At 44.1% G+C, this 144,179-nt stretch overlaps 2 protein-coding genes across 2 annotated transcripts; both read right to left on the reverse strand.

Annotated features, from left to right (window-relative positions):
- Positions 1-20,333: 20,333 nt before the first annotated feature.
- Positions 20,334-103,292, reverse strand: ntng1a (netrin g1a). Its single transcript, XM_034560386.1, has 7 exons — positions 102,874-103,292; positions 66,862-67,505; positions 47,963-48,135; positions 36,284-36,310; positions 29,732-29,899; positions 27,319-27,453; positions 20,334-20,590 (listed from the first exon to the last, which is right to left on the reverse strand). Exons 1-7 carry the CDS (start codon positions 103,120-103,122, stop codon positions 20,334-20,336), a joined length of 1,653 nt encoding a protein of 550 aa, XP_034416277.1. The 5' UTR covers positions 103,123-103,292.
- Positions 103,293-120,704: 17,412 nt separating this feature from the next.
- Positions 120,705-123,345, reverse strand: prmt6 (protein arginine methyltransferase 6). Its single transcript, XM_034560559.1, has one exon. The coding sequence runs from the start codon at positions 123,294-123,296 to the stop codon at positions 122,241-122,243; it is 1,056 nt and encodes a 351-aa protein (XP_034416450.1). The 5' UTR covers positions 123,297-123,345; the 3' UTR covers positions 120,705-122,240.
- Between the last annotated feature and the right edge of the window lie 20,834 nt (positions 123,346-144,179).

Here is a 144,179-nt window from a genome sequence, read left to right on the forward strand (position 1 = left end):
GCTATTTGAACTCTGGTTAATGACCATTCAATCAGCATATTATTTATTTAACTTGTAAGATGTACCATGTTATTTTTGTATATTTAAAGTCATGGATGCTAATTAAATCAGTGCACATGAAGCAACTGCAGAAGCTTTTTGTGCTCGGTGAAACATTTAATGCTGAGTCAGTAATAAATCACTTTGTGTTATCGGGTATTGTAACTTTCAGATGACATATTTAATTGAATAAACCCCCTCGTGCGTAACCATAATGAGGACATAACAGACATGTTCACACTTGAGAGCCGCCTCTAAATAGCTCTTTCGTGAGATGGACTCTAATAATGAACAATTCAAAGATTGGGACTTTTTAACGTTGACGCCATCAATGTAAGTATAGCTAAAAGAGCACACTGCGTATCGTTGTCAGTAAATCAAAAGAAGTGTAATCCAGTTCTGGGTTCTTTGTTGTGGTCAGTCTCATCCCTGTTAGCTCAGCATGCATAAGTGACTTCCTGGCTAAAATAAGGAGTCCTTGAAGTACAGGAGTGCTCATTAAATGTTTGGTGTCTGTTCCCTCCACAGGACTTAAATAACCTGCAGCCAGTAGGGTGCTGTTTCTCACTGGCTTATTGGCTAATAGGTGTGAATGAATGTGGGGATAAACGGTGGGTTTGTGTTGTTGTTATCTGTTGCTATCTGTCGTCATCCGTACCTCTAAATATAGTGAGTTGCAAAAAAAAAAAAAAAAAAACAATGGGAAAAAATGAGTGTTAACGGGATTGTGGGTGTGTGAAAAACATGCAGGGGGTAGTTGTATGAGTGTGTGAGAAGCATACCATATGCCTGTGCTCACTGCTGGTTTCAAAGAATGATTGTGCATCCATGTGCAGGTTGCGTGTGTGTGTGTGTGTGTGTGTGTGTGTGTGTGTGTGTGTGTGTGGGTGGTGGTCTCCCCGGCCATCTGGTGCCCGGCTACCTGCAGTTGCTGGAGCTCGATTGAAGCTCGGAGACCAAAAGGATGAGTGGTGGCGGGATGTAGCAGCCAGTGCTGCTGGCGCTGCAGGGGTGAAGAGAGACGCTGCACTAAATAACCACCGGGCGGCCTTGTTGCCTTGGCCAGGCCGGTCTGGATCTGTTCACTTCCAGCTGAGGCCGGACCACCAGTGTGACAGATGGCTGGTGAGAGCCGGTGACATCAGAACCTCTTCGAAGCGCTCGGATATTGTTTTTCGGACCAACTTTCCGGACTGCTGCAGTTCTTTTTGAAATGAAATGGATTTTGAAGACGAGCAAGTATGTGTTGTTGAGACTGGATAGAACGAGAAGCTCTTGTCGCTGATTATATAAGAGAGCAGGGGTGGCTGATAGTTAGAGTGAGGTTGTTCCCAAATCAGAGAGTCCCAGGCACAACCTTAACTTACTGTCGACGAACTCAAGCTCTATTTCGCAATTATGAAATGAATAAATAGGACAATTCTTTATATTGATTTTGTTAGTGATATTGTTTTTTCTAATTTTGCAGATCATACCTCAGTGATGTTGTCCGAAGATCAAACCTGAAGTTTAACATGAGTAAAGTTGGTGTCCTGAAGACTCTCAGTTGACTCAATGAGGAGAAAAAAAAAAAAAAAGAAAAAAGTTAGTTTCCTATTTCAGTCCAATTTTACACTTGTATTTCTGCCTGCAAATGAATAAAAACCACAGGATACCTGGCAGCATGCATGGCCTCCTAACTGTCAATCCTGGTGTATAAATACTACTCATACCATGGTTAACTGTCTAGAACGTGGCCAAACACCAGTGAGGACGATGGAAACCAGATGACCTGCAGTTAACTGAGCATCCCTCTTGTTTCAGTTTAGCACTGAAGTCATGTGTCTATTTCTCCATCTCCATCTCCCTTTTCCAAATCCCTGCATCTCATCTAATCCGTCATGTCTCGGCTTCGTCGACTGCACTCCGTATATCCCCGTCTATTTCTCGCTCCGTCTCGCTCGTGCTTTCTCTGGGTTTATTGCTGCCTTTTGGGGCCGTGAGGGAGCCATCATCATTGCCAGACGGTATGGCTTCTGTGTGTAAATATCAAGCAGCACTCGTTCCCCCTTGTTTTCCCAGAGACTATCAGCACAGCATAAACACTGAGGTGGCGTCTACGGAACACACTGAGACAGCTCATCATCATAAAACACACACACACACACACACACACACACACACACACACACACACACACACACACTCCTGCATCGGCGTCTTTTTCTATACAGGTTGCAGCGACATTATTCCAGCCTTTAGTTTGTTCTCATACATAGTTATGCAGTCCTGAAGTGTTGATTCAAGTGAGCGTATGTCCTCTACAGCCCTGCGTGCATGTTGACATGTCCTGGCATTTCTCAGCAGCAAAAAGTGTGTGTGTGTGTGTGTGTGTGTGTGTGTGTGTGTGTGTGTGTGTGTGTGTGTGTGTGTGTGCAGCGTGATTGCTGGCACCGGCATTCAGTGAAAACATACACTCATGCATATACTCTAGTGCCATTTTCAGGGGCTGCAGTTCTCCGTTGTAGCCTTGATTTTAGTAGAAATTCATACATACATACAAACACACGCGAGCTGTACAGAATGTACAGGCACACAAATATGCATGCGCACACGTGGGGAACAGATGGTGGCACAACCACTGCCTTCAATAATAATTAGCATCATAAACAGTTAAATATGTATCTGTTAATGTGCTGAAAGGCTGACTCCAAGTTTCATTTCTCCACATTTTACTTGCAATGTTGAACACGTTCTGCTCGTGTCTTCTGGAGACGATGCATAACGACTTTACAGGCGTTGTCCTCGCAAATTCACATTCAAGGTCAACAGGGAGCAGAAGTGTGTGTGTGTGTGTTTCAGACTGAACGTGTCACGGTCCTGAGTGAGCTCCGGACCATGACACGTTCAGTCTGAAACACACACACACACACACACACACGCTTGATTAAAGTATCCCAACAGAAGTCACATGTATAGTTGATATTGCAGCAGTTATATCCAGTTGCTTATGTTGTATTATTGCACAGACTGCTTTTATACAATTCTTCCCCATGCCAATATCAGTTAGATTCTTCAACATATCAGTAACCATGGTTACATGACAGTATAATACTCTTTGCACGATATGACTGAGAGGTAATTTGTGCACATCATTAACAAATGCCAGCATATAATGGTGGGTTTAATTATTCTGCTGCAGCCATTAAACGTGTATATTCCTCTCCGTATCGTACTTGGTATTGTCCGAGTCCGCCATTCCAGTGAGAGACGAGGAGGGAGGGTCTGATTAAAAGACATTTATTTCATGGCGAGGAATAGTCCCAGATGGTCAACCCCATCTCAGAATCGTCCATGCAAGATTTGAAACGGCTTTGAGAATCTTTATGATTTTTATAAATGTGCTAAGAAAGGTCAACATTAACACCAGCGTTGATGTGTTTCATATAATTCAGTTCAGAAGAAAAGTTTCGGTGTGCAATTTGCAGTTTGCTCTTTAGGTTTGGTTTTGAAAGGAGAAATCATGTCCAGGAGAGATAAGCACAACGGAGTTAAGGCTAATGACCGGCCATTTGTGTGAAAATGTACACACTGTCACTGAGCAGTATTTTAGAAAATGAGGAGAAAGAGTGAGCTGTGTGTCCACGAGAACACAGACGGATGTACCTTTTTGTCTTGGTGCTATCGTGGCTCGCTGAACTGCACTAAGCAGGATACACATATGGCAAGACATATGGTTGACAGTGTGGAAAAAGTGTCCTCTGATTTTGAAGCAACCTCAAAAGGTGACACTTTAGATCATTATTGCTCAGATGAGTTCAATTAGGGTAAATGTAAACCTCGACTGCCCTTTTGTTTTCACCCCCAGTATTTTTGACCTGTGCTCAACACAGTCGAGGTACTTCCTCGTGACCCAGTCTGGACCTCACACTGAGCTACCACATAACGCAGATATGACAAACCATTGACATATCAATCATCTGCAAGACTATGGCATCTCTAATTTGGCACGTTAGCTCCCTGAGTGTCTGCTCTTGTGTTTGCCCCGCTGCAGTATTTGGTCCGTGTGAACTGGTTTGGATCGGTTGTACAGTAAGTGGGAGCTCAACCCGTTTCCCCAGTGCGTCTTGTCTAATCGCTAGATACGTTTATTTTAGGTGCTGCCGGGAAGCTTCACATCCATTATTTATCCGGACTGTCTATGGGATGCATAGAAATTGCAGTTTACCGTACAAGTGTGTTTAAATTTAGAGCGTCGTGCTGTTTTTCCTTTCTTTGGCTTATGATCATTGTCACAGACCTTACATGCAACCTTAAAAACATAGTCAATGTAAAGGGTGCACGGTGAACACATCTACAAACCATTAGTCTTATTTCCTGATGAGCCATGTTCAATAATCTATACTTAAATACATTTCATTTAAATGTGCTGCAGTCAGAGGCTGCAGAGATAGCAGTTACTGCTTAGTTAGACTATTCTCTGATTTAGCTACTGCGTTATTATTTACTGTAGGTGGTAGAACAAACGCAATAACTAAGACAGGAAACCGGTAAACGTGGGTAAATTAGCTTTAGCTAAGGCTGTCGCACCAGCCAACTGTAACTAGACCGTTTTTAATATGCTGCCCACACAAGGACACATTAATTAGATCAAATGTAGCTTCAACATTTCAGCTTTCGAAGGACGATGTCGAATGTTACTGTTTAAAAACAGTGCGTGAAAGCAACAATGCCTAATGCTCTTTAACACAGGCTCAACCAAGCTTAAATGCAGCTGCATACAATGTGTGGATGCGTCTTATTCAACACACATAATAACTCCATGCGTACTGTGACTCAAAAGCATGACTGTTGCTGCAGGGAGTTTAGCTGATACTATACACACTGTTCTCTATATTATGTATGCAGACCCCTATTTCCTCCCCGGAGCTCAGGGATGATGGAAATGTGTGAGCCGGAGCTTCTATTTTGGGGCCTTTGAGTCGGCTTCACTCTTCGCCTCACCCTCCTCACCTCAACTGGCAATTGTGCCATTCGCAATGTGCCCATTCCCCAGTGTCCCCTGAAGCACCTCCAGATGTATTCAGCTCCCATTTGTCATTCCTGGGAATGCGGTGGCGTCAGCAGTTATGTCCCAACCTCCACTGATGGCACCGCACCACCACTACGAGGAGTTTCAGCCCCGCCTGAGGTCACCCTAGTCCCTTATTACAGTTTTATACCTTCGGCGTGATGGATAATGATGATGTTGTTGCCCTATTTAGCCCACTGTGGCAACCGCACCCACGCGCCAACTGCTCATTTCAGTTGCATTTCGTTTATGTGCGGGCTCACTTCTCACAGATCTGTTCGCGTCACTCAATGCCGGAGCTGAAATCGCCGCGCGATTTTGAAGTAATAACCTGTTTTCTTGTTTTTTTTGTGATTAGTGCATGCAAACAATATAACTAGAAATTGTCAAATACCTATTGCTTTTTTCACAACAAACTATTTGACTGTACCAGTAAGGCAACACGCACAATACCCAGGACCTAAAACTGAAATAGCTAACTGTAGCATGAGGAAATATCTTCTGTGAAAGAAGCTCTTGTTGAGTCAGCATTTCTAGCAACATTTGTGTAATATGAATACTATCATTTTCAATATGTGACAAAGAAATGGGTCAAATGCCTTTCTCCAAAATAACTTACTTTTCAGTAGCCTTGGTTAGTAAATTGTGTACAGTCTTGTAGTGCTGAATGTTTGAAGATGAAGAGTACCAACCTGATCTCATGGGAAGGCATATGCAGCATGATATTTCTGACATTTCCACGTGGCGTTATTACGCATTTCAGTGCCGCTTTCCACGTCACGTCATTTCACACCATGCGGTTATCTTGAAACTGTTGTGGTTATGTTCAGGCAGAGAAATGACAGCGTTGGCCGCAGTTAGGTGTAAAAGCACTTAGTTAGGCTCAGGAAAAACATTATAATTTGGCCTTAAAATAACGTCAAATATGTATGGAAACGACGTAATAGGATGAAAAAACGTTTTAAATGGGACACCAATCTTGAATATTGATCTCATTGTTGACAATATATTTGTTTACTTGACACATGCCTCCCATTTTGCCCACAACAAGCGACCTGTCTCACATCGTCACTTGTTGAGAGTGCAGCTTGTTCACATGGATAAGTCCGCAGTCAGCAAAAACTACATGGTGTACAGATGACAAAAAAAAGCAAAAGGTGTTCTTGTTGCACAGTAAATGAAATACATTTAGCTTACACATTTAGTTGGAAATATAACCTTGTGCTCACATTTAAGCTTGATATCAGCATATAGTGAGAAATATACTGGGTAACAATTTCTACCAGAAGACGTTGTTTTTTCTCACTGATAAAATGCTGCTCACAAAACCGGGTGTGATTTGTATGAGAGGCTTTTCACATGATGAAGAATCCCATCAGCTGGAGAGAGAAGATGACGAGGCCTCCAGTAACTTGTTGAGCAGCTCTCACGGCGGTCCTCGTTTTGAAACAGCGTTGACAGCCTTGTTCTCATCAACATCCACCTACGGAAACACTAAGGCCCATTGGCGGCATACGCCAATGACGATCTAATAAATTAAAGTCAATTAATTACCATGTTTAGCATAATTCTGGAGTTTAACAAAAGGTCTTTGTGCTAGATGTATGCATCACAACAATTATTCATTTTGATGAGCAGGGATTATAAATGAGGCAATTAACGTGCTGTCAGATTGGAGGGGGAAAAGCCTCGCTGCTCCTTCTTTGAATCCCATTTATTTCTTTTTGCATGTAAACTTCAGACTTGAGTGCAGCGGTGGCGGCTGGTGTCAGGCTGTCAGATGGGGAGGGCTGAGGGTCAGCTGGGTGCTGGAGAGACCGGGACAGCAGTGGACAGTTGCCCCCATCAAAACGCTGAGCGGCTGGGTTGCAGCGTCCTTCTATCCTCTCAGGTTAACCCGATTTATCTAAAAAAAAAAAGACAAATACACACTGAGGATGTTAAAGCCCTCCTTTCTACACATCACAGGGATACACACAAACATAGACAAATCACACGCAAACACACACACGCACACACACACACACACACATGCACACACACACACACACACACACACACACACTGGCTGCCAGCGAGTTAAGTCCCCAGGCGAGAGCTGGGGCTGCAGAGAGGGGGAACACATTAGCCTAATAAGGGCCATCTGGTGGCCATTCATTAACTTGACCATCCTTGAAGTCCCTGACCCAACATGTCATTTTTCACTTTGCAGAGGAATCCGTTAGGTGACAAGATGAACTTGGGCCAAATTACCAAAGATGGAAAACCGGAAGACGGAGAGTGAGAGAAGCGAGATAGAGGTGGGGTGTGAGGAGGACTGGTGGTGGTGGTGGTGGAGCTGCGATAAAAGAAAGTGAAGAAAAAGAGCACGAATGAGAGGGTGTGAGAGCCCCAAGTGAGGCCAGGAAGAGAAGTTAATTAGCTGATATTATGTACACTGGGGGGCTCATCTGACGCATTAGTGGCAGTCAAACGAAAACACTCTTCTTCACCCCATTAGCTAATTCCTAACATCATCATAAACACATATTCAACAATGTGGTCCAAACATTTGACAAATGTTTTACTCTTCCCATAAAAAAAACACAACATTACTTGTACTTCGTGGCAAAAATATTCTCTATTATTTTTTTCGACACCGTAATAATAATAATAATAATAATAATAATATTAATGATTATTAGAATAAAGAAAACAATCTTCAACACGCACCAAGACACAAAAAAAGGCTTTGTGGAAGCGTAAGGTGGGAGGATTAATGAGAAGACACCATGACTGCACTCTCTGCTGTGCATCTCAGAACCCGACTGACACTCACTCACCATGATAAGTGATTATTAAATGAGTGTACGCTCACACGTGAGCTGCGAGCCCCTCGTGCAACGGGGGTCTGCACGGGTTTAATCAAGCTGTCACCTTTCTGTCCTACACCAAAACACTCCTCAAGGTCATACGCAAATGGTCCGACAACTTTAATTATTTCAAGTGGTAATGTGAGATTTATGTATTTTTTATAATCTTTTGGTGCTAAGCAGTCACTGTTGTGTTTTTTTTTTTTACTCAGCAGTTCCCAGAGGACGAATATGTTTTTATCTTGAACATCTATTGCTGTCCCAGGTCAAGGTTATTGAGAATAAATGGAACCATTCTTCTTTTGATTCAGCAAGTATTATAGTTTCATCATCAGGATAACAATGTACATATTGTCTTGGAGCTGCCGGCAGCACTGTACTGGTATTCAGTTTATTTTATTTTGTATAGCCCAATATCACAAATTACCAATTTGCCTCAGAGGGCTTTACAATCTGTACACATACGACATCCCTGTCCCAGGACCTCACATTGGATCAGGAAAAACTCCCCAAAAATAACCTTTGACAGGGAAAAAAGGGAAGAAACCTTCAGGAGAGCAACAGAGGAGGATCCCTCTCCCCGGATGGACAGATGAATAGATGTCATGTGTACAGAATGAACAGAGTTACAAAGTTACATAAACACATTACAGGAATATGACAATGTATGAATGGACCTCCAATCCATGAAACAGAAGGAGGTAGAGAGGGGGGGGGGGGGGCGGGGCGCATCAGCAGGGCCAACGCGGGAGGCCGGCTCACCAGGCATCAGACACCTCCAGGTCCAATGGACCCTATGAGACGTGAAGTCACAACGACTCCGGGGAGGAAGCAGAGGTATGCTGTTGTGTTCACGAGCAAGTGAGCTGGAGTTTCACTGGAGGCTTTGGGTCTGGTCTAACTTGTTCTTGGTGTAGCTGACCCCAGACGGACAATAGTGAAGCGTACTGATGTTTCCAAAATCTTTTATTCTTAAACCTTTTTGTGAACACAAATTTAAGACTGTCCTTTTCTCCATAAAGATCCGGATATCACCGTAAGAGCTATGGAACAAATACAACATAAATGAGCTCTTACTAGTGTACAACTTAAATTAAAATAAAGTCACTAAACATGTAATTAAAGCCTAAATAAAACACAAAGTACCCTGTTCCCGTTCCAGCTAGGAGCTTAGCAGTTCGTAGAGTGAATTATGAGAATAAATACACATGAACATTCCTTCTCCTTCAGTACACCGTAAACTAATGGACTTTTTTGCGATGTCAGTTTTGCGGAAGAACTTAAGGACCCAAAACATACAAAGGCACTTACAATATAAAGTCTTGCAGGAACTAGTCAACAAATGAATGGAACGTTTTCAGAGTCATTTACACTTGGTACACCTCCTCAGGATCTGTTCTGGGCCACGTGGTGTATCTTCACTTTCCTTTCCTCGGGTCAAGTGTACTTCTTCATCCGACTTCCTCTTGGCTGCTCTTGAGACGCTCAAAGGGGACCCTGAACCCCTGTTTGCTTTGCATTGATACAAACACATGTATCGTTAGTTTTCATGTAAGCATATGCTATTTTGTTCAATTTCATAAATTGAGTGGTTGCCTTTTCGGGATTCTTCAGCCATGCTAGTAGCTCTCGGAGCCTGCTCTACCGGCTAAATGCTATGCTCACAATGACAATGCTAACATGTTTTAAATGTAGCACGTGCAGTGCAAACTGCTTATAGGGTCCATGGCCACAGTGATTATGTGGATCAAAAGCATGGGACCAAGACTGCATCAGCACCCTCAAAGGTCCCCGGGCACTGAAGCTAAGCTTGGGCTCTCTTAGGTCTGGGTCTGACCCATCACACCCCAGGCAGATGTCTCAAAGTCGGCAAATTGCATGCAACATAGGCAGCGATTCCAAAAGGTGCACAGCGGTTATTCGGTTCTTCTTTTGCAAGACATTTTTTTTGCAAAATTGGAGCAGCACAGTGTCCCAACGTATGGTCATCTGCACAGTTTTCTCCCTGCCCAGGGCCATGCCCAGATATACTTTTGTTTGATATAGAGTTATTGCTGGAAAATTCACTTTTTCTAATATAGTAGTCTTCAGTGTTGATTTTCAAAATATACTTTATGCTTAACAACATATTTAAAAAAAATGTTTAACTCCGGTAATTCTATTTTTTGTGTCCTGTATTTTGAAACGGTCAATAATAAATCAGCAATAAGCAAAGCCGTCAGTTTTATTACTTTACATTAATGTATTAAATATACAAATGTCTATTAAATGTGAATCTGCATAAGAAATGAAAGAAATAAAAAGGAATTGACCCACAGACTCCTCATTTATTAGATGATTCCACAAACCACAATAATAATGTTTCTGTTCATCTGAGTTTAGTGTGCTAGCATTATACAGCTGAGGCAGATGGGAATGTCACTAGTTGTTTAACGTTTTGGACACATTGTACCTGGTGGGGATGCTGGATGACATGGAGACAGGTAACTGTTTCACTTTGAGTCAGTAAGATGCATTGCTATGTGGTTCTGTCCATGAAGACAAACCCATGAAGACAAACTGTGAGAAAATGGACTTGTGGTGTGCCAGTGTTTGAAAAGTGTCAATTGGCCTTTCCTACGTCCCTTTGAGCTTTGTCCTCCAATAACAGTTGAACAAGCTTGAGACCCTGCAGGACCGTGGTCCACTTTCCCACTTCCTGTTATACTTTAACATTAAATCACATTACATTGATGTCACTTTCTTTGCAAACACATTACATCGTATATAATACAGTTACAACGAGGAACTTCCATTTTGTGTGCAGCAGGGTCTGATAGTCTGCCTGCGTAGTCCTGGTGCCTCCTTTCTCTACAGCTGCCTCAGCAATCCTACCTAGAGCTTCTAAAGGAGGCATTCAGCTCCAGTTTTCCACCGTCACGACCAAACCAGTCATTGTTTAATGATTCCTTATGTGGCCAGAATGGAGATCGTTTCCAGAACGCAAGCTTTTTTTCGTTTTGAAAACAGGAAGTGATATTTTTCATATATACGATATATTGATATCTCCATCACTGAAGTCGCAGCAAAACAAAAATATGTGCAGAAGACTTTAGAGCAAACATGGCATGCGTACTTATTTCACTCCTTGGGGATACGCAAAAGCAAAAAAAAAGGCATTTTCTGCTGCTCAGAGACGGCCCCTTAATGAAGGTCTTCCTAGGCAACAATCTAGGTTACCGACTGCATGCGCTCATCAGCAGCAACCAGACAGAAGGGGCGGTCTCAGGTGGTCGGGCGAGAGTTTCTTATTCTCTCATTATCCCTTTTACCAATAGGCTTCAAAGATAACACATGTCACCGCGGTGTCAACACCTCCGGTCTCTAAGACAGGCTTCTCTTAAAAAAAATTTAAACATTGTTCATCTTCATGTATTGAACCATTCTACTCATGCATCTTTTTCAACATTGTCCTCTACATGACAAGACTCGCTGACGCAGGCTGGATGTGGTTTGCTCAACGGTACTTCAATTCCAGTACATGAGAAGCAAAGAGGGAGGTTTTCGTTTACTTTCCCTGGTTGTTTGCCGCTGAGCTGCCAACCCAACACACTGTGCTACCCAAACCCTGGAGGTTGCCCAGTGGTCGAGTTGCCAGACCGAGGGCCTCTTAGCCATATTTGTCTATTTACCATCCAATGAATGCCTTTTGTTTGATTCTCTGCCATAGCCTGTGCTGAGAAATTCCCGTCGGTAGGGCTGGACCACATTACGGCCGATTATCCCATCCTTATTAACGCTGCAGGGATGCCAGCAGTGGAGCAAACTGTGTTCACGGCACCCAGAGATGCTCTTTTGTGCTCCCAATAAAAGGAAAGGTAGTGGAATGTTGGCTAATGATGGCACAGATGACCATCTTGGCCCTCATTTGTAGTTAGCGTGCAGCGTGAGGCATCATTCTCTCCCTCAGACCGTCACCCTTTCCCTCCCGTCTCCCACTGCATGGTGTACCTGCAGGAACATCAAAGATAGTAGGAATTAGCCTGCCTGCTTTGAAGGTGAACAATGCCACAGTGATGCTAAATCTCTAACCTCCATTGGATTCTCTTTAGGGTGAAAAAAAAACTTTAAATAAATCATATCACTATCTTTCAAGAGTGTCCTTATTGTTCTAATAAACAAAGGAAATGGAATGGATTATTTAGCTGGCATAACGGATCGAAAACTGGACATATGAGTATTTGTTGTTTTGATGAGTAATCCTGATATGACAACACAATGTGTGTGATCAGGCTGTGAGATCTGATCTGCCAAACTTTCAAGAAGACATGTGACATGATATTCTATGATTTAAGACAGCGGTTTTGTTTTGTTTAACACCTCGAGATTTAAATTGGCAAAGTTCATATGATAGACTAGAACTATCTGTGATATTTGTATAGGCTATACTGAATGTAATCATCCACTTCCTGATTATGGAAGAGCTGCGATTTGGACTAACAGATTGTTTGTTTTCTGTGTCACTGTAGTGTGTGTAGTATCAACCTGAGTACACACTGGCTGTGTGTGTGTGTATGTGTGTGTGTACCCAGAGTGCAACCGCAGTGTCAACATTCTGATAGACTGAACAAACGCGGGGTCAAATACAAAGTCACAACGCTCACATAGCCCCAAAAATTGTGTTTTTTTATTAATTTTTATAACTATAAAGCAAGTGTAATCCTCTCATCTCAAAATTGGTTGTTGAGCAGCTAAATTTAATGAATTAAAGGCGTTACTGACAGTCATCTTTGTCACATTATTGTCCCTGTTGCACTAATAAGACCCAGAGACAGCTGTGTCGTCAGAAATAGAATTGATTCAGTGCCATGCCGATGGCAATGCACCTGATGTGCAAAAAACGGTTTCAGACATGTGAGACTTGCAAGCTTTGACTTGTGTAAACCACTCTGGGGAAAGGCAAAAGCACTTGGACTGGTTGTTTGAATGACAAATTAAAAATCCGTCGCCAATAGAGAACGTGTCAATCATACCTTGATGGTTTCAAATGTACTTTTTTATCATGCTGCATTGATTTCTTAAGTCATGACTTGTTGTCCTGTCCGATTGGTATATACCGCTACAGCATTACTAAGGCATTTCAGCCAGCCATGTAGTCTTTACACGTGAGTATTTGTCACTCCTATTTTAATTCCATTAATAGAATAACCAGCTACATGTGGCTCTGGTTCCCAGATACCGGAGCATCGTTCCATGGCCCAGGAAAAGGTTCTTTGTTGCCAAACTGTCACATCAAACCTTCTGTACCCATGTGATGGGGGAGGGCTGGTGTCACTCCTGAGTCTCGATGGCATGAGAGCCGTGTTTGACATCCATCAACCGCGTTGAGCCACGGTGGAGTTTCACTCGCTGTACATCTCAAACATTCCCTACTCACAGGTGGAAAAATCATCATGAGTGTCAAGAATGTTAAAGTACTGAGGGGGGAAAAGCTTGAGTCCCAATTGCTTAACTCCGTTCCGTGGCACAATATTTCCCCTTCAGCAGGATGTCACACCTCAGTCTCACTTCTCAATCACTTTGTCTCCCATGTGTTGTCTCACTCTGCCGATGTGATGGGGCCCAGCGCCACGTATACGCACCGTGATGATATAATGGGAATCACGAGATGCTGAAGAAGTCTACACAGCCAATGGCCCTGCATACAGAAAAGACACGTGTCTTAAAAAAAAAAAAAAAAAAATTTCCAGTAAGGGTCACAATATAATGTGCACAGTACAAAACACCCACTGTAACAAACACTGTCTTCATGAAGCCAAATAACTCTTTTCTGAGCTTGTCGTTTTGTGGCATCGTTGAATTGGATTGGTTTATATTGTAAAGACCCTATACCTTATTTTTTTGTAATACATGTCAAACTTAACTTACTGAAAACATCAAAATCCTTCTTCTTTATGACAATAAAAGGCAGTCTACCTTTTTTTAAAATAATTACCTGTGTTTCCAAACACGACAGGAGCTGACTGAGACATTTCCCCCGTGAAAAAAAAGGACACAACACCAATGTGTTCCAGCCAGGTAAGGATCCCAGATGTGACATACTTAATCACCAGCAGGGAGACGTATTACCCTGGTAACATCACCGTGGAAACTCTCGAATGTCCTGGTCTCCAAAGGAATCTGTACTTTTTGAAAAATGGAGCCTTGAAAGTATTCATTAGTTAGCCAAGCAGTGAGATGACCCTTCCAATGCTAGTGTGATTTTTAAAGAGGAAAGAAGTGGGCCAGAAAAAAATAAACAGTCTCAAAAATAAACATTTCTAAAGAAAAGTCCAACTATTTCAGAGAAGCTCTGCGAAGGCTTCTTGCTGAGAAGCAGCTTTAGTATCCATTAATGGAGATACCGTATGTCTAGTTCCAGTGTGGAGAAACCACTCAGCGCCACTGTAGGAAAAAGAAACGCTGATCAATAAGTGCTGTGCGCGGTTCAATAAATGCATTGATCATCACACAAACACACACATCACAACCGTAGCGGGAATTGGAGTGCTGGGGCAAGGTCAATACCTTTCAACCCGACCGAACGCAAGTCTGCTTGGGCTTGTTTTCGCTTGCCCTCTAAAACGGGATTGGTCGTGTACGGCAAAACACGCTGGCATCGAATGTTCAACATGTGAGATGTGTGTGTGTGCGCTGTCACTTTGTTTCTAAAATTAGGATGATTTATATTCCATGATTATGGCAGATTGTCATCAAATTGTCAAGACATGCAAGAAAAAAGGCGGTATAAATGCGCATGTATCCTTTGACGCCCACACATTTCACATGACATATGAATTACTGTCCACTCAAATCATGACACGTCACACGATAGATGACGATACGTGACTTTTTATTTCGTGTTCCGGGACAACAAATGGAACCATTGTCTGTACCATTGGGACTGTATTCTATAATCAAACGGCTTGAACAGTATGCTGTCGTAAATGGGATGAAAGATGTCCCGTTACCCCCTTTTGGTTTGACCTGATCACTGAATGTGTACAACGTCTGGCTCCTCCCCCTGGTTTGTATGTCTTTAAAGTGGCTATAATCAATATTCTTAGATTAACTATGTATCACTACTTTTCCATGAAAGGCGTCTTTCTGTTCCTTGTTTTTAGGCGACACATGCAGGTTTTTATTTTCTCTAATTATTTTTTATAATTTCAAAAAGTCTTTTTATTGTCATCTGCGATGCTTTTGGCATACTATCCAACAGCTGAAGTATGAATATCCAAAATAAAACAATGCATGATGAATATCCCAACGTCTGCTTGAGGAACAAGGATGCATCAGATGGCAATTTGACTCCCTAACAAACGGGGAAAGCCTCAAAGGACAGCGCATGATTGAGGCTTTAGGTTTCCTATTCAGAACTGTCTGAAATAGATGAGAAAATGGTTTCGCATTTTCATTGAATGCAAATGGGAACAACACAGTCCACCTTCAAAGTGTAAAGCTTTTTTTAATTTCTGTGGAGGTCTGCGCTCTTAAGACAAGAGAAGTCCCCCACATGCTTTCAGTTGTGTTCCTGGATTTGACAGTCACCTTTTAATCTGCACACATCTGCCAAAAAACATTGTCCCCTTGAGCTACGGTGGCTTGTGAGTGACACATACGGTTATTACATTTCAGGAGAATCCAAGCTAATTACAGTTTAGAACCAAAGAAACATTCATTGCCTCTGTAACTGAAATGCCTTTGTTGAGTCTTTGATTCCCCACAGATAGGTTACCCACAGTTTTTGCCACAGGGCAGGAATAAAAAATATATATCACTTCCACAAAGCCCATTACAGGGGGAGATAATCCAGTGGCAGTGCAGGGTTTGCTCTGAGGTATTTTGGTGATGCTTCATGGTCGGGTCAGCCAACAGCTGCTGGAGGTGAGATATCTGGGATGAAGTCCCCTCCCCAAATGACATCAGCTCTATTTTAATTCTCCACACAGCATGGTGCATTGACACCTGGGCTGAACACGTGGTTAAAATTAGGGCCACTGCAGGGGACCTTGACAAACAAGTGACTTTGACTGAACGTATCAGGGTCGTCCCTGGAGTCAGACAGCGGTGGAAGAAATTGAGTTTTGTTTTAGTTTGTGTTATCTATCTATTTATTCTGCCTGTGTGTATATATTATTGTATATTTTATTCAGTTACCGTAGATTGTTTACTTTTTTATTTACTGTTTATCTTATTATGTCTTGTGTGCATTTTACCTCTTTTTTGCTGCTGTAATCCGGTAAATTTCCCCACTGCGTGACTAATAAAGGAGTATCTTATCTTATCAGTCGTCATTATTAGTTTTAAAATGTACTTGTAATTTGATGCTGAGATGTTCTGCTTCTACACAACAAAGCAGAAAATATCTTAATATCTGAAAAAATATACTTCAATACTTCAAAATGACTTTTGCAAAGAAAACCCAAACCCAGTCTAATAAATAGTCTCTTTTTATTTTCATTTCAGTAAAGATGGTGCAGATTTTTGAAGTTTTGAATTTGATTTGTTTTGGGGATTTAGTTGCTCTGGATCAATTGCAAAAATATGGAAACTCAGCCCAAACCCAGGGGGTGGGCACCTTCCCCTGTGGAGATATTGTACCCACTTAGGGAAGATTTATGCACCTAAAGTTCACCTAAATAATATTTTTTGGCACTAACTGTATATCCAACATCCTATTTTGTATTTAATTGTTTTCCTACTGTCTTCATCATTCTTAAACTATAACACATCAGATGTCGAGAATTATTAAATTATTAAAGTGGAGTTTACAGTCTGAATAAATCTGCTACACTTTAATTCAGGCCATATTAATCTGGGCTGCTCTAATTGCAAATCAAGGACCCCCGACAATGCCAAGTAAATGTGATCTTTAATAATTGAATGTCAGGCCAACAGCTGAACATTTACTCAAGTATGCCATTGTTCTAATGAATAACAGTCCTGAGAAGAAAGCAAACTTACATGTGGCATATGGATGTGCTTATGTTCTCTGGTAATTAATACTGTCCTTGAAAACATACTAGCTAACATAATATACACTCCTAAATTCCTTTTATTTCCTTGGAGTCAAACTTAAGGAAAAAAACAAAAAGGTGGAGTCTGTTTAGCCGAAGCTGCGGCTTGAATATTTCAAGTTATGGATGAAATGTCGAGTGTATGACAAGACCCACTACATATACTTTGAACACAGGCTCTCCAGAAGACATCGATTGTTGTAAATATTTAATTCAGTGCCTCCGACAATGCATGCCACTGAAACAAATCTTTACCAGATTGAATTCTAGATAAATAGCACGGAAATATCACCAGCGCTGATGCACAGACTTTCACGCCGTTGTTTTGTCAGGGCGGCCGTGTTGGAGGTTCGTGTTCCACAGATCGCATGCGACGTTATCCAACGTGTCAGCGCTTCTCAAGCAGCCCCTCAAGTGTTTGTCACATATTATATGTGCAGATGTGAATGTGATAACAACACAGTATGGAAAGGCTCTCTAAGTACCTGGAGTGTTTTCTTTTATAAAAGTTGTAAACTAATGTTTTTTTAACTTTCAGGTGGTGCTGTTGGTACAAAAACTGCAGTATCTAACCCCAACCCTAACCACTAACCCTAACCCCAACCCTAACCACTAACCCTAACCCCAACCCTAACCACTAACCCCAACCCTAACCACTAACCCCAACGCTAACCACTAACCCCAACCCTAACCACTAACCCTAACCCCAACCCTAACCACTAACCCCAACCCTAACCACTAACCCCTAACCCTAACCCCTAACCCCAACGCTAACCACTAACCCCAAACCCTAACCACTAACCCTAACCCCAACCCTAACCACTAACCCCAACCCTAACCACTAACCCCTAACCCTAACCCCTAACCCCAACGCTAACCACTAACCCCAAACCCTAACCACTAACCCCTAACCCCAACCCTAACCACTAACCCCAAACCCTAACCACTAACCCCAAACCCTAACCCCAAACCCAAACCCTAACCACTAACCCCTAACCCTAACCCCAACGCTAACCACTAACCCGCGACTGTGGGTCAGTGGTTAGCAGGTCTGTCTTTCAATCAGGGGGTTGGTGGTTCAATCCCTGCCCTAGTCGATGTGTCCTTGAGCAAGACACTTAACCCTGAATTGTTCCCTGTAGCTGTGTCTACAGTGTATAATGTAACATGATTGTAAGTCGCTTTGGATAAAAGCCTCAGCTAAATGACATGTAATGTAATGTAACCACTAACCCCTAACGCTAACCACTAACCCCTAACCCTAACCCCTAACCCCAACGCTAACCACTAACCCCAAACCACTAACCCCTAACCACTAACCCCTAACCCTAACCACTAACCCCTAACACTAACAACTAACCCTAACCCTCCTCTGCACAGATATGATACTCAATGTTAGAACACACTGGAGAAAATAGAATAGGAAACCATCAAAGACAAACTGAGATTGGTTACTCATTTTAATAAAATGTGAATGTAGCCTCAGTATGCTGTGCAGCTGTAAGATGAAGGAACAAGTAAACAAGGCATAAACTGTAAAGTAGTATAAGCTGGTTCAATTTAAAAAGTAAAGTTTCCCTGCTGCCTTAAAGCGGAGTTAGACTGAACTAAATTCTGTAAAGTCTATTTCTATAATAATACGAACAACACAGTCTCTAGTTTCACTTTAGTTGGTACCAAATAACATCATTATTGTTTGTGATGAAATGGTAAGGAAAGGGAAGAATTGGATTTAGTTGGCAGATGCTCAGAATGAAAGGACTCCGGATCAGCAACACAATTAAGACAAGAAGAGAAAGTCAAAAATCCACATCTCAGTTCAGAAACATCTAAATGACCTGCCATCAATAAATAATCAACACAGTTACATTTTTGAACTTTTATTCACTTAAATTCTCAAGTGTTAAAGCAAGAACAAAAACATTTATAATGTCCTTTGGTGGGATTTTATTACACTTTATTAATACTGTATATGTAAACTGATATTCTTTGATGCCAGCACGTTGCCAATACAAAGGAAAATCAACTGCACAACTAAAAGTAATATAGACAAATAAAATAAGTGAATGAAAAGAAATGGAAATCATAAGAAAACCATAAACAATTGCTTCTGCAGTTGGATGTTTTTAAATAGATACATTAAAGGTTGCCTTTTTTTCAATCACAGTTCGGCAAAGATACAAAAGGATTACATGACTCTTTTAATTATAATTTTTTTTGCCCTGTCGAGAAAAGAACTTGCGAATACACCGATGGTTTCCTATGCACTTCTCGTCTGCTGGGGTGAAAACTATCCTCGGACCATAATCGCGTGGCGGCTCTAAGATAGAGAAAGAATCAGACGGCTTTATTGGAGTATCTTTTTGCAGGAGGGGATGGGAGGGCAAGGGGCTTCTTACACATGTGCATCACTAACATCGGACAAAAGAATCTTTCAACCAACAAGGGTTTACAGAGTAACGTTCACGAAAAGCACAGGTCTGTGGCAGCATGGCGAGGGGGTTTGGGACTGGAGGGAGGATGAACAGGAGGGAGGATGGGGGGGGGGGGGGGGGGGGGGGGGGGGGGGGGGGCGCGAGACAGAACGCTAGAGAGGGATCAACGTGGGCAAGGTTTACTTTTTGCGTCACAAAGTGGCAGTCCGGACAGATTTCCTTCTATCTACAATGCACTGACAGCAAAGAATGCTTCACGTGTTTCCTCCTCTTTTCTTTCTCGTCGTATTTCGGGGGCCGACCGGTCAGCCATTCAGCGCGGAAGGCTTCTTTGAGATTTCTTCAGCGTCAGTACGGCCAATTTACTCGCAGAAGCGTCCCGCGGGGGCTCGGCGGCCACTGCCGGCTAGTTCGAGAGCTGATTGGTCGCAGCTGTTGTTGCCGTGGCAATAAGAGGGGAAGTGAACGAGTCCGCCATCTTCAGTTATCCCTTCTCAAGCTGGGAAGGAGCTCAAGTACCTGGTATGGCTTAGAGGGGGAGGGGGCTCTCATTGTTCTTTGCACATTTTACTCTTATTAGGCAAAAGCTCTTTTCTTTTTTTTGTCTTTTTTTTTCTTTTATAATATCTGGCATTTTTAGAAGTATATGTATTTTTATTTTTTCATTTCTATATATTCTTTGAAATTAAATGAAAGTTTTTTGCACTCATTCGACTGGCACATTCCCCTTTATCGTCAGCACGAGTGTCCATTGAGTCTGGCGGCGGTGAAGCTCAGAACAGTAGAGTCCAGAAAGCTCGTGGTTGTTCTTGTTTAATGGTTGTTGATTATCTTAAAGGGGGGGGGGGGGGGGGGGGTGGGGGGGTGTAAAGTGGAGGCGGCGGGGAGTTTATCACTCCCACCAGGTCATGGGTCTCTTTTAGAGCAGTGCGGGCCAGCAGGAGGCCTCTCTCAGCAGTGCCGAGCCCAGCAGCAGCAGCAGCAGCAGCCTTGGGGGTGGCGGAGGCGTCAGGGGGGCCTGGCCCGAGTCGGGGCCCCCGCAGCCACCCAACTCCGACTCGCAGCGGGGGTTCTCACACAGCAGACCCGTGTAGTCTGAGGGACAGCTGCAGCGGACGTTGTTGACGCACTCCCCGCCATTTTGGCAGCGCAGGAGCTCGTTGTCACAAACCCGGGCTAATGCAAAGACAGGAGAGAGGAGTGACAATCAAACATTCAACAACATTTTTGGGTGACCCTTTACTTGAAGCGTCCTGTGCTTGCATCCAAAACACGTCATCATCAAATCAATTTCATATCATTAAATGATCTACTCTCCATTCAAATTAAAATGATCCCTGCGGGGGAAAGTTAGGAATTCTCTCATGCTCTGAATCAAACAAATTCAAAACGCTCAAAAGGTTTTCTTCAAGTAAAGTGGTACCGCATTTTATTCCAGATTTGATTTAGCTGAAATTCGAGAGGAAGAGCATTTTGGGAAACGGGCTTATTCAATTTCTTTCTGCAAGTTTGATGAGAAGATCAATACAAACTCTTATGTCTGCGCAGTCAATATGGAGCTTGAGACAGCAGCCAGTTATCTGAGTTAATAACTATTTAACTTAATCCATACAAAATCTGAAGTTTTTTTTTTTTTTTTTTTTTTGACTAACTTCCTGAAATCTCAGCTGGTTGCTTGGTAACTTCTCCCAGTAAACGGTCACATATGGCCAAATACTCGACTTTAAAAAGGCAAATTGACCATTTATGATGTGAGATGAAAGCAAATAAGCTGATTTCCCAAAATGTACATATATTGCTTCAACATTATATTTTGCAATATAGTGGATTTGCCAAAAATAAAATCCCTGATATGCAATGTAAATTATTCTTCAAGGCAAACTCTGCAATGCATGCATCTTAATTACATCAGTCAACATTTTACTATAGCAGGTTAGTAATGTTAGTCTAAATATTTGAGTAAAAACACACATGTTAAAGCCACTATGTGTAGAATTTGAAAATGGCTACCTTTGGCGCCCCCTGTGGTAATACCAAACAATACATTGATTTTCTCAAGGATTTTCTCCTTTTTTGTATACAAAAACATGCCGTCACAATACCTTCAAAGATGGCATAATTACATCAAGTACATAGACACTCTTATCACATCTAGTATGCAAGTTTGACTTTTATTTCAAAATCTCCTTAATAATAACCTTACTGTTACCACCTCATAAAAACAAACCCAAACAATGTAACATCCTCCTCACAATAGCACGTGCAATCAAACAGTATGGCAGAAGAATTATCATCAGAAGGAATAATCATCTTTTGCTATGCAAACGTAATCATTCTGTCTGTTGTGCGAGTGCATTCCCTTTCCGTCTACACTTCTTTCTTAACAAAGCTGCCGAAAGCCTCGTCCCATCAGCGGTGTTGCTGCAGAGAATTCCTCAAAGCCTGACAGGCTTCCCCCCCCCCCCCCCCCCCCCCCCCCCCCCCCCCCCCCCCCCCCAAGCAGCACTGTCTTTAGACAAACCGAACGCCAGGTGAAAATTGGTGTATATTTCGAGCTGGAACACCGAGGCCACTCCATTCCCAGTGGAGGCAAGCTGTCAGGCAAGCTGGAGGCTAACAAAGCGGCGGCGCACAAACTAATAAACCAACAGAGACAAATAAACAGTGATAAACACAGGGGCCACTTCTGCCCATTCCAGTCCTTCATGGGAGAGGAAAACAATGTGGTGAGCAATCTATGAACTCTATGGGACATAAATATCACAATAACAAATATCAGGCCTCTCTCCTGATACAGGGGATTGGACGCCATGCTGTCTCCCAGGAATAGCCAAATGGGGCTTTGATGGGAGGCTTGTTAAGAAACATTGACTCTGTGAATCCTATTTGTGCCACATCTGTTTCGCAGGAGAAAGGGGACCTGCTGTTTGGCTCAGTAAGTTCTGCTCCAGGCCACAGCTCCCCAATCACCATACACATCTACATCCAAATAAGACATCTGAACTCTAGCGTTGTCTCTTTTTTTTTTCCTCTCCGACTGACATATCAATTTCATGACCAACTCAACCACTCAGCAGGAAACAAAGTAATGCGTTAATAAAACCACAACCACTGTTTCTTTCCTGCGGAGAGCGATTGTTCTCTTGGTTTTCTCCTCGTGGTGAAGCAGCTCAACTTGGTAATAAAATGTCTCCTTCAAGATGACAAGGAAGAACAACGTATTAATTAAAGAGTCATGTTTTCCCCCACGAGGCCTCGATATGATCAGTTCACCGGAGAGACTCCTTTAATTAGACAATGACCTTTCATCCTGTCCATCTTATCTCTCCTCGCTTTCGTGATAGTATGCTTATATGTTGTGTATTTCTAAAGATAGTATTTCTGTGCTCTAAATATATCACTAAAAGATGTGCAAGACAACATTGTATATGCAAACCTTTTCAAGGTTTCAAGGAGCAACAGGGCAGAGCACGAGGGACCTGGAGGATATGCTCAAGCTATTCACATTTGACAAGCGAAAAAAGGATGACAGCTTTAATAAAGTGCAGCCTGAGACAAAAAAGAGCTTTGTGACATTTGCACAATATTAGATTTTCACCCTACTCAAGGAAGGCAATTCATACTTGGAAGACAACACCCTGACTTGATTATTACGTCTACAGGAGCTTGAAGTTATGATACTTGTCGGGGGATAAAAAGAAGTAATGTTCATCTCCTAATCAAGTTGGTTGAATGCTGTTATTGTAGCTGCAAACTACTTTCAGCAGAAATCTTAACCACCAGTATTCAGTTGAGTTGGTTTAGGAATAAATGTTGGCCGAAAATTGTTGTGTGCGATATCTTCAGCAGCAGAGATACTGTCATCAGGCTGCATGAGGTATGTCACGTATATTTCTGTGAGACCAGGTTGGAAAACTGCTAGCTTGGTGTGTTTTATGTTTCGATATCAATATTGAGAGCAAATCTTCATTTCAAAGCGAACCACTACTTTAAATATTAACTACGCGGGGATGCTCAACGCGGACTCGCACGTTCCGTTGACTTCAAAGTAAACTTCAGATAATGGCCGACCCCCGCAGGCAAAAAGTGCTTCGTTTGCCGGCCAATTAAGCAACGGCGAAGTCCAAAATGAAACGGAGGTATAGATTTTTAAAAACAAAATGCAGCAGAAAGTTTGTCAAAGATGTCGACTAGAATAGGGTCCATGAGGTTAAAGGTTCTCTAACACCGTGTGGAGGAAGAGAGCAGCACCTGAGGTGCACACGAAGCACCAGCATGGGATGCTTTGTGTTTTTGTATACACTAAAGATGGGTATGATGAGTGAGGAATTATGTTGACAGCCTGAAAAAGTGATTTGGAGGGGGATGAATTCTTTTGAGAGCTCTGCACCTTTTTTTAATTTTTTATTTTTTTTATCTCTCAATCTCTCACATTGACCATTTTCCCGGCATGTAAACAGAGCAGTAAATGACAAAGATTTGTAGCGTTTGCTTTTGATACGAGTGATAATATTTAGAGAGGGGACCGATGAACTAGGTGTGCCTTTCTGGGACTGTGATGTGTTTGACGAGAGATTTGAGTTTTAATTGCATTCTTCAGTCTGCATGCAGATGGAGTCTTGCCCATGCACATAAATACTGCAGCAGCGGTGGAAGCAGACGGAAAAGATTTCCAACTATTTCTGCCGTGGAATAACTCCATCGTTAGCATGTCCTTGGGCAGGCATCATTGCCAGGGTTTTCCAGTTTAAACATTTTGTTGAAAACCTTTTGAGCGGCCAATGTGAGATCAAATTCACTATAAAACAGCTATGTGTGTTTTCCACTTTGGACCCCGGTTCTTGTTAAAGTTATTTTCCCGTGGAAAACTGCCTTTTTTTTAAAAAATTATCGCCAGAGCAGTACGGTATTATTTTCTAAAACATCTACAACAATACATGGAGAAATCCATAACCGAGTCAAAAATACTCATTCCTCCACCGTGGCCTCGATGGACCAGAATGCAATGCAGTCAGAGGCTTTCATCTATGCAGATTGTCAGTATAGTAGAGTGTAAAACCCGGTGCACTCTTCACCAGGGCCAGATATAATGGTGTGTTCACGCCAAAGACAAAGAGAAATTTCACCCTACATTTCTCACACCAGTTGAACCGCGGGGGTTCATTCGTGTTTTTTCTATTCACTTGCGTGAGACATACTGAAAAGAAGGGACTTATTTACATGAAGTCTTGTACCTTCATGTAAATATCAACAATATTTCATTAATCATGGCCGATATAATCTCTATTGCTGCCTTGCACATGTCGTGGAAGTCCAGACAAGGTCGATCAGTGCTCGGCCACGCGTGGAAAGCTCAATTCGCGTTTGGTGCGAAGAAATCATAACACCACACCACTGTTCTTCTTTTTCTCTTTCTGATATTGCTATTATAATCACACATGTATCGCACAGGGAAAAACCTTCAGTCCATGAAAGGCATTCTGGGAAATGTATTTAAAATGATAGGTTCAAGGGCAGTGGGCACATTAACACATTCTAATTTAATCACAAAAGAACCCTCATCTTTCATGTAAATAAAACATCCCCAAGTTGGATTTCTACATTTTGCACATGATCAAGTGTTGCCGTATTTCTTAAACCTCTTTACTCTCACTGCGGGAAGAGTGGAAGTTTGAGGCTTTGAAGTTTTGAGGACATACAAATACTTCACACAATCATGTTTGTTTGATGTTCTAATCACTGCTTCATAGTTAATCTGACAAATAAAACTACGGCTTTATTCTGTGCTCGGTGACTTCCCATCTGTTTGACACGTTTCATTTTCACTTTCATTGTTTCTTGTAAACAATTAATTTCTGCTGTCGTACCGCTCAGTTCTGTCAGTATCACACAAAATGAGTTTGTATGCATTTATTACATGTTGGCATGTGAACCATACCAGCGTATGCCTTCCCCTCTACAGTTTGAGTAGGAAAGGATGTATTCACACTAGACACTGAATTCATTAGGCAAAAGCGTTGCTTTTTAATGAACATCCATCTGTGTGTCCGCAACTTCTAAAAACAAGCACATGACTTTAAAGCACTTGCATTGACATGCTGCAGACTAACAAAGGCTAAATAGTATTAGTCAAAACAAGAGTATTGGTATTAGTTTGAACATGTTTGTGTCAAGCTGCCTTCACTGCATCCTATAGTGCTTGTGGCTGCGGTCATGCAGCATAAAGCTCTGGTCTCTTGGCATCTTTGATGATGGGTTTCTCCTTTTTATTGTTGAACACCAATAGCAATAGCAGTTCCTAAAAAGCCTTTGCTGTTTCTTTGAGGGACTAACATCACAAACCTGTCATATACAAAGAGCCATAGCTCCATCAATTAGTTATATGGATTATATATAATGTGACATTGTATTTTGAACATGGCTAAATTATAGAAGGCCTTATTTATTTATTATTCATACAAAAAATACAACTATTGCCAGTTGAAGTCTTTATACTGACATTATTTTACCTTTTTTTGTTGTGCCATTGGCCAAGTGGTTTCTCATCTTTATATTCTTCCTGCTATACTTAGCAAATATAATTTTCTTCAATACCTCTTTTTGCTTGTTTGAATAATGTATCACAAAACAGATAAAGGTGTCATTTATCTCTGCCCAAAGTTTATGCTGTGCACTTATTGTGCCGGCGTGGGGTGTTTTCGTAGGACTGGTCCCATTTACATTCCTCTGATTGGTTTAGAAAGTATTTTCAGGCTCGGTGGTTGGATGAATACTTCATAGGAAGCAGACCATAGTACACTGGCACACGGGAAGAAATAGGGGCCGCCACGAGAAATTAATCCCTCAAAATTAATCCCTCAAAATCGTGTCACCTGACAATGTTGAGGGGCCTTATTTAGGACGCCTTTTGTTAACCAGGACAGATATTAATGTTGAGCTACAGGAGGAATCACCACCATGTGTGGTAAAGGTCTATACATTTGACGTAAGTTACTCACAGCTACCAACGGTGACGCAGAGATGCGGAATGGTTTGTTAAATGCTAATTGGCAGCAATTATTAGCTCGTCTGACAATAAGTGAGTTACAAGACAAGTAATTGCTCCAAACAGGCCAAATCATTTGTGCCCAAACTGCAAGTCAATTTGTCAAAAACAATGTGCAGCATGAACGGCTTTTGCAATGGTGATTTCTGTCTCTTTCTTTCTGTCAAAGAGTTACAATCATTACTCATGAGGCGAGTACTTTATTATGGCTACCTCCTGTAGGTCTGTCACCAAAGTTTGACGTGAAAGAAAAAGAAAAATTGATAAATTGGTGACATTTGAAAACAAATGACTACATGGGCCATGCATTGCAAAATGACCGGGGGAAATATAAACGGTAGACAATAATAAATAGGATGGAGATCAAAATGACCGGCATTCTCCTTTGAAAAAATGTTAGTGTTGGATGACATTGTCCTGTTGTGAGCTGGCGAGGGGCTGATGGCTACTCAAACAGATCACAGGCAGCCTGTCAAGCAGTCAACATTGACTCAGCTGTTGTTTTTGGTTGGTGTGCGACACGGCTGGATAACTGAGCGCCATGCACCCTGCCATGCTATTGCCTTTTTCTCTATTGGAGCCATACAGGGCACCTGCTGATATTACATCGCTAGCTGGGCCTCTGCGAGTGTGAAATGCAGGTCCAGTTCAGTTGGTTTATTGAGTTAGATCATGTTATGGGTTAGGTCTGTATTTGTCAAGGCAGCTGGGCAGTCCTGCACATGTGCACCACATTCTTCCAGGCAAAGCTCAGGAATCACACAGAGAGAGAAGAAATCAGAGAGAGGTAGCAGAGAGAGACAGAGCGGAGGGAGAGAGCAGTCGTGAGCTGCGTGGGGAGGTTTGTGGTTCTACTTACATTTGCAGCCATCGTCCCACAAATAGCCGGGTAGACACTGTTGACACTTACGCCCTGTAGTGCCCTCCTTACATATACAAAATCCTGTGCCATTACAGCGATCACTGACTGAGCCAAAGGGATTACAATTACACTCTGGAAAAACAAGACACACAGATACACACACAGGCTGGATACAGGGTGGTGCTTTTTTACATCCCGTCACACATCTAGGATTTTTACAGCGCGCACCTCATTCCTCAAGCTCAATTATTAGCTTAACTATTACAACAAGAAGCTTGCTAATCTTTCACTGTTAAAAAAATGTGAATAGATTTAAAGACATAGAGAAAAAATGCTACCATTTCAATTGTAATGGAGACAGGATGAGAAATGAATGACTGACGATAGATGCATGAACACTTTGTAGTCATTACAGCATATTTGTGAATAAAATATGAATGATTTCACTGTTATACAGCTATACAACATGCAATGAGCAAATATGCAACGCCTTATCAGTAGCTTTGATTTAAGATGAACAAAGAGAGCTAATCTGCACATGATTTCCAAGATCGTAGACATTCATAAAGGTACGGATAGAAAAAGATGAAAAGGGGAGAGAGGAAATGTGATGAGCAGGTATCAAGATGGATAATGACAAGAAAGATAGATTGGATATAAAAGAATGAGAGTACAGTACATTGAAATGGGCATTATTGTAATATGTTCTTTAATTCTCTCTAATTTTCAAATGGATGTACGTATTGTCAAGGAATGCCCATTTGTCATTAACAGAAGAAAACGACATTAGCTTCAATTAAATTTGGAATATTCTTTGAAAACCTTCTCTGTAAAAAAACAACCTGTCAAGTCTCTGGTGTCCTACGCTCAACTGACCTTCCAGCTTTCCACAGCGACTGGAGCACTCGGCAGTCAAAGTGACACCTAATTTGACAGTCCCTGACCATCACATCGCACCTTCTATGGCTGTGCTGGCTGCACGTGGTTGCACCCGAGTGACATCCGGGGGTCAGGCAAGAGGAGAGAGGTGACGGCAAGTGACAAACGGGGGGGGTCAGTGTGAGAGAGGCAGGGCGACGGCGAGTTTGGCACAAGGTAACGCCTCAGTGACTCTTAATGCCTTGTGACGGGTTTCAGCTGCTACTCTTGAGGCCATTTCATGTATATGACATATGCACTTGTGTGGCACCTCTGACTGGCGGTGTGACATTTCTCTGAGAACCCTTGTTGCTTGTCAGACTCTCCCCTCAGGACTCACGAATGCACCTGGCACTGAGCACTGAGAATTCAGTCTACTGTCTTACTAAAGAATCCAATAGGGAACCAAACGATTGCTTTAGGAACTAAGTGAAATGCAATTTTCACATATTTTAAAAAGTAAGAAAAACAGATGATGCACTGTATGAATGCCTGCATAAAGGTCATGGACAAAATAACAGAAACACCGGATGAAAATGATCTTTTTGACTTGGGTGATCATCTGTCTTCAAAATTGAGACATATTATGAGATTACAAGCCAAATAGTAAAATTACATGTACCTTGCTCACAAATTATACAGAAACTAAGGATGACATTTTGAGAAATATTAGCAAAATGAATATATGTATATGTATACAGCTAACATGGCACCATCAGACAATTCAGTTTTTGTACAGATTAATCTGTTCATTAGACTCAGGCTAGCTGTTTCCCCTTGTTTCCAGTCCGTGCAAAGCTACGCTAAACTGCTGCTGGTTTCATTTTTAATGTTAAGACATGAGTCTGTTTTAGATGTTTCCATTAGTTTGTGCACACGTTTTAATTCTTTTGAATCAATGCTTGGCTTTTAAATCAATGTAAGCTAGCAGTTAGAAACCAACTGTAACACATTACATTAATGTGAGCTAGCAGCTAGAAAGCAACTGTAACACATTACATTAATGTGATCTAGCAGCTAGAAACCAACTGTAACACATTACATTAATGTGATCTAGCTAGGAAAACCAATTGCAATGGACTACATTAATGTAAGCTAGCAGCTAGAAACCAGTTGTAACATACTACATCAATAAATACAAGCTAGCAGCAAAGCTAACTGTGATACTGTATCAACCCCAAATCAGTCTGCAGTTATTACAACCATGCCTGAAAAGAATGACTGAAAATCATCAAGCATTCTGATAGTGTGTATCTGACTAAAGCTGATGAACGCTCCATAAAACTCCACCATTGTGCAAAAGCAGAGGAAGCAAACAGTAAGATGTGGAGACCACTAAAGGACATGGGACAAGAGGATGTAAGGAGAATGAAGTGGTGGGGGATGAAAGATGACACTTTCTCTGGTGACGAGTCAAAGACAGGAGGTGAGGAGAGGAAAGTGTTTGTGTGAAAGCAAGGTGGCAGTGAAAGGGGCCAGGTGGGGGACTAACCTATGCACACATTTTCATCGTCCAGTTCTGCCGAGGTATTGCGGTAGTAGCCCAGCTTGCATAGCTGGCAGTGCTGGCCCCTAGTGTTGTGCTTACAGCTCACGCAAATGACGGTGTTTAGCAGCTCGATGTAGCTGCATCGGTTGGAGTGGCCGAAGCATTCGCAGTCTTGCAAAGAGAGAGTGTGAAGGGGAGAGAGGGGAGGAAGAGAGGAAGAGAGAGAGAGAAAGAGAGACGCGGTAGGGAGTGTTGGCATTGTAGCTTTTGCTGCGAGTGCTACGGCGGTGGGGTTAGCATGAATTTGAGTGAGGCACCATGGCATGCAAGGTTAGAAATGAAGACTGCGTTGTGTGTGTGTGTGTGTGTGTGTGTGGGGGGGGGGGGGAGTGAGGATAACTCATGATTAGTCTGACAATGGGCACAGCCGGAATTAGAAGACATCACATAAAAAAAGGACGGCGTTAGTCGGACTCGAAAAGGTCACATCAGTTCAAGCACACCACAACACGAGGAAAGGCTCCGCAATAATGAAACAGAGACACGGTCACATTGGGAACACCACACAGTGGGAAGGCAGGTCAAACCATGAATGAAGTGGAATTTCCAACTCAGGGAATTGTGTTGGGGAATTTTGAAGTTGTTGTCTAATTGATCTCTTGAGTCTCCCGGTTGATATGGTTTGAGCTAATAGGATGAAACTTTCAATGGCGCTTCATAACACCACCCTCTAATGGTATGCATGACGAGTTCCAAATTTGACAAACCAGTAAGTCGTCCAACAAATATTTCTAAATTCGCTGGATAGTTGTATTTATAAACTTAGCAAAACAACCTGTACAACAAATACAAGTCAATTTGGAAAGTTGACACATGCTGAGGTCCACCACTAGAGAGTGTGTCACCGCCTGCCATGCAGTGTTATGTCATGCCAAATTAGATACATGGAGTCATAGCTGGACTGTAAAACCTCATGCACTCTGTGATGCTCACTGGCCTAAAGGGGTGCAGGATGCGAGGGGGTGCAGCCCCAGCTCGGCTCTCTCCGAGTGAGGATCAGTCTGCCCCGCTGAGTGACCACTGACACCACGTGTCACAGCGCAGACAGATGTGACCCGTAAGCCTCACTGGCAGTCGCTTGGGCAGAAAGCCCGCGGATCCAGAGAAGGGGGGTGGCGGATGGGGCTTTCGTCCAAGGGATTGTGGTTATTAAGGATCTGTATTGAGGTCAGGTCTCTCTGTCCGGCTGCTAACAACCCGACAATAATTGGAAATTAAGGAACAGCAAGACTCCTCCTCCTCTCCACCTTTCACCTGAAGCAGAAAGTCTGGTTGGAGTGTGAGTTAAAATCTTCTACATTGGATATGGCTCAGTCTCACAAACAAACTCTCAGAAGACAAATAATCTCTCTTTTCCAGAATAAGGTTAAGGTCATAAATCATGCACGCACGGGGGGAAATAAATCCTGAGTCTCCGAAACACGTTTCCTAAAAATAGTTGTCGTCTCAAGCACCCGTTAAATTTGCTGAAAAAGATATGATTCCAAGGGACTTTTATAGTGTTTAGAAACGATTCCATAGAGGAATGAATCCTCAATGTGCAATGTACAGTGAAAGCCATCGGTCCAGTTCAGAGCTGGAGATAAGGATACACAGTGCTCTGGCATTGGGTTAGTGCTGCAAGGGTTAGGGGCTTACAGTAAGTCAGAAACATCAGTTTATCTGGGGGGTGGGGGGGCAATGTATGAATTCCAGCTCCTACCTCGCTTGCTGTTTGCAACGTGGACAGAAGGGGCAGTGGACAATGCAACCTGAGGAGCTACTAGACAAATTAAAAGAAGAAACAAACAAAACAAACAAAACATGATATTGCAATTAAACATAAAACATGTAATGTCAGATAATTAAGAATACGGAGCATCATGCTGAATAATAAATTCAAACTGTAAAAACAAAAAGAGAACAAAAAGAAGAAATAAATAGATGAATGATGGCATTGGGTAATATGGAGTGACATTGCCAAGTGAAGTTGGCTGCATGTAGCAGCATCTCTTACAAATGCCTTGGATGCTGAACAATTCAAATATTATAGTCCTTCTTTTATGCTTCATTTCATTAACAAGTGCTTTGTATAATTCAAAAGCGTCTGTGTATGTTTCCCCAGACAGAAACTATCCCCTGACAAATTACTCTCCACCTCCGTGGAGGCCAGCCAAGAATTCTCACCCTATAACTTTGTGCACAGGAGCGTGGGCAGGAAAGCTGGCTAGTGAACACATCAATCCCTCGATTCCTTTACGGTCATAAAACAAACAGTGGGAAAAAGAAATAATAGGCCCGGCCTCCGCCATTGTACTGGGTGACATAAGCCCCTGACACATACAATGTGTGCGCTTGGTTGCAGTCATGGAAACGCGGCGCTGAGTGGTTGTGTGCTAGTTGTTTGCGAGGTGGCTGCACATCACATTTGCACGATGGATTAAGCTGAGATGAGCCTAACATCAATCTGCATAAAAAGCCCAGTGAAACCTCTCCTGCTTTTCTCCCTGATACGCTGAGATGGGACCGAGAATCCCTGGAAGCTCTGCACCTAAGTAAATATCGACTGTATGTGTATTAATGTACAGTGCACACATTGAGAGGATAATGTACGGCACTGCATCGTCTTGCAACACGAATGCCCTGTGAATGCACAAGCCTCCACTGTGTGAGCCAAAACCCTTTATCATGAGCAAGACAAGCAGGCGGAGGATGTTTTATTTTTTTCGGGGGGGGGGGGTTGTCAGGAAAAATAACCAAGATTGGAAACGGAGGAATATACTACCCACAAAGACTCATAGCTACCAAAGAGTGTTTTTTTTGGATTCTATGCAAACACCCCGAGTTAAATGAATCTGTGAATAAACATAGTTGCTCCATATTCTTAGATGCCTACCTTCTTTTCGGTTAGCGACACCTAGGGATGACACATTCGGCCGAACTGCGTGCAATTGAGAGAAACCAGGAGTTATTCATGTGCACTTGTGGGATGCACTTTACAGATATTCTAGAGGGGGGTGGGAAGGGGGACTATGTGGTGGTGTACACACACAACTGGAGACACGGACATGTCCAGCACCCAAATCAGTAAATTAGGAAAAAAGCAAATACAATGGGGCAGGGCTGACATGGACGAGCAAAGAGAATGCATCCAAAGACCCGCTTAGGACATTGGTGAGACGTTGTATGTAATTTGTGTGACCTTCATGGGCTTGCTGTGTATGTGTATGTTTATAGCAATGGCAATGATGAGTGAAAAAACAGAAGAAAGAAATGATAAAAACCCTCTTGAATTTGGTATGATCTTTTCGAGCGAGTCTAAACTATGTATAGCAAATTAAGAAGTCAGGGGTCATTTTGTTTAATTCATCGCATTGACTATGCAATCAATATCTAATTACAGTGTATTTCTGGTGGAGGAATAACAATGAATAAATAATGGCAGGTGTTGGGACTTGGAATGACGGACTACTGTGGGTAGCATAACCTCATAATTACATACAAGTCCATATTTCCGTGTCCGGGAAATACTTTGCGGTTGGAAATGGAGAGGACTTAAGCAAAGTGAGGAATATGGATAAGTTTCCTCTTCGTGCCCCTTCATCTCCTCATTTGATCTTTCTGTCCTTTTGCTATTGACTCCATGAATCATGCGATCTCGGGTAATTAACGCCCAGTGGTGTCTTGGTAAGAATCCTATTAACCTTACGATGTGTAAATCCAATGCAAGACTCCTATCCAGGCTAAATCATTTTAGAAATGCTTTTTTTCCACATGGTGTAATTGTGTCGAGTTTTTTTTTTTTTATACTTCTTCATTGGAATTAAATAACACGTTGGCTTTGAGCTTGGAATGTCTCAAGCTGTGACGATCATTTTGAATCCCCCCTTACATTACCGGTCATTGATTTCAAAACTGCATTAAAAATAGACGATCGTGGAGTTTGCCCTGTCTCATCATTTTCATTCATTTCTTTATTTCTCCCCCAAAAAATCCCAATGGACTGGTATTGGTGCCTACTGCGACATCCTCAGTCGGTTAAAGTTAGTCACTCGGTGAGAGGCTCTATGGAAATGAGAAGGGCACACCACATCACCACTCAAAATGTAAGTCTTACATCTTTTAAATGGTCAAGATTTAAATTCAGATTGACCCATGTTGTTCTGACCTGAATTTAAATCCTCTGTTACGTTGGGTTTTTTTTAGCAGTGAAGCTTTTTGCTCAAAACCAAAACTGACTTGCGAGGAAATGAGCAATTAATCGATGACAAAAACCCAAGTGTTCTGAGAACACACACAGGAGCGAACCGCTGTGTCCCGACCTATAACATCTAATTGGTAAAGGTTCACTTAAAATGACTCTGCGTTGGATGTAATACACATCTGGGTCCCATTAATTATTTTGTGATGGAGAATATTCAGGTAAGACGCGCTAAATGAGTGGTGATGGATTTTAATCAATGCCATACCCATAATGAAATGCAATCTTGCAGAGACAGAATTGTTTTTTTTAAATATTAATTTTACTTTAATGATCCGCATTAGGCAATTCTGCCTGGCTTAATCAACTTGAAATAGACTTCAGAAAAGTCAATAAGGAATTAAATTACCTTTTTAAACAACAACATGAGAGGTGCTACGCTTTCTTTCTTCGTCCACAACAGCTTTGCTTCTAGTCCATTTAACAACCTCAAGGACCTCCAAACCTTTTCCCACTCTATTCATACTTTATTAATACCCGAGACATACAATTGGTTTGTGTTTGAAAACAGCCTCCTCTCCAGCGTGTGCAGTTCTTTTAGTGTCATGCCGGTTCTTTGGGAGGCTGCTGTGACAAGACAGCCATTCGTGAGAACTCTAAATCCCTGTGGGCCAATCTGGATGGGAAGTGAAGACTTTGTTTTGTCAGTGTACCCCTCTCCCCCCCACCACCCCCCCACACACACACACACACACACACACACACACAGACACACACCACCCCCAAACACACGCTCACACACTCAACCACACACTTATCAGCGAGCGCACTCTCCCCGTGAAGGACTTGAGGACAGCCTTTGGACATGGTCTGGCCTGGCATTTGGAGGGGACGGAGAGGACTGACGTGAATATGTATGCATGTGTATACAGCAAGTATGCGGAGCATGCACACGCACACTGAGCTCTCGTCAGGCCATGCATGGAGTGGAGGCACAGTGTGTAAGAGTGAGAGGAGGTGGTGAGGGAGGTAAGCAGTGGACGATTGGAAGACGGGGGAGGGGGGCTGGTTTGGTCTTCTTGGCCACATGTCCATTTCTGACTCATGTCATAGCAGCAGACTTTACAAACAGAGTTCACTTCCACTCTAAAGCCTGATTAAAAAAACACCTGGGAATAATCTGTTTTCACCCTGTGTCTCGCACAACACATCTTGGGAAACTTGCCCAGCAATCGTCTTAGCCCTTAAATGATGAAAACAAGTGTGCATGTGGCGTCCAAGTGTCCCTTGGTGTGTAACACTTAAGCATTAACTAAATGTTGAGTGCAAGTAAGATACTAAATCGAATATTGAGAAACTGATAATAAGCATTCATAACAAAGCTTTAAAAATTGTTCAGCATTTTGAGAATGTTGAATTGAACATTCAATTTATTTTATTTTCTATATATATATAATCATTTCATGAAAGCCCGTAACAAGATCTTACTAAAAAGGTAAATTGTCTGACTTTCGATGAAGATATAGACTTCATATCTCATTCCAGTATATGCTAAAGTGTTAGTGTGGGGCATCACAATATTGTCTTTATCGTCATTTAACAGGTAAGTTGATCATCGGGGTTAATTTATTGAAAAACGTGCATGTCTCTTTTACCCTCGGCCAGTCTATGTCAGACAGGGAGCGGGCAATTTGCAAATCAATCCGTTACCACGGAAACAGAGGATACCTGCTTCAAACAGGGCAATGAGTAAGAAGATGAAGAGAATTGAGCCAGGCTTTGGATGCACTTTGACTTGTTCAATACAATCCCATGGTTCCTGCGTCACACAACCTTCCAGGCAGCGGTAACTTGAGACATGGCACCTCTCTTCTTCCTCCCCCTCCTAAGGGGCTACTGGTTGACGAAGATAATACCAGCCGAGGCGCTTGCGGCTCATATTAAAATGACCTCCTGTGACATTATACTGCCAGAGAGGTCTTGGCACTTTAATAAAGTCTAGATGCCATTTATTCATAATGCATGGGAGAGAAGAAGAAAAAAACACATTCTGCATGCAGAGCCAGGCAAGTGTTATCTGGTTGAGTTTAGTCTGGATAAAGTAAATGGATATGCCCATATCATGGCAATATAGCCCCCAGATATTGCTTCTGTCTCTCCAAAAAACAGTCAACAGTTAAGTGATCCTATTGTAGGAAGATTTGAATCAGAAATGAACACTTGGCACCAAGTTCAGGGATGTATGGTGAAGAGTGGCACAAGAGACAAAGCAAAGCATCAAGCATGCATATAGTTCCTTTGTATTTTGTACTTACTAACTGGACCAATGTTATTAGGAATACCTGCAAGAGAGAGAGAGAGAGAGAGAAAGAGAAAACACACTTTAAATTAAGGCATATAATTGGCTTTAAGGCAACAACTGCAACATTTCTCCTTGAGACTAGCAGTGTATTGTTAGTCCTGCTATCCTCCCGCACACTTGATTGGTTTCCCATCCCAACGCTCGTGATACATCTTGATGAGCTGAACACACTTGAAATGACACATGTGAGACAGTGGCATCTGAAACAATGGTGGTCTTTGCCACGATTTGATGGTGTTGTCTGCTGCACGTTTAGCTCCACGGTTCTTTGGTTCCCTCCATTATTTTCTGCTTTGATGTCCCTGATGTTGCCAGAAAAGGTCATTGCTGCCCACTCCCACAGCTAAAAAGGTGCACACCTAAAAACCAATTAGAGCAACCACGACAGGATCACCGACGGAGTCATATTTGAGTTATTCTGAAGTTAGAGGTGCTTAATTTGATATTCAGAGCATTAATATAGCGGCAAACAGCTATTTGCTATGAACAGATATAGTGGAGCAACGACTACCCGAGCAGAGTCGCTCTTCCTCTGCGTGTGTTGCTATCCAAGCTTCTTTGTTTGTGATTTTGAGCGTTCCCAAACATGCTTGCTCTCGGCCTGCCGCTCTGCGCTGGTCTCGCTCCTGACTGACACGGTTCGCTCTGTCAGCACTGTCGTCATTGTAACTGTTAGCTGCAAGCTGCGGGCTCAGCCGCTGCCATGTTCAGAGCCTTGAGAGGCAATCGTGATGTTCCCAAGCCTTTACACAGCACCTTTAAAAAGTGGCATACCGCTTTAAGACACTTCTCAGACAGAATTCTCATTCAGACGCACCACATTATAACATCAAATGACATTATAGATGGCAAACTCTGCCTCTGATGCCATAGGAGGACATGTCTTATCCTGCTGCCTCCCTGTCCACCTCTCCATCAAGCAATCCCTTGTGCCACACAACCACTGAGCAGATAATACAGTCTGTCTCATCCCCATGGTGACCAGATCTTTCCCACACCAGGACGTTGGCTGGCTGTAGATCTAAAGGAGATTGAAACGTTCATGTGCTCCTTGCGTCGATCATTTCTCCATCTGATCTAACCACTGACACCTCGGTTTGGGAATTAATTAGGACCGTGGCGGCTTCAGGCGCCATGAAGCGCAGGTGGCTTTAGAAAGCTCTCTGCCATGTTTCACTGTTTGCTTCTGTGTGCTACAAAGGGAACGTGGACACACACTTTTTAGAGGAATTTGATTTCAGGACATCGAGGCCAGCTCCACCATTTCTAATCATCTGTTTCAACGGAGGCCCTCCCTCCCATTCGCTCTACCCCATGCCCTTAATAAGGCAGCCTGCCCACAAAAACAAACAACCCCCTCGCCACGGGAAGGGGAAGCATGCTGGGCTATAGGAGAAATGTGCCCAAGTTAACCTAGAGAGGAAGAAATTAAATGAAAAGGGGGCTTTCTTCCTCTCCTGCTCCCGGCTCTCCCGTCAGCTGCTTACTACCACAACTTGGCCTGGGGAGGCTGAGGAGGAGTCTGTGCTGTTTTTTTCGGTGGGGCCTTTAATCTGATGGAGCCGTCACAAAATATCTCCAAGTACTCAGGCAAGTGTGTGCTTGTGTGTGTGGACTTTGATCAAACTCCTGCCATTCAATCACTCTTCCTCTCATATCAGCCTTCAAGCTGTGTTTAGGAGCCACATCTGTGACCTGTCTGAGAGCTGTGAAGTGCTATGCGGACATATGGAGGAGGAGCGTAATGGATGTCAAGCCTCAAGGGGGTGGGCAGATGCTAACCAGAAGACAGGGACAAGGGCAAGAGCAATACGAATCACAATCACCTTATCCACAAAGTCCAGTTTGATTTGGCAGCATTGGTTCCGAGTGTCAGAATACACACTGATGTCAGTGAAAGCTTCACTTTGGATACTGCCGACTGGAAACTTTCAATTACAAACGTGATATAGTGTTTGACTAGGGTTTGTGAAGGACGATGCCAGTTTTAGTAAGGAATACAGCTGTCTGTATCTGAATCTTTTATATTGATCATTTGAACAAATTATTTCAGGGTGGATAAGAACATGAACCACCATAAAACTTCTGTCTAAAAGAAGATAACTGTACATAGTATCATTGATGCTAATACTACGAATTAAGAAGTAACCAGATGCAGCATGCTTCTATGGAATCAGGTTAGATTTTGAATTCAATGACAATTGAGATAGTGATTCATACATTCTTCAATCAAATGTGTGTCTATGTATCTATGACATGTGTGTCTATGTAATGTATTATATCGGAGACTGTTTACTCAACATGTTCCCCACACGGAATCATAGCTGAGAAACTATTACAGTTTCCCAAAGCAGTGTGCATGTGTCGAGTAAGAGCCACAGTCTGAGTGTACAGCTTACAGCAAGGATTGTCTTTCTTCAAACAAAAACATGAGCCAAAATAACTTTGTTTACACGATATAATGTACACGCAAAATGTTAGCATGCCCGTGTAGCTAGCTTACTGTCTACAGTGCCAACCAAGCATCGTTAGTCTTCAACCTAAAGGCTTGTTCTCTAGTTTAAAAAACCAACACTGTCACAAACAGATAAGCTAAGCAGCCAAACTGTGTTATGTTAGAAAGAACAGTCAGACCTTACACCTTTCGTTTACATAGACTAACTAGCTCTCTCGTGCAACACAATGCATTCATTTCTACATGGCTTATCATCCGCAGATGGGGATGCTGACCTTTTGTCTGGTACGTTCATCTTTAACCTCAGTCTTTTAGAATGTTATTGTGCATGTTGCCATCGGGTTAATTTTTAACATCCACAGGGTCATCATTGTTTCCAAAACTAGTGGCGAGTAGTAAATCTGCCTCGTTATTATTCTAAACTCCAATGTGCCGTGCACAAACAGGAAGCTTGAGAGGTGTGGCAAACCAATGTAGGCTACCGCAAACTCTATGTATGCATGCTGCTGAGACAAATATGTATTATACAAGGTTCCACCAGTTTTCTCACAAAGTCAGAAATGTGAGAATGCAAGTGTTTGAGCTGTTTAAATGAACTGTGAAAAAAAGGGCGAAAAAAACTGTAACGCAGTGCTGAAAAGGACCGAGTTAAGTACCTGACACACAGGCGCTATCTACATCTAGTCTGGCAGATTAGCAGGGGACTCACTATGTTAAATGGGAAAGGGATATGAATATAAAACCGGAGCGAGAGAGCGAGCGAGATGACTTCTATTTGAGTGCATCACCAAACTGTAGTTACCTCATAGCGGTGTTTATACAGGGAAAATACACTGCGGTGCATAGTGCCAACTGTAATAAATGATGTTTGCTTTCAGCTGCATGTCAGACATTGGATGTATTGAAACACCACTGTCAGGAAAAGTGATGTTACAAAGTCAAAATGACTTCTCATTTGACGAATGACCCTTTGTCAATTGGTCTATTTCAGGGTCAAACACTATTTTCTTCTAGGTCAGGATTTGGAACACCAGTACCCTGTCAGTGCAATTATTCGCCGCTTTATGAACAACCTGTGGGGTTCGAGCAGATGTCCAGGATCCCATGTCGGGTCATTAGATTAATTTTCAATCACGGTCATTTCCAATCCCCTTCACATGCCTGGCCCCAGCATTACGGGGCACGGCTGAAATCTAATTGTGTCCTATCGCACAGGAAGAGCATTAGGAGCTGCTTATGTTGACGATGTGCTCCATTGATTTTTATGACTTGTGCAGAGATCATGGTTGCGAGCCACTGTGTGGTGAACATGATCTCTGAGGGGTGTGCGATTCACTGAACATGATCCGTGCGCATTTGGGTTCACACACGCACGCACACAAATATGGGCATTAAAGTACAGTAGAGGGACGGAATCATGTGGAGCATCAACTGATGTACAATAAGTCTCACATCACAGAGCTTGATGTCCCAGTGCACGATGTTCATCTTTCACTGGTTCAGCTCCAGTTATGTTGTCATCCATCCAAGACCATCACTGTAACCTTGCAAATGGATTATCAGAAACCAATGATGAAATGTTCTCCCCGTGGGCCCGTGGGCTCTAAATCTTTGGCATACATCCTATTTCCTAACTGAGCAAGCTAATATGTCATTTCATTCACCCTAGTCAAATTTGCCATATACTTTTGCAATACAAATTTGCCATTTACTGTCGAGAGCACATTCAGTCGTAATACTGTGTGTGTGTGTGTGTGTGTGTGGGGGGGGGGGGGGGCGTCATTACATTGTTTCTGTCAGTGTCCATTCTGCTTTGACCTTCAATGTGTCTCACCTGTTTGCCTTGGCGCTACCTGGTCTGCTCTGCTTATCTGCTGAATTTCCACCGCAGGCAAAGTTGGTAATTACTTTCCTTGGCTGCTATCATTTTAAAGCAATCCATCATCATCTGGAGCTCTTTGGCTATATAGAGCCCAGGGATGGTGACAGGCATTGCTAACTGGTTAGCAGCGGAAAGGCTGCCAAAAACACAAGCAGTCGGCATGCAACTTGATTGAATTCCTCAGGAGCAAAATTACGGCTTGCCTCGCCGGAGTGGCCGGCTTCGCTCGCTCCCTCTCAATGTGTAGATCTGAATCGAAGGTGGCAACTCTTAAAGTGCCCAGGAGCCACGTTGGAAGAAGAACAGTTTAAGATTTAAGGGAAGGAATGAGGTGTATGTCGGTGGAGGTAGCTATGGGGGTAGGAATGAAAGAAAAAAAACTAAAAGAATCTGCAGATGGAAGAAACAAATATTTGAAAGAAAGATTACCGTCACAGCTGCACAGAGCCGAGATGTGGAAAAGACAGAGTAAACAAGCTCGGTCTCTGGGGTGGTTGGGGGTGTTGTGGGGGAGAAAGAGAGAGAGAGAGAGAAAACGCCAGCATGAAACAAAACCAAGAGATGGAGCAGAAAAAGGCGGAGGAAGAAGAAGAAGAAGAAGAAGAAGAAAGTGGTGGGGAAGAAGGGCAGAAAGAGCAAAAGAACGAGGGGCTGCAAAACAACAGGCAATGAGGTTTACAGAGGACAAAAAGAGGGGGTAAAATGGAATTCCAAACAGCTGTGGAGAAAGGAATGAAAGCATAAATGAGTGGGTGTTGTGTGTGCGAGAAAGGGAGAAGATGGAAGTGCGGCTATGTGCGTGCAGCAAACGTGTTTGTGTAGATGCATAAACACATGGCACTAAATGAATACACAGCAGAGCTGTGAGCCGGATGAATACAAAACTCAGAATGTACACAGAGCAAGCTGTCTCACTGTATTTAGAATTTAGAGCAACAGCACTCAAATGATATCATATTTTAAAACAAGACCTTTATTTTTTTCATCAAGCGATGGCAAAGTAAAAGAAAAACATCAAACATTTGTTTAGTTGGGATTGTAAATGGAATAAGTGCATTGGCAAAAGGGCCCTACGCGATTACATGAGTGCTTCATTAGTAAAGTAACGTGATTACATTTGCTCATTAAACCATTTTAATACCTATAATAAATATTTCAATGACTCTTTTTTGGACGCAATTTGCTACGCTTGTGCAGCAAGTGAAACATCACATTTCAGAGACCCATAGGACAGTAACGGTTGCTTGTACTTCACTCACTAAAGAAGGAGATTCATTCTACACTGGCGTTATCGGTTCCTGTGGGATTTGCTCTTGTGCATAAAAGCAGGTTTCTATACATATATACTGTATACTGTATATGTCTGCGCAAATGAGTGTGCAGCATTGTGTGTGTGTGTGTGTGTGTGTGTGTGTGTGTGTGTGTATTTGGTCACATTTCCATGCTCAGCGCCTTCCAGTTGGAGCAGAGGACTGATAATAAGTTTGTAGCTCTGAAATGAATGCACTAATGAATGAACAAGGGCAAAAAAAAAAATATATATATATATAATTTGTAAAGTATGTCATTTAAAATGATATTTGCTGTTATTGTGACTGTCTGCTCCAGATGTGACATAGACTCTTTTTAGTTTTCATCGAGAACTGCAGTCAGTCGGTCGGTGGCGGGCCAATGAGGATCTTCTTTCCGGGCGGGGGATGAATCATTACAGAGAAAATCCACCTTTTGACTGCTTTGATCGAAGGAGATCCGTAAATGCCGAGGCTGGCTTCGGCTAAATCTGAACACGTGTCTCCTAATCCATGTCCTGACAAGGGAATCTACTCATTTCCTCAAGCTGCAGGCGTAACGAATGAAAAAGGTCTCCGAACTAATTCGCTGTTGATTTTTTATTTCACTGAATACGCCGATTTGCAAAAAATGATGAACAAATATATTAAAATAAGCTTCTTGTTTGTTCAAATAGATGGACATACGTTTGATTTAAATGACCATTTCAAGTGTCACCAACAACAGAAGATGGAAATGACTGCATATAATATGTTACGCCACCATCCAAGTCAACATCTACAAGGCTATCCCCGTGCAGCAAGGTCCTCTTATAGAAGCGCTGATGTCACAGTGCGCAGACGAGTCACAACCTTCAACAGCTTCTTTGGTTTTTCCCCATTTGCAAATGAATAGAGAAAAAAAAAAACGGAATGCACCTTTTAATTGGATGAATTGTTAAATTGGCAATCTGTAGAGGCATTTGAAAATTCTTGATAAATAATGTATACTTTTCTGTGCATTCGGGGGGAAATTAACGTTCTCATCACCTAAAACTGGTCGAGCAGTTTTGGATTATGGAGCCCCTCCCCTCCCCCCCACACTTATGTTATGGATTAACCTGCTGATGAGTTCAGATGTGACCAAACATTTTTCCTTTTGACGGAATATTTTGCATTTTGGAAAATACATTTATTCGCTTTGTTGCCAAGTGTTGAGATGAGAAGAGTATCAATATTAAGCAACAGCCAGCATCATCTAAGTTTAGCATAGAGACTGCAGCAGTGACTTGCTACCACCTTGGTAAAGACACCTTCCTTTAGATAACACAACCTGTCCTGAGTGTGGTGGTGTGGCCACAGAGGAGACTGCTGAGGGATCATGACTCTAATCACTCGATGCCCAACCTCGAGCAACCCTCTCCGCCCACACATGTCATGTGATCCTGTAATGATGCTGCAGTCTAGGAACATGGACGCACCGTCATTGCTTTCCAGTATCTGTTCTGTTCAGTGGCCATTAGTGGATACATTCTGTATGTGAGTCTGTGTGTGTGTGTGTGTGTGTGCGCGTGTGTGTGTGCGTGTCTGCGTGCACCATGTCTGTACTTGTTTGAGTTGAAGCTACTTGAAACCTTCATTTAAAGCAGACTTGCTACTGATCCCATCGACATGCCGCGCTTAAGCTAAACTAATCTCTTCCAACATACTACACACACACACACATACGGGTTGCAAAGTACAATTCAAATGCAATTTAAAGTGCATTTAAGGATTCTTCCCTTCAATATGACATTCAGGATACATTTTTTACTATTTGAAAATCAACTTTTTTCAAAGGCCACCCGTCGCTCTTCCGCCCCCCCCCCCCCCCCCCCCCCCCCCCCCCCCCCCCCCCCCCCCCCCCCCCCCCCCCCCCCACACCTCTCCTCCACCGCCGGCTCCCATCTTCCTCGTGTCCTCAGCCCTACAGTGAAATGAACTGCCATGGTTAATTCTCAAACTGATCCCTCTCCTTCTGTCTCCACAGAGGGAGAAAGAGAGAAGTGAGAGACGAGGGGGGGGGGGGGGGGGGGGGGGGCGAGGAACATAGATAGAGAGAGGGAAAACGAGAGAGACGGAGACACCCCAGAAGGCTGAGTTAGCTGTGACAGAGAGTGATGCCCACTTCCCCTCCTTCTATCTCCACCATCCTTTTCTCTCTTCATCACTTTTTAAACCCTGCTCTTCTTCTTCCTCGTGCCATTGTCAGACCAAATCCCCCCCCCCCTTCTCACTAACAGCACACCCACTCCGGATGATGATTCATCGATCTCCTTATCGCATCAGACGTCTTGATGGGCATAGTAAAAATAAATTAAATCTTAATTACATTTTCATCTTTGACAAATTTGTCTCCGAAGAGCTGCCATATGCTCACTGGGTTTGGGGGGAAACATTGAGAGGGAAGGACACTATTGGAGTTGAATGGACACGAACATTTCAAAACAGCACAAGGTGCATTTTTCTGTCAGACACTCTTTTCTATTCAGGAGGGATCGCATTGCATTCTTATAGATTTTTCACTGCGTTATTACATTATGGATTTGTTCCCCTCCAAGACAAAGTATAATAATGCACTTTATACTAAGACTGTTTTTCATCACTTGCAGGGCAAAGGGAGTCTGTGTGTGTGTGAGAGTGTGTGTGTGTCCTTGTGTAGTAGTTATGAATGTGTGTGTGAATGCTTTGAGGAGGGGAGGTCTGGATGAACACCTGTGTGTGTGTGCGTGTGTGTGTGTGTGTGTGTGTGTGTGTGTGTGTGTGTGCGTGTGTGTGTGCCGCCTTTTTTTTAATAATGTCCTGTCAATCTGGGCTCTGGGAATGGCCATTTCACTAACCCTCCCTAAGTCTCATAACGCGGATCCTGCGGGAGGCAGAATAAGTCATCAGCCGGTGGCCAAGAGTCCTCGAGCGCCGCAGAGAAAGGCAGAAATCACAGCGGATGCAATAAAGGGACTGGGCAGGATAAAACACTTGAACTTATCGCAGTGCTACTCTTCTCTCTACTGCTACTGCAACTTCTCCTCATACCCAACTCGACACACGTTGCTTGGTCAGGACCCCGCGGTGTCACTGGGTACACGTTTGGCGTCCCAAAGGTTTAGGTAACACAACTACTTGTCAGTCCAATTGAGTACGTTTGTTACGTAGCTTAAAGCTTGATACATTCAAATATCTATTTTCTCCCCCACGACTCAACATGCAGCTAATGACGCTAACGGCGCTAACAGTAACGGTGTCTACCTGAGGGGGAAACCGAAGGTGGGAGCTACGCTTCAACCACGATGCCGCCAGTCGGGACGGCGTCATCAGCTGTAACCGTCCGTATGAGGGCAGTGCACGTGTGCATCTGCTCACATGCACTAACGTGCACCACGAGCACGGCAATGTGAACAACGCAGGGAGAAGCTCCGATTATAAAGACACACACAGAGAAGGAGAGCGACATCATTGTGGGCTCACTTCAGTGCCACTAAACTACCGTGTGTAGGGAGTAGAGTGTGACACGGGGTCCTTGTTTGGTTCATACCCCAGGAGGAGCAGCTGCTGGTTTTCTTTCTACTAGGGATCCAAATAAAAAATGAACAGCAAGAGTTTGGATATGTGTTGGAGAGAGAAGCTTGTGAACAAATAGAGGAAGTGGAGATTGTAATCCTGTATATGCCAAATGTTACATGGCTCGTAAAAAGAGTTTCATTTCTTTCTCTAGTCAAAGCAAGTTTACCTGTAAAGCTCGAAATTAAGAAGGAAGGGCCTCATGCAAGTCTTATGTTATTAAATATACCTTTCCATGAAGTTTGCTCATACTCTGCACAAAGTTGCCATAAGTTGCTTGTTTTAACTTGATACAAGACAAACTGTTGGTGAGAGAGTGCAAACACACGGCATCAACGCTCCTTTATTGCCACATACGGGAGAAGACAGATTTATCATTTGCATGTACCATTTAAGAACAAATCTGTCCATAAGAGCGTGTAGCCCGCTGTCTCGTTGGCTTTTGTCACTTCCAATTAGACATTTGTGTGAAATTGTAATAATCAGCATACTGTTTAGTGAGATCACAGTGACCTGTGTGGACATTTGGGCCACATTTTAAGAAATTCTCTCAGAGCGTTCAAGGCAAGGGCAAGACCTGAGGTCACAGTGACCTTGTGCCTTGACCTTTGACCGAGATCATTTGAATCCAGGACGTACGGACGACAAACATAATGACCTCGGGACGTGGAGGCAATAAAAAGCAAGGGAATAAGAAAAAGGAAATTGTGTCCAAAGTGTAATAAAGTGTGACAATGTCCATCACAGTTTACATGCTGAGGCAGGTCTGTAATATCACAGTTTGTCCAACCAATTGAGTCAGGAGAATAAGACAATTCTAACACTACAAATTATATATAATCATATATATACTATTCACAAGTTTGGGGTCACTTAGAAATGTCCTTATTTTTCAAAGAAAAGCACTGTTTTCTTCAATGAAGATAACATTAAATTAATCAGAAATACACTCTATACATTGTTAATGTGGTAAACTATTCTAGGTGGAAACGTCTGTTTTTTAATGAAATATCTAGAGGCCCATTTCCAGCAACTATCACTCCAGTGTTCTAATGGTACATTGTGTTCTTAGAAGACTAATGGATTATTAGAAAACCCTTGTGCAATTATGTTAGCACAGTTGAAAACAGTTATGTGAGAGAAGCTATAAAACTGCTGCAAATGGAGCATTCTTTGATGAAAGCAAAGTTTGAAGAACAAAATTAATATTTCAAATATAAATCATTATTGCTAACCTTGTTAATGTCTTGACTATATTTTCTATTCATTTTGCAACTCATTTGATGAATAAAAGTCTGAGTTTTCATGGAAAACACGAAATTGTCTGGGTGACCCCAAACTTCTGAACGGTAGTGTATATATATATATATATATATATATATATATATATATATATATATATATATATATATATATATATTAATTGCTTTGTTCTTTGTAATGTCATAATACCTCCCGCTTTTGTTACAGCATATGCAATGCTTATTTCTTTGTGTCAGTAAGTTACCTCCTCTTAAATACAGATAAAACAAGCTGGTAATTGAAAGCCTAAAGTGAACTGAAACCACGACCCTGCACACTCTGTTTTGTACGTCCTTCCATTCAGAGCACTGACTCCGTGTCTCCTGACTCCGTGTCGTGGGTGTTTTGTAAAGCATCGGCAGACGCTAACAACGAGTGAAGTCAGACTCAGGTTATCTGCTGCTGCCGCCTCTGGGCAGCCGTTTCTTACACTGGTTTTGGTGTGCAGGTCAGGTCGGAGGACTCAGTGTCTCCACGATGCTAGAAACCTACCGCACCTACTGTACACTGCGAACATGCATTAGTAACATATTTTGCAGTTTCTGTGCATATTTAGTTGCCAATATGGGGCAGGGCTTTCCCTTGTATCTGCACGAGGTTTAGACACTGTAATTAAGTGTATTGTTTTGATATATTTAGCGACTGTGCTGTTACTGTACAGTATGACGTACCAACCCGGCTCTCTTTGATAACATCCTTAAACATCCTTGTTTAATAAGGCTATGTCACTACATAGGCCTACAGAACAGAGAGAAGAGCACCAACTCTTTGACTAAAGTGCATTTTTTACAGTTTAGACACATTTGTTTCCACAGGACTTGACGAAGTCTCCCCACTGTCCTTGCTTCTCATTAAAACATTGTTAATTGCTTCATATTGCTATTGAAACCTCACAACTCGATATGTCACTGTTAACGTGGTGATTGCCAGAAAACTCGTATATGACATACAGGATCCTGGAAATTGGGATTTTAACTATTATCACTTCGCCTTTGCTATTTTCTATTTCAAATTGTCATGGGAAATCTTCATTCTTTACAGGTTTGCGCTCGTAAAAACTACACCAACACCTACTGTGACCCATCATTTTAATTACTCCACTTGTATATTGTGTGTGTGTGTACTCACAGATATTAGCTGTGCCCTTGGGAATGGGCAGGTAGGAGCCAGCGCTCCATGCTCGCCCCTGGTAATTCTTCTTACAGCGGCCACAGTCAGGCCCAGTGGTGTTGTGTTCACACTCGCAGCTCAACTTCTCTTTGTCATATACACAGCTGTTGGCGTGAAGGTTGCACTTGCACCTGTCAAACAGGGAGAATGGGGAAAGAGGACAACCGCGTCAACATGAGTGAATTTTTCTGGCTCCGAATGAACAACCGACAGCTTTTATTTAGTTGGACAATGCGGCTGAAGGGCAGCGTGTCCTTGACTGGCGGTGGCATCAGAACAGTCGGAGTGGCAACAAACAGTTGCTTCTTCAACTTCAAGGAGGAGCTAGTTCAAGGGAGGCAGGCGGTTGCGCGAACAAAATCTGGCATCATTATTTCCTCACTTGCTCCCCCCTCCCCCTCCACTCGGGGAAGGTAGTTCAGTTTTAATTGTCCCACTGGAGGATGCTTAATTGCAATAAGGTCACAGTCGATGGGCGAGGGAATATCAGGAGAGAGAGAGGGACACAGAGGTGCGAGCGGAGGCTGAGGAAAACAAGCCAAGTTAAATTGTGGAACCAGCGCTGGGAGGATGGAGGCACCCAGGCTTTTAGCCCTGCGTGGCGATGAATAGCTCAGAGCTAGCCAGAGGGCGGCATGGAGCAACAGCACGGCTACGTTTGCTGTGACAAATTAATATGAGATGAGATCTCAGCAGCGTTATTTCAGTATGGAGAGAGGGACTCCCTCAAGGTGCACTAAATCCTCCCTCGCATCCTGCTCACCAGAACATTAATTCAACAATAAACTCAGCAAATTCTTGTTTCTGCTGTGGCTAGATGTGCATTGAGGGGTAATCTATCTGCTCAATTAATTTATGATCCTCATGCAGCATAAAGTACACAGAGGAATACGGGGAATTGCAAGACCTCTTTTTGTATAACATTGCAATCAACACATTCTCAGCACCAACTCATCAAATACTGACGCCGTACAAGAAAAACTGGAAATTGGACTTCTGACGAGTCGTCCTCAAATTTTGGAGATGTAGCTTCGGTTATTTGGAAATTTAAAAAAAAGTTTTGACGGTAACAAAAAGGGCAGCTGTAGTTATAAATATGGTAACTTACTATAACAATACAATTATAGTAGTTCAGATGATTGTCTTGTTGTCTTGAGGAGATGACACAGATACACCCACAGCGTCGTTAGCTTCATCGTAGCGGAAACATAATTACTTGGAGGAAAAGCAGCGTGCTTAAACCCCTCACCACTCCTTAACCTTTACCCTTTTACGTATCTGCTATTCTGTGTGCTGACTCGGGTTGGGGTCTGATATCTGGTTGCGTTTTGGGTCCAGGTTGACAAAATGTAAAAGAGACACCGCTCTTTGAAATCACTCGATGATCATGAGTGCACCGTGTGTGTGTGTGTGTGTGTGTGTGTGTGTGTGTGCGTGTGCTTCTTCGGGAACATCATATTGGGGTTTTTTCACGCTAATCAGCACATTAGCTCTGATTTGGGGTATGACATTTTTGGAGTAAGTAGCTTATAGAACAAGGCATGCAAAAGTAAGTAGGCAACACCTGCTATTTCCTCATGCCAGATACATTTGTAATCATCATTTTCATAGCTCATGCCGCTCATGTCTTTTCCAGGTTGTAGCTACAGTCATACGGCGCACACTGACAACCGTAGTGTTTCTGCCGAACATAATGCAATGCAGGCAGCCCTTTGTATTTCAACTATCTTTTTCAATTATTAAATGTAACCGGAGAAGTCCCTTTGAGATGCCATGTGTCTTCTGCTGATCAAGTCCTGGTCAAGATGGTTCAGCAGGTCAAAGTTCTTTTAAATACGCGAGTACGAGTACAAACGGGGAGAAAAAAACATCCAAAAGACCGACGTACCAAACACGACATCAGACACAAAACATACAGGCACTAGTATATACTAGTATTTTCAAAGAAATAGGAGCGGAAAGGCTTTTTTTCATTGGAGTCTCTCAAGGAACCCACTTTGAGGAGCTCCACTGTGACATCTTTTTGTAACACACGACTACATCTTCCGCAGCTATCATAGTAATATCCAGTCGACACTGAGACGTAGTGTAGGGGAATGGATTGAGAACAAGTGGCTGGACTTGAGTCAGTGTCCATTAGCGGCCACAAATCCATATTCAAAGAGCTTTCTTTCTTTCTCTGTTATAAAAAGTCTTCATTTTTAGTGTGTGTGTGTGTGTGTGTCTAAGAGAGAGAGAGAGAGTAGTGGGCAGACGATGATGTGGTGGGAAACGACTTCACACGGAGCCCTTTGTGGTTTAACCTTCAGCTTCTTTTAACATCGCCAACATTTTAATCAGCATCCAGAAATGATAGCGCCGCCGGCATAATGATGGAGACCGCCAGTGAGGCCCTGAGGGCCTCATATCCACCAGTGTTGTTTTGCTGCCAATCAGCAGTGGCTCTTGAATGTGGACACCGGGGGAGGCTCTCTTACTGCTGCACCAGCAACTACGGCTTTAGAGAAGGAGCCAAGTAAACGTGTATTTAACAGCATTTTAATAGCAAATTTCCTCCGGGGTTCCCTGTGCGCAGTGTTGTGTCTTCATTTCCTGTTGGGCCCGCTTCACTTTGAAAGCTCTGTGGGTTTTTTCCTCCCGACTTCCCATCAGCCTTTGTATCATTCTCTTCACAACTCTCTTCTCCATCCACCTAGTAGTCTGTCACTGTTAACGCCAGCATTTCCAATTAATAAATATTCATGGGGCCAAGGCATCTTTGTTTTTGTGTGGCGCTCTCAAAGTGATATTGCTTGAGGCATTATTGAGAGAGCCCGCCACCGCCTGGGAGCTAAAGGTCCTGATATGTATTCATAAAATTACCCATGAGGCTATGAGCTCAAATTGCTAGACTGGCAACAAAAAAAGAAAGAAAAGAAACTGTAAAAAAAAAAGTTTGGATTCCATTTTGTCTGAGGGAAGGCGGCAAACATTCTCATATCTGACAAGAGTTTACATTTCTCCTTGAAATGTGGGCAGACAGAAGATATTGTTGGGCTCAAATGTATTATTGTTCTTTATCCCAGTGGAAATGTGAGGCCGCCGAGACTTTAGCTTACCTGGAGCAGTGTGTCTATGACCTCTGCAGTAATGGGATTCTGATTGACACCATGGGTGCGGACGACACATTGCGCTTTCCCTCTGATGATGCCGGCAACCAAAACAGAGCGACACAATGCCTCGTTTCTCAGAAGAAAAAAAACGTCCTATTCCTCTCAATCACTCCAGCCGTTATCTGCATGATTCTATTCAGCCGAGTTCATTCCCCGACGTTGCTCCATTTTCGCTGTGTGTGGCTTCAAAGCCAAGAGTATCAGCAACTAATTGATAGTAATTATCCATAATCCAAACCTCCAACATCCCCGACGCACAAAGCTGCTGATCCCAACAAATTGAGCAGACTAAACTCAACATGGTCCTTAAGTGGGTTAACTAAGTGAAGCAATTAAATTTCAATCTAACGCCCAGGTGTTTGCATACGCCAGCCAATTGGGTCAAACACTTTGTTCATAAACACTTTTTTTTTTTTTAAAAGCTGTCGGAGGGCGAGTGGTTCAGAGAACACTGGCTGAATGATGAAAATGAAATAGAAAACACAGGAGTGACTGTAAAAAAGGCTTTGAAGCGTGCGTGCGTGTGTGTGTGTGTGTGTGTGCGTGTGTGTGTGTGTGTGCGTGTGTGTGTGTGTGTGCAGCCAATTTGTTGTCAGTGGAATAGATGATTACACAACATACACCAAATTAAATCTAATGTAGCTAATACATTTGTCCCACCTGATCTCCCCAAACACCCTTTTGTCCTTATAAGGAAGGCGAGTCTCGACAATGTGACTGTGTCCCCACAAGATGGCTAAATCCTCCCCCCCCCCTCACTCACTTATTCACACACACACACCCCTCTAGAGATATAGCTCTTACCCATTGATATGTAGCTTGCAGCGGACGTCTGTATTGGCTTAAAACAGATCAGCCTGTCTGTTAACGTGTTACCTGCTAATTGCCTCCTCTACCTCTCTCTCCCCCCCGGCCTGCAGTGCATTGTGGGAAGTGGAAGGAGGGAGATATCAGCACCAGCTCTCCCGGGATGGATCTAAGACCCCAACCTCCCTCTAATTATGTCCTTCTTTTGCCAGCCCTCCTTCTCCTCTCACTAGAAAGTGGGCAGTTAGAGAAAAGCGGAGGCTGTGAGAATATCACGGTGCTCTCTGTAAATGTTTTCTTCAACTCATAGGTTTGAGAAAAACATTCACAGAGCTACTGCATGAAGAGACATCTTATTCAGTGGACACATATGCAGTTCAACTTATGCACGATTGCAGATATTGCTGAATAATTTACACGTATAAGTAGTTCAGAGGCTGAGCTGCTCAGTAAACAGCTCAGTGTATCTATAGCTTTGCACTATGAACAGTTTGTACATTGGCGGTTTTGGCTGAATATTGTGAGGCATAAAATTGATCTATCTGAACACAGTTACAGTTCACATTAAGGTCCTCAGTACCGAATACACAACTTTTACAGCTCTGAAAACGCTGGCGGCCAAACCCTCTTGAAGATTAAGCAATCATACAGGAACATCTCAATCATTTGTAACTTTCACATTTTGGTCTGCTATGGCTATGGTAACAGCTGGAAATGATGGCAGAATGAAACATTTTTAAAGCCAGAAAAGATTTTTTAAGATCAAATTGTAGCACTTTAAAATATGTTAATGATTGTTTTGGCGAGCTGATGTGTTCCTCAAAATATTTCATTATAAATCTAAAGAAATCATCTTGCAAAATTAAAATGGGATGAAAATATAAACCAGTCGAAAGCGGCCGAGATAACAGAGCAACACATTTAGTGATCCTTGCACCATGAGTTCAGTCCATCTCCTGTTCCCCGCGTTGAGCTAAATGTGCCATCTGCCTGCATCAATCCGTCTATCGAATGTTCGGCATTACTTATGTATGCAGTTGGACATGCTATCCAAGCAGGAGTCACTCAGGAGGTCTTTACTGCCTGTGACATGCAACGCCTGTTCAATAGAATCGACATGCTGGGCCTCACTGATACTGCTCTCAGCTAAAGACTATTGGACCCGGCCACAGAAAATGCACCGAGGAGAGGGAGAGAGAGAGAGAGAGAGAGAGAGAGAGAGAGAGAGAGAATACAGATTCAAAGCGAGGCCAGGTGGAGAAGAGATATTAAGCGATCTTGTCATTTCATAAGCGACACCGCTGACTGGAGCCCTCAAAATAAGTAACTCCCCAAAGATCCTGCAGCATTGATCTGCTTGGGTCGGCAGCTAGTCGACAGACTGCGAGAGGTTAGACTGCATTTGACCTCTGTGTGTGTGTGTGTGTGTGTGTGTGTGTGTGTGAGAGAGAGAGTGTAGCAGCATAATGATTTGCCACAGCCGTACACCTTTTCTCATTAATCTAAAATGTTTGTACAAAAAAGTTTACATTTTGTGATGCTGGCATCAACAATTTATTTAAAAAAAGAAATGTTTGTGTGTTTCATGTTGTGTACTAAATTGTATGGAATAAAACAAAAAGATACAAAAAGTATATGACTGGTGCCACTATCTGACTGATTTACTCAATATAAGACATTTTGAAATGTCTCATTATTAGCCCAGTAATGCCAGTTATTTTCCCAAGAAAGTTACTAAATCTAGCGAAAAGGTCGCCAAGATGTTCTGAGAATTTCAAGAAATGAAACAAAATGATTTCTGAAGTTCTGAGTTGACCACCTCTAGTTATAATTGCCTTCCGTCATCTTGCTGCTGCCGGCTAATGTCACCAGCCATTAAACTTTGGCAACCTTATTCCTCGTTACATAATCCCAATGTCTGGAGCAGACATCTCCCATGGCTGTGACCACCAGGGGCCGGAATCTGAAACCAGGGACGGACCCAAAGAGCAGGTGTAATTACACAACATGTTGGCAGCTTCCCAGATAGCAGAGAAGTTCACTTTTCCCTGTAAAACCCTGGGCCAGGGTTATAGTAGCGTGGGTGTTCAGCCTCTCATGAACCAGAGGGAGCAACGCTTCCACTAAATTAAATGAGAGTCTGCATATTGATTAATAAGAAACGCATGTGAGGTAAATAATTGCTTGCAGGAGTGCGTGCATATATGTGTGCGTGACAGAGAGCACGGCAACGGAGATGAATATTCAGAAAGAGAAGAACTCGGTTGGTGTGTGTTCATATCTGGGCAAGAATTGTGGCTTTTAAGCTTTAATGAGTTGTAACTTGTGTGCAGTCAAATTAACAGAAAGACCACACCATCACATGAATTTGCTTGTTTGGGTTAATGTAATATGTACCAGGCGTGCAGACTGCAAACTATGGTAGGGAAAATGAAAATTAGCCAAATGTCACTGAAACTGATTTACTGCTGCAGATTGACGGTTGCAGCAAGGAAAATGCTTTTGATTCAACATCTCACAAGAGAGAGAGAGGAAGAGGAACACAAAGAGAAAGAATGGAGAAACTGTACGTTCAACATGTCAGCCAGCAGCTAGATTAGATTGCAAACTAAGTGACAGAATACTGTAGCAAAGTAAAAGGCTAAGTGCACTTCACGGGAGCTGTCCGTTCAGCACCACAAGCCGACAGACCAACAATGCGTCATGGTAAGAACGTTAAAAAAAATGCTTTATTTTCTTCAAATTAGTTTTATTCAAGGATAAACCCCTTGAGATGCACCATCTCGTTTTTTTAAGGGGGTCCTCAGACAAAGCTGAAATGAGTTTATATAATATTTAGTGTGCAGTCACAGCAAACCCTTTTAGCTGGCAAAATCCCAGCGAAGCAGCAGGGCTAAAAACTGCATGTTTGCATTAATGTCCAATACTGGAGGGCGGTTTTAAGTATGAATGAAAAATGTAATATAAATGGTCATTGGAATTGATTCATCATGGCAGATGTATTTTTTTAATCTGAAAAAAAGAAGGTTTAAAACTGGCATACGGTTTGTTTTATTGGGCAGAGAAGGAGGGATAGAGAGAGAGAGAGAGAGAGAGAGGAACATTAGACAGTATTGTGCTGCTCTTCATCAACACCAGTTTTATAAACCAGCTATATTGCAAAGAAAGTCATATAAGAGACTAAAACAGACTATTGCAGCAAAAGATGGAAAGATGTAGTGGAATCTGTGGGAGCTTTCTGTTCAGCAGCAAAGCTTAAGAGCAGTCTGGTTCGGCTTTTCTGTCTAACCAAGGACACCAAAATCTGGTCTGAAAACACTTAGGAATCACAAAAATCTTTCACGTATGAATTAGTTTTATTCCATTTTTCAATTTAACTACGGACCTTTTAGAACTCACTTGAATGCAATGGATAAGTACAGTAGAATTAGGCCTCCCAGGCAGTGATAACCGTAAGAACAAAAATGAGGGGGGGGGGGGGGGGAGTAAGATCATTTAGCATTCTGAATATGTGTATAAAATAAAAGGCACTCAAATTGCTTTAAGAAAAAGTCGATCCTTTCCACATCTTGCGTTTAAATGGCAAATTATGTTTTTTTTGTTCACTGGTATCAGCAGGAAGCATTATGTTTGCTCAGTTTCCTCCCAACTATACACAATACACATTTTCAAAGTATCACTTATTAATATCAAGTCCAATTTTTTTTTAAACTTCTTATGAATGTCATTTATTCTGCAATAGCATGGGAATCTGCATTCCCACACTGGATTTCAAATGGCGTCTGCATGCACCAGGGACTCACAGACAATGACTAATTTGTAGACCTATTGGCTCAGACTCTCCAATCAGCACCATCTAGCATCATAATCCTTCTCATGTCAGCCGTCACCGAACATCCATCACCACTGGAGCAATCGTGCTCCATCAAGTTGGAAAGTTGCGGAATATTTCCGAACAACACCTCTTCTTTGTTCGACTGTTATTCTTCCCCTCTTTTGTCAGGTGCAGCTCCCATTATGTGCTCCTGTTCTGCTTGAAGGCTAAAGCGCCGTCGGATGGCCGTAACATAATGAGCGTCTGCATTCACCGGCCCTCCCAAAAAGATAACTCGCTCAGAATCGCTTTTCATGACTCAATGATCCCATTATCAAGCCGTTTTTATTCATTACTCCCCGTCGTCTTCGGATCAAAATCAAATATCGCGCTTGGGGAGCTTTGGGATCTTACCACATCCGCGATGTCACTGCGTGTGTGTGTGTGTGTGTGTGTGTGTGTGGGTGGGGGGGGGGGTTCTGTGTTTGTGTGCACACAAGGTGAATTAAACAAACGGGAGCAATATGTTGACGCTTTCAACTCTTCTCCCTCTGTTGGTAATATCTGCTTCAGCTTATAATTGTGGAAATACTGCCATATGGTGTTTCCTTCAGTGTCGAGGCTCTCTTCTTATGTCACCCATCCCAACTTTTTTTGGGGGGGAAGTTTTATTATATATTACTTTACCAAAAATAACTCATCACATTATTTTCAAGATCATAGCTAGGAACTCTTCCATAAAACATTACAGCAGATACAAAATAGTAGAGGCCAAACATAAATGAGAGAAGGAGATTGCCATATTGCACATAGAGTAATCATATACTCAAACAATAACATCAGTATTGGACAATTCTGCAAAACCCTGGATTTTTCCTTTTGATTTTCTTTGTACACCCAATGCCAACATGTTTTAATCTCTCGCTTTCTACAATATCTAACTCGTAGATATTGTAAAAACTATATGGTTAGGAATATATTGTGGTGATGGCAAATAGGCCATGGTTAGTGTAATGCACCCACTTGGTTAAACCACAATGTTTTGGGCCAGTTTTGGGTCTGCATATTTACACGTCCAACAGATAATGAGCAGCATTATCATTCATCCGTAGTTGTGAGTTTTGTGCCACCTGGTACATTTAGGTCCAATGTTTAACCTCCTTTAAACTCCTTTTTGGTCTCTTTTTGTTTTTTCTTTCACAGAAAACAACTGTTCCAGATGGCGTTGACTTTACAAGTGTTGCCAACATCTCCCCCACTCTACCAGTTACCAACTCATCAGCGTGGTGGTGGGTTGGCTGCAAGTGAAGGAGAGGTCAATGAGGGGATTAGTCACGAATCCCTGACAGGAGGGCCCATTATGAGGGCAGCTGTAGCCGACAACGACAGGGGGAAGACGCGTCGGGGGAAAAAAGGCCTCTCCATTAACGAAATGGGTCACCCCATGAATGTTGAATGTGCTCTGTCGACAGTGAGGAAGAGAGAAATGCCTCCGATGTGGCTGGTTTCTGTGTGCCGGAGACCCCTTTCCAGGCACAATGGAAGGAAAGTGGCTCCTTTAGCTTGGATATAAAAAGGCTTTATGAGGAATCAGATGGGAAAATGTCTCATTGTACCCTATTTGAGATTGTTATGATTTTAATGTACCGTCATAGTAAACAGTAAGTAATTAATCATTTGGTTTCCACGGAGTATTACTGTATGGATCATGACGGGAATCAGAGATGCTGCCTGTATTATCTTTATGTGTGTGTATGTTGGGATTTTAGATTGAATTCCCGCTGAACTAGATTTGGATTTATGGTTCAAATAAGGGATGGATATTGCCTGGAGGATATGCACACATGCATGAATGCAAGGCCATTTACACACACACACACACACAAAAGCCTAAGTCGCAGAAAGGCTGTATATGACCGTATTCTATATGAGCCAGTGAAGCGTGAGTTGTCATGCAGGGCACATCAACAGTGCCTTCTAGTCCATGACGTTCCAATTTGTTGTGTGTGTGTGCAGCTACTAATAACGTGGAACCCAGTGGGAGAGAAATCAATGCACAGAATATAATATCTGTATTATCAGCGATGCAGCCCTCCATAAGAAAACAAGTGTATCAAGTTGAAGAGTAAACGTTGCCTTCTGAAGTGAAAAATGGATGCTGCTTCATTCCTGAGAACGGGAAAGGGATCTGTCGAGGCGACGCGCCTCCTGTCCTCTGCTCCACTGATAGAAATCTTCATGTCACTTGTAGCTGTGCTCCTCATATCTCTGGACTCGGTCGATTCCTCTAGCCTGTGATAAATAGTAAGGGATTGGCTTGTCCACCGTCTGGGGGGTTCAATGTCAGTGACACTGCTGCTAGTCGCTGGATTTTATTTGTACATAAAGCTCTCAGTGTACTTGATTTTATCTCATAACTGAGCTGCTCTGTACCGTTTACACTGTAGCAGGGATTTGTTTTCTATGTCAGTCGTCACTGGGAAATACCAACATCAGAAGAAAGTGAATATGAAACTTTTTGAATTTCAACACATCCTTTTTTCTCGTGGATCCTTTGGACACTTTGATTTTAATGACTGGTTTCCCATTGAGTTTATTACGATACGCTATGTGACGCTATTCAGAAGCATAGCAATGCTCCCACGAAGGCAATGGAGAGAAACACTGCAAGCTAGCATAACATAGATGTTAAAAAAAGACAGGATTTAAAATATACAAATTGCATTGAAAATCTTTTCAGGGAAAGGTTTTATTCGCCCTTTTGGTTAAATATAAATATATTCATACTTGCATTCATTTGTTTACAAAAAAATGGCTTCTGATTATCTCTATTTTAGCTAAAGAAAAAAAAACATTCTCAGCTGTATTTGTAAAAACAAATAACTGATAGGTGCAATCATTGTTAGTTTCAAAGAAGACTGCTGCTATTATTATAAAGGAATGACATTTGTGTTTAGAAAGTGTTACTTGTATACATTTTCATTGCAGTAAACATTTGTATTTTTAAATTACAGCTTTATGTATTTCAAAAGCAAAGACTGCCACTTTCACCTGCATGCCTTTGCTCACACAACTACTGTACGCCTACAGTGGTTTCTATGGGCAGCCTCCTTTATCACAGCAAGCATGGGGAGAGACAGGGGAGCTTTTTGAAAAGCAGTGAGAAAGCTCTGTGCTTGGAAAACGCTGGCTTATACGTGGAAATATTCTGGGACTCAAAAGTCCACTTTAGCACTCGCACTCATATTCACCTTCTGAAGACACAGGATAAATAAAATGTGCTACACAGACAGATGGCCTTGAACAAAAATAATGACGTTTGTTTTTGTGAGCTGCAACCAAACACATTAAAAATTCAACCAAGTGATATTTTGATCCAGACTGCAGCAACACCCTTTGGATACGTGTTTGTCCCTTTTTGTTGCACGTTTTTTTAATCATTGCATAGGGTATGAATTATTACTCGTCCAACAGATAATGTGCAGCCTTGATTTATTTCTATATATTTTGAGCTTTTTTTTGCTCTTTAATGCATTTAAACCCCATGTGGGTATTATATACCTTAATTCTACAGAAATACCATATCACCTTTCAACTAAATTTGACAAAAGTGGCTGAATTAATAGCTCCTCTGTGAGACATGCTACTCTCCTGGAGAAGAAAATTAAATGCAATTTAACTTTCCTGATTAATTGCATTATCTGTGCTGTTTACGCCTTGGGTTACGCTACATCCCCTTCTAAAGCTCGATTTTTATTGTGCACCTTAGGACAAAAAGTGCACTAGATAATGGCATACAACTTAGAACATTACATCTTGATAAGGAATTTAATTACAAAGTAAACCAATAGGCTGAAAATGCAGAATATTGCGTCACATTTCAGACATATTCTAAGTGCTCAGGCAGGTACATGCCAAACATCTTTCAGGAAACGATGTGTTACTCTTTAGATATAAAATCACTGTAATTCAACCAGAGACGCTAATGTAACTAAGGCCTCGGTGTGACCCTGTGGGCCTTTTACAGCTGAACAGCACCGAGTTCAAACCTGGTCAAAGGCTAAAGAGCAACGCTACCACGGCCTGATTAAAAACGCTGTTGGAAGGAAATAGAGACAATTATTGTAGTCTTAAGGATTGTAGCCAACAGTAAGTCTCCCTTCTTCTATAAAGTTAATTTATATTTTAGGGCCGTGCAAAAATATCAATCTAGCTGACTATCGCAATTAATGATAGTGTATCGATATGTCCGCGACCAGTAGCGATATACCTTTTTTCTTTTTTATCCGGTGTGATGGTGGAATGCACATACCTTTTGAAGTAGTTTTCTATCCAGGGGGTCCAAGTTGTATTTTCAGCTCTATTTTTACATTTTGATTAAAAAAAGTATTGTATCGAATTGCAATAAATCATGACATATTGTATCGTGACAAACAAAGTACAGCTGCGGCTGAAGGGAACGTCATTAGTACTCCATGGATATCTGTACCAACTTGATAATCCATTCAAAAGTGACCAAAGTGGTGGACCGGCGGGCTGACATTGCCATCCACAGAGCCAGGCTGCTGGCATGGACACACATGTGGCCTCTCTCCTTGCTGTTAGTCAATTAATGATCTGTACCAAAGTTTGATTGACAGGAAAAACATCGTCAGGCAGATTATTTTTGTCCCACCATCCAGAAATAAACCCCATGTTTGTACATTGCCATAAAGGACACAGACGTGGCGACGGTGGCCGATCTTGCCAGCAGCCATATGCAGAAGACTGGTCACAGGCAGCTGTGGCCTCTGGTTATGACGCACTACGCTCAACTGCTGCCAACGCCATGCACCTCATATTCTGGCTCCGCCGATCACATATTTTTCAAATCCGCCCCTCTACTCATACGCTTTCTTTTTTACCTTTGCGGTTCACATGTGTACTGCTCGGGGAGGTCTTTGCAGCTGGGAATATCCAATTATTTGCACAAGGGGGACCAGCTTCCATGTTAATACCGCCTGACACAGAATCACACCCACCACAGCTGCCTAGGTGGGGACATGTTGGAGTAAATGGTTGTGAGTGATAATGCTCGACGCAAGTAGATCCCTGGAAACAAATTATACATTATTGTTCTCATTGCAAGCATTTCAAAAAGTTGGAAGTCAAGGCTGGATCTGTACGAGGACAGTAAGGGCACTGCAGGTGTTAGAGGCCGGTCCAAACTCTACAAGGACAAATGGAACTAATAAATCATATTAGGGTGTTTTGTTTTCTTTGCAGATATTTTTTCTCTCCACCAGCTTGCCTATGCTTCTCTGCAGCTGGAGGTTGAACCCAAAAAACTGGCACTTTTGTGCATCTTAAAATGTCGTATCAAGCAGGCACTTCCACAATTTAGGAACAGGGTGAGAAAAAAGTTTCTGACCCAACTGAAAAAAAAGCTCCTCAGCCTGGTAGACTTAATCAGGGAAGGCGCCAGCTATACGGGGGAACCAAAGCAGGAGGATCAAAAAGGTAGAGAGGTGGAGAAATGGCCTTGACAGAAGTCAAGAGTGACAGGTGATACGGGTGTCGATGGAAGAAGTCAGAAAGTGACAAAGGAAACGAAGACAGCCGGGACTGTTTGGAGATGGAGTAAAAGAAAAGGTTTGTGACCCTTCAGTGATATCAACCAAGCAGGCAAATGCCTATTCAGGACAAATGTCTCAAGTAATTCCAGTCAAAGCTGAATACAATCTTCAAATGAAGACTCGACGTCTTGACAGGTAACCATGAACCTTCACTGAGAGCAGTGAGTGTATTTCAGTTGCAAAGTAGAGGTCACCAGTTAATAAACCATCCTATGCTTCCTCTCCCAGTAGACCAATAGAGGAGGAAGGCAGCTCACGGCTTCAAACTGAACCAGAAATAAATAAGAGGCACATTTCTGTGCACACTTGAGATGAACAAGAGCAGAGAGGGGAGAAGGCAAACGGGTCGCGGGATGGACTCAAGTCACGGAACATTTTCATTTTTACAGTGTGTGTGTGATATAAATCACTCAGAGAAGGAGTCTCGCTACAATCAGACAGTATGAAGCGATTGTCAAAATAAACACAACAATAAACGTAAACGGTTTTGGTAATGTATGTGCTAAAAAGCAGTGATGGAGAGTGACAAAGTACATTTAATTAAGAAACTACAATTATTATCTTTTTTTTATTACCATAGTTTTCCATGTAAATATATAATATTTTCTGAGGGAAATATTTCCCTACATAGCTGATGTCATCATTGCCGGAACAGTGTGTGAACGGCGACGTGACAGATTGACAACTGGGGGCCGAATGAACCGGGTGCATGATGACAACCGCTCTACATCTCTGGCCTTTGAGTGGCAACCATGAGTCATCTCTGGATGCGTCACTTCCATTCCCGTCTTCATAAAGCAAATATGGCAAATACATAGATTTGACTAATTGACTCACAGCCTCTTTGATGCTCAAATACCTCCATTAAGTCATTTTTGCTGGACTAACAAAAGGCTGTAGGTCGTTTAATAACCCCCATTAAACTAACATGTGGCGTGGACGCCAACAGATGGTCTCCAAGTTGTCTGAACCTTTCGGCTCGGCCCACAAACGTGACGTTCTCCCACACGATGACTAATGCAGAATGCTGATTTGTTCTTTTTTTAAAGCTGAAATGCAGAGCACAGCGGAAGGTAAATAGATGCTTATGGTGGAAGAGAGAGAGAGAGAGAGACTAAGGAGGGTAGACAAGTGGAATGACTTATTTAAGGGGGAAGTGGGCAGGGAGAAACATGAAATTAGCACAAATAGATTATCTGTCGACTACAGGCAGGCCTAAGAGCAAGCCAAGCACTGGGAAAAAAAGGCAGATTGACTTCTTGTTTGTTCCTCCCTGAGGGGAGATCCGATAGAGCCATCACTCACCAAATTGCTGATCTGTAGTTGAAACAGCTGCATCCAAAGCACACATGCACTGAACTAAACAGCAATTAGAATACACACTAGTATGACCCGTGCACTGTGGGAGAGCGCAACGGTCTAATCTCTTGCATCTGTTTTATTTGCGTGTGCCTCTGGTGAAAGCTCTGCTTTGTCGTACCTTCTGATATCACGGCGCACAACTACAACCCACTAATGTGACAGAGGAGTCGGGATGCTTCAAGGAAGAAGTTTGACACTTTGCTTTCTGAACAAGAGTAGGATTAGAGGATCAATAGCATTCTAGTGTCTGTACGCTATGAATGAAGCTCCAGCCAGCAGATGGTTTAGCTTAGAAAAAAAATATTCTGCTTAAAAACATGACACACTATATCATTAGATTCCCCCATAGAGTGCTGCAGGAGTGAGTCCTAAAACCCAGAAACGAGTTGGCATTTTTACACTTTCAGGTCCTCTCGTTTTTGGGTTTGATGCCTGAAATTGGGTATGTAGGGTAACGCAAGCTTAAGAGAATCAAACTATGTATTCTACAATATAGAATATATCAGTAAAAAGCTCCTTGAGAATCTTGAAGCTTTTACATATCTTAAAAAACAGAAAGTGGCTAAATGAGACTACAAAACGTAATCACACCGACTAGACGCTTTCACAGACTCGTTGCGTTTACTCGCATTCATGCGACCATGGTGACGTTAGTTTACAGCCCAATGTTAGCATCTTACTGCTGCCGAAGGCATTTAGCTTCCGTGAGGCGGAATCCAAACCGGAAGAAAAAGGTTGGTGCATCTAATGACCAATTGGCCCTTTCAAGTGAATCTCCTGACCACCCTGCAGCTAAAGTGACTGTGAACCCTTGAGGTTGTTTCTGACCTTGCCTGATAACGCCCCGCACCACATACTGTATATGCTTTGGAAAAAGAACCACAACTCCCACAGGCTCAAGGGCATCGTGGGGAAACAAACGTTACTTCTCCCAATCTTCTTTTTGTCGCCGTACGCAAACAGGGAAGAAATTTTAGTTCCAGATATGGGGATTATATTATTTTGTCATTCACTGACAGCGAGGAACAGGTTTGGAACTGTTGCCAGATTGGGAAGGTATGTATTTGTGGAGGTCCATTCATGGGTTGTGGAGGTCCAATCATACATTGTCATATTCATGTATTGTGTTTATGTAACTCTGTAATGCTGTTCATTCTGTACACATGACATCTATTGCGTCTGTCCATCTGGGGAGAGGGATCCTCCTCTGTTGCTCTCCTGAAGGTTTCTTCCCTTTTTTCCCTGTGAAAGGTTATTTTTGGGGAGTTGTTCCTGATCCGATGTGAGGTCCTGGGACAGGGATGTCGTAGTGTACAGATTGTAAAGCCCTCTGAGGCAAATTGGTAATTTGTGATATTGGGCTATACAAAATAAACTGAATTGAATTGAATTGAATTTAGGCCATAAAAAAGGTTTGTTATTGTCAGTTTTGGCAATTACAAAACATCACAGTGGCATGATATGAAAGTAGTGCCACCTACAGCTTTTAGGTGTACGTGGTGGGTTGTGTTTTCCGCGGGTATGTAGTTGGCGTTTATCCCTTGGGGGGCTTTACAGGAATAGAATGGGGCCGGGTCTTTGTATATGATTCAAGGCAGTGGCCGAGAGCCCCTTCAGAGACAAGTTGACTCTGCACAGGAGAAACAGAGCCAGACGGGGAGCGGGGGAACAGAGGCCGAAAAAGAGAAGCTGAGAGCCAGAGAGAGATCCGTTAGTAGCCTGAATCCTGTCCAGCTTTAATTACACTGTATTGATCACAGGCGGCAGGGAGGAGGAGGAAGGAGAGGAGATCGAGCGAACTGAGGTGGGTTGGGGGGAGAGACAGTTGAGCAAATTGCTAGTTACTGTAAAGCACGTAGAAAGAGAGAGGCCTGGAAATTATGCCAAAGTCATACAGTAGATAATTAGAAAATCCTCCCAACACTTACTCTCTCCACACGCCCATTTCGCACTGCTGAGACAATAACATGGAGAGGGTGTCAAATTAATTTAAGTCACCGGGCAAGTACGCATTGTTCACATCCATCTAACGGCTCCATGCTCGGTTTGATCTGAAATTCTTCACAATCGATTTATTCTCCCCCCCCCCTCCCTAGTGCTTTAAGTCCGGTCCCCTCTCGTAATCAACCAAAATAGGATATGGCCATGCATGACATGACACCTCTGGCTTCCCTGTAGCAACTTCAGCTCCAAGTAACAGATACAAAGTCTAGTCCTTCCTTTTCCCTTTTCTATAATTTCTAGGTTGACCTACTTTGGCGAAGAGCTTAAGTTCCTTTCTTTGTCTTTCTCGCGCTGTTATGGCAAGGGCAGAAAATCTGCGGGCTCTCCTACTGTATTCCCCCCCCCCCCCACTCTCACTCCCGACTGGATGGCAGCCGAGTCCAGCACAGCGAAAGATGCCAGATTCAACCTCGCTGCCCCTGCAAAATCGTCCCCGCCGAGTCTCACACAACTGTATTCCGGGGGTTAAGGAGCTTATGTCTCGTGTACGACGCATGGAGAAAGGGGCTCAGCAGTGATTCGCCATGGGGGAGGGGGGGGGGAGTGAAGCTGGTTGGTTGAGAGTGAAGCTTCTCTGTGTAGAGTGTATCTCATTACGGCTGAACTGTGTGTTACCTTTGGTAAACAGTAGGGAGAATTTCTTAGGCGGGCGTCACTCCGAAAGCGGCGGGCTGGTAAACGACAGCGGCCACGATTGGTGGCGCGCATTCATTGCTCAAATCCTCAGCCCCAGAGGGATGTATGAGTTTGGTCATGATTAGTCAGATAGAATAAATAATCGCCGCCTGTGACAGCCCCGCCCTCTCTTTTTTCCGAGTGTTGAATGGGTGCCCCGACTCTTTAGTTTTAGTAAATTCCCTCCAGTTATTTTTTTCGACGAATGACCTTCTCAATCATGAGAAAAGTCAAAAATTCAATTTCTGAGCGAGGCATTCATTATCATCGTCATTGTGCTCGAGGGTACCTGCCCATTTAAAGAGCGTCAGAGACATGTGTACACTCTGCAGAATGACTGTACTCCATTTTAAAAGGCATATTGAGGAAACAAACAAATTAGAAATTCATTAAATAGCTTGAAGACATTTTGACAATACTCATGGAAATAATGTCACAGCAAACAAACATATTGTTACAGTACGATTATAGCCAGTGGCGCATGAGAATGACAACCATTGAGGTTCTTTAATTGTTGCCTGATGCTAATCCTTGCACTCAGCTGAGAAGTTTGATTTTATTGATTTTCTTTTACAAAACCACAGTGGTTAGTTGGAACAAACGATGCTGGGACTGAGCATGTCATCCTCCCGACTTTGAATTGTTGTGACGTTCCACTACTCTGCTCCTCTCCCCTGCAAGCCTCTAATGTGTGAAAAGCAAAACAAGAGTAATTAAATCTTCCTTCTTTCACCCCTACAGCCATATTCGCATCTGTTAAATTGAAAAACCACACAGTGTAAAACAGACCCACTTAAGTCGATGCCCTAGAGACTCTTGTAGTAGCGTCATGAAACGGGGGAAGCTTTCGGACGACCTTTCCTCTCACAGTATAATGGCGTTTTTTGCTTTTGTGTTATATGACCCTCTGTGGCCCCCGTAAATCAAACCACTAATTACAATGTGACCTGACGGCTTAAATGCTACCTCCAAAATCTTCCACGGGCTAATAGACAGCTGAGTGAATTTGGTGTCCAAAACGGAGTGTTTCAGCAAGCCGTAAAGGAGCTTGGTAAATTAAGACACGCTGACAACGGGGTGAACTCCTCACATCATTATGGATCCGCTGCCTAATTGGAAAGAATGGCAACGGTGAACACATTTTTCTTCACTATTGGGTAGCTGTGCTGTTACTGCAATAAACCGACAGACAACCACTGAGGAAGTCCAAGCTGGATTAACCCGGTATGGCACCCCAGAATTAAAATGTTATGTTGAACCCCTATTGGTCCCACTTTAGTCCATTGGTTCAAATTCCCTTACAAGTTTTGAATTCATTAAATTTCCAAAACCAATTGACACACATGGGACTAGGTGTCTGGGGTGCTGAGGTTGCCTGCTTTACCGCCTACACGGCATGATTTAAGAACAATTCAGTTCAATTCTTACCTGCCCTGGACTTTGATGTCGGAAATGGCATAGAAGTATCTGGAGAGGTTGTTCTCGTCCACCATCGTAGCTCCGGTCGCGGGCCGCAGCAGACGGATCCTCAGGTCTGTGATGGTAAAGAAGTCCCGCAGGTTCTTGGTAGTGTCTAGTTGGCCGTAGAGCGAAGCCATGTTGTGGAGTCGAGGCCCAGCAAACAGAGCAAAGCGGTCCTTGATCTCAAAGCGCACGGTTTTATCGTACTTCCACACATAACCTCGGGAGTAGTCCTCGGTGCAGATGATGTCCAGCAGGGTGTGCTGAGTCAGGTCCTGCACAGTCTTGGGCTCCATGGTGAAGGCGTCCAGGCAGTCCGTGGCATAGAACTGGTAGGGCTGCCAGGTCCGCCCGTAATCCAGCGACTTTTCGAGCACCATCTGCTCGGGCCGGCCTGACTCAAAGGTGAGGACGATGTCGTCGGTCAGCTCGATGGTCTTGTTCCAAGAAATCGTGATGTTGACCAGGAGGGCCTTCGGGTACTTCTTCCAAGACGAGGACTGCCAGAAGGTCGTGGGGTTGCGGCCCTCGACGTCAAACATGAGCTCTGGAGGGTGGGCGAGTTCCTCCGTGCTGGCGTCACATTCATTATTACACATGTAGGGGTTCTCCTGCACAGAGAGAGAAAGAGTGCAGAGGAAACGCCACAGAGAGGGAGGATGACACAGAATTGGAAGGTTAGCTTAGTCTTGGCGAGGAAACAACAAATGGCGTTGATTGTGAAAAAGAACTCAAGGTAAGAATGGCGCTGCATCTCTCATGTTATACCACCACGTCTTTAGGGATGCGTGAAGTCTGCAGCTCAATCACACGCAGGGCATCGTGTGCATCGTGTGCACTCTGCTGGAGCGTGGTGTGCAGTCATTTATTAATATTTGAAGCCACGTAGCATCATTCATGGTTTGCAAATCCATCTTTAAAGAGTACGCAACACCTCCGCTTCCTCTCTCTTGCATTACACCATGTCACTACAAATGTCACATCACTCCCAGTACTGAACATAAGATGTATTTTCTTCGAACATGTTGGAATCACAGGAGTAGCGTGCTGCACGTGTCAAGTGGCCCAGAGGAGCGCAAATTCATTTGGTGTGATTTGATCAAATGAACTGCATTGTGGGGGAAAAGAAACGGTGTCATACTTTTATCTGAGTTGCTCTTGTACCATTTTGTTTCCCCCCCCCCCACCCCCCCAAACTTGACTCATTAACACTGAGCCCATTCCCTCTTCACAGGTTGTCCAACCTTTCGGACCGTTTAATCATTTCAAAGGCAAACGAGACGTCTATTTGAATCCCTCGTGTCCAAATTTGAATTCCTTTTTTTTTTTAGTTTAAATTCCTCACTTTAAATTCCTCACGTCTCGTGCCTGAAAGAGGTCTTTCCAAAAACATTTGTCCGATTTACCACAAATCATTACCAGCTGATGTTCTCTCCTTTCTCCCTCGGGGCTCCATCTAGCTGTCAGGGGGAGGAGGCACTCCTCCAAGAGGACCTTTCAAGTGCTACAAGCTCCAATTTATCAGGACAAGATAATCCACTACTTGATTAGGTGGGAGATGTCACCCTGTGTGTGTGCCTGTGTGTGTGTGTGCCCGTGTGTGTGTGTGTGTGTGTGTGTGTGGCAACGTGGCGAGGAAACCGGGAGAGGAGCAGGATGTAAGATCGAGAGAGAAACAGCTCCAGTCGGCTAATAAGCTTTGCGAGTTTTTCCTCGCCTTTCAAGGCAAGGTGACAATGAAACAGGGCTCTGTCAGGCCTTGTGACTGTCGGAGGGTCCCATTAATATCCTGTCTGGACCGTCCCCCATGGGCTTCTCCCAGCACTGGACAGCGCTGGCTGGGAGGAGACTGAAGGGGGCGATGGGCCGACTGGCAGTGGAAAATTCCACCCAGGTTTTAGTGTACGGTCTCATGGTGGGAGGTTAGGTGTGCCATTAAGTGTAGCATCTGGTGCAAAGACAGATGTGTGATAACTCATATGTGACAGTTATGCCTGCTGAGGGGGAGCGCACAGTGTCAAAAAAGCTCACTTTGCATGCAGGAGGGCTGCTTGTGTTGCTGTGGCTCGTCGTAAATGTGCATTCATCGGGGGAGACCTAAAACTGTTACTCAATGGCGGTGGAGTGCTCTGCTCGGAGCGCCGGTGTACTGGAGGAGAGGGCATGTTCTTTTAATTGCCCCCGTGAATTGTTGTTAATTATTCTGTGTTTCTACTGCCTCACACTGACTGCACAACAGAAGTCCTCTTACTCATGCGCATTCTTGCTCTAAGGGTGTCCTTGTATTCCTAAATCCTATTAAATGCTGTTAGAGACATTTCTATTTTAATTAAATCTCTTCCATGAAATCAGGTTTTCAGTTGCGTAATATTTCCCATTTTCATATGAAGCAGATATCTCCTGACACTCATACGGGCAGACTTTTCAACTGCAAGTTTGCTTTTTTCTTACTTTTTTATTCAGATCCTTTACTTCAGTAAAAGTTTTAGTATTAAGATTACTTCAATGTAGAAATACTCCACGACAAGTAAAAGTCGTCCCTTCAGAATCATAAGCAAAGAGTAGCTCATCACCCCCTGAGAATCTTGTCTTTGTTGACCTCCAGTCGTTTAATCACTTCTGGGTGTGGTCACAGGCTCAACTGACCCAATCACACCCTTTTAAGCCAGAGAGGAGGGCCAAACTCAGCCCTCAGCCTGGTGTTGAGTTACTCTTTAAGTGCAAGTACAGATGTTATTAATATGACCAAAGAGTACCAAAAGTAAAAACACTTCAGAACAGCAGAGTGATGCCTGACATGGTATATTGTTGCATAAAAATATTCCGGGAATATTATTCCTGAGGCATAAATGCATAAGCAGCATTTTAATATTGTGGCAAAATCAGATACACGTTTTTTTAATTTAAAATCCACAGAGTAACTGTCGCTGTTGGATAAATGGAGTTGAATTATAAAGTAGCAGAACGTGGTAATAAGCAAGTAAAGGACAAGACTCAACTGAAATTAAATAAAAAATACAACTGTCTTTCCATCACAGCTTATAGATAGGAGATGCATCGATGGCTCCGGCTTGAAGAGTAAAAGTAAGCCGAGGGTGTCTTGATGTGAGCAGCTGTGTTAGCTGTGTCAAGCTTTTTGTTTCCATCTAAATCGGGCCAATCCGGCGATCGGCTGTTACTGTAAAACACACACACACACACACACACACACACACACACACACACACACACACACAAGCTGCCATCCTCGCAGCACATCTCTGTAATCGGACAAAGACGGATCCCTATCGATCCCTGCGGCCGAGCAGCTGGAAATGTGCTGCATGTAGCACTCGGCAGCCTGGGCCGGTCGCCCAGCGCTCCCCCGAACACGCAGGTTAAACACCCTTCATTACCGTCTCCTCCGCTTCTCGGCTAACGACAAAATACTGCCTTTATGAAGATCAATAACCTTCGCCGGGTCCGAAGAAAAACGAGATGAAATGCTGAGTTCGGCCTCATGAAAATCAATGGCAGAGTTTCTGTGTTTTTACTGGGGGCCACCACTGAGGGCTCTGTTAGCCGATTAATGGCTCGGCACACGTTCAAATAATTGACAACGACCGGCATGGCAACGCAGCATTTCTGTAATTACTAAAGATGATTCTATTAATCCCGGTGTGATGATAAGTGGCCGGGTCGGTGGGGGGGTGGGGGGGGGGGAGCTACAGCAAGCTACAGCGCTGAGGTTGCCGATGCGGATAGGTTACGCTACATTGCTGCTAATAGAGATGGCGTCGATCCACCCAAAACACAGCGGCTTAATCCGATTATTATTAACATTGTGATGCCATGAGATAGCTTGAGTGTGTGTATGTGTGTGTGTGTGTGTGTGTGTGTGTGTGTGTGCGTGTGTGTGTGTGTGTGCGTAATGAGCGATATTGACTGCTTTCCGCTGCACTCTACAGACCAGCACCATTGGTCTGGTTTGGTGCCACGGGGAAATGGTTTTGCCAACCGAGGCGTTTGGACATGTAGAACAGATGGAACAATTTGCCTTCATAACACTTGTGTGAAGCAATTCAACCCTCAAACATTTGGAAATTAATTCTGGATGGATATTGAAGTTTTTTCATTATGCCTCTGTAACTGCCACCGTTTAAGTAACAATGGTTAATCATCTGAACGATTCTACATTTAAAAGATGGAGAAAAAAAAAAGGATCACATGCTCCTCTGCTGTCCATTAGAATGATATAAGAGAAGGCATCTTAACTGTATCCACTGAGATCTTCTTCCTACTTTTATGCAAATGTATCACATTCCTATGATTTATAACTCAACTTGAATATGTGAATCACTGCCGTACAGTGCTGGCTAACACGTGCTGCATCGATTCCCCCCCCCCCCCCCCCCCACCCCGCCTCTCATATCAATGACGAGAGGTGTTTCTTCTTACATGAGTCATCCGTTACTTCAACTAAAAAAGAGGAAACCTTTATGTAAAAAGCTGTTCGGACAAAGGTTAACAAAAGTTACTGAGATCCTGACCGTGTCTAGTTTTAATTTAAGATGGTGGCTGGCACGGCGTCACCGCGCATGGAGGATGGGACTCGGGGGGGATATAAATTTGCTATCTGCCGACAAGCCATCGCGATAAATGGTCTCCCACCAATCAAACAACCCGTTTGTGTGACAGATGTCTTGGACTCGTAACCCAGATAGCAAATTGAATCCACCCTGCGTCTTCTCCTCTTTCTGCCTCTCCCTCCATTCCTGCACAAATACAATTTCCAATCCAATCTTGTTTTTGACTTAAAGAAAGATATGACACAGAGGGCTTGGCATTGGGAAGTGCTGCAGGAGGTGTGTTGATACCGGGGACACCAAACACCAGACCAAGCACTGGTTGGGTGAAATGATAAAGGTAGTAGGTGTGTCAGTGTCACGTGATGTACCTGTTTGCATGATGAACTACTAAATGTTTGCTTTTGAACTGGACATTTAAATACTCAACGTAAATCCTGCCAGGACATTGGACTTCGAGTCCAAGTACAACGCAACTGAAATAGTACATCAAAGCCTTTTGATTTAAGTTATATATTTGTTTTTAAGAAAGCTTCCGCTTCCTTTTCTTTTTTTTTTTTTTTTCACAAATAGCCACTACTCAGGCAATGTTTAAATACTGTATTTATCGCCTGTTTCTCGTAACTCGTCGGTGGAAAATGACGGAGAAGGACCTTCAGTGCATTCTGATTATAAGAGCACTGGCATCAAGATGCAGAGTGTCAAAGCATTTAAAATCAGTAGCGTTCTTGCTATAACATCTGTGAATGCAAAACAGGATTCAATCAGACTGGAAAACGAATCCAAAAAGATGGAAAACGAGTTAACGAGTGTGAAGATGTCTACTCCCATATTGTGCACAATTTATGATACCGACGTCGATATCGTCGTTTGTTGTCAATCGTGTCAGCTTCAAGCACTGGCTATTGATAGGAGGAGGAGTTGGAGGGATTTTTCTTTTTAGAGATTTTCTTCTGAACAAAACGCACAAAGAACGGCACCAATAAAGTTCCTTCGGCTTTAAGATATTTAAAGTAAGGAGCTTATTACGTTGTGTTTATTTAGATGCCTTTTAGACCCACACAATGCTGGCAAACAAACATCCGACCAACACACCCATGCAATCCGGTCTTTGCTGTTATTGTAGCACACAGGCAGATGGAGAGTGATTGGAGGAGTTTATCTATAAACACATATCAATACCAGAGCAGGAGCTCCTAATGAGAGCAACAGATTGCTTCTCCACCACATGCTGCAGCCTTTGCAGGTTTGGGAAGAAACACTCTCTACGCGACAGTTTATTAGATATGAATTCAAATCAATTCCAAATCCCACTCCCACTCTTAGTCTTTGAAGCAGTCTGTTCGGAGAGTATTTTTTATTTACCATGAGGTTAAAAAGATATGCTAAGATGATCCGATGTGAGGTCCTGGGACAGGGATGTCGTATGTGTACAGGTTGTAAAGCCTTCTGAGGCAAATTTATAATTTATACAAAATAAACTGAATTGAAATTGAAGATTAAAAGATTGTGTCATGCAATTGGTTGATCCATACATCATCACAACATTTAAGGGAGATTCTCAAAAAATTGATAAAATAGGGCGAGAGTGCTGGCATAACGAGTCGTCCTTCCTGTCTGTGCATTATTTTAAGCGTTCAGTTTTAATCTCAGTTTTCCTGAAGAGAAACCCGCAATAACAATACTGGTGCGAGATAATGTATTGTACCCAAATATTGCATGATAGCAAAAATAATATTGGTTTATTGTAATTGCACATCCATCCATCATCCCTCCATCTTCTATTCTGTCCAAAGTCAATGCAAGATGCACGCGCCACTCCATTCACCATCATATCAAAATATCAATCCCCCGACATCACTTCATAGGCGAGTCGACACTGCTCAAAAGTTCACCAGCGGAAATTTTACAGAAATTAACAACGCCGGCGAAAGCAAAAAGTGCTTCTATACTTTCTATATTTTTGTTACATATACTCCTATTACAACTGTGTGCCGTGTGTGTGTGTGCGCATGTCATTGCATCAAGAGTATAGATTTTCTCCCACCTATTCCCCAGACATGCATAATCCCTTTCCTTACATCTATCCATTTCTCTTCCATTTCTATACCTCTCTTTCCTCAGCAAGGTGTGTGTGTGCGCGCGTGTGTGTGTGTGTGTGTGTGTGTGCGTGTGTGTGTGTGCGTGTGTGTGTGTGTGACGGGGGCTGGGGGTTAAAGCTATCCCTGCTGCATTAATGAGACCTTGTGTTCCACAATAGATTTCTTCACCCCGACCCAGGGGCTTGATTGAAGCAGTGCTCTCTCAATTTCAAAATCTCTCCCTCTCCCTCTCCCTCTCTCTCCCTCTCCCTCTCCCTCTCCCTCTCCCTCTCCCTCTCTCTCTCTCTCCCTCTCCCTCTCCCTCTCTCTCTCTCTCTCTCTCTCTCTCTCCCTCTCCCTCTCCCTCTCCCTCTCTCCCTCTCCCTCTCCCTCTCCCTCTCCCTCTCCCTCTCCCTCCAGTCATGACAACACCTTCACTGGATTCCCTCTCTCTCTGCATCTCTCACACATGGTGATGGGTGGTGCAGACAGAAAGAGGGGCTTAACCTGGACGTGGAATGAATATTGGATGCCAGTGTGACAGATTACAGTGGTAATAGACACCTGGGCCAAATCCTCACAAGGATTACAATCATATTTTCAAATGGCTCAGGGTCGGCCAGAGGTCAAACGTCCTGGACCATGGTCAACAAGGCCACGGGGGACCTGAAATCACACGCACCCACACACACACACACACACACACACACACACACACACAGCAGGTTGAACTTGCCAACTGTCTCACAGCGGGCATGGTTTAAGCATAGATTTAATGCAGCTTCTTGAAAATACTAGCTGTTTTTACAGTAAGCTTTCATTAAAGAAAGTTAAAGCACCAGAACATGAATTAATGATTATAATGAGCTAAAGGAAACGTTTAGAGATTAAACCTTGATTTAGGATTAACAGTCTTTCAACACGCACTCTCTTACACACTCAATTGGTAATGGATATCTGTCTTTTACATCATTTGCTCTGAATTAATTAATTTGTGTGTCAACAATTTGTATCATTTAATAGTTAAATGGGATGGTTTGTTATCCGTTTCATTAAAAGTCAGTGGAAATGGAATAATTGGGCTTTTGGTTAGACAAAAAACAAAGTATATGATTAGTGAAATAATGAATGAGGACGTTAGAATCAAACCTATAAAGTTAGTCTCGGCATGGGATGTGCTCCACACAGATATGCAAAGAGTATCGTTGCTCCACAGGCCGACAGCTCAAAGGGTCCAACACATAAAATATGCTGTTTTATGGCACCGGCGGGGAGGGATGGAATGGGGGGAGGGGGGGGGGGGGGAATCCAATCGTGATTGTAGGCAACGCGCTGCACCGTTCAACCGCCATAAGCAGCACAGCGCGAGCCGTCCGGCCGACTGTAGGGAGGTGATGGGGCGAGGCGATGTGTAAATGTCCCCGAGCGTTCAGTGTGGCGCCGATTGAGGAGATTCATGAGCCTTAAAACAATGGTGGGGGAAAGCCTTGAGCACGCAGAGCCTCTGCCCATTCAGAGGATATAAAAACAATTTCATATTCCATTATCTTTTATATGATGGCGCGAGCCCCCAACGGGTGCCACCGCGACGTGGTCTGGAGGACAGACCATCCCCTGCTTAAGAGCGAGGCGAGTACATCAAGAGCTACAGCCGAGAGCTGTAAGTACGTATACCTTTAACACGGGCAGTTAAGTTCACCGGTTAATGTACAATACAGTGCATTGGTACAGTAATGTAGCACTACATTAAGAAAATGTAGTCATGAAGCTTGACGTGTACAATTCACTGCATCCTCATCTCAGGAGGAGGTCAAAGAAAAAGAAAGCTCTAAACAATGTGCAGCAGCTCACAGTTCAAATTTGAGATATTTATTTCAATTCAAATAAATTGATTGTATAACTACTCCTGCCACTATGTTTACATGGAGAGGCAGAGGCCATTTCAACTTGTTCAACTTGCACTTAGTTGTATCTTCTGTATTTACTGCAGCCTTGTATCCATTACTGTTATCCATCCATGTTCAGCAAGCCGTGAGCAAACTGTGTAGACGTCTGTACTCTCTTGCTAACGACTATTCACGCTCTGCCCAAATCATGTAACAGAGCTGCACAGCAATATGTGATCATATTATAAAACCAAACGAATAACTAAATGTAATGAATATGTTAAGTTAGTCAAGCTATGTTATCATTTTTTTCTATCCTCCAAAAGCAGCTTGAGTATTCCCTGGTTGGGCATCACGGATTTAGACAATGTTTCTTAACACAAGATCCATAGCTAGCAATAATGAATTATCTGTCACAAATATGTAAGGAATACCCAGTGGTATAGTCGAAGTGCATTAAAATAGAAAGAGAAAAAAGTATACCACTTCTAATCAAAGCCCAATCCTTTATTCAAACCTACAAAAGAAAAAAAAATGAACATTATTAATTCACGAGGAACTTAAACTGAAAAGATAAAAAGTACAGTAGGCTAATAAGTTTTGGTAAAGTGCTGTCTGGAACTGGTCATTTGGATTCATCATTATGCTTGTTATATAAAAGTGTGACTCATACAAGGAAAACTGCTAAGCCTCTGGGCATATAGTACATTATATTCTTTGTAGTTTAGGATAAAATGTTCAAAAGGCTTCATTGCTGCCCCCACCAAACCGGGACTGGATCACAAGATTTTTTCCATGTGTCATTCATCGTTTATTAAGATGACATTTCTGCAATGAGCCAATGCACCGGGGGCATAATCGATCTGCTGGCTGCTGCAATGCTGCATCTCTCAATCAAACTGTCCGGTCACATAACGCAAAGGATTTTTCACTGCACATTAGGACTTGAAAACAAGCCCGTAGCCATGATCACCCCTCATCTCTTAGCTGCGAAATCATGTGGTAGAGAGGCTATATCAACCCCCCACCCCATTCCCCATCCCTCTCCCTTTAACCATCCCTTCATTCACGTCTATTTTTAATGGTATAATAACACCACATATCCTGTATAGAAGCCCTCCAGAGGGACATGGATCACTGTCTCCTAGGAGGAGCTAGGAGGCTGACCCCAGCGCAGGGAGCTGCCCCAGCTTCTCCCCCAAGGAAACAAATCCCCGACCTATCTGCAACAATACGGCTACCTCACAAATTAGTGCTGGATCACTTTCTGTCCTGATGTCCGTGGGGAAGGAGGTACGACACACACTGAATTTTTTTTTTTGGAGCTATAATTGATGTGCCTTATAATTGACGTGCCTTGGCCTTTCCAATTGTATGTGTCACTAAGCAGTAGAAATGTCCATGTTTGATTCTGTAGATACCTTCGTTGCCACTGTGAAAGGCAGAATCTATTCCCGTTAATGAGCGCTCCGGTGACTCGGTCAGCAGCGGCCAGAACAGGGGGTAAAATAACACCTCATGATTATCTCAAAGGGGGAGGGGTGGGAGGGGAGGGGTGGGTCCAACAAGTCGTCATCTTTACGTAGACACAAGATTTCTATTTTTTTTAGGGGCTTTTCTCTCTTTCTCTCTTTCTTTCTTTTTTTTTTTTTAAGTCAGAGCTTTTAAGAGATGATTAAAATCAATAGCGTGGTAAAGCTCAGCATTCCCAGTGTGGATATTTAACTGTTCAGAGCGTCGTTGGGTTTCAGCTCCAGGCCTCTCCGTCAGATCACTGAAGGTCTATTTAGTCATTCTACAGGGAGGCTTTCTTCCTTTTCTCCCTGTTTATTCTGCTTTCTCTGTCTCCTTCCCTCCCCTCCGGTTCTTCTTACCACGGAATCTGAGGGAATGATTGGCAGATGACTCCTGGGAAAAGGAGCTCGGGCCTTTTCCTCTCTCAGAGCTCTCAGGATCATGACACTCAAACACACTGACAGGCAAAGTGGGCGCACACAGACACACACACATTCATTTCAAAGGAAAGATATTAGGGCTGCAACTAACGATTATTTTAATAATCGATTAATCTGTCGATTATTTGTTCGATTAATCGATTAATCGGATAACGTTTTTTTTAAAACCATTAATTTCCAACCCTTCATTCAGAAAATGCACAGGTAACAGGTACCGTAAATTCCGGACTATAGAGCGCACCTATCTATAGGCCGCACCTGCAAATTGTTTAAAGAAAAAAGAAATTGTACATAAATAAGACGCACTTGTCTATAAACCGCAGGAAAAGGGGGCGTGGCTTGTTTCCGTGGCTTGTCTCGGTAAAACCAGTTATATCCGCCGTTCACCACGGAATAAATAACCACTAGTTCTGCTTTATACTTGTTGTGGACATCCCATAAACGTCGGAACATCTAACGCCCAGGTGTTTGGGTTCATAACGTCACTCGTAGGCTCACACAGCTCGGGGAATTTCACCGGCCGTTTCTCAATATGCGTTCTTGTCCGTACTTGTGTTCTCGTGGACTTGTGAAACGTCATCAGTCGCAGCCCAAGTACTGTTCCAATCAAGTCCGCTTCTCGCAAAGCACGGTAGAAATGCACGGATGTGACTTGATCCGCCCATTTCCCAAAGGATACATCAGAGGAGACTTGTGCGTACTTTGGACAGCCAATATCCCACAATGCATTTCGCACCAGCGACGGGGAGCAATGGCGGAGGAGAAAATACTCAAATGAAATGTAATTTTAGGATGTTTTCAGGCGAGAACTTATTAGTTTAAGCATCAAATCTGTAGTTGGTTTGTTGAGATTCAGCTGACAAAAAAAATGCGCGGGGTGGGGGCGTGGCTTGTCTCCGTAAAAACAGCTGTTCACCACGGGGGAAATAAGTTAGTTCTCGCACAACGTTACGGGTCTCTTCGATGGTCTTTGTTCTACCAGCTTTTTTTTTTGCTCCGCTCCACGCTCAACTCAACTTTTTTTATTTTTTATACGCAAACATCTCTGCGTCTTATTGGGTGGCATAATAATCGCGCGACACAACGAATCGATAATGCAATTCGTTCCCAACTATTTTAATAATCGATTTTAATCGATTTTATCGATTTTAATCGATTTTATCGATTCGTTGTTGCAGCCCTAAAAAATATGGACAAATACACACCGACTTGGCAATATTTCTCTGATCTTTGACAGCTTAGGACATTTCAAAAAAAATTTATGAAACTCCTAAAATTTCTTTTTCAGGTTTTAAATGAAAGAAAGCTTGATATCTCAATAGCATCAGCAGCTGACACTGCAGAAAATAAATCCAACTGTTGCCTAGCGATAGAAAACAGTCACTACAACAGTTAACACAAAGGCAGCCATCGCAAATCCTGTGAACAATTATGAAATATGGAATTCTCCATGACCATACCAAAGTAAAACTGAGTTTTGAGAAACTTGTCAATACCACCAAGCAACAATACACCAAAGCAGGAGACACTCTACACATTGATTGAAACCACCTGTCGGGCTAAAAGAGGAAGTGGCCCATGAAGCTAACAAGGAAGACTCAAGGAATAGCGCACAGCCAGCAACAAGGAACCACAAGTGGTTCCACTTGCGACAATAACTTCAAGCATCCGCCACCATCGTAATCAAAAATCCTCAAAAGGGAGTCAAGGGTGCTCCGCCAGCTGATTGTGTCTGAGCTCTTGATGAGCCACCATTATAAAAGATGAGAGAAGAGTGTGTGTGTGTGTGTGTGTGTGTGTGGGTCGGGGGGGAATAGGTTAAAAATAAATAAAATACAGAAAAGGAAATCAGAAACTTGAACAAGGTCAGAGGGAAATACTAAACTAATCAACGCCACTCTGCTGAAATTATAGATGAATTAGGCACTCCGTCAGTGATGAATTAAACCAGGAGACTCTAACTAACGGGCCTCACACAGAGCAGTGTGTGAGGCCCGGACACACTTCTGTGGACATTTCTGGCTCCGAACACAGCGGAACCACTTCGGCTTCAGGCTGCAACCCACCAGTCAGCGGGTTTCCCTCTTTGTTAACGCTCACAGGACGATACATCTGTAAAACCACTACGAAGTAAATGCTAGTATTCCATGTCCATATTTTGCCAATGAAGAGCGAGGGCTCAGTCAGGAAGTTAGGAGCAGGAGCTGAGGAGGAGGAGGAGGAGGAGGAGGAGGAGGAGGAGGAGGAGGAGGAGGAGGACCATTGATTGTATTTCATGTGCTTTCATTCTGTAGATTTTCTGTTCTACTTTTTTCATGCAAATCTATATCTACATATATGCATATTAGGGATGTCATGCAAGCTGCCATGTTTATTTCACAGAGAACTACAGATTTTTATTCAGATTTATGCCAGAAGTGGGTGAAGCATACTTCAGGAGATGCCCGAGAGAATCTTCACAGCTCATGTTCTGAGCATTAAAGCAAATGATGAAGCATCAAGAAAAGCGTGTTGCAGGTTGCAGGAGGAGGTCTAAAAAATAAATGAAGTTGCTCTGAAGGGGATGAGCGATTGACCGCTAATCAAGAAAAATCACCTGGCAATTTCAGGGACTTCAGAAACATTAGGTGAAAATAAGACGAATAAGATCATAACTTTTAACGCATTACTAACTTTTGCATGTGCAGTGCAGGATGAAGAAGACTTGCTAAATATATTGATCTACGACAGTGTGTTTTGGGCTCCTATTACTTTATATGTTGGCATATCTGCATCGTGAAAAGTCTTTGTTTGATGCACATTATGTTCATATCCACATACTGTATTTATTATCATATAGAGATGTATATTTATATACTGTATTTTATACATTTAACATGGCTGGGAAAGAAAGTCAAAGTTGAGATGTGTTTTTACTAAAAACTCCACTGATGTGGTTTAGATGTTCCATTTCATTGTGTTGAAATTTTGTTTTGAGCTGCTGCTCTGCTGGGTATATATATATATATATATATATATGTATACACGGGGAGAGCCAATTGGTGGCTTTCAGGGACGTTTAATGTCTTGACAGACACGAGAACAAACTCAGAGTGGCTTCTTCATGTGTGTGTTTTAGAGTTGGTGACTCTGGGGGAAGCGGCGTGAGCAACATAATTTGGCTATTGCTAAAAGAAGTAAGAAACAGAAACATTAAGAAGTGCCACATTTCATGGATAAACTCTTTTTAAAAGATATAGGGCCTGTGAATTAACTTTTTCATACCGCACATGACAGTGTACAGTACGATCTGGGCCAATGAAGCCTATCTCCTTTCTTGGTTTGTAGAGGTGTTAGAAGCAGAAAGGGTTTGTAAAATGATATGCAATAACAGTGCTGACTGCAGGTTTCCATTTCCTATTTTTGGGTACTTGACTACTTATGAACTCCTACGGAGACATGTGCAATCAAAACTGAATTTGTGCAACCGCAGTGAGATTTCACTTTGCGTTACAAATTCCAAGGAAGGTTTGCTTATTATAAAAGGTAGGTGTGCAGGAAATTAGTTTTGGATTTGTACAACGAATACTGCAAGGCGGAGCATTTTCTCTGCAAGTTGCTAAATTTGTTGTTCTCCAGACGTGAGACTCCAACATACCGGGTGGCATCAGCTATGAAGTACAGCCGTCTAGAGGCTCGTCACCTAGCGCAAATGAGCTCCTACGTGCAAGATCACACTTGTCGTTGTTCATGTCGCGACGTTTTGTGTCCGCATGTTCGACACACACCAACGGTGTAGTAAATGATTGTCTTCAACCCCGTTCCACGAAGGACAGTCTGCTGCTTTTCATTCAGAACAATATCTATGAACACCAAGGTTGTTTAAATCCCAAAGCGCTCCATCCAGGAACCCAACCTGCTTTTTTCCCCCCCCTTCTTCATTCCCACCCTCGGCTTCCTGTTCAGCTATTCAGTATCATCCCCGCTTCCACGCGCCACGGGAAAAAAAAAAGAGAGACCTTCCTGCCTGTGTCTGACACCATAACAATGCATAGTGATACGAGGGTGCATCGCCTGTGATTCAAGCCCTGACAACGTCTCAAACCTCTCCTCGCGAAGCCGGAAGAAGATCTCTCCCCCCCCCAACCCCCACCCTCGTCTCTCGTCTACCGCCTCTTCCTTTACTTCTCCTCCTCTGAAAGTTGATTTCATCTGACGTGACAGAGTAGTGGAAGCCATGGGCGCTGGCTGGTGTTACAAGTGCTCCGTCACCACGCTAAACGTGGCAGGAAGCAAACGCCTCGACAGCTCGCGGATGCAACTTGGGAAAATCGTCAAAGCCGCACTGCTTCGCCGGCCGCCTGTTTGGCTTTATCTCTCATTTCAACTATACGCTGGCAAACCGTTCTGTGCCTACCCCGTTGTTCAGCCGGCCTGGTTTGGATACCGGGGAGGGGAGAGCTCGATGCAGAAACCAGCCGAGCACAGTTCAGTATTTGGTTAAAGAGGCCTTTTTGTTCGTTTTGGAGTCAAAACCCTAAAACAGCGTCTACGAAACGAGACACGTTATCAGAGGAGGAAGCGGATAGCAGCAGCTTTTTATGGATCCGCCGCGTCAATACCGCTCAAAACGGCGTTTCATTGCAACGTAAATAAGGAATCGGTGAAGCGGCGGTGGAAGAAATGAAGTTAGCCTAATGCATATCACGGCCGAGTATCAAACTTCAATCTTCACTCCGACTCGACAGACCCGGCAGAAATGAAGGCCGGCTGTAATTCAGCCTTCCTTATAGATCTCTGTGGCATTATCAGACCACCGCCTGGATTTGTAAAATATCTGTGTGTGTGTGTGTGTGTGTGTGTGTGTATGTGTGTGTGTGTGTGTGTGCAAACCACTTGTAAATCCAATGTTTTAGCTTCAGTTTGATGAACAAACAAACAAAGAAAGATGATCTTGGATGTGCACATGTTGTGGGCCTAGAAGATAGATACAGTCACATTAGAGACGTTCTGATGTGCTTTAGTAAAGCGATGTTGATCAGAGTGATCCCAGACCGTGTATAAAAGCAACTCTACAGTGTGCTTGTCTGGCAGCTGTTCGAGGTCGCACCCAAATGAGAAACACGTGCATGAATTTGTGTGTCTTGAAGGCTTCAGTAGACATAATTGGGAGACACAGAATATTGTAGTAGTATTACACTATGGTACAGCATCGATATGACCCAACATCAATGTCCGACCTCCCTCGTGATCTTCTGACTCAATTGGAACTACCGGTAATAACAAAGCCCAGACTTCAGACTCTGAATAAAAAATAGATAAATGGATATTCATTGACAATTCCCTAAAAATGTTTGAGTTGTAATATTATTACTCCATTAATCCACAAAACAAAGCCTGAGCCCACTCGGCTACGTGTAGAGACACACAGTGGAAGCAGTCTCGTTTCACTGACTCTACACTGTGGAGCTGCTGGCAGGCACACGCACACACACACACACACACACACACACACACATACACACCCACACACACACACACACACTGAGGCTTAAACCCCTCGGAGAGAGCCTGTTGGCAGCAAGACAGAGAAGCCTTGCCAAACCTCCTCCCAGTTTTAACTTCTTAATGGGGATATGACAGCCAATCTACCTGAATTAATAAACCTTCTAAATATCAATAAGCCCCTGAAAAGAAGCCGTGGCACTGAGTGGAAGTTTAACATCATTGGAAAACGTAAGTGTCAATTTAACTCGCAGTCAGGCAGTTCGACTGGCACCACTTTAAGAGGCACAGTTCAGTTCTGTGATACTCTAGGTCGGACCAAATGTTTTAATGCCTAATTCATTTCGTCGTGTACTGGCAAAATGGTCACACGTCACAAGCTTTCCAAGTTGGCCACGCATCATTCCATTCATCGTCGACTTTCTCTGACAATTAAACCATTTGGGCAAACAAGGCGTAAATAGACAAACCATTAGGCTGAAACGGTTTCAAGCTCAACAGCAGGCGCGCTGAGATTTGCAACCTGCAATCTCGGGCGAGAAGGGCATTTGGTAAGCTGCCATTGTGGAGCTTCTTCTGAAGCTTTCTCGAATAGGAGGATGAGAATCTCAGGCCTGGAAGTATGTGGCGTATCGACCTTGGGCCTGAGCTTCCGCAGAAGGACTTAAAAGGCTTCAAACACAGCCAAGCACTTTCATGTGGGGGAAATAAAGGCGACTGAGTACAGGTGGCGTATCATCCATCTTCCATTCAGTGTAAAGGCCTTAGAGTCCATGGTAAACAGCGATGCTATGCACTTGGTATGGGACACATGGACACAAACACAAAAGGTCACGGTCGTATCAAAGAGACAGACATGGGCACAGACACATCAAACAGTATCTTGGTCCAAGTAACACATGCTGGCAGTCTGAGCTGAAACTGAGGAGTTTCGGGTGAACCTGCGAGATTTCATCAGAAAATCTGCACAGAATCTGACCCGGTGGCACCGGCGACAAGCATTAGGAATAGCCACATCCTTTTTGCCGATGGTCTCGTTCACTTATCCAGGTCATATCGAGGCATCGGTATTAAATTGAGCCACCCGGTGTCGGCTACATGCCTGAGCCGTGTATTGTGAAAGGTAAGAACAGAGGGAGTGGACTTTATTACTCGTATTACTAGTAATAAAGTCTTGGTACTGTGTTGTCGAACACTATAACGCATGTTTAGAATAGGTCCATTCCGCACGACGTGGTTGGTTGAAGCCTTTATTCTTGGTGCGAAAGGCCAGAAAAGAAACAACCTTGTTCCCGGAAAGACAATAGGTGTCTTTGACGCTGCGTGACATTCATGACTAAAACAGCAGCAACAAATATTCAAGTCAAAATTAGTTGCATGAAAAACTCCCCCCGCCCCCCACAGTTTGTAAAGGCCTGAATTATGTAAGGTTTATATTGAAGGCTCATACAAACATATACAATACAGTGGAATGTCTTCCAAATGACGCAAGGTGATTAGAGCATTCTTCACTACAGCTCTCTCTCAGTTGGCCTTGACGGGCTGAAACGGGTCGAAGACGACGACCTGATTGGATTCCGCAAAAGGCTTAGTTCTCCAGAGAGAGGTGGCGTGTCATTCAGCGAAGGTAACTAAAGGTTGTGTGTGTTTGTGCTCCGGAGGAATTCAGATGTGGAGGGGGGAAAAGATGTGAAAGAGCAAAGATGGACTGAGAAGGGAGCTCAATGCTAAGTATACCGCTACGGTTATTGAGAATGTGTGAGCCTGGGTGTGCAAGTGGGGTCGAAGCACGGCCACCGTCCTGCATTTCTACCAAAAAAAGAGGCCAACCTCCTTGTGCTAAAGCCATGCACCTGAATACAACTGTACACAACTCATTAGGAAACTCTGCATCTCTTTGATTGTTGTTGTTGTTGCCCAAAGAGAGAGAGAGGCAGGAGCGCTCCAGAGAAATCCCGGTGTGTTTACCTCAACCTAAATCTCCTCACAGCAGGACACCTCCACCAGAGGAGGAAGGGTGCGATCGGCAGTCTGGCTGGATCTCAATAATTCAGGCTGGTCCGCTCCTCACCTCAGCCTGCGTCACAGAAGCACGCTTGGTGATGCTCAGCCTTTACACCGGGCACATGAGCCATCACCGACTCTGCTGCTACAACTCAAATACTGCAGACGCGGTTGGGGCGGGGTAATCGAAGACGTTGAGTGATTACGGGTTGGCACGCCTCAGCCCTCCAGCTCTGTCATCCGATTAAATATTATTGTGTGTTGCTTTCAGAACATTAGCTGATTGCTCGACAGGCTCCACTTGCGCCGTGTTTTATGGCCGACAATAAGCCTAAATCATTTCCATAATGCCGATGTAATTCAACCTAATGATTGTTTTGCAATTGTACATCCAGCTGAGGTATTCGACTTCCCTGTGAGTATGTTGATGCCGAACAGATGCTGATACGACAACTCAACTTGGTTCCAAATACTTTAATTGTATTTCTTCATACAAAGCCACACCTGCCTTACTGACCTATACATAAAGGTGAGGCTTCTAATCAGACCTCGTCAAATTCACTAATTCTGCCCAAATCTAATTCTGCCGTCGACTCAGATGTGAACGTGTTCGTGAAACCGCTTCGAAAACGACAATCCAGAGCGCCACCGCGTGGTGTTTCAGAGGGACATTGAAAGCTTCACGGCTTCTATAATGAAATGGATGGATTCAGATGGAGCAGCAGGCTCAGAAGTGATCCAAACTGAAAACACCGAGAACTTCAATAATTGCGGCAGCAAACTGCAAAGAAAATGTAAAATCAAAACCACCCGTCAGTTTTTAGCGTCGTGAACAAAACCCGCCTGGTTGCATTCCCTCAAGGTGAATTTTTCACTTTTTTTCAGAAGAGGAAAAACAAAGACCATTGTGAGAATATCTACTTGCTAATTTGAAAAGCAAACTAAACAGGGAACACGGCTGACTTGATGACAGCTGCCAGTGTGACAAGAGGTATTATCAGGTGGGATTTAAATTGTTATGCTGGAGGCAGCCAGCCGGTGTCCAGAAGGGATTTGAAAAGACATGGTTTTGAGAAGAAGGGGTGGGATGTTTAGTGTCTGTCACTCAAACATACATTTTATTTCTTCCGGGCCTTTATGTAAAAGTTTCTATTTCTGAATATTCATGAAGTAGAAGTGAACGAAACAGGGAAAAAAGGGAAAAACAAGAGGTGCGCCACAAGCAATTATCTAACAAAGGTAAACACCGGTTCAGTGTACAGTACGGGGCAAGTTTACATTTTCACATCCGCCATAATTGCTTCAGGGGAGCGGCGCGTGGAGAGGAACAACCGGGTCCATGAGTAAAGGCTTCAAGCTTCACACACTAAAGTGCAAGGGCTTGCGTGGACGCATGAAGGACTTTTTAGAACAAAGATGCACATTGTGCTTTCCAAAAGAAAGCACAATGTGCGTCTTAAAAAACAGTGAAGCAGTATGACGGGATCGAACGGCAAAAATAATCCATCCCAAAAAAACCACAACGACAACAACGGAATACTTTTGAAATCAACTGTTGAAAAATTGTGAAGAGGAAGTGATGAACTTGAAACGTTAAAGCCGAAGGACACTTTTACCAGCGAAAGCAATCGGATAATGACCTTTGCCAATGAGCCCATTTGATGGCTCCGCAATGTGCTTCGTCAACCACACATACACGGAGGTAAGGCCGTTAATGCCAATTAGTCATCTCACCCTGAAAATTCACGTTACTAAGACAACACAGGTGCAGCAGCATTGGACCCAACCAGATATTTGTATCAAATGAAACTGTGTTGAAAGCTGCAATTCCGAGGTGATTATTTAGTGTAAAGGACTGGAGGGACATGATCTCTGGTGTGGGAGTGGACGAGCAGACGGGGAGCTGAATCGTGGATGGATGTGCCGTACACAGGATGCCGCAGCAGTCTTTAAATCACGAGGTGACGAATGTGTGGTTGAGCAAGAGAAGGAGATGGGAAGACGGGTGAAGGAGAGGGAAGACGGGTTATTTCATTTTCAAATGAAAGAAGGCTGTTGTATTGGACGTGCTGTTTCGTAGGAAAGGATGTGAAGGCTCAGGGGGATCCGGAGTGGACGAGGCTGCGGTGTTGAGAGCACCTTTGTATCTTTGTATTCTATATATGCGAGGGGCGTGTCCTGTGAGGCCGTTTTTTTAGTTTTTTTAGAGAGCTGCCTTGGTTTGGCGCTTCTGAGATTTCATCAGACGGAATTTCAGGGGCCGTGTGGCTGAAAGAGACACAGCGATGAGGGACAGATGGACACGATGTCGCGGGGTGCGCGTGGTGTGTTTGGGTCCCGCGGACGGGGACGCGTCCATGTCTTTGATGACGGTGAGATCAGAGCCAGACAGCTGGTTCATTGTGTTACCTGTGATAACGGATGGCGACTCACGTTAGTATCAACATCGACTTGGATCTTCTCTCGTTTGGATTATGGCAGCAGGAGAGTACCCCCCCCCCCCCTCCCCCCCGCCACACACACACACATTAGCATGACACCGTGTGGTCACAGACCCCTTCGCACAACGATATATAGGACGTTGGGGTTACCCCTCTGAACACTAGGAACAAGGTAAAAAGGAAGCCTAACGAGGGCGAGCGCTGGCTGGCGAGGCAAAAAGCCCGTGAGCACCAGCAGCCATATGCCAGCTTCCGCCTACACGTCCCAGCAGGCTCTGCCCTGTCGTCACAGGCCTGTTTGCTGACTGCTGCCAATATTCCCTGGCAGAAATCATCTGCAAGACATGCATCCAGTGAGCACAGCAGCCTAACACCTTTTACTTCAGGAGCCAGTCTCCCTTTATTTCAATGTGCACTGATCCTCAGTAACACAGTGGATTAAGCAGCATCGCTCACATAATCGTTGTGGTGCGATGACAATATAGTGCTTAAGATTAGAGGACTTACATAATCGAAACAATTAGACCGGCCGATTACACGCTCATATTCCTAATCACCATGTGAAACTTATCCTCAATGAGCGTTTCAGTTTCCAGCCCCTTGCAGAATGTAACTTCTTTTTTTTTTAATTCTCTCTCATGTGCTTTGCCATTGATAATCTATTTCAAATAGGTTCTCACATTGAGCATGTACGTCGTATAAAGTCAATATGGCGCTCCGCAAGAGTCGTCCCTTTAGAAAAGGAGCAGCCCCTACGACTTCCAACAAAGACGATTCGGGGGTGAAATCCAGTAGGCTGGCGCTGCGAGCGGCTTACCCTGTGTTCTTATCTCTTGGCAGAGCAAAGCCGAGTCGCTCGGTGCCACATGGCACCCGTATACGCAGCGAGACACAGTCACACACACACACACACACAGAGACACGTTGGCTCTTATGATCTGTTCCCCAAAAGCACTTCCGTAGGTTCAAAAGAGTCGGTAGCAATGACGCAGGGGCTGGAGCCAGGTTTTGCTCAGTTATATCAGGTTAAAAGATGGAAATGTGGTTGTTTTCTCTTGGTTTTGACATCTGATCTAAATCTGGCTGTGCTTCCTTTTTGTAAACTCGTAGACTCGTAGGGTTACTTAAAAAATGTAATCCCATGCAATTAGTAATAAGTAACCTAATCTAAGTATCTCAATACAAATGAACAGTCTGTTATTTTTGGATAAACTCAATACCAAATATAGAAATAAAGATCAGAGAAAACAAATTATTTTTTGAATGTAGAGCAGAAATGGGGAACAGTTCACTGAAGCAGCCCATATTTCTAGAGCTGTGCAGAATGTCATTATTTACATTTCTGTCATTTCTTAGCTTCACTTGAGGTTTTTGGGATGAGCATTTGAATGTCTGTCGTCACATTTTATGATGTCATCAACCTAAAAAGATGGGGGAAATAGGATTTTGTTGTTTTTGCGGGTCTATAAATAAGTAATTTGTGGTGCTGTTGGATTACTACAGCTGCATGCCTCCCTTTGTGTTTTCTGACCGCAGTGGAAATGTTTTTGGAAGCCTGAAAGCCACAGAGGTCGGTAGAAGCACTGGTTAAAATGGGCAAATATCTCTCTGGTAAAATGGGGGAAAAGTCACCTTCTATAGTGGCAAAAAAGATTTTTTTTTTTAAAAAGAAAAGGTTTTCCAATCATTCAGACAGGCGGTGAGAGGTGGTGGCAGGGCTGAATGGGTTCCAACCGCAATTGCACACCAGAGGGAGTATTTAGAGGATACATTAGTGGAGCCAATTAGGATTATTAGCAGGACGCGTTTTATTCAGCTGGGACTAAAACAAATTGCTGAAAATGAGTGCAGAATTACTGACAGCCAAAGCGCATTTGCCCTTTTTTCTCTTCAAAGCCGCCGTGCGTTGCGAGAAGCAGTGGTGCTCCACGCCTGAACCTCACAGGGGTCCAGGGACACCAGTGATGTCATGCGTGATTCAGAATGCTGTTTTGTGAAACCTCATCAGCGGCTCTAAACATGAAATGCAATAATTTTACATCATTACCACAGCGGAGGTCTATAACAGACCCTTTCACTGCTTGTTAGAGCAGGGGAAAACACAGGCGGAAGTAATGGAACTAACAATGGCTCCATACCATTAAGTGTTCCAGTATGCCTCGTCAGTCCGCGACCTTTTTACAATACTCTTGGAACGGGCTCACCTAAATGGACTGCAGCCAGCACTCGTGCTATTAATTCCATCGGTGCAGCCTTTAGCTGAGGGACACCAGCTTGTGCCCGCTCCACAGGCTCATTTTGCGCTTCGCCAAAGTGCCATTTTTTTTCAAGGCGGTCTCGCCTGTTGCGACGCGTTCAGGGTGCGATCGGCCCCCTGAAGTGGCATAAGATTAATAACTATTTAACAACAATGGAGATAAACGTCCCCGCACACAGTCACTAGCGCAAAGCCACGTAAGAAGAAGAAAAAATGGAAACACTCTGATAGGTGAGATACGACCACATCGCATGCTAAAAAAGATCACATGAGAGATCAATCTACCAACAATACATATGCAACCAGGTATTCATACGACCACAACTGGTGTCTCACATTCTCTAAAGCAAACAGGGTGATGGCAAGAAAGCAAGCCAGCTAATAATACGTTTAGAAGAAAGCCCCTTGATGAGATGCGAGGGAATTCGGGCGAGGAGGGGGTGGCGGACTCGTATCAAACGCCGACGCTCTCCGCCACAGTGTGTGCAGCTCGGCGTATCTCGCCCGTGTTTACGGCGGGGGAATAATCTGAATGTCGTTGAAAGAGAGCCTTCAACGCGACAACATTGTGTGTCCCGGAGTATCAGCTAATGCCTGCCACCTCTAACTAAATCATTTCATTTGGAGCCTCTGATGTGCAGACAGAGGGGATGTAAAATGCATTTCCACGCCAAGCCTCTCAAACCGCTCGCTGTCCCTGCGAACATAATGAACAGATTACCGTTTGCACCCCCCCCCCCCTCCCTTTTCCCCCCCTTTCCCCCCTCTCCTCCGCCGTCGTCACATGATACTTCTTTGACAAGTGCCTGGCACCTTGTGGGAGATGTTTTCACTGCAATCTCAGTCCAGAAAAAAAAAGGATGACTGAAACTAGTTTAGCAGCCACAGGAAATAAAACAACTCGCTAATTAGCCGAGTAATGGACCCAGGCGGACATCATTGCCTGAGTGGATGTCTTGGGGAGATGGAGAGGTTGAAATGCCAAGTGTCTACATCCCGGCAGCCTTAGGCCAAAGTCCTGCAGACACTGCAAGTCTACACCCAATTTACCAATTAGTGCCTCTGTCCTGACTGGGGTTAATAAAATGCTAACAATCTCAATATCCATGACGGCACTTTGCTAACTACTTCCCCTCTAGTTAAATTCCGCTTCTCTTCTCCTTTTCTCTCTCTCGTAGAGCGAGACTGTAACTCCTGCCTTTGGCCTAATCAGGAGGAATACGTTATTAAGGAGAAGCTCTCGGGTACTTCCTTAATTAGTGGGAGAGGACAGTCTCGCCAGTGCGATAACCGCAGATGTATGTCAGAATTAGGTGTAAATAGCTGCACTCCCTCTTGCCCTGCTTTAATTAAGGAAGCGCATTCTCCAGACCTTCGTCTTGCGCACCGACCGGTTCGGTTCCCTCCGCTGAGCACATGTTAGCTTACAAAGCAACTCCGCCATGTGTAGGACAGAGCACATGGGAGACATTATAGTGCTCTTCCAAAAATCCAGAAGGCTACACATCACAGCGACATGTCCTCATAATTATAACTCTGTTTATCCCTTTTTTGATAGGAGGGTTTCTAGCGGAAATGTCACTTTTATTTTGCACGTTTTGTCGTCTGCTGTCTTTTTGAGCCAGTAATTCAGCCTGTTTGCAACTATCAAATGAGTAGTCATCCGCAGTGATACATGGCAGCGGATGTCAAATGACTTCTCAGTGTCAGATCAAGCTGAGCGCACAGGCAAAATGGAAACGTTCTACGGGAGTGTAATATCACTTTAAAAGACTGCCGAATCTGTACTTTGAAGACAATTCCATCTGCGGCCTCTCATCTCCCCGAGTTCTATTTATGATGCTCCAGAAGAAGGAAAAAAAAAAGAAAGAAAGGTGCACGTCCCAACAAAACTTTACACTTTCTCTTCGCTGTGCTCGTATCTGTCAGGGAGAGAAAAAAATACCTGAGACGAGCAGCAAGAAAAAAACTTGGGAACTCGGCGTTCGGATACAGTGTTCAATTTCCATCACTGATAGCGTTGCCCGTGCTCGGCGCGGGGCAGACGCAACAGATCCCCAGATCCCGGGGTTTGGGAGCTGTCAGTCAAGGTAATCCAGGAGTCTTCTTCAGAGCCTGTCAGGGTGAAGCCTCACATTCCTCTCAAACAAGGGAACATGGGGGGGGGGGGGGGATCGGCCTAAAAAGTTGTCTGAGAGGAGAGGAAAGACAGCCAGACCAAACAGGCAAGGAAAAACAACTTCTGTGAATGTGGCTTCCACTTTATTTACATTAACTTAGTTAAATCGGCGCGTATGCTTTGGGCCAACAACAACAACAACAACAACAACAACAACAGCAACAAATGCGGCGCTTAGCATCGGGTCATACCCCATTGTGACTTTCAAAACAGTCGATGGTTTGATGTTTCCTCAGCAGGTATCCTCTTCCTCCGCACACGCTTTTGACAAGAAGACGCGGCGCGATCGTTCTCCGCGGCTGCATTCACACTGCTACTGTTTTTTTAATTTTTTTATTTTAAAACTCATAACTTTCTCTGCCTTTCTGCCCGGCGTCCACACAGCTGCTGTGTTTAACAGCGACTGAACGGGTTATGAGCGGTCGTGCGAAATGCCTTTTCAGGCGTGGCGGTGTGGAGATGAATATTCATTCTGAACTTTTTTTCTTTTCATAATGCCGTTTTTTTTAAAAACTAAAAACAGTGCAGTGTGGATGCAGAACCAACACAACCTCTGAAAATGAAGAGAAGCATGGCAGCACTGCCGACATGGCTGAACCCGGTGGTTTCAAGAAAGCAAGACAGGTGAGAACAACGCAGAGTTTTAAGGCCCGTGTAGTTATTCTGAAAACAAAAAACCTTGCTCTTTTCCACATCATAGCAGTAAACGTTAGCGGCATATACAGTAGGTCACATCCTAAAATAGATGTGAACATTCATCTAAAATAGCACGGAGTGAGCTGCAGTTCAGAATTCATGAAAGCCTGTGGTGTGGATGTAGATACAGATGCAAATAGAAACCGACAGAGGTGCGCGCACGCACACACACACATACACACGGCGCATAAACACCAGTCACTGTAAACAAAACAAAAATAAGAGGTTTTATTGTGCTGATAAAGGATGGGAGGCCCTGCTGCTTTGAAATGCTGAGTAGTGGAGGGAGAGCGTCTGCCACCACACACCATGGATTAAAATGAGAGATGGGATCACTGGGTTTGCTCCATTCACAATGCTGCAATTAACATTAAAAGCCCCCCCAACACAAATGAATTAAAACACGAGTGCCTCTAAATATGAATGTTACCGTATGTCGCGCTTTGGGCTCTGTAAGCTTGGTCTTTATTGGCCTGTGTGTGTGTGTGTGTGTGTGTGTGTGTGTGTGTGTGTGTGCACGCTTGTCATTTGTTGCCCATTTCCCAAAGAGGGAAGGGGGTATTGTGAAAATCAGTGTTCTAGCAAGTGAGCTCTGAGGGGAAATCCCCCCCAGAGGTTCAAAGAGCAATTAAAAGTCAACGGATCTCTCCAGCAGCCCGGTTTCTCCTCCTATTCTCCGATCCTCGTGCGGGGGGGGGGGGCGGGGGGCGGAAGGCATACAGGGGGATGATGGAGGGGGTTCCAGACCATAATTTTCCATGAGTGATGAACTGTGAAATGCAACAAAAGTCCCCCATTACCGCGAGAGGGATTTGATTTCCAGAGAGCAATTGAAGAGTAGAGGGGTAAAAAAAAAAAAGAAGGAAAGAAAAAAGCCTTTATCAAATAAAATACATGAGGGAGAGAAAGAAAAATGTCTGTGTCAAGAATTCAGACTGTGAAGGCCCATGTGCGTGGTTCATATTATGCACGGGTCTTCAAACCCAGTGCGAGCATTTAACAATGAGACAATGTGATATTTCGGGGGTGGCTTGCAGTCAATAGCGAGAGCCTCTGAGATATTCAGAGGCTAAATCTGAGCTATGAGGGATCATTCCTCCCTTGACTTATATTCAATACTAATTTTCTGGGAATTCATCATGTCAGCATCCGGAAACCAAAGCCGGAGGAAAGTGAGATATAATGTTTTTGTTTCCCAAAATGAAACATTAGCCTTTCTCCCACTGGTGTCATTCTCATACGTGTCGAGAGACTAGCTTTTCACAATAAAATCCGCGGTTGAAAATACGTTTGCGATTTTCCGTTCTTCAGCTTCTCCAAGTTTTCCTCTCCAAACTTTATGACAAACGAGGAAATGTTTTGCTCCGAACTTTGAGAAAGAAAAAAAAAGAATAAAAAAAAGGGGAAGTCAACAGAAAGCCCTGTGGGGAGCTGGAGTCAAGGAGGCCCCCCTGTTATCTTGTTATGGCAGCGTAAACGGTGAGGCAACACTGAGCGCCTTGATGGAGCCCAGATAGACGAGTCACACACAACATCACAGCGACACCTGATGTTGTCTGCATTCCAACTTTTCCCTTGCAAACTTTCCTCCCTGGAAGTAAACATTTCCTCTCTGTTTGCACTTTTAAAACAATACTCCCTCGTTTCCATCACTACTTAAAGCCATAAAATATCACACAACGGGGATGTGGCGGCTGTGTTAAACATGACAATGCTGCTGTTAATGATAATAATAGCAAATAAACCTCACCTTTGTTAGTACACTGTACACTATTAATGAAGTAGATATATATTTGTTAACTCCTGGACTGCATGTCAAATGATGTCTGGCTGGACGTGTCCTCACCCAGTCTTACTCAGACTGGACTGTTCAAGGCTGGGCCCAGAACAGGAAGTGCGTCTTTCTCTGCCAACACCTGTTCAATGAAACTTCTCTTGAGCTCGGCCTGGCTGACATGTCAACCGACAACCGGCGGTTGGAGGACATGGGCAAAGACGATATGAACCCAGACAGTGCCCGACACTCGTGCTGCGTTGTGTGGCACAGGATGGGTCGGAGAGGATGTGAGGAGGTATGACCTTCACATCGGGCAGAGAGATGCAGCCCGACAGTTCTGTGCCGAGTTAGATAATATTCGTCCTATTCTCACGGTACTGATATAGAGTGTTTCAGCTGAATGTTACGAAATGAAAGCTCGTTATGGGTGCAGATTAGGTGAACAGTGTGAGTGTGTGTGTGTGTACATGTATAAGAACTCATGATTAAAGCTAAGACCTGGAGCGGATTCATTTTAGGAGTGTTTCATGTGTCATTCCTGTTTCAGTTAAGAGGGCTATTGGTGATAATCGGACGCTCATGGTATCGGATACCAATATTTGTATTCATGACAATTAGTTAATTAATATCTACGTGTTGTATTTTGTTTTGACAACGATGTTTATATAAAAGAACGCTCCCAATCACTTGTATGTAGTGAGAGGCATGCAACACTATCGTATCGCGTAAAGCCCGGGTATCGGTATCGGGACTGAAGAAGTCTGATCAGTGCATTCCTATTTCATATTTTCTTATGGATTACAATGAATGGTATTGGGGTCGGCTGCACGGTGGTGTAGTGGCTAGCACTGTCGCCTCACAGCAAGAGGGCCGCGTGTTCGATTCCCGGTCGGAGCGGTCCTTCTGTGTGGAGTTTGCATGTTGGCAGCGTGGGTTCTCTCCGGGCTCTCCGGCTTCCTCCCACAGTCCAAAGACATGCTGCAGGTTAATTGATCTCTAAATTGCCCATAGGTGTGAATGTGAGAGTGAATGGTTGTATGTCCCTACATGTGCCCTCGATGGACTGGCGGCCTGTCCAGGGTGTCCCCTGCCTTCGCCCTATGTCAGCTGGGATAGGCTCCAGCGACCCTAATGAGGATAAGCGGTATTGAAAATGGATGGATGGATGGTATTGGGGTCAGCGCACCCATTGCTTGACCCCCCCCCCCCCCTTCTAGGCACACTTCAGCTTCCCAATTATGACTCTTTAAGAGAGAAGAAAGCCATCACGATGATGCATCCAGTGACCAGGAACCCGTGTTGGTTAATCAATGCTGCGTGGACACGTCACACTAATTATTGTGAGCTTTCCAGATGGCTTCCTAACACTATTTGGTTTAGTGTCCGTTAGTTATTGGCCTGGGGGCACATTGATCTGCTGTAGCAGGAAGGTTTGGATTCAGCCCGCCTCTCTAGCGTGAACGGACTATAGTTCAACTCCGCTCTCAACCTACAGCAGCACTGTCAGAGTCAGGAGTTATAGTGAGGACTCAAACAGCCCATATCTCTTAACTATGCGCTTTCCATTCAGCCATATTGTTTCCCTGACCAAATTGAATATGAAGCCGTTAAGATGTGACTTACAATATTGCAAGGGCATTATGGAAATCTGGAAGTGGTCTTATTGGCTAAATTACAAATGCATCACATGCATAAATTAAGAAAATAACCAAACTAAACAAAAGTTTTTACTCCGAGAATACGGCGAGCCCCGGGGGCTACGGTTATGTTGTTTATGATCATTTGTTTATTGACAGCTGGCTGTATTTACTGTTCATTTAATTTATTCTTGTTTAGTTTTTTACATACATATTTAAACGGTGCATCACTTTAGATGCTGCTGCCACGAGGAACTGTGGGGCGTACGAAAGGACGCCTTCAGGCACCTTTCCTCAGCTTTTAGAGAATTCGACCAGCTCTGATCACGGCTGCCGCTAAGATACTTCCGGGTTATTTCAATCAAATGTATCCATAATTTTCACTTGAGACCAGAAGTCAAGCGTGGGAACTTTGGGAATTAAAATGTGTGTGAGGGAAACACAGATGCTCAGTGTCACATTGATCCCTGAGGATAAGTCTCCCCGATTACACCATCCATCCAACTTTTTTGACTTATTTAAGAGGGTAATAAGAGGGTATCTGGTTTGTGTTGTGTGAATATTTCATAATAAAGATTTATTCAGGTATGATCTAACAAGTACATATGGGCACTGTGTATTTTTAGGTGCATTTGGGAGCCTCTGTTCCTGTTGCACGATATACATTTTTAAAGGTGGTTGCGTCAACGTTAATGTGACCGCAGCTTATTTATGTTGAAACTCTTTTTTATGGCTCCCCGGATGATGAAATGTGCTTTCCCCATAAAGAGTGTTATCCGTCAAGTACAACAATGAAATACGGCGTAGTGTGTGCTACCTCAACGTCAAATTGAAATTGTTTGTTGAGGGTTGATTGGACTAATTAAATCACATAAAAGGAGAAATAATTCCCTTGAGCACAGATCTGTGCACAAATCAGTCGCGTCTCAAACGCTGCCTGTTGGCCAGTTATGCAGAAATAATAACTCTTGTTTTGCACTCCCGTTGGCCATCTCCAAATCAAACAAAAGAATAATGACTTGCGCTGCAAGATGGAGCGAATTACACACGTCTTTTCCTTTTTAGCTTGTTTTGGTTCACACAACTGTGCCTCTGTCAAAAGTTTCAATAAACCTTTGATTTGAATTGTTCTGGCGAAGATGAAAAGACAAATAAAATGCATCAAACCAACTTCCTCCTCTGGTGTTAAACAGTTCTATAGAATGAGTAATTATTTTTCCAATGCTGGTTAATTGCTACTAAGTCTGTGGCAGTCCGAAGGTCTAAAAACAGCCACCTTTGTGCTCGTTTCGCCTTCTCAATAGCCGGACCGGTGAATGTATATATATATATATATATATATATATATATATATATATATATACACATATATATATATATATACACATATATATATATACACATATATATATTGTAGTGTCACGGGCTGTCGCTAGGACAGGCTAGCCTGGGGCGGTGCCAAGAGAGAGATGAACACAGGCACGTCCGAGGGTATTTAACAAAAGTCCAGGTTTATTTCCCATCCCACCAGCAAGGTAACATTCAAAAACAACAAAGTATCAAAAAAAAGGTCCAGTTAGATAACGCAAAACATCCCGGAGGAGAAAGTGGTTAATTAACCAAATAAAAACTCAATCCTGGTGAATCCAGGCTACGAGGTCCTCTCCCTTGTTGTCCTCTTCCAGGTGCTCGTGGGTTCACCTTCCGCTCTTCCTTCTCCTTCCCAGGTGCTCTCCCTTAAGTCTCCCAGCCCTGCCTCAATCAGGTGCCTTAAGCAGCTGCAGCTGGGTGAGCGGTGAGGCAGGCTGGGAGATGTATTTTTTGCACTGGTGGCCACTCTGTAGCGCCCATCCACTACCTGTCCCCTTGTGATGCCACAATATATATATATATGTATATATATAACCCTTGCACTGACGGTTGCAATATGGAAAGAGACGTGTTGCTGCACACGGCGCACTCGTTTCTCAAGGAAATGTCAGCGCCGAGCCTGTGGAGAGTGTGGGAGTGCGAGGTACAAGGGGTGGCCTGTTTTGTTTGTCTGACACCTCCGTTCATTGATCGGCTGCCCAAAAAAAAAAAAAAATGAGGTCCAATCGCAATGTGAAAATCGTGGCGGAAACGCAGAGAAAAGCCCCTCGAGTTGTACTCGGGAAGGGTTTTTTGTAAACGATGCATCAGCCACCTATTGAACTTGCTGTGGATCCTCATTACCGTCAACACATATTTTAAGCATGCGAGCGAGTCTTTCATTGCTCTTCACTGGTCGGTTAAATGCAACTCTCCATAGGCACGTTTTCAGCAGGTGGTATTTTAAAAAACTGCAAAATGACAAGAAGGAAATACAGACCTGAGATACTTAAATATTTCTGACGTCTAAAGTTGGCTATAAGCACACACAAGAGGAGACGGGTGTGCACCTAATGTAATAGTGTCATCTACTTGTCTGGGTTGTATGCACACCTGGTTCCACTATAACTAAACAAGCAAATGATTCGCAGCGCCAACGTGCAGAACAAAAAAAGAAGAAGACCACGCCTCACATCTGATCTTCACCGCAGTATTGTAAACCTTTTGATGGCGAAACCACGCCCCTTAAAGCCACCCTGCGATTTGTCTGTTAACATTGATGCATTAACAGCTCAACTGACAAAACGCAGCTGAAGTTACACATGTAATAATCCAAAAAAGTAGATGTAAAACAGACGGGAACCAAAATATATATCTAAATGAATTGCTCTGTTGATTTTTCCGTCGCTGCATCTCCCTGCAATACTTTGCTGTATTTTAATAAGCTCACAGTGCACCATCCATTAACCGTAGTAAAGTCTTGGCCATTTTCTGTATCAGGTCCAGATAATGACGCCAAACATTCCCAACATCAGTCAAACGACAGACTAAAAAATCTATTCACACAAACTGCCAGTATTACCCAGGGACCTCTTGCACTTTCCAATAATTGCAGACATCGTCTTAATCCTGTGCAAATCTGCCGTGTTCGTAATTTGTCAAGTAAAAACTCAACCCGCAAGTGACCTTCCATATTTTCGGCAAACACAAGTGATAATATTAGTCCTGTGCGAATCGGCATCTCTGTGATTTGAGTTTGTATTTATTAAATTTTTTTCTGCCTCGTTCCTGGTCAACAATTATGGAGGCTGCTTGGCAAGTTTTGACAGCATTTTAATTACAATTATGCATGAGGTTTATTTCAGTTCCAAGACATGGAAGACCCATCAGCATTCAGAGCAAGAGGTATTGTGAGTATTACATCAACATAAATAGGCCTACATATTAAAACGTTCTAAATCACAAGAGGTTGCCTGGTAATACTAGTCCTGCACAAATAAGACGGTATTTGTGTGCTACCTTCTCTTATCACAGCACTGATTTAATGAACCTTTCATCAGGAAGAAAAAAAGAAGAAAAAAAGAGAGCCACATGCTGCACCACCTTTTTTAATAATCGCCTTCCTTTCCTAATTTAGATTTGATTGGTTATGAAAGGCGCCGGCCTGCCGGGACTCCGGTTTCAGCATTCATCAGCATTTCCTGGTTGCAAATTGATGGCACAAATAGAGACATGCAGCACTTCCATGGATGTATAAGGACGTCGACACGCATGCGGGCATGGTTGGCATAAATGATGTGGTCAACACCTCGAAAGGGTCTTCTTCTATGTTTAATGCCATTATGCATTCAAGAAGAACCAACACACGCAAGGTTATGCCGGTTGATCCATTGTGTGTTAAAGAGTTGGAATAACTGAAACATTTGAAATGTTAGAAATGAAACACTGATAACTCCCTTGAGAGTCCTTCTATACAAGCTCAGGCAGTTCTCTACCTGAACTACACAGTATTTGCACAAGTATTTGCATTTACCACTTTGTCACTTTCAAAGTACGTTTTGAGAACATGCAATAATCAGAGTTGCCAATTAGTCTTTTTGGACAAGTCGCTTAATGAGAATCAGCTTCTTCGGCAACCGCGCAAATCTTTTGTATGAAGTCAAAGACCCCCCCCCCCCCCCCCCCCCCCACCACCACCCCGATATCCGCCACCAAGTCAATCATCAACTGGTCGAAGGCTCATGCGACCTGTCCAGGCTTTTAAAGGCCAGCCTGAGTCAAACTGGAGGGGACAGAGAAATCTCATATGACGGCAGATTTGTGTGCCAGAGTTCAGTGAATGCCAGCTTATTGCTATCGAAAAGGTCACCGGGCTAGAAGCGGAATAAAAAGCCTTCACTGGGGAGAGTGGTGTGTGTGTGTGTGTGTGTGTGTGTGTGTGCGTGTGTGTGTGTGTGTGCGTGTGTGTGCGTGTGTGTGTGTGTGTGACGGCTGCAACCTGAGGTAACCAGGCTCATATAAGCACCACACCCTCCGGCTGCATCTCTCTGTCTCCCTCTGTCTCTCTGTCTCCCTCTCTCTCTCTCTCTCTCTCTCTCTCTCTCTCTCTCTCTCCCTCTCTCTCGTCAGGCTTTGGTGTCCGTTACCTTCAGCTCTCCAGGAAGCAGTCACAGGCTTGTAGAATACACCCGCCTCTGCGAGCGCGGAATCAATTACCAGACAGATGAAATTCTCCGATAACACGGCCTAATGATAATTGCCCCGAATCTGCAATGATCTGACTCAGGATACGACCCACTATTGGCACGGCAGCAGCAGCGCATTGGCAGCCACGCTAGCTGGAATATCAATGATAATTGTTTACGATGTTGATTCGGAGCCACGTTACCGCCCAGGGGTAAACAGAAACCGATTGCGGAGCACTGCGCTCTACGGCAAACGGCAGGGGTCATATTTCACTCAAGTTTGTGTGATTGCCGTCGAGCAGCAGAAGAGAGGAAATGGTTACGGGGGAGCAAGCCACGCCCGTTTAATTGAAGCGCTCGTATCACATTGACTGCTGGAGACATGAGGACGGCGGCGCGGCGCAATCTCCCACTAATTCAATAAGCGCTCATCAGACTGTTAAAAGACTGGCAATAATACAGTCATGATAAACTCGCTTCCAACTGTGCGTCCACAAATAGAGCGGGGCTCCACTGGAGCGTCGGGCACGGAATGGCCGCCGCTCATCCGGCATTCATCCGCTCCATCCGTGACCTCGGTCCGTTTTCCCAGCAAGCACCAGACACACACTTCGGGTTTTTTTTTTTTTTCCGAGCCAGAGGGATCAATCGAAGGTCACAGAGTCATCCGGAGGGAGAACTGAGGGTGACCCCCCCCCCCCCCCCCCCCCCCCCCCCCACACACACACACACACACACACACACACACTCCCTCCTCATCCCACCAAACCTCTTTTTTTTTTGCCTTCGACCAACCTTGTCCGATCACGGCAGTCAGCGTTTTGCAAAAGTGCCTGAAAGATGTCGGCCTGAATAATGTGTCCTATGAATAAAACACATTAGCTACAAAACACGCTGAATTATTCACATTTCAGAGCCTCCATCGCCACACAGGAGATATTAGGACTTCAGTCGCCGTGTGCACACAGTCCTCTGGGTCTCCGTCTCCCCCATGTTCGCTCCGTGTCGCTTCTCTCTTGATCATCCTCTCACGGTCTTTGTCATCTGTATTTTGTTAATCCTTGTCTGCTCCTCTGTGCCTCCTCTCAGCTGCTGATGGAGACCGTCTATTTATACTGCTCAAGTCGCTACTTTTTCCTGGAACATCTCGCTATTTATCTAAAAGGGCTCTTGAAGCTGTTGAGGAGTGCATTTGTTCTGAGAGAATCTTTGATGACTTTGGTAACACGCGCCGGCCCACAATGGATTCATCATTTAGCGTTAATCTGAGGCGACAAGCTGTGAGTTTCAAAGTGAAAAGCAGCCGGAATAAGGAGGAGGGCGGTTTGCTAATTAAATACTTGACCTAATATGCATCTTTTTGCACATTTTATTTTCAGCTCCACCAGGAATCTCTGTTTTTTCTTTTTCTAGATTGCGATGTGATTAGCAGAATCAACAGCACCACATGAAATTCAAAGGGTAAGGCAATCAAGCGATCGGTGCTTTTTGTAGTACCGTTTGCTTTTGAAAGCCCTCCCGTCTAACAGAATATCACTCGTGAGTAATCCCCATCAACCCAGCGTGCACAGTGTTGGAAACCCCTTCGTCAACAAGTCGATGGCAGCAGATTTGTTACCCTTTTGGTAACGGGGCCGCGAGTCGACAGCCCCGGTAACGGCTTTTAGCGCTTTGAGCTAAACGCTAGCGTGGCAGGATTACGATCACCCCGAGAGACACCGGAGAGTTATCTGCTACGTTATCTCGAAGTTGACCACCAGTAAAATCGGACGCACTCGAGAGGAAGACAAATATACCGACACAATTGTCAAAATGTGGCACCGGATTCCCGAAATAAACATTTAAAAAGGGGTGAACAATGACCATATTGGTGAACGCTGGGCCACTGTTTGAGTACAAATAAAAAAAAAGCAGAGCAATGAACACTGACACGTGCAAAAGCGTTGCTCAAGCCTTATGGACCGGAATTTAAAATAGCGATCCGCTTAACGTCTCCTACTGTACATCCCGTCGTATTTTGAGTCCACCCGTGCACTATTTCACCCGGAGATAGTTGGAATTTTTAGGCCACCCACTCATCCGACTCTGCCAAAAAGAGGCCGACGCAACAGCGGAGCCAAAAATCAAAATGAATGAGGGAAGCGGGTTTTCCGCGTGACTCTGAGTGTGGTTTGTTCATCGGTTGAGTCACAGAGTCTTCTGCAAGTGAACAACACATGAGACAGTGTTTGCAGTGCACTCTCAGAAGCAGCTTTCTAAATGTGACGTCAATGGTCACGAGCCTCTGTTTTCCTCAGCAACGTATCTGAGTCACACGGGCTTTGAGAGTGTCTGTCGCGGCTACCGGGTCCGAACAAGCCGAGCAGATGCGCGCGAGACGCAGACTCGGATAACAAAAGCCGACCCGGTGTTGTGTGCACGTGCGTGCAATTTATAAAATGAAACATACAGGGGGATGTTTTTCACTTTTGCATGTACTCACCAGGGCACAGTAAGTCTCCGGAGGGTCTCCACAGGTGATGTTGGGGGGATCCAGAGAAACCTTCAGGTAATGGGTCATGTCGGCTCCCTCCGGCTGGCAGGCCATGTAGTCCCAGGTCAGGCCTTCGTCCGAGTAAACCTGGGACTTGCACACGTCGTAGTGGCCCCATGCCGCCGGGTAGTGCTGCATGGCCGCCTGGCAAACCCCGGTCCACAGCGCCTGCAGCGTCAGCGCAAAATGGAAGCGCATGACTGGTCCTCTCTCGGCTCCCTCTCGAGGGCCTGTGTCTCGTTCTGAGGGGGGTACTAACGAGGGATCCCTCTTGTACTTCCGCTTATTCCAACTCACTCAACTGGAGTGAGGAGGCATGCCAAACTCCCCTCAGGTGGAGTGAGAGTCGTGCTTTATCGTTACTATTTCTATCCCCTTTTTTAGGTTTCTCGGGGTGGTGGGTAACTACGAGGGATGGCCAGGTTACCAGCCCATTGAGAAGATAAGAGGGGAGGACTGAGGGAGGGGGGAGGAGGAGGAGGAGGAGGAGGAGAAGGAGGAGGAGGAGGAGAAGGAGGAAGAGGAAGGGGGGAGGGGGGGAGGCAGGATGGAGATAGCCCTCTGACACGCTGATAGGAGGATGAGTGACAGATCTCCTCAGCTCGCCCGGCTGTCAATCATGGTCCTCTTCCTTCTGGTGCTGCGGAGAAACAGAAGAAGGTGTGGGGGGGGGGGAGAGGAAGGGGGTGATGAATATACCTCTCTTATGGGAGTAGAATTTGACAGTGAGAGAACATTAGCCGGTGCCGCGGCAAGAATGAAAGGCGTACGTGCGAATAGAGAGTTGGATGTGTGCAAGGTAGGGGTGCCATGGTGGTGTTTGTTGTCCATCAAAACACAGAAAATCAGTAAGTGAGGCCATCGGGGGTTACATTGGATCCTGCTGCCGTCACCCTCATCTCACTCAGCGGTGTCAAGCGTACAGTGTTACATACTATTCAGCCCCCCCACACACACACACACGCACACACACACACACACACACCCCACCCCACTGCGTAAGCTGGACTGATGGGGAGCCGTCTTAATCGGGAGCAGAACCGCGAGGCGCTCTGATGAATTTCAATGGCGGCAGTTGAACTGTCCGTGTGGTATATTGCCATCAAAATACTATTCTTCATAAGCAAAGGGGCTGTGGGGAAAGAGAGCCTGTATAGTGGTGGATGGATACATTAAATCAGTTAGTGGACTGCCACGACTCAAATCTTTACATTGTACCTTTCAGCTCGTGCCGCTGAGCCGCTAGCGAACAGCCGCTCTTGAGTTTTCAGCGACGGGCAACGCCTTCCACCTGAGCCACGGTTAATACAACAATTGGGATTACAGCGGCTTTTACGCTCCAGTGAACGAAGGAAAATAGCAAAATGCCAGACTTTTATACTCAAACGGGATAAAGCTGCCACTCTTGATCAAAACAGCCGTACGTTAACATAAATATCTTGTGGCTCGTGCTGCTTTCGCCTTTCTTCTCTTCTGGGGTAGAGCTGTCTGTAGCGGGAGCCGCTGCACTCTGTCACGTACAGTGATTTACCTCCCAGGCGACGCGGCGCCCATTTATATCTGCCAACCGCTGTGAGCGCTGGCCTCACTTTTCCTTTTGTCTAAAGTTCCCGGAGCTGAGCGTCAGACTTGCCCCTGCTCTCCCACGACTGTTCCTTCCAGTGGACGTCTCTTGGTCTTTGTTCTTGAAATGACCTTTAACGGGTTGGCCTTCAGGCCGTCTACAACCTCCGTGTATACGTTGGTGTGAAAGAAAACGGTGCTATTAACACACACATTGCTAATTAACTCCCATTTTAATGCATTATTAGATTTGAGCATACACTGGGTCACAGCAGCATTAAATAAATAAATAAAATAACAATGTATCAGTAGAAATAAAGGGGGGGATAATATTAGCATATAACAAACTCATCGGTGTTTCGAGAGATGCATAAAAAGTCTGGATTTCAGTGTGAGAAAGACAATATGGGAAAAACAATGCACTGTATGTACAGTACAGGAGTTGTGTTCACATTCAACAGAAACCCAGAAGCCTGGAGACGGGACACTTTCCAGATGTTTCTCTCGATCACGGAGTTGAGATGTACAGATTCGAAGAGATTCAACGTTTACAGAAGAAAAAGCACACGTTCCATGTGTGTATAGAAACGTGTTAATAGTACATTTGCGTCTTCAAAGTATACATTATATAGGTTGGACCGAAGTGTAGTAGATCCGGAGCTGCATCTGTGTCGGATGTGTTGTGCCATTCAGAGCCATTTCAATCTGACCGAATGTGCATCATAATTTGAAGGAACAGCAGGGACAAAGGCTCATACAAATATATAAAGTGCACAAAGGGGAAAAAACATCATCTGTTTCTACTGGAAACAAGATAGTGGAGGCAGAAAAAACTTGGTAGAGGTGAGGAATTCAAGAACACGGCAAGACAAGATAAATCGTACAAATGGCATATGCTATGGAAAAAAAGAAAAAAAAGTCATTCTCGGGCAAAATAAGAGATCTGTTACATCCCTGTGGCTAGAAACCGGGATTCCATTTAGCGCCAGACGGTCGACACAGGCGACGTGGAATCAGTACAAAAGAAATACTATTACTAGTCAGAGGACGGAGGAAGGAGGACGAAAGTTAAGGGGGGAAAAAAAGAAATGAAGCACCTTAAATGTAAAATGTAAGAATGTCAATGGGGGAGATGTCAGCAGGTGAGGAAGCAGCCAATTATCCAGAGGAACTCTTGGCACCGAGCTCCTTGTTCCCATTAAGAGACATAATATTACCGTGTTACGGGGGGGAGACTAAAGAGATGGCCGGAGAGTGTCTGGGTAAGTGTGTGTGTGTGTGTGTGTGTGTGTGTGTGTGTGTGTGTGTGTGTGTGTGTGTGTGTGTGTGTGTGTGTGCTTCATGTGCAGAGGTTCAAGTCATGGGTAATGAGACAACAAGCGGTGGCGAGGCTTGGATAACAAGCAATAGAGATCACAGAAGCGGGGGTCATTATCACCCCCACCGTCCAGGACTCAGCGGCCCCCCTTTCCCTTCATTAATCCCTGCTCACAACCCTCCGTCGCCCCCGAAGGCAAGAGGTGAGGGAAGGGAGGGGAGAGCAGATGGGAGAAGTGTGGACGTGCATTTTAAGGGAGAAAGGGGGGGTTATTTTAGGTCGCCTCCTCTAACCATCGATCAAGGTCCGAGGACATGAGAGGAGGCGCGCCCACAGGAAGTGGGTATCCAGGAGGATGTACCGCACCGTAGGCACAGGGCCTGACAGTAACAGGGCGGAGGTGGCCGGGTGCGTGACGACCAGACGGAACTATTTTTGTTGTAACAATAAATAAAGTGCATGTAATGAAGCCCGGTCACCACACATGTATCTTGGCCATTTCATCAGCGGCGTTACCCGTGGTGTGTTTGGAACAACAAATATGTGAGAAAGTCACATGGGGGGGTAAGATAAATACAGAAATAAAAGCTGAATTTTTTCTGTGTGACAACAAAAAAGGAAATAAAAAATGCTTTGAATAATAGTTGAAGCTGATGTGGTTATTCCACACCGATGTTCAAATACCTGCGTACATTTTTTTTTAATGACATCTACTTCTTCTCCCTCATTGATAATGCATAATCTATTAATATGCAAAAAAAAAGAAATGTCATTAAAGAGGTTCAGCTACCGAACGCATGACTAATTCAACAACTCGTCCGCCTCACTAGTCTCCACATCACACTCCTCCACTGTGAGTGGCATACTGGACCGTGATTGGCCTCCAAACGGGTTGTGATGTCACTGCATCGCTGCTCGTGCACACGCACGTGTTGAACCGAGATTCAAGGAGAGCACGGAGAAACTTTTCCCCCCTCCAGCAGACGGATGTCAAAAGAACTGCCTTCTGCACCGACAGGCTCAAACATCCAAGTGGGGGAACAATAAGCAAAACACATTTTGGAGTGCAGGAGGACTTATGAATAAAATCTGAAAAAAAAGATATGAAAAGTGTCAATATTAAAAACTTGAAATATATATATTAAAAAACTCGTTAAAGCAGCAATTTTGAAGTGTCGTAAAGAGGGAAGTAAAAGCTGTTTTAATGTTTTAAAGATATTTGACTAAACTGAAGATGAAAGGAAGTTAAGTAGATAAAATGTCACACCTCCTATGTCCGCAGCTATTAAACCTTTGAAATGCTTAAATAAACACATGTCTGTGTAGTTAAATATGAATATGATTGAAACAGTAGATATTTGCACGTTTGTCTGGTTGAAAATCTGACCAATTTTAAAAAGTTTAGCTTCGGGTCAGATATGGGCCCTCGCCGCACACAATGGCAAGACACCACACACACACAAACACACACACACACACACACACACACACGGCAGTAGACCGGTTTGTGAGGATGTGTGCTCACAGCCCGCCACACACCACAGGGGACACAGGTAAGACATTTTGTTTTCATATATATATTTGAGGACAAGGACCTTCCACGCACCCTAAACTTTAACCACTCCCCAGTATCTCGGGGGGGAGGGGGGGGGGGGGGGGGGGGGGGGGGGGGGGGGGGGGGGTACAGCCCTCTAAGTCCACTCCTATTTCATCCCCGGAGCCAGTCGAGCATGACAAAGTGTTTCTCCAAATCATAGTGTGCGTGTGTGTGTGTGTGTGTGTGTGTGTGTGTGTGTGTGTGTGTATGTGTGTGTGTGTGTGTGTGTGTGTGTGTTGGGGGGTGTTACATGCACGTCCCCAGAGCCGCTCTTTACTACTGGTGGGAGTCGCTTATAAATCATGCATGTCAGCAAATGAGCATGTGAAGGAGCACGTCCCTCACATCATGCCCCCCCCCCCAAAAAAAGAGCTCCTTCTCGCTTTAAGCCTCAAACTTCTGCGCTTTCCGTGGCAATCTTTTTATTAAACTGCTAAAAACACACCTTCACAATCAAACTGGCAAATAAGCACTCTTTTTTTTCCTCCTTCTGGCCACGACCACTTCCTCTCCCATCCATCCACTTTTCAATCATTGCGCCAATATATCCATAACTCTGCTGCTCGCCTGCTCACCCACTCCCGTTCCCGTGATCACATCACCCCTGTTCTCCAGAGCCTTCACTGGCTCCCCGTCCCACAACGGATCCAATACAAAATCCTTCTCCTCACTCACAAAGCCCTCCATAATCAGGCCCCCTCCTACCTCACCGACCTGCTCCACCACCACACTCCATCCCGTCAGCTCCGCTCCTCTGATGCCAATCTCCTGTCCATCCCACATAGGACCAAGCAACGGACGTGGGGGGACAGAGCCTTCTCCATATCTGCACCCTCCCTCTGGAACTCTCTCCCCGAAACTCATCCGAGACTGCACTGATCTTTCCTCATTCAAATCGCAAATCAAAACCCACCTGTTCAGAACTGCTTTTAATGTGTGATTGTTTGTTTTTGTTTTCTTATCAGGGTCCGAGCGACTCAAAGTCCCTATTTATTTGTTTTATTTGTTTTACCTGTATTTTAGCTATTCTTATTTATTTATTTTTAGCTTTTAGGATGTTTTAATTATGTGAAGTGTCTTTGAGTATTATGAAAAGCGCTATATAAATTAAATGCATTATTATTATTATCATTATTATTGCCCATATTGATCATTGTATTTCTGTTTGTGTGGGTTCAGCGTTTTCTTCTTCTGCTGCCGAGTGCAACAGCATTGTGAATTGCTCCAGACTCCAGATGTTGACTCCTTCTTTGATCCTTTTTTTTTTAAATAATAAATAAATAAAAATAAAATAAATATCCTGCCCGCTCTCTGAGCTCCACTCACCAGATTCCTCTGCCTGCCTTTCCAGAATCCCTAATCTCGCCAGTTAACAACCTGCCAATAGGGCCCCGGCGCGCTCATGAATAAACATACGGAGAGTGGAGCGTGGCCCCGCAAACATGACAGCCAGCCTCCGCGTGGAACAGCGGGCACGCCTGTGATGCATCCCCGGGGCAGCCCATCACTTAGCGCCCGTGTCCACTCCCTTAAAACGTCGCCACCTTCAATCGGCGGGTTTATGATCTTTTAATAATGACGGCAGGTAGCAATGGACAGCTGGTTAAGTGGTGGCGCATTTTCTTGTTTGGGGGGGGGGGGGCAGAAGGAATCAAAGCTGGGGTCTCTGCGGGTTCGACCGCAAATAAATAACTAAACGCGCCCGTGTTGAGGCTTGTTTCCCCGCTTCTGATGTGATCAACTCAACGCCCTGCGCGGGGGAAACCTGCAGATGTTGGGCCAGAGCCTCAACCCCGGACAGGGTTTCACTAGTTTAAGGATTTGGGATTCTCAAGTTTGAGAGGATTTTTTTTTTTTCCTTCTGGAAAAGGGCCCCGTTAGTGCTGGCTATCAAACAGCCGTGCTTGAGCCCTGCTGAGGCCACGGTTCCTTTGACGGGATGTGGCTGCGGCCTCTCCTCTGCAACCCCGCCGTCTGCTGGAGCCAGACGGGTCAGGCCTCTGGAGGCCAGCACGTCCCTGTCTGCCGAGGACGTGCTCCACTTGCCTCCACCAGCTGCAGCTGCCAAAATCCTCTATCGCTCCCTCTTGTCCCTTCTCAATGCGTCCCCCCTCCACACACACACACACACACACACACACACACACGCACACACCACTCCCCCCCTGGAGCTGCAGAAGCTGCCACATGCACTCTGCGTGTGCGAGAGCAGCACTTCTGACAGGGTGACTGCCGATGCTGACCCAGGCCGAGCTCAACACCACCACCCCCCCCCCCCCTCCCCCAGGCGTCAGTTACTCCAGCGCCACGTACACAGCCAGTGCATGAGGTGTGTGTGCGTGTGTTTGGGGGGGTGGGAGATAGTGAGACCAGGAACCAGGATCACGCCTCCCTCCGTCTCTCTCTCTCTCTCTCTCTCTCTCTCTCTCTCTCTCTCTCTCTCTCTCTCTCTCTCTCTCTCTCTCTCCCTCTCTCTCTTTGCGACACGGGAACACCTCATGCATTATTAAAGACACTCTTCCTAAAAGGCTGCTGGCGCATTACTCTGCAGCCACGGTGACATGTCTGGATACTCAAAAGGTCCACTTTAGCTCCAAACAAACGCGCTCTCCCAGGTAGCTCCCGCATGCACGCTGGAAATGCACGCAGGGAGAGAGAGAGAGAGAGACACACACACACACACACACACACACACACATGGCTTAAAGTGTCAGCTGCTAACAAACAAACACACGAAGGATGAGTCATTACAGCCTGTCTTTACTTCACATGATGAGGGGAATAACATTAACTACCTTGGCCATAAAGATGACTGTTGACTGTGAAATCTAATAATAACTCCTCCACTTTTCTTAATGCTGAACTTCAAATGCGGTGTGTTCACATCCACTCAGTGGTGCCTCCGCCCCTATGAGACACCGCGGTGAGGATAACGATCGTTAAAAGAATAACTGGTAGGATCCGACACGAGGCCACGGTAGAGTCTCGCAGATTCTAATGATGATCGTAGATTAATATCACGACTGGAGAGCGAGCACGTCAGCTCCAGGCTTGCGCGTCGTCACACCTGCGCGCTCAGGCACAGATTGGAATCCAGCGGTTCGCGTCGCGCGTGTCTCGTGTAGCGGTCCGCGGCAGGCTGCTCGTGTCGCTGGAGCCACGGAGGCCAACTGGGACACCAACGCAATTACGCTTGATAGATAACTCGGCAGCGGTGAGGTCATAAGTTCCACTAGGGGGCGCCTTTAAAAAAAAAAACAATGACCGGAAGACGTGCAGACAAGTTCTGGATGCGTTCAAGGTTTCCTCTTTTTGTAAATGATGATTAGTTGTCCCTGGTGCGGAGGCTTGGAAGTTGTTGTGTGTTGCTGTTTAGAAGGAGGAGAGCCTCCGCTCCCTGGCCGCTCCTTAGCCGTTAATCACAGAGTATGACGTCCATAACCAGCTGCTTTGACGCAGCAGCGGAGAGAGCATTATCCAACACACACACACACACACACAAAGTAAACTTTACAAGCGAGAAAAGGAACACAACTAAAATCAACAACGACAACTTACATTTCGTGTAAGAGGTATACTCCCCGTCCGCTCGCTCTTTAATGCCGCTCAACAAGTTAGGAGCAGCAGAAGGAGCATGAATGGAGAAAGAAGCTCTTTAACATGCGCTCCTCAGCAGGAACGTGATGAGTGCGCACGTCGGTCTCGGAGGAATCGCTGCGCGCACCATCTCTCGCGTCTCGCCTGCGTGCGACTCGAGGAAGGGAGGAAGAAACCGATCAAGAGGAGGCTTTCCCTGTCACTTCAAAACAAATGATTGATGGCCGTCCAGAGGGCTCGGTCAGCACCGCGCCTGGCGTAAACTGGGGGGATTTCTGAGCAGGTGCTCCGGTGCCAAAGTGTCCATCATCATCATCCTCTCTCTCTCTCTCTATCTCTCTCTCTCTCTCTCGCTCTCTCTGTCTCTCCCTCTCCAAGTGTCATTCCATCACGGAGTCAATCAGAGGCGCAGCGACGTCCGCAGAAAAAGAACGACAGCCCACACTTCTGCAAAAGAAACTTTGCGTCGCTCCTGTTTTTTCCCCTTCAGTTTGGTTCTTTGGCGTCCCGTTTATAATTCCTTCATTTCCAAACAGCCCTGCTTGCGGATCTCTGCGCGGATCTCGTCCGCACTCTCTCCTCCTCCCGAGCCACGACTAGTCTTCAGCCACTCAACTGGGGGGACGGGGACGGGGATCACACCAATTAGACTCGTGCGGCTGAGAATATCCGCGTGCACCTTCCTTCCCCCTGCTCTCGTTCCCCGGCGCGCCGCAGCACCGACCGCGCTGACCGAGATGACGGGGATGATAATGCGCTGCGAGGCTATGTTAGATGAGACGCACACCCAGCCTGTGCCCCCCCCCCCCCTCTCTCTCCACCCCACCCGCGCACGTGTGCACCTCGCCTTCCTTCAACCCCTCACACCCGCACACAAACAAACGCGCGCGCGCACACAAGCGCGCAAACCGTCCCTCATTTGGGACCCGTTGGGAAGTCAGGAGGGAGGAGGATCGCCTGGAGGTGAACATCTTCACTCGATAAACGCGTTAAATTACCCCCAAAAAATACGCGCATTAATATAGTCTCAAAATAATTATTGCATCCGGGTGACACAATCTCCAGCTCTCAGTTGGCGATCATAACTGGGAAGTGTGGACAAACGTATGTTATATGAAATGTAGTTCGTTCTGTAATTCCGTTTTATTAATCGTTGTAAATATCTTGTAAAATACATGTCATATGTTTCCGAATGGTGCGCAATTGTTGTTTGACTCTATTGTGTAAATGAAACCGTGGGTGTATGTAGTTTTTATATCCTCGTTCAGTAAAGTACTCCGAACTGGAGGAAGTCGTCTGAATAAAATAACTGATAGGAACAAAAGTGCCACTCCAGGGCGGAGGCGCCGTTCTAGAAAGTAAGAAAGTGGCCGCTGATAATTTAATAAACAAGTCGTTACAAAATAAAGAGTCACTTTTCATGCACCTTAATATCATCTAAAAACTCACAGATCAACTCTCGCCATCTCAGCCTCCTCCGCCAAATACAATCCCCCCAACGGCAGAGCGCCGGCTTCTCCTCGCACCTTATTGATGACCACGAGGAGGGAGCGCGTGAGCACAAGTCCGGTCGCGACCCCTCCGCGCGCAGGTTGACCCCGCAGCGGGTCGACGAGCCTCTGTGTGTCGATGCCTGCGGTCCGCGCGCAGCCTCGATAGGCCCGGAGAGGCCCCTGTCATCACCTGCCCGACCTGTGCTGGGGGCGCTTTGTCACGTCCACTGGTACCGCGGGGAGGACAGAGAGAACGTCTCCTTGTCACCAGACGGAGGTTTTATTTATTTTTTTGTTTTTTTTTTAAAGATGAAATATAAAAGATGGTTATCCAGCGTGATTTTTAAAAAAAATCTAAAAATCAATTGGATGAGCGCTGCCTCCGTGTTATCCACAAATGACCAAGAATCATGTGTGTGATTATCCGCACGGTGGATGACTAATTCATTTAGGTGTGGAAACGCAGTGCCGATACCGCCTCGGCTCCGCGCGCGTCCACGAGTCCTTTGTAGCCTCTGATATACATACAGGTGAGTTATGTACACACACACACACACACACACACACACACACACACACACACACACACATATGTAAGAGTAAAGCCGTTTAGTCGGAGAAATAAAAGAGTTCTTTCCCTTCCAGAGTCTGGAGACTCCCGACATTTAAGCTGCACCTGATTTCCTTTGCTTTACCTTTTTTTTTCAGTACATTCCGGCACATAGAAAAGTGCTGGAATGAAAGCAGACAAAGATTATTATTATTTTTAAATAGCATCGGCTTACTCTCTCCCCCCCATCCCCCCCCCCCCCCCCCCCCCCCCACCCCCATCACGACGCCCAATCCCCCCCTCCCTCCTCCGCTAACTCGGTGCGCGTCGCAGCGACGCATCCAAACTTTACGCGCTCCGGCATTCGGGTGGAGAAGGGCCGGGAGGGGGAAACAGAAAGCGCCCGCCGGAGCCTCTCACCTGGTGTTCAGTGCTTCATGCCGCCGAGGAACAGCCCCCCGTGTCGCCTGTTGCAGCCAAATAAATCCTTCCGCTTTGAAAAAACGGGACATGGTAGCGCGCCGCAGCAAAAAGGGGGGACAACTCGCCGTTGGGAAGCGCACCGGCTCGTCTGCGCCGCTCCCGGGGAATGGACGAGAGAGCTGCCCGTGCAACGTCACTTAGAGCCGGGCGCACACACACACACACACACACGTGGAGACGACACGAGGGGGGTGGCGCGGGGGTCTTCCAAGACAAGTGTAATGGTTTAAAGTTGTTTGAAAAATGAAGCAGGAAGATTCCAAGATGCTCCCGAGCAGAGCGAGAGAGGCTCGCTGCTCTCCGACACAGTGAGGCGCGGAGTCTTTGGCGACTGACTTTCACCTCGACTTTATTTCTTCACGTTCTGTAGCCTCTGCTGTAGGAGTCGTCCTGTCACATTGTATAGCTGAAACACACACACACACACACACACACACACACACACACACACACACACACACACACACACTGTGTCGGGACAAGATCCCGAGGTCACATGGCAACTCTGATCGTCCCGGTGGAAGAGATGTGTTGGGGAATCTATTGTTATGGTTTGAAATGTCTGTATTCGACGAAATATATAGTGGGAAAGATCCGCGCGGCTTTCAGGAATAATTTACTCGTGATGTAACAGCAGGAGCGAGACACAGAGAGCAGAGGGGGGGTGGGGGGGGTTCAGGGTTAATGTGTATACATCCACACGGACTGCCACTCTCCCCGATCACCCTCTTGCTCTTTAGAGTCCTGATACTCAGAGGTCGAACAACTGATTGGATGGAGACGTTTAAGACGGAGGTCAATCAACAGGAAATGGAACATTGCAGATCTGTTTGGACATTACCACCATGGAGGTCTAAAGGCACAATATCAGACCTGAGAGAAATAAAAAGAGCTACATTGAGTTCATCGAGAAAAAGCCAAACCAGACCATGAGGTCTGGTTTGGCTTTGTTGAAGGACACGGCTAGGAGACCTCTCTTTTCTTTCTCCCCTATTTCACTCCAGAGAAGAGGAGTGCATGCACAGCTACACAAAGAGCACATGTGTGTCCCTCTTATTGACAGTGACATGGTAATGTGTTCACTTTTTTATTTTTTATTTAAGCTCACTGGCAGACTTAAAGCAGTTTCCCGTCTCTTCCTCTCAAGGACTAAAAACATTAGGCCCTGCAGGCGGGGTTACAGGATGCATGTGTCATACCAGATGTGTGCAAAGAAAGGAAGATGCATTTTGTATGTGGAGGATTAGTCTCACATGCACACGCACACACATACACACACACACACACACACACTGAGACAAAAAGACACACACACATTCACACGACAATACACTTGTGTCTTCAAATCAATCAGTGGGTTCAATAACTGGCTCTTCACTTGTGAGGCCGATGATCACAAATACCGATCATATATATGTTGTGTGTCAAATCTTAATCTATCTAGTAACAGGTCATTTAAACTGTAAACCGGTGATCTCTGACGTGGGCAAAAGCATCAGCTTCTTGTCCGCAATGGTGGCGGTTAAAAATAAAAGGTACGTTCCAATAAACAGCCATCGTGCCATCTCACATCTCAGAGGGGTTTCAGTCTTCATGTGGACCAAAGAAAGAACGGGATGTGCTTCCTGTGCATTCACGTCTCCGATATCTCACCGTGACTTTGTGACGTCTGCATTCCTGCCATGTGGCTTCGGAGCTGCTGCACCTCCTGCTTCTCTGCCCGGAAAGCATCCCGACTCCTCTCGGGAGGCGACACTTAAGTGAGAGCCAGTACATGTGTGTGTGTGTGTGTGTGTGGGGGGGGGGGGTTGCATTGTGGGATGCCTCGGCTTGGACGGACTGAATCGGGTCAGTCTCGGCACCTGTGTGCACCCTGCTCCGTTTTTTGGACCTGTCAAAGGTTTATCACGCTTCATTTCAGCCCCCCCCCCCCCCCCCCCCCCCCCCATACCCATCCCCCAATCTGCTGCCTGCAGACCTCTGCTGCTTATCCAATCCTGCACGGTGTCCTAAACCCGCATAACCCAACGCGCCCACATTGAAATATCATATTAGGTTATAAAACAATACCTGAGAAGAATTACATAGAGGCATAATCCAAAAAAGTGCATGATTGAAAAGGGATTAGTGGGTATGAGGGTGTGTGCGTGTGTGTGTGTGTGTGTGTGTGTGTGTGGTGGTGGGGGGGGGGATGTGGCCCCCACACAGTTCGGTGGATTTGTACTTTGCTCACAGGCTGAGAGCCGTCTGCCCCGGGCTGATTGTGAATCGGGGCCATCCCGTTCAGATTTACGTGCGAGTGATTTGGGATTTACTTTCTTAACAGGCGCCGTCCAGATCCGTCCCCCGTCCCCCGTCCTCCGTGCGCGGTGCGCGGTGTGTGTCCGTCCGTGAAGTCGCGCCTCGATGCGTCTGTGATAGGCGGTGGCTTTTCCTTTTTTCTTTTTGCAGAGATTTTGCAGCTCAAGGCTAGAATAAATACCGTTTCTCATTTAAATAAGAGCACTGTTTCATAACTGTCGAGGAGAAATACATGGGACATGCACGTGGGACCGAGTTATTTCGGGGGTTTTCGCAGGCAGGCGGGCGTGGGGTCAGCTCCTGTTGCTATAACGATAATGATGACAAATGGTCTGGCCCTCCTCAGGGGCCACAGGGAGAGAAAAAAAAAGTCCTGCTCCCTGGGGGTTGGTCACCAAATTAGCTTTTGTCAATACCAAGCTCCCCTCCAAATTGTCCTCCCAGATATGCTGACAGAAGTATTGGTTACTGTAAGTGAGTGTGGGAATTGAACCCTATTGGCTCATTCGCAGCGTCATTAGCATTCACAAGGATGAATGAGCGGACATGATTAGATCCTGTGCCCCGCCGGACTCCAGCCAGGTTTCGGGTGCCATCGAAAAAAATGACCTCTGCCCCCCCACACAGTTTCCATGTGAGGAGGAAGGCTCAGGATTCATATCGGGGGCAACCCATAGAGCGTTTTTGGACACATGTTAAAGGGAGTGGGGTGAAATGACCTCCTTTTTTTCTGTGGATGTCCAATCAGTGTGCATGGTGAATGTATAGTCAACTGAAGCAAAACATTCCCCAGAATATGCCGTATGGATTGGGAGTACTGGGATTGCATCAACCCTGATTGGACATTTTCCCTTTAATCTGGTGACTGAAAACATCGACGGGAGGATAATGACTGCAGGAATTCAAATGGGCTTCCAGCACCACTGACTCAAATCAAACCGCATATATAGGAAGATGCAACACACATGTTGTGGTTATTTTTAGTAAGGCATCGATCGTGGAGGTGAAAGACCCTTAGAATCCATCGCCACCGGTTTACATGTTTCCAAAAAAAACATGTATTGACTTGAAATCCCCATCCAGTGACCACCACTGTCACAACCCCATCAGAGATTCTCAATCGCCACAGAGAAAGTGTGTTTTCTCTGCTCCCACCATGCACCTGCAGTGTAAACATAAACTGTGTACCAGTGTGCTTCATGTTATTACTGCTGGGGTTGTATGCGTATACACCGGTGTATGTGGCTGTGTGCGCATGGATGCTCCCAGTGGCAGACTGTTATATATGAGTCTCTACTTTGGGCCGGTTCCTCCTCACCTGTGTACATAAAAGACAAATATGAAACAAAGAACCTGCTGGCCTTTATGCATTGTAACTAAATATTGTAGATAGGCTTTTGTAGCACGTGACAACTGTGTTAGGCTGTTTATGTTGCCTTCAGGGTCGGGCCTGGTCGCTCTTGAAAAAAAGAGATTTTAATCCCAACAAGACTTTTCTTAAATTAATATCCATCGATTAATTAAAAATCAAAATATTTTTGCTTGAATCTAGATTTGACAGGAAGAAAACAGCCTATTAAAACATGTGTAATAAAAGACGATGCTGTCCTCTAATTGTGCAGGCTGCTCTCGTCCAGCATTGGTAGCTATGAAAAGGAGTGCGCTGTAATGCATAGACATTCCACAAAACCAAGTGGTTTCCCGTGAAGACGGAAGTTCATTTTGAAAAGACTGTCTGCACGTAACGAGTGAACAATGACGCGTGTATGCTGGGTTTTGCTTTAGAGAAATGCACGAAACATGAGTCCCCCTTTTTTGTAATATACAACAGTCATCAGGTCGTAAAGGCGCCAGAAACAGCTGCAGAACGGACAACACGGGGAAAAAAGAGCCGTGGAGGTCTCAGAACGAAAAGTGGAAATGTGTGTTATAACTTCAAGTGGTTCACAGATGCTTTCTGTCCAGCTTCAATGGAGTTGGACTCATCTAAAAGCGAGAATGGGAGAAAATCCAGCGCGCGTTGAAGAGTAAAGCTCCAAATATAACCGGAACATGAACCTGTGATGTGATTTATGATTCTAAACGCATCACTTTTTTTTTTTTTTTTACCTCTACAGCCGCCAATCATGACTTTCACATGTCCGACGGTTGGAACGCAGGTTTCCGAAGACAACTGCTCGTAGACTGTGGCTCCAGTTCAGCGAGCCCTCGGTAAGCACGTTGTCTATTGATTGGCTCCTGAATTGCTGTGCGATACAAGACAAATAATCCCATTTCGAGTTCCGGCGCTTGTTTCCAACGGTTTCCCGAACCTTCCCAGGCAGGAATGGATCATAATTAGTTTCAGCATTCAGCAGCTCAGAGTGGCCCTGCATGCATGAGCGTGATTCTGGGCTTAACGGTTTGGCGGCCTCCGCTGCATTTGACATTTCCATTCTCTGGACACACTGTCTTTTTTATTATTATTTTTATCATGACAGTCACCTGGAGAAGGAGGTATTCAGACCTCCTACTGTACAGCCCTTTCACAACAGAGCAATGACCCTGGACAAAACATCCGTTTTGACGTTTGACCGAGGAGAACGAGGACCTGACCTTTGGTCTTTGAGTGCCTGACCTTTGACAGAAAATGGTCTGTTCTCTGCAACGCGGGTTACACAACCAGATAGAAAAGCTGCGACTTCTCTCTTGCCGAAGCTCCGGATTCCAAACCATGCTTGGACACCATTTTAGAAACACCACGTTTCCTTCAAGTGTGCCCATGAAAAAACGAAACAAACTGCAAGCCGCACCAGTGGTCACTAGTGCAATGACACCAGTTTAGCGATGATATATCGCAGACCAACCTGGGAGACAATGTTTACACGTGACCAATGGTCAAACAAGTGGGTTGTTCCTGACGCACTCTGGGACTCAAACGCTGACAAGCATCTCACACCGGGCCAGGATCTGAACTCTGACCCCCCCACGACGTCTTCACACTCAGTGCTCAACATGTGCGTTTATCGACCCACAAGAAGCACTTGTTAGCTTAGACCAAACAGTGACGACTGTTAGCTATACTAAATACTATTTAAGTACTACTTAAATATATTAAGTACTAAATGAATTGTTCCAAAACAGCACACTTTAAGTATAGTTATGATTATTAGGGGCTTCAAGAATGCTAAGATTAAATATACGTTGCATATTTATAACACAATTAATATATAAAAATAATAGCACAAATAAGTTTGATTTCTAATTACAACAAATATATTCAGCAAATGTGCTTGAATTCAATTCAATGCTAATTTAGAGCATATTTGAAATATACAAAAAATATGTTAGAAAACAAAGTTCAAAGAAGTACATTTAAGTAATTGCACAGAACTTACACTTAAACCATATTTTTCTTATAATATATTTATTGAACGTATATACTACAGTACAATTATTTTGAAGTGTGTTGAAAGTATACTTTTTAAAATAGGCGAAAGCGTGACTTTAGCATACTTTTTATATATTTGCAGAAAGTACACTTCTTTGATAGTATATTTGCAATATACCATTGACATTTTCAGTATATTTTAAATACATTAAAGTATATATTTTCTTCGCCTGGGTACACGGGGAGTAACATGTGACTAAATACATGAACGAGCTCCTCCTTTGTGAGATCTGGCTGTCCACGGATCACAGGCCTCGTGGCTTTGATTGCTGTACTGTCGTTCCTTTGCTGTCACTACAGTTACTGAGGATCTCCTGTCTGAGGCTGTTTGTGTTGCCAGTCAGTCATCAGCGTTGATTCAGGCGCTCGTGATTGATTTCCGCATTAAAACCTTTTTTTTTTTTTTGGCATGTCTCTATATTTTAACGTCTAGGCTATCCTCGGCCTCACGCACGTTTCAATAATTGTGTTTCAATAATTGCGTTTCAATAGTGTCCTCCCACGGAACATCGCTGTCACACTCAGACGCAGAGTTAAAAGTGCCAGGTCGTCCACATTATAGAAAAAGAAAGGCGGGTCGAAGAAACCATGGAAAAAGAGAGTTTACGGGCAGATTTAGGCTTCAGATTGTTCCAAGAGGCTTTGATATTTGTGGTTGGATAACCTTTTCCTAATTCATTACGACCATAACTAATAGTTCATCAGCTGGTTTTACGAATAAGCGTATGTGACCTCATGTGATTTGGCATTTTGAGCAGGATAGGCATGAGAGCACTTCCCAGAAAAGTGAAGTCGGGAACATCGTATGACGGGCCAACACAGTTCAGCCTGACAGGAAAATGAAAGAACGTGGGAATGGAAGTTAAGAAATATGGAAGTAAACACCCGGCCAGATGTGTCCAACCTGATTGGTGGAGAAGTGGCGTGAAAGAGAAGTATATCATTCATACATCATCAGAGGAAGACTTAATCAGTCCAGTGTCTACTCTATATACTGGAAGGTTTCATCAACACGCTGAATGGCTTTGGTTTGACGGCGGAGTAACACAATGTTCCACAATTAATTATGATAATAATGCACCGACAGTCATAGGGATTGTCGGAGAGAAAATAAATGTGTAAAATGATCACTGAGTGGATTAATTATTGGTATCATATCTATAGTGTTATAAATACTGCAAAAGAGCCGTACAGTAGTTTAGCAGCTCAAATCAATTACTGGCATCCTTATATCAACAGTGGATTAAATCACTTCTATTTTAATAAGTATTATTCTATTTTTTTTTAAACTTAATGTCATTTTTTTTCTTCTTCCAATACAATTGACTGTTACGAAATAGGTAGACGGAGACATCTTGATACGTTTATACAAATAATATTCAGTTGAAATATGTATTTATATCCATTTACCACCCTCTGTGCAGGAGTTATCAGACACGATGCGCTCAGTGGGGACACATGGAACAGTTTATTAGAGTGCGGTTCCCATTTGTGCAACAATCAACAGTTATAATAAACAGCTGTCTTACAAACACTTCAGCTCTTCAAACTTTAATCAAAGTCCTTGCAATATAACCCTCCAAAATCCAAGCGTACTTATTGTACTTACGGACTCTAAAATAATATAAAAAGTGAATTCATGATCATTCCCCGAACAACATGTTTGTGTTCAATGAGTGACGAGTGACAAATTAGTGAAACGTGGCCATCAAACAGTGTACTTTCTTTTATTTAATAGTATAAAAATATTTAAGTTTGTTTTAAATCAGCCACGATCAAGGATGAATTCGCTGATTGTTGCTGATGTTAAAAACTTCTTTATATTTTCACAACTCAGTCACGTGGAGACGGAGAGATCCTCAGTGGTCAGGAAGGAAGTACTTTGTGTATTTCAGTCTTTGCTATTTAGAGGAACGCCGCATTAGAATTACGACTTTGGATGAAGTCGGAGGTTTCTGGCGTATCCCACCGTTGTTAACCCAAAAACAATGAGCCAATTTAGTTTTATTGAAAAGAAAATGTGAAAACCAGCCAATCTAGTCCAAGTCACTATAGCGGTCTGATCCTCGTTTGATCGCAGCATTTTCATCAGATTCCACACAATATGTGTGATCAAATGTTTTAGAATATCAGACGTCTGCACTTCGGCCTTGAATTTGTTCAACAAACCTCAAGAGGAAACCCGCCTCACTCCGGCTGTGCATCAGTCGGGGAGGGGACCTTTTAAGTTCCTTGTGATGGGTCAAATATTGTTTCAAATGCTCTTACAAAACGCCCAGACAATGACAAAACTGTTCAAATCCAAATAAGAGCTTAAATTATTAGTGAATTTGGTGAGAATCAGATCAATTGGCAATAGTTAAAGGGACTTCAGAAACATAAAAGGGTTCCCTCGCCCCAGCTCCTAAACTAAAAGGGATTTGCCATTTTTCACTGTCTGTAATAGGACAGTAGGAAGTATTAGTAACCATATTAATAGAGAAATTAATGGTTCGTTGCTCAGTTCTACAGCAATGCAGTGGTACAAACTGAGTCATGAGAGCTGTGAACTGTATGCGAAACACCAACTCAGTGTTGGACACCACAAAAATATATATATTTGTCTGGTTGAGTGAGGTTAAAAAAAAAAAAAAAAAGGGTGTTACGGATTGTATCCGTACTAAATTAAGTGTCAAATTATTTGTGTGAAAAAACAAGCATAAACACGACAGGCCTCCGACGGTGAACATTTGTTTCAACACCGGTTGTAGTGCCACACCACACGTTTAGAGACTTTAGCCTGGAGCGATGAGGTGAAAACCTTGTAGGTATGGAGATGGTGTCAGCTGAGGGGCCCTGAGACCTAATGTGACGTCATAACAGTCATTTTGAAATATTTGTGACAGGAGAGAAAAACAAAGAGAAAGAAAAAGAAAAAAAAAGACAAGGCCTTTTGAATGTGTCGCCTGGTGATTAGATTGTTGACCCTACATGTTGATGCCACACTAGGACTGGGCTTCACCGCTCCAGTCTGGGATGGAGAACGTCTTGGACTGTCTCTTCTGCTCTCCTATCGTGTAGTCCATGTGGATGCATATGTGCCTCGCGCTCTCCTCCGACGGAAACATGCTGATCTCCCCGGTGACCACCGTGTCCTGCACCACGTCCACCGGGGCGTCGAGGTACAGCACCGCCTGCTTCCAGTGAGTCTCCGGCTTGAACGGGGACGTGGAGAGCACGAGCCCCTGCGGCTTGTCCGGGCACGGGAACGTGACCGTGAAGTGGACGCAGAAGGCGTTCACCGCCGCGGAGCCGAACGACTCGCACCGGAACTCGCCCTTGACCGCGCGCAGCACCTCCACGGTGACCGTGTGCAGGTCGAGCTCGGCGAAGCGGGCCGGGTGGGAGAGCACGTCCTCCACGGTCACAGAGTTCACGGTGATGTCGGTGTTCATGATGCATCGCCTGGCGAAGTCGGACATGCAGGACATGTCGACGCCGTACTGGTCTTTGGCGGTGTACCAGAAATGTAAGCGGTCCTCCACCACCGGGTCGCTGATGGGCGAGACGTAGAGCTCCGCTTTGCTGGGCAGGATGATGCCGCCGGGCTTCAGCCACTTGTCGCGAGCGTAGAGGACCGAGTTGAGCATGGACTCGTGCAGGAGGGCATAACCCATCCACTCGCTCACAATCACCTCCACCATCTCCGGTAGGTCCGCCGTCTCCACTGTGCCCCGAATGACTTCGATTCGGTCCTCCATGTTGTTCTGTCGGACTATTTTCACCGCCTGCTCCGCGATAGAGCAGGCTTCAACGGCGTAGACTTTCCTAGCGCCGGCTTGAACACAGAAAATGCTTAACACGCCGGTTCCTGCCCCGACGTCCAGGACAACTTTCCCCCGTATGGACTCACTGTTCCTCAGTATGGCCATCCGGTACGTGTTGGTCCGGACGTGGTCCGCTATCATTTCCTCGTGGATGGTCACATCGGTGTAGCTGTCGAAGTACAGTCTATCCTGTCGGGTTTTGTCCAATTTTCTTTTCTTCACGACATGAGACATCTTCTCGGGTCTGGGGCTGCAACTTTACAGTGTTTTGTTGTGCCACTTCCGCATTAGAAAAGCTGGTACTTGTAGTTTCCGGCTGCTCGCAATACGCGAGACGCATGTCTAAGTGGACTACAATTCCCACGACCACAACGACAGTGACGCAGGGGTCGGGTTGCTGCGTTCAATGACAAGAGATGGTACATAAGGCTTCTCACTGGGTTTAACGGCGTGTAATGACTTCTTTCTTCTTTATTAAATCCGTTTATGATGTGGAACTTGCCTAATTCGGCTTTTATGGCTGCGAATAAAGCCACTGGTAATGCCTTTATAAAATACCAATGATTAGTACAAATACCCCCGGAAGTGTTGCGTTATCTTTGAGAACAATAGGCCTATACTTTGATATTCATTGACACTAATTTGACATTGGGAAACTGTTTGTTTTCCCGTATTATATGACTTTTTCAATTAATCTACTGTATATTACACAATTGTCCCTTTGTGTTTATTTTCATGAGGCTACAGTTAATTATTGGACACAACATTACAGTGCTTATAGAAACTATTTGCAATCAGCTGATATACTTTGAGTCTTTATATTTAGTGTCAATAATATTATTATTTTCCAGGCACGGCTTTGCACTGTGCACCACGTGATGCTCAACCCTTTATCTGATTCTTGATGCAGTGTCTTTGTCATATTGCCTTTGCAAAGTTTTTACATTTTCACCCTCCGATTAAGGTCCTTTAGACTGAAAGCCAAACAATAAAGTTTTATCTGCATAGATTTGAAGTGTGCGGATATCTATTCTACCATATTTCAGAGAAAGGAAATCAACTTTCATTGGCAAAAAATACTGGACAAATGAGCAGGAGCTGTATCCTATTTCATAAAGATGGGGGGGGGGGGGGGGGGGGGTGAAGGAAGCAGGAGTTTGAGGTGCGAAGTGCTGTATTTTGTTGTTTCCACGATATACGTTTAAAGCAAGAAGACAGCACGGTGAAATGTGAAATAATACCATTGTGAAAATCAGAAGAGAATATTGCTAGAAAATGTGTGTGTCTGTTGCTGGTTAGGTGGGTGTGAGTGTATGTGCGTGCCTTCACATTTACACACTTCTTCTAAATTTGGATACAATGTTGCCTTTTAAGCACTCCTGGGAAAATGTGTGCATTTAATAATTCAGCCTTTTCAAAAATGATATGCAGAATAAAGCAGGGAAATAATTCCGCATGCACTGATATGTTTTCGGCTTGAGTAATGGAAACAGCAGCCATCAAGGGGAAATGAGCAATACCTTTGTAGTAAACACCGACTTGATATTCAAAGCCCCGGTTTTCCCTTTTGGATATATTTGATTTATGTTAAACCAGAAACACACAAACGCCAAACATTATCTAAAGATGCAGTGTCAACCTAAAGTGAGCCAAATATCAAAGCCCAACGCCCACGACCGACTGGTCAAAAGCACAATTGGACCAAAATGCAAAGGAGGAACGGAAATACACAATAGCATAGATTACTGAAGCGTGAAATACAGACAGTGGAATTCAAATTGTGAGTCACTTGGCAAGAGGCGACGTAGCCAGTAGACGTAGCAGACAGAGAAGCAGCTGTTGGCCACGTCGTCCTCTCCTCCTCTCAAGCTTCAGGTAGAACTGCTGCCAGGCCCAAACACAGCCAACTGCTCCTGGCACGGCTGAGCTTTATCCTTAAAGTAAGTAAATGACAATGCGCCGGAGCCAAGTGAGCTCTCCAGCGAGTTGTTCCAGCTGACCCGGGTTTAGGTCAAGACGTGCATCACAGCTGGGTTAGAATAACCCGGTGGATTCATACTGTGATTTTGGTGAACCAGGTTAAGACGTTTTTCCAATATTAGACATTTTGCGGGGGCACAGAAACATCTGAAGCGTCCCTCTCAAAAACAAAACGCTGCAGCCCCTCGGAGCGTCTTGGATGCGGAGGTACACTGGCTACCCGTGACCGGATTAAGCAATAGCTCACGATATGTTGTGATTATGTCACAGCTGAGGGGGTTGTTCCTTTTTTGGCACACATTCATTCGTAAGACTAGGTTATTGTTGTGTTGCCTGTTTACTTATATCCCTTTTGAATTCTTAACATGTATACTTGTTTCAGCTTCTAGAGCTCAGAGTTTGTAAAGGATGCAAATGTTAAAATCTTTTATTCAGTGAGGTTTTTATGTGCAATTCATAAATATTTCACTTCATATTCAATCAATACCACTGTTTTAACTCATAACTCACACTGTCTTTAAAAAAAAATTTGGTTAAAAGCAGCCTTATATAGAAAAGTGTACTCATGAACATTTTGTTGATTCATAAACTGACCTCATGGGAATATTACCTCTTTCATATCAGACACCACACCTCATGCTAAGTTAAAGAAGGTAATTAATGAATGAATATAAACATGGAGACTACTTAGTATCAACAGTTTGTGCAATGGATCCTAATTTGTATTTAAACTTCTGAAAAACAATCACGGCAATGATCATGTTGTCATGACCCTTGCCAGGTCAATATAGTATTATTGAATAATCCGTGTTACAAAGTAATCAGAGACGTGTGTGCTTTTGATTGGCCGGCGCGGTGCTTTGGCGGATAACTTTGCATTGCATTGTCGGCAAAAGTCGAGCCAGGTTCAACAAAGCGAATCCAGGCTTACAACCAATGCCAACGTTTTTAAGATTCTCAATATCTATAATTGACTGCATCTACAATATCTGCACATGGCAAATACAGTACGGCGGAGGGAATGATCCTGGTTTACTGGGTTGTTGTTTTGCACAGTGCGGCTGTTCAGTGCGTGACATGAGGACCGACCTCACTTACCTCAGACTACCATCCAGTCCGGAGCACTGCCTCTAAAATCTGAATACCTCCTCATTTTGTAAATAAGTGGAAGACTTTAAATGTCTTTTCTCATAAAAGCCACATATTTGCACAGCTCATCCTCTTTAATTAAACTTGGCCAATTCCTGTTTTGCACACCTAAATCCTTTAGCCCCACATCGGACGGACGGGGGCCAAGGAAGGGCAGGGGAGTGCTTGAGCGTGCGTCCTCCTTGTCTGCGCGTGTCAGTGCTCTATTTGTGAAGAGGGTGGGTCAAGCACGGCGAGACTGGCGGGAGCCCAATCACTCTGGCCAATGAGGGCTGTCATGGCAAAAAAACGATGACCAGCTTTCTGTTTTATCCCTGCCCCCACCCCCCCCCCCCCCTCCTCCATCTTCCTCCTCCCTCAAGCTTATAAAAGTTGAGTGATGAATTTACGCCATGTGTGTGTGTGTGTGTTTGTCTTAAATAGAGAGAAGACATGTTTTGATATTGTGACAAAGTGGGAGGATATATGAGAAGCAAAACGAAGACACTGAGATAAACAAATGAATAGATGTCTAAAGAAGGGGGAGAGAGAGAGAGATAAAGGGGAAGCGCAGTGTGGGATGTTTGTACTAGAAGACCATCAGCAGCTGCTCTTTAAACTAAAGGTAATTAATCTAAAGGATTCAGTCCTGGCAACGGGGACACTGGCGAAACTTAACGCCGCTCCGTCTAGGACTGTTTTTATTTGGGGTTTTTTCTACCTTTTTTACAATTTAACATTCATTTAAATTATTAAAAATGTTATTTAACAGTGTAGCCATTCTTTTTTATTTTGTGATTGCCGTTGGCTCCTGCTCTCAACCACTGCGATCTGGTCAACTGGCGTTGGCTGGCTAGCCGATAGTCTCTTGCTGGCTGGCCGACAGTCTCTTGCTGGCCGGCGGCTGCCAACGAGCCAGCCGACTTCCTGCTGGATGCTCTCCACCGCTGCCGCCTGGACAATCCTGGACAACTGGCGTTGGCTGGCTAGCCGACAGTCTCTTGCTGGCTGGCCGACGGTCTCTTGCTGGCCAGCGGCTGCAGGCGAGCCGGCCGACTCCCTGCTCCATGCTGTTGCTCTGGGGCTGGTCGCTCCCGTGGTCCGGTCCGTGGTTGGCGATTGCATCCTCCCCGGCTGACGTGGTTCTGCAGTGTTCCACCTCGCAGCTCCTCGGGCTCAACAGCTTCTCTGCTCCTCCGTTCGTCTCGGCCATCGGGGCGCTCGGACTTCTTCGTCGACCCCGTTGCATCCACAGAGCCTCCCGCGGAGGGTTTGTTTGCTCCTGGCCTGATCGCTCCACGCTTTCCATCCCCTCCCTCTGGTCGGCCGAGCGCATCGCTGCAGCTCGTCATCACAACAACAGTCCCCAAGAGATGGTGGCACGAAATTAGGAACTGTTACAGCTCACCCAGCACACTCTACTCTTCCTGCCGACTCCACTCCCCAAAACCGGACTGGTACACCTTTTATTACCTCCAAGATGTCGTCCTTTTATGCAGTTCTTGGGTTCCCCTATTTTAGTTTGTCTGTTCTGCTTTATTTTGTATTTGTAATTTTCAATTCCTCTATTGTGTTCATTGCCTATATGGCATTGTCTCCTTTGCCTCATGTATTTTCTGAAATGTTTACTTGTATTGATGTTATGTTTTTACTTTGCTTCTATGTAGAGAACTTTGTAAACCCTGTTTTTTAAGGTGCTATATAAATAAATGTATTATTATTATTATTATTATTATTATCAGCAGCTGCTCTTCCTCTTGGCCAGCTGCTGTCAGCATGCACAGCCTCAAGGGAACTGCCTGCGTCCTGTCAGTATTACTGGACTTGTCAGCTGCTGCAACACACACACGCACACATGTACACACACACACACACACACACAATAACACAACCTTGCAGTTATGTATACACGCATGCATAGCAACCGACATAAACAGCATGCAGGGGCCACTACAAGACACTTCAACCCACAGTAGCATGGCACGCACATGCTGTACATAACATTTACTGTATATACTTGCGCACGCACACAGCCACCAGTTTTGGTGTCTTGATCACCCATCTCAGAGGATAGCAGACTGCTGAGCAACAAATACAAAAGGTGCAATAGCTTCATATTGATCGTTCCCGGGGATCAATACCAGGCTACTTTGATATCTCACTCCCAGAGAAAGAGCCCACATCTGCGAATGCCGGTGTGTCACAACACACTTTCCTATCGCTTATTGGCTTCCCCATTCACCTGCTTCTCACAGCAAACATAATTCATTTCACCCAAAAGACTGTTTCACGCATGGATCCATCTGGATGCCTTCTCCAAGTGTGTGTTATCTGTTTTCATGCTTTGACATCTCCCTATACGGACACAGTGTGTGCCAGTACTTATCAGTGGAAAAGTTATAACAACGGCCAGAGAAAGATTTCCTGCCCCAGGCGTTTTCATTCCCCTTGTTTATACAGTCCAAGAACACACACACACACACATATACACACACACACACACGCACACACATATACACACACACACACGCACACACATATACACACACCACCCCAAGCCTTCCTCCTTAATATTACCCCAACCAATCACTTTACAGGATCTTGGCTTGTCAATCCAGAGACCCAGTAATCAATTCATTAATTACATCCCTTTCCCTGCAGACTGACTTCCCTCATGCCACCCCAGTATCAGTTACATTACACTGCAATTAGATTAAATTACTAAGAACAACCTGCATGTGACAGCCGTTATGGCAGCGTCAGGGGGGTATTATGCTGACTCCACGAAAAACCCACTGCGCAATTTATAAAATGGAAATATTGTCTGCTCGTTAATGGGGGTTATTTGATAAGCACACAAATGAGGAGATGCTGTAATAGTCCCATCAGGACTCTGCAAATATCAATCCCAAAGTATGAGGTAGTTATGCTGCTTGAAAATCATATTTTACAATAGCTTACAGACATAAAACAAGGGCTATTATCACCAACTATTATATACATTGATTTCTTTCACAATCAAAGATGAAAAAAAGTATTTACGACATGTCCTTAGGGGACTAGTTTGGCCTTTTGGGAAATATCCTTATTGTCGGGCGACTATGGGTCAGTGGTTAGCATGCCCGTCATTCAATCAAGGGGTTGGCAGTTCAATCCCTGCCCTAGTCGATGTGTCCTTGAGTAAGACACTTAACCCTGCATTGCTCCCCGTAGCTGTGTCTACGGTGTATAATGTAAAGTGTCTTTGAGTATCTTGAAAAGCACTATATACATTAAATGTATTATTATTATTTGCTTTCTTTCAGACAGTCAGGTGATCAATCGCACGCTAACAGGAAGCTAGAGTCAGCAGGTGATTGGTTCGCTTAGCATGAGGACTTGAAAGAGCCTCAAAAACAATCTCCTAAGCATCAGCTCTAAAATGTGACCAATAGATATGTTGTACGTAATATGTTTCAGCATTTTTACATTTGTGTACATCTAAAACAAACTATATGACACGTGTGACGTTATTGAGCTACAGAGTAAACAACATAAGGAGATTCTGAGGTAATAATAACTATAATACACCGATAGTGCCCAGTAATATACTGTACAGGGCTGGTAACGCGTCGTAGAAATTGTATAATGTCTTGCAATGGTGTGGCAAGGCTCTTCATTTGAATGGGAGGTGAAAATAAGTTAGTTAATCTATAGATCTGTGGAATGAATCTGTTGAGGTTCTGGCTGGTTTCATATTTAGCCATCAATCTTCTCATCCAGCTCTCTGCAAGAAAAATATTTCCCAAAAACTACCTTTCAAAACAATGTTATAATAAAACAAGAGTCCATGTCATGTTGTACATTTGCTTAAATAAAATAATCTATGTTAAAGAGTCTACAGACTTTAGATAAATGGAAGTATTGGGCCTAATGATGGTGCTAGATGAAACTCAGGGCATTTCCAAAGACACTGGGCTTCATCCTCTGGGAACCATGAATGTCTGTACAAATGTTTCCAACAATCCATCCAATAGCTGTTGAGATATTTCAGTCTGAACCAAAGTGGTGGACCGTCCGACTGAGTGACTGACTGTCATCCCTAGAGCTAAAACAGGTCTGGAGCTCTATAGACAGTGCACCAGGAACCACTGCTCTTACCAGACACCACAACATGCTCCATCAATCCAGCAATGATTTGATTGGTTTAATGTCTGTTAAAAGTAGAAATCCTTACTTTTGGGAACATTTTTCACCTTTTTTACGACTTGGTAGTTTTCGATAAATCATAATTCCACAGCATAGCCCCCCTTCTACTGTAAACTCCTAATAACGGATGAGTCCAATCCTGGTGGGACTAATATATGCAGACACAGGTTTGTAGTTCGCCTTTTTCCGCTCAGAGCAGTTGTGTTCCGTACACGGCAGGATTGCCTGATAATCCGGTTTTGTACGCAGGACTTTGTCTCTTCTACATCTACGATAACATCAGGACCAGGACTATGGATCACCAGCGAGCCACGCCAACTGCAGAACACTAAGAAATCAATTCGGCCTCCACTCCTTTTTCTGAGCGATGCAAGTAATTCACTCGTGGTGCAAAGCAAGCACGCAACGTGAGGCAAAGGGGCAAGAGATGAGGAGCAAATTCAGTCAACATCAATCCATTTGGCTAAAGAGGATGATGACATTTGGTGGAAGTGCTTCTTGCAGCTTCCATCACACTTTCTCCTGACGAGGACGTTAGAGTTGGAAGAGCCTCTTCCTGTGGCCAACGGAGGTGCAAAGTGTGAAGCTATATTAAGACATATATTCCAGTTAAGTCAGATAAAGGAATATTCAACACTTTCTGTCCGGTTAGCTTAGCATCCAAGGCAACTGTCAAACAAAAGAAATCCAAAACATTGTATTAATTGTGAGTGAAAAGTACAGCTTGTGTTGTCATAATATGTGGAATCCATCATGAGCATGTTAATTTGTCCAGAAAAACATCAAGGAAAGCAAGTGTTCTTTTCAAACTGCGATTCATTATGTAGCGGTACTGTACGTGTCAGGGGGGAGGGGGGGAGAATTTCCATAACAACAACAACACCACCACAATCATGTAATGAATAATGTTTGTGTTCGGGAAAATTTGCATCGCCTTCATTCCCTCTTTGATGCAACATTAACCCTCCTGTGTTCTGCTGTCAGTTTGAATTCCACTCATGTACTTTAGGCCAAGTTAAAGTCATTCACTGGGAAAGAATTAATTTGGAAATGCTGTCACCTGCCATGATTAGGCCCATTACTTGTTTACTGCCTTCGATGTCTTTTATAGCCGAAGAATGATATCACAAACAGCCGAGGAAACGCTAAGTCTGAGGTTAGGGTGTACATTTTCGAATGAGAGAGTAGATAAACAGGCACGGAGGAATATGAAGGAAAAAAAACCAGACGCTTAGCTTACAGCAGGAGCTATAACATTAAAAGATATGTAACAGCATAACGCATTATCATTTAAATTCCAAACACCAAACAGTTTAGCTATTTATTGTTGGGGCTTTGCCATTATGCAAGGTCACGATAAGTCAGACAGCGGTGTTCTCAACTTCATTTGTGTTTATTTTCCCTCCAATAAATAGACTGAGAGAGAGGCCTGTACTTGTGAGGTGATAAGATCCTCCCGGCTTGTTCTCCGTGCTGACCTTGGGTGCTGCAAAGTAAAGATCGATGCTCTTTCAGGAGGACACAAGGCAGTATTCACTTTCTGTTCAGGCACCGCGCATCTTCCACAGAAGTCAAGGCGGGGGAAGAGAGAACCTGCAGTGTTAGTTAGTGCTTGTCAGCGGAGGTTTTATCTGAACACATAGACACAGGCACGCACTCACAGAGACACTGGCACACACGCTAAAGGATGGGGCTGGAGGATAGCTCACCACCAGTGGCACGTTGTCTAAAGTGAGGTAAAAGGCAGTCAGCTTCATTCATCTCAAAGAAAACCAGCAGCTCTAAATGTCTTCAGAGCTTAAGTTTAAATAGAGACTTTGTGTCCCATAATGAACACATCTATACACATATATATATATATACATATATATATATATATAAATAAATATATTTATATATATAGTATTTATATATATATATTACATATATATGTATATATATATATATAAATATATATATTTATATATATAGTATTTTTATATATATATATTACATATATATGTATATATAAATATATATATATAAATAAATATATATTTATATATATATATATATATATATATATAAATATGCAGGAATAGTAGTGGAAGAGGTGCTTCTGACTTGTCCGAATGTGCTGTCATGGAGACGCTGACTGAGGACAGGTGGTGAAAGATTTAGCGCTACAGTATTGCTTTCCTCCAACCAAATCAGAAAATCCATTCAAGCACATTAGCACAACTGCTAATTGCGATGCTCTGTGTGTCTTATTGCACACATTGATCTGTCCACAACCTCCCCCAGTTGAAATGGAATTGTGAAATTAAAGCCCCTAAGTGGACAGAGAGAAGATCCTGTGCCGAGCTCAGTCACACGGTTCAGATATGATGAATATAAATTACGGTCGGGGACTGTAAAGGCCAGTTGTGGATTTTGTTCAGCTCTCTTTAGCCGAGAGTGACGCATGCTGTTTAAATTCTGCTTGAATAATTCCAGCCCAAAGATGGGGATGTGCCATCTCCACAAAGCACCATCAAATCACGTCTGCACTGTGTTGTTTCAAATATCCTGTTCTCTAACCTTATTAGAGAAAAGAAAAAGTCAAATCCACCATCCACATGCAGCCAACGATACTCTGGAACTAATTTGTTAATCCAGCCTCACTAATCTCATTTTCATTTTAGATTCAGTACAAAGGGTTTCCAAATATGTGGTCCAATAACGCTGCACTGCTGTTCTGTGACGTTTTCTGTTCGATGTTGTCCCGATGGGGAAGTTTCCGAGACAGGCAAACTTAAAGGACACAGAAAGGAACACAAATCTTGTAGAAAAAAAATCAATGTGACAAATATTGTAAAGTGGTTACTCTTCAAAAAGTGATTTAAATCCTTACTTCATGCAATTAACTCACTGTGTGCTTTGAAATATTAACTGAACCACCTGACCCCCCCCTGCTCTTGTTTAATAATAGAAGAGCACTGTGAAATCATTCGCACCGTAATATGACCCTTATGAAGTATCTTGAAGGACTCTAATTGGAGCGTGCATCACTCAGTTTCATGATCTGTTATCGGCGACACACATTAAAGTAGAGCCGAGACCCTCCCTTCTTCTTCTGCAGCGTGTTAGCCCAGCGTGTGAGCCCGTCGTCGCCCAAAGCCGACCCAAAGTAGAATGTACAGTCTTGCCTTGGGTGGTTTCATGTCCTTATCTGAACCTGTCATGGTGACTATGTGGGCCCCGGGCAAATATAGCCAGTGTCCTCCGGCGGAGTAAACAAAGTGCTACTGTCCGCCCCAAAAAACACTTGTTTTCACATATAAAGAAGGCCCACAGCCACTGTCTGCTCGGTTTAAAGTCACGTACTAAATGTAATGTTTCTTATTTTTGTGGCGTGTGAATGTGATGTGCGGCGTTTCCACCAGGGAAAGTGCCGGATTTACTTTCTCAGAGCTCTCCTCGTCTGTACCTGCCGAGGAACAAACACTTGGGGTGTGATGTAACGGCTTCTAGAAGTTCACACTTGGAAAAGCATTTGCCTTTCGAAAAAGTTGCCCGTGGGCGCCCAGCGAGCCGCGGCTCTTAATTCTTTGCTCCGTGTTTTTTTTCCTGTCCCAAAACAATGACACCGTCCATCTGAGGCGGCGCTCTCTGCACGAGTACCTCCATTCTGACCTCTAATTGGCGAGGCAGCGCGTGCCAGAGGGAACATTACGCCGCCTTCCTAAATGGCTACTCTGGGCCGCTGCACAGGACATTTAGTTGAAGTTGGTCATTCTCCGTCCCCGGAGAGCCGGTAAAGAGTTTGCCACATTGCCGGGAAGAAAGTGCAAAGACATACAGTGTGCTGTAGATGACAGGATTCCGCTGCGAGGTCCCTGGATGCAGTCAAGATGGCGTGCCGCACAGCACGGAGCTAAGTAATGCCCCGCTGCATCTCGCTAATAAGCTGTAAATAATCGTCTGAGCTTCGCCCCCTCTTCTTCTCGGGATTCTTTCTCGCTTAATAAGAAAACATTCGCTTGGAACATCGTTTTTTTTTCTCTTCTTTTTTTTTTTTACGGGCATTGGGAATGAGTCCCTCTTGGAGCATCCCTTGTTTTGTTTTTTTTGCATTACCTTAACATACCATGGTTGTAAATTACAGACAACGGGACTTCGGCACACTCTAAGTGAACCTTTGTTTTTTGCAATAAATCAATTTGAACTCATGCAGGCTTTTTCCCTTTCCAAAAAATATTGTAACAACTGTAACCGGGATAATGGAAGTCAGAATTCTGACTACAAACCTATATTCCATATCTGTGATGGGATATTTCTAAGGCTTTTTAATGTTAATCATCTTCATGTTTTCTGTGGGTAAAAAAGAGCAATCATAACGTTGGTTGGTGGATTCATTAAAACCAAATTCACAATCACCAAATTCTTTTTTACATATTCTTAATTTACTTACTGTAAATAGGTTATTAACAGCTGCAATAATCAACATGTTTCTATCGATAAAAGATGAAATAAAAAATGAAAAAAAAGTTGCTTGTAGTCACGAACCCGCGAATAATTATCATCCGACTCAGCACTATGGAGCGATTTAAGGTTTCTTCTTGAAACTTTACAGTCGGGCATCGCTCTGATGAACTGTACAACTTCCCTGAAAAGCCACAAGGTTAGCGACTAGCCGGAGAACACAGTGGAGCTTGTAGCTGCTAAAGAGCCAATACAGAAGGGAGGGTGACTATTGGGCGGCGAGGAGTCCAGAAACACACCTCCAAATGAAGAGCTCCATGTCTGCTGGCCGATTGTTCGCTGATACACATTTGCATGACATTATTACGCAGTGACAATACATCAACGCTGTGTTTCTTTAGCGTGTTGCGCTGCCCCCAAGCAGCCCCCCAATTAATACGGCTTTAATAATAGTTCCCTAATCTTGACAATTAGTGTCAATTAGTCAATTAGAGGAAAGCTGGATGTGTTTAACTCGAGCGCCAGTCAGACCGCTAGCTGCAGCGTGAAGCGTTAAGTGTTAACAAAAGTAGCGTTGCTTGCACCAAATACTTGCTGGCTTACTTTGGATAACGTGCACCTTTTCTTTTTTTTGCTGTTACACTTTTCCAATTGCGTGGTTTCAGTTTATCTGGTTAAATGCACGTTGGCTTGTATCTCACCCTTAATCTGTCTCTTCAGATCAGACCGAGTGACGCCGCGGAGCCGGAGGTGGACAAGAAGAAGCGCCCTCTTTTGACTGGAGACGACTGGCATGTGGTCTTAGTTTCTTAGACACAAAATGCTTCTCTCGCCAATTCAATTCAATTTCATACTCTGGGGTTGTACAGAGCTGTCAGCGCCGGCGTTCATAAAAACACCATCGTACCCAGCGTCATGACCATCCGTAAATACATAGTGATGATTTAGCAGCTTTTGGAAAAAAACATTTATTTTTGAATAAGAAAAGCTCGTAGATTCTCTCTAAAACGGCAGACTTGCTGAAATCTAAGTGTAAAATGGGTCTAAAATGTGACGTCATGAGGTCGAATTCAATCGTGACCACTGAACTGGGAAATGATGTCATCATATTGTCCTGTTCCTGAGAGAAAAAAAATATCGTGTTCACAAACTGCATTATTGTAAACCAAATAAACTTGTCCATGTATGGAAACTCTCATCAGTAAAAACCAAAAGGGGTCGTTTCCCAAACTTCAACTGATTTTGCATTCTGCAAAGAGTATTTAATGTTACCGAAATAGGTGGGAAAGTGAAACCGCATTTTCACGACAGTTATTGTGCGCATGATCAAATAAATCCAGCGCTCCACGATGCTACAAGTCATTTCATATCGCCTCTGGCGTACGACGAGTGCAAACAGGCCTGATGACCGAGACGTCGCCAACAACCAAATGAGTCGCTCGTCTAACCAATTCCCCCGAGCTGAAAAGACTCAGCAGTCTCCTGCAAAAGAGGCATATTTGACAGTTGCGACCTTTTCAACCTTTTCCTCATGAGCGTGACGAGACCTTTTCTGGGAGATAAGCTCGCGCACTGTTGTCTGTAAATTAAATGCAACCGCTACTAAGAGACGCGATCGGCAAATGTGGGTGCAGCAAATGTTGACTCAGCCGTCAGCTCCGAGCTTCGTATTTTGCATCAAAAGGCTTGGTCAGAGCATCTTATTCATGCAATGCTCAATAGTGATGTGTGTAATGCAACAAAAGTGGGGATGGGTTGATTTGTCTCTTGATCTACTTCCAAATGCAGGCTTAGACTATCAACAGCATTTAATCATTTTAATCCCTTTATTTTGTCATGTTAATTAGCAAGTGTGGATGGCCCAATTACACACCTTAATTAGCAAGTAAACACACACACACACACACACACACACACACACGGCCCCCAAACAAATCCACCGTGTCCCGTATAGAGTTTACGGCTCGTCACCGCCTCCCCTCCAATCCGCCACATCTGTTACAGGGTCTCTGCTTTTCCTCAAGGTGACTAATTTAATTCCCCACGATCTGACTGACCTTTGCCAGAGTTGTTTTGATGGCAATGATTTCCTGTCCCTTTGCCTCAGCGTCGTTCGCAGCAAACAGAGCAAGTGCAGCCGTCTGGTTTCTGTTCCCGGCTCTCAGACCAAATGTGAAGTGAGCTGTAAAGAGATCCCGGTGTGTGACAGAGGCTCGCCGTGCGGAAACGGGGTTCGCCGAGACAATATGTCGAAGTGCTTTTAGAATGTGTTCGCGGATTGGGTTCGGGCGTCCCCCCCCGAAAGTCTCAACAGATTTGTACAACATTATCCACTATATTACGGGGTCATTCGGAATTGCTTCACGGCGTGAAAAGGGAAATGTGTCAGTCCCGTTGACCATAAAGTACTGCGTGTGGTTGTGCGGTAGGACTCCGTCATGTAGGCGTTCTCTCAAAAACGACAACGCACGTTTCCGCATTCTTCCGTTTGATCAAGCACTTCTTGGTCATTTTAAAGACGTTTCAAATGGTCAACAACTTCAATTACAAATGTAACTTTGCACGAGAGTGATGAGCAAATGTAATAATACAATTCCCCAAAGAAATTCATTTTTCTTTTGCCGTCTGCCCTCCAGAAAAAAAATCTTATTAACAACCGAAAATGACATTTAACAGTTCTTTGTTCCGCTCTCCTCTGCATTCAGGAAGATTCCTTCGGGCAGCGTGTAGCGTGCGGCCCACGGGAACACAAAGTGCATGGAAAGCGAGCAGATTCCTTTTCTTAAACCTTTGCATTTGAAAAGCATCGGGAGTTTCATGTGTGGCAGCTTTCATTCTTAGTACGGAGCCACACCCGATGCATTTTCATCTGTTTTGCTGATGGATTTCGGTTCGCCGATGAAGTGTTAGGGGCACTGTGTGTCAGTTAGCTTAAGTGCTTCCTTTTTCTCTGCTCTTCCTTTGGAATGCCTTGTCTATCATTGCAGGTAACCTTTTGAAGGATACAATTTCCATGAGAGTTGAGCTCACGGATAATAGCTCATATTGAACCGATACCACTCTGAGATGGCATGTGTTCGCCTCGCGATTAGTGGATCTTTGAGAAGACTGAGGTGTTGTGTTCGCCAGAATGGGACTGACGTGAGGTCACAGTGACCTTGACCTTTTCCTGCTCCGGGGGTTCCACTTGTTGCCCCGGCTATGTATTAGTCGACAATGGCTTTAAATGACCAGGAAGCAATATTTCTGTATTTCATTATTTATGTGAACCGAACTCTCGCAGTCGGCAAATCCTCTGCAAGGATAATTTGTTAGTTCCATGTCAAAACTTAACGTCCCATTTCGTGATGAGCTGGTGTATCATACATAATTGGTCATTTGTTTTGACAGTATAGAGCATATTTGGATGAGTATTTGGACCAAATGTTTCTGCGGGCTATGTGCAAAACAGGAGAGGTAAGAGTGCTATTTCTATGAAAATCCGTTCACTTACTAATTACAGTTATCCACAAGCAGCATGGCTGAGCTGGCCAGCTATTTAATTAGGTGAACGCCGTTGTTTACTGTCGAGAATCTAACTTGAACTAAAAACCAAGCAAGAAGACACTTATGTCTTATTTTAAAAGATATGATGTATTGTAACGTACTGTTTCCTCGGCTAGAGGCTTTTACAACCCCTCTTTCTCCGAAGCACTTTTTAGTCCTTCCACTGCCTTATGGTGTTTTTTTTTTAGTGTCAGATAGTCACCCACTTATAAGCTTTAACTGCGGCTGTAACAATGATCCAGCTGACATGAATGGAAGCTGACCACAGCCGCTCTACTCTGAGAAGAAGAATGAAACTGCCAACTTTCTACAGCCACCTTTTAAGCCTGCATGGGTGATGAATATTTGATGTCCAAGAATGGACTTTAACATCCGACAGAAGACAGAAGACGATTCTGTTTCTCATTCCTGACCAAAGCTCAGGCTAATAAAAAGAGAATGCGAGCTACAGTCTGTTGCCAACCTTTGAACTACGAAACATAGCCAAAAGTAATCAGATCATCTGAGCAAAAATAATTACACATATCATACTTTATGAGGAAAAGGGGGCTTCTTTAGAAGCACTATTGGGGTAATAGTTCAGTTATATAATTGGTATATCTACAGGCCATAATCGATAAGGAGCACTTGATAATGATACTTAAAGGTCAGTCATCTTATGTGAAATAAAGGATGTGCAAAAAGGGGGAAGGGGAACATGCACACTCACATCTGGCGCCATGGGTTACAGATTACAACCGACCCAATACCCCTCTGCTCACCCCTCCAAAAACTGCACGGCTTGGCCCTCTCCTGCTCACGTCACCGCAGCTTTACAAGCGCGCCGGAGACCTAAACGGTGGCCTTCCGGCAACGTTAAAAGGCAACCGGCTTTTTTTTGCGCCGTGTTTGGTTTTGTCCGTTCTGGGCTACTGTAGAAACACGGGCGTGCAACACGGCGGACTCCTGGAAGACGACCTCTGCAGATATGAATCATGTGAGATCATGTGCAACGCTGCAAACATCCTTTCCAAGGGACAGGTTTGCCACACATTCTCCAGCACCGGCCACGTGAGGGGCCACACCTGCATTATTACAGCTTGCTTATCTTTCTGCCTTAAACCCCCCAGTTCCATATTCTCTTGGCAGGATAACCTGCGAGTGACAGCTGGGTATATTACATTTTATTAACCTGCGATAGGGCTCTAATCGGGGACAGGCAGTGGCATTCTTTTACACGGCGAGGAGCTCAGTCAATTCACCGATGGCTGATAGGACGAGAATAGGGTTGTACTCTTTAAACGGGGGTCATTCATTTCCCTGCTCCGCTGTCAAATGCTGCAACAGTTGTTCATCTGGAGGGGGATGAAGAGGCAGCAGCCAGAGGAAGTGACTCAATTCTAGACTAGAGTGTCGCATACAGGCAGCTTTTTTAGACACGGAGGTGAGGGAACGTGAGCTGGGAACAATATCTGTGCTCCAGTTGCAGCTCCACAGGCCATTAGGTCACCGTGCGAGGACAGGACAGGAAGTCTCAGGAAACCGTTCGCCTAGAGACCCAACATATCAGACTGCTTACCAGCATATTTCAAAAGTTGATGCGGCGGCACTTGCTTTTTTCCTTGATGAACGGGAGATTCACTTTCGGCGCTCCGAGGCATGGCCTTTACCAAGAGCCTCAGTAATAACAATCCAGAATGGTAATGGGCTGTAAAAGTTGTTGATAAACCCTTGGATCTTTCAAATACTCTCCCTTCAGGAGAGTATATTAAATATGTCCATGCTCATGAGATGCACACAGCCAGGTAATTCCCTTGCTGGATTTACAGTCCGTGCAGCCGCTCGGCATGCAATTAGGAAAGCCTCGGCTCCATTTGTTCCATTTCTCTTCATGCCTCTCGTGGCGACTTTAATAGTTCTTCTGCATTCTCACTGCCCTGACTCAAGTAATAAAGGGCTTTCTGATACTTTCAGGTGACTTGAATGTCAATCTACTATTTAATGTGTCTCCCCATCATGGGATTAGTTTTGCTTGAGGCAATGATCCCTGTGCATGACACGCCAGTGTAAAATGGGGAGCCACTACTTTAGTTTAAGCTTTATCCCACGGCTCGATCGCTCGCAATGTCACACAAATGTTACTTAGGATCCTTCAACGACCGTGTGCTACGACTCCATTACACATCTATTACTCTCATTCCACAGAGCTCTGGATTGTTTCTGAACTGAAAGTCCTCTGATTTCTCCTCAGCCAGGTTGTTTCTAGACCTTTCTCGTGAGAGTGAGAGAGAGAGAAAGTGAGAGAGAGAAAGAGAAAGAGAGTTCCTCTGCCTCAGTCTAAGAATCAGCCTGCAGCTTAATAAAGCACCGTCGGAGAGCTCGTGCCATTATGAGTGGCCCGTGGCCTTGTGAGCGGCTCCAGGACGCCAGGTGATTTAATGCGGCCCGCAGAAAGCAAGTCTATACGGATAATCCTTAATAGTCCATGACCTCTCAGTATTCTTTATGTTCCACTCAGCCTTTAGGAGCCGGAGGTCTGTTGAGAGCGGTGTGAAAACAGAACACGCGTGTTTCTCTTTTGATGGTGGGAAGGTTGGAGCAGGTATGATGAAGAGGGGCTTCCGGATTGTTCTTAATCGCTCCATGGTTGTCAATCGTCAACATGTTCTCTGTCGGCCATCAGCAAACGGCGGACCGAGTGACGAACCCGTGACCTATTTCTGATCAATTAACGAGACGAAATAATAGTCTTCATGAGAACGGCACTAACTTTATTCAAGCCGAGATTCAAACTACAAGCAGGGCCTATTTCCCTCTTTTTATAATTTTCTTTTGAAATATATCAAAATCAAGATAAAAAGTATGGTTTACTCTTTTTTTTATTCTAAAAGATCCATATTTCTATTTATTGTTTACTATATATTATTATTATTATTATTATTATTATTATTATTATTGTTAGTATACATTATGTGTTCTTTTACTTGAAGTGTAGAACTTTCATTATGCCAGGACTAACTGTATTTATGGTAAAGATAGCCTTTTATTTTACATAATGCCATACAAGGTCAATGTATCTGTATGTTAAAACGTGCCATACTGACAAGTGATAATGAGATAGATAGATATATAATTTATTCATCCCCAGGGGGTCATTTGGGTTGTAGCAGCAGCAAGCAAAGTTACATAGTATAACATAACAATATTAATAAATATGTTGAAATGTCATGGATATTGCTGTCTTTACTTGATAGACATATCAAGGCTATCGGACACCATTTAGGCATTATGAGGTTCGGACCTTTTAGTAGCTGGGCCTCTTTAATTGAAAACCCGGTCCCCGTGTATCTCCTTGTGATCCACAGCATGATGGCGTGAACTGGGCCATCCAGCTGGGTGGCGAGCCTGGATCACTCTGGTGCTCCTCTGTGAGGCAGGTGATGTGAGATCAGACGAAAAGCTGATCAGAGTGGGCCCATCCTCGTGACTCAAATAGTGTATATGATTTTATTTCGCTATATCAAAAAGTGTCTCATGAAGACTGTAATTATTCTCTTTAATTTGAAGTATGCCACACCCCTTCTCACCCTCAACAAGATCATGTGTGTATAATTTGACACTCTAAACTCCCTCTGCCCTCCACCTGCTATATATCGAGGGTTGTAATTACATTACATTACATTACATGTCATTTAGCTGACGCTTTTATCCAAAGCGACTTACAATAAGTGCATTAAACCATGAGTCCAAACTCAGAACAACAAGAATCAAGCAAGTACAATTTCTTCAATAACGTTAAAGTACAAAGTGCTATCAGTACACCATTTAAGTGCTACTAAAGTGCTACTACGGCGCTACCTTCCCTATTCAAGGTATAGTCGAAAAAGATGTGTTTTTAGTTTGCGACGGAAGGTGTAGAGACTTTCTGCTGTCCTGATGTCAATGGGGAGCTCGTTCCAGCCAATGAGGAGCCAGCACAGCAAACAGTCGTGATTTTGTTGAGTGTTTAGCTCGAAGTCACAGAGCTACAAGTGAACGGGCTGGGGTGTACGGTTTGACCATGTCCTGGATGTAGACCGGACCCGATCTGTTCGCAGCACGGTACGCAAGTACCAATGTTTTGAAGCGGATGCGGGCGGCCACCGGTAACCAGTGAAGGTCGCGGAGGAGCGGAGTAGTGTGGGTAAATTTCGGGAGGTTGAAGACCAGTCGAGCAGCTGCATTCTGGATGAGCTGTAGAGGTCGAATGGCATTAGCAGGTAGACCTGCCAGGAGGGAGTTGCAATAGTCTAGACACGAGATGAGCAGAGCCTGGACCAGAACCTGTGCCGCCTTCTGAGTGAGAAGAGGTCGTATTCTCCTGATGTTGTACAGCATGTACCTACAGGAGCGTGTTGTTGCGGTAATGTTGGCAGTCAGGGAGAGTTGATTGTCGAGTGTCACACCGAGGCAATGAAAAGGAAATGAAACTAAAACATCTTCACACTTCAGATTTCATTTCGCGACAGTCCCCAAAAAAAAGTATTCATTTTACTTTAAAATTGCCAGATTTAAATCCGAGACAGATTTAAATCCCTGCCTCCGACAGGGAACATGTACAATTAGTGTCCGAGGCACCCATAAGCTGCTGGAAACAGCCTTTCTGTTTGAAGAAAGTTCAACTTATGGCCTGTGATCATCGTGCTCCCTCAAGGTTCAGGGGAAGATGGATTGTATTACTGACAATGAGCAGAGTTTGCCTTCAAGAGCATCCAAAGTCAAACTTAATTAGTTTCAATGGAGGGTTTGACTGTCACATCCTGGTCTCCACGCTGTCTCAGAGGCTTCTTCACACTGACGAGGACAGATGTGCAAAGATAATTCTTGGAATTATCTGTCTGTTGCGTTTTGTTTCCTTTTCTCTGGCTTGAATGTATTTATAAACTTAAATGCAGAATACATCTATCACCGGCTTCAATCGCCAAACCGGCTTCTGAAATGCAACCTGAGCTGTCAGTGTGCAGTCGTTTTGGGTTTTTTCTGCACAAATCCTAAACGGCTGGTACACTCCTCTCTCCTAGCCGCGGTAATTACTGCGGCTCATGCTGCAGGATGCAAAGGAAGAGGAGATGGATGTGAGAAAGAAACTCCTTGTTAGCGCTCGCTGCACACAGTCTCAAGGCTGTTATCAAAATCTGCTAAAAATACAACTTAACTCAACTCATCTTTTTGTCCTTGCTCGGAAACATTTAGGATATAAATGGCTTTTGCTTATGCGTGTGCATTCTGTTTGTGTGTGTGTGTGTGTGTGTGTGTGTGTGTGTGTGTGTGTGTGTGTTTGCGGCTACCGGACGGCCCTCCCCGACCAAAAGGTTCACGCTTTTTGACCGAAAACTTCTGGAGAAGCCTTTGGGCCGAGGGTGTGCCTGTGAATATAAATCACCGGCATGCCCAGGTGGAGTCAGTCTCACGCTGCTGAATGATAGCGGGGCTGAGATTGACGCGGCGCGTGGACACGGGCAGGTGCTGCCAGCGGGGCGGCGCTGTATAAATAAGGATGACAAGCCATTTAGAAAGGCAAAAAGGTTTCCGGGAACATGACTTTGCATCCCATTAGATTCTTCTGTTCGGAATCTACATCTTAAAACGGATCGGAGCAGCGGGGGGATGCGAGGCCTTGGTGCACGTGTAGGCATGCCAACGCATAGGGATTCATGCAAAGTGCACACGGGAGTAGAACCTTGAAGTGTCGATAAGCATGTCAGGGGGACACACTTGTGTGGATGTTTGCATTCCCTTACCCCCACACTCTAACCGACTCCTGGTTCTAACGGCATTCAGTTAACGGGCACTCGATCTACTTTCAAAACACAT

Source organism: Cyclopterus lumpus, chromosome 20 (assembly GCF_009769545.1).
Source record: "Cyclopterus lumpus isolate fCycLum1 chromosome 20, fCycLum1.pri, whole genome shotgun sequence".
NCBI classification, from domain to species: Eukaryota; Metazoa; Chordata; class Actinopteri; order Perciformes; family Cyclopteridae; genus Cyclopterus; species Cyclopterus lumpus.

Coding starts and splice junctions, on each gene's coding strand:
- ntng1a (XM_034560386.1), bottom strand. CDS start 103,122: ATGCGCTTCCATTTTGCGCTGACGCTGCAGGCGCTGTGGACCGGGGTT. Junction 29,900..36,283: donor TAATAACATTGGTCCAGTTA/GTAAGTACAAAA, acceptor TCTCTTTGCAAG/ACTGCGAATGCTTCGGCCAC. Junction 20,591..27,318: donor GTGGGACGATGGCTGCAAAT/GTAAGTAGAACC, acceptor TCTTTGCATTAG/CCCGGGTTTGTGACAACGAG.
- prmt6 (XM_034560559.1), bottom strand. CDS start 123,296: ATGTCTCATGTCGTGAAGAAAAGAAAATTGGACAAAACCCGACAGGAT.